A 119,520-nucleotide genomic window follows, 5' to 3' on the forward strand; every position below is an offset into this window, starting at 1 on the left:
CTCTAACACTTGTACCAGGAAGTTGTCTCCAACACTCTCCAAAACTTTCTAGATTGCCTGTGCACTACTGTCTTTCCCTCTCAGAAAATGTCAGGGTGATTGAAGTCCCCCATGAGAACCAGGGTCTGTGATCTAGAAATTTTTGCTAGCTGTTTGAAGAAAGCCTCATCCATCTCACCCTCCTGGTCTGGTAGTCTACAGTAGACACCCACCATACCATGACCCTTGTTGCTCTCCCTTCTAACCCTAACCCAGAGACTTTCAACAGACCTATCTCCAGCTTCATACTGGAGCTCTGAGCAATCAGACAGCTCTCTTACATAAAGAGCAACTCCTCTTCCTCCTCCTCATCTCTGCCTGTCCTTCCTGAACAGTTTGTGCCCAATCATGACAGCGCTCCAGTCATGCAAGCTATCCCACCAAGTCTGTTATTCCAGTCACATCATCATTCCATGGCTGTGCAAGGACTTCCATTTCTTCCAGCTTGCTTCCCAGGCTCTGTGCATTTGTGTACAGGCACCTGAGGTAACTAGTTGATTGTCCTACTGTCTCAGGAAGAATGAGAAGGCCTCCCCCGATGCCCCCCTCCTACTTTTGCTTCCTGCGGGTCATTCACTTCCCCATTTACTTTCAATAGCAACATACTTCTTTAAACCAGCCAGATTCTTTCTGGTACAGAGAAACAATTTCAGAAAAATGTTAGCAGAAGCCTAGGAACCAAGCAAAAACCAAGCCAAGGGTTCCTTCTAGAACTAAGTTACACTCAAAAGAAAAAAAACCCTGGGCTAGAGATGATTCCAAGGGCAAAAACCTAATGGCACATCACCTACATAACTCCACAGGAGACTTTGACTTGTCTCAGAATGACCCAAAATGATATTTATTAAACTTGTTATACTTTATTTTATTCTAACCAAGGTAAAAGAGAATGGCCACATTATCATCTTGGTTATCATATGGTAAATGTGCAGCACTGCCACTCATGTTACTTCAGCATGATGAAACCAGAACTGAAGTAATTAACTTTCCTTTCAGTTAAAACAGGGGCCTGCAAGATTTCTGCTCCAATGCTCTGTCTCATTCCCAAAGTATGTGCAGCTGAGCATACAGCATTACATACCAGGACCTGAAGTCTCTGTGGGCTGCACTTCCAAATTAAAATCAAATGAGAAGTAAGTTGCTATATGTTAGCCTAATATGAAGCCTCCTTTGGGTCCATAGCAAATTGCCAGTGTTACTTTCCTGTTGGACAATTTTGAATACCTCTAGAAAATATCTGTTGAAGACCTATGACTCATTCTCCAATACCCCTTTACAATGCTGCATCTGAATGAAACAGGGCTGTTCCTTTGTGGGCTTTTCATGGCCCTAAATTAATAATCAGTTTTAGAAAAATAAGTACAGGTATGAGCTAGCTCTTCTACCACACCTCTCCCTGCTGCCACTCTGGTCTTCCCCCTGACTTCTATTATTATTATTATCATAGTAACTGGAGACCTGAGCTGAGATTGGGGAGGGGGGGGGGGGGGGGGGCAGGGTGCTAAGGTCCCTTTGTGCTACAGTTAAGATCACCTGAGTTCCACTTCAGTGCTTAAAGCCTGTCCTCTCCTTCCCTCCCTGGCATTTGCTCATAAATGGATGTTTTTCACCTGTGTAGAATCTAACAGGCTTTGTGCATTTAAAAAAAATGACAAAATGCTTAGTGATGTGTCTGCACCCCTGACCTTGCTGCTTCTGCAGTAGAAATACAACATGAAGGGCAAGTACATGAACAAGCCACAATCTTTGAAGCATTTGCTGGGGTTTTTTAAATGACATTTCAGCCCAAAGAGGAGAAAGGGGAGAGGAAAGTTACCATCAGAACCTGCCCCAGGTTTTATAACAATCGCTAGCCACTAAGAAAGGAATCAATCCACTGTAGTGAGAATTTGGGACCAGTAAAAATAAAGCCTGTTTCCATTAAGAAGAGGCAAGAAAATGTAGCAAGGAGGAGCAAATTGTCAGACATGGACACAGCATCCTTCTTCATGGGGCTTCTTCTTTGCACAGATGAGTACTCTACACAGCTGTGCTCTTTATTGGTCCTTCTCTTTAGCTTTCCCAGTCCAGTCACCAGGTTTTGCTGTGGAAAAGATGCTGCTGTGAAAGGCCTAAACACTGGATACTTCTATTGGTCCACAGAACAGGAGGGGAACAGTAAGTTTTCTCGCCCCATCCATGCTCAGTCTTGCCATGGAATCCCCGCTACTGCCTAAGCAGGTAGTTCAGTCTCTCTTCATTCATTCCAGTTTTTCTACTTTTAATTCTTCAAGAGTTCTCTCTTAATCTCAACATCTTTATTTAAAATGTCATGTTGGCATTTATTACCCTCAGCAGCCAAAGAGTCCCAAATGGAGGACAGACTCTGACCTTGGTCATAGCCTGAACAGAGTTAAATTTGCTTAAGGCAGAAGTGTCAAACTTATCACTTACGGGCCAGATCTGCTCTGCAGTCAGGTCATTTGGCTTGTGGGACTCCTAGACGGATTGGGAATTTGGAGGCAGAATCAAAAGTACGGAGCCCCTGTGGAAACTAGGAAGTCTGTTAGTGACAGGGCCAAGTGACAACTGTGTTAACCCTCACATCATCACTTGCCCTGAAATACAGTGCCGTGACAGAAGTACTATCAAGAACACAGCAAGAAGAGCAGCTTCTGAACTTCTCTTTCTCCAGTTGCATCCCTGTGACAATCTCACTGCAGCTCCACATATTCCTTCTACCCCAAGAATGCTTCACAGCCACTGATGACACACCGGTTATTATCCCCCACACTGATTGCACCTCATCACATCATAAAATTAATTTAATATGTAAAAAGAACAAGATTTTTAAAATAAATCTTTAGGTGCATTTTTAAGCTGATGCTTCTTTCTTCCTCCTTACAGGTTTACTGGTAGTTACTGCCTGGGCTGTGTTTCAGACCCTGCCCTGCATCTCTGCTGTTATGGGGGATGAGACCACTCTGGAGTACATGTTCCCTCCCATGGATGACAAAGGAGTAATCTTTATCACATGGTACAAATCAGGAACTAAAATAAACACCTCAAACAGGCATTTCAGTAAGTCTGAGAACTTCACAGTTGGATCTAGTTCCCGCCACATACTCCATGTGCAAGCTCAAGATGCCAGAGTTTACACCTGTGAGGTGGGGAATCATGCCTACACCTACAAAGGGAATGGCACAGAACTGAGAGCTGAAGGTGAGTGAGTGAATCACAGCGTAACAGAGGCACGGCTGCAACTCTTTTACTAAAGAAGGATGACAGCTGAGGATGATTATCACCGCAGGGCCACACACGAGAGAGCCAATGAGGCTCCAAAAGGAGGAATAAGAAGGCGAGGAAGCCGGAAGGAAGTTGCCTTCAGGCACCTCTACACTGAGAGAGAAGCAGGCGAGGAGCCTGGCGACCGAGGACCCGTAGGAAGGTCAAGAGCTCGGGACTCATCCCACAGGCGGCAACCGGTGGATCGACATCCTTTGAGTTACAGTCAGCCTGAACAAACAACTGTTGCGGTGAGTCCTGGGTGTGGAAGAAATCAACCTTTGCGTTGTGGTTGTATTAGAATTGGCAGACCCATCTAGGTTTATTTAAAGCAATACAAGTGATTACAAGGACAGTTCTCAAAGGAACTCTGACCTCTACAAATTTACAGGCGTATTTATACTTTAGACAGCGAGAAAAGATGTGGGGTTTAGACAAAGCAACCTTGAGAGAAACAGAAAGATGTTGATCATTTGTTTGTTACACGTAAGCAGTTTACTTTTTCAGCAAACACATTAGAGGAGCATATGTAGTGATGAACTGTAAAGCCCTAGTGTCCCAATATCGATGTCTCAATTCAAAGCCAGGGTTGAACACACATAGTAAGTAGTTTCTGTACATTCTCCTTCTCCAAATTCCCTTCAGATTGGGAAGAGCCTGTGAGAACAGAATTCTTGATTTGTAGGGGAAATCTTAGCACTGTTGGCACAGAGACCAGAATTTAGACAACTAATTAGTTGTGTTTTCTCTCTTCCCTCCTAGCACTTGAGATATGATAGCAGCCAAGCACAAGGGGGTTATGAGTGAGTGAATATCAACCTAGACAGGAAGAGAAAGAAGACAAGGGATGAGATGTTTACTGACCTCAAGTCTTTATCACAACAGAGAAAGAAAAAGACAAATTCATAGATGTTAGGACCTTGATAGATCATTGAGTCCGACCCCCTGCATAGGCAGGAAAGAGTGCTGGGTTTAGATGACCCCAGCTAGATGCCTATCTAACCTCCTCTTGAAGACCCCCAGGGCAGGGGAGAGCACCACCTCCCTTGGGAGCCTGTTCCAGACCTTGGCCACTCGAACTGTGAAGAAGAACTTCCTAATGTCCAATCTAAATCTGCTCTCTGCTAGCTTGTGGCCGTTATTTCTTGTAACCCCCGGGGGCGCCTTGGTGAATAAATCCTCACCAATTCCCTTCTGTGCCCCCGTGATGAACTTATAGGCAGCCACCAGGTTGCCTCTCAACCTTCTCTTGCGGAGGCTGAAAAGTTCCAGGTTCCCTTGTAGGGCTTGGTCTGCAAGCCCTTAACCATACGAGTGGCCCTTCTCTGGACTCTCTCCAGGTTATCCGCATCCCTCTTGAAGTGAGGTGCCCAGAGTTGCACGCAGTACTCCAACTGTGGTCTGACCAGTGCCTGATAGAGGGGAAGTATCACCTCCTTGGATCTATTCGTCATGCATCTGCTGATGCACGATAAAGTGCCATTGGCTTTTCTGATGGCTTCGTCACACTGCTGACTCGCGTTCATCTTGGAGTCCACTAGGACTCCAAGATCCCTTTCCACTTCTGTGCCACCCAGCAGGTCATTCCCTAGGCTGTAGGTGTGCTGGACATTCTTCCTCCCTAGGTGCAGCACTTTGCATTTCTCCTTGTTGAACTGCATTCTGTTGTTTTCTGCCCACTTGTCCAACCTGTCCAGGTCTGCTTGCAGCTGTTCCCTGCCCTCCGGCGTGTCCACTTCTCCCTACAGCTTTGTGTCATCTGCAAACTTGGACAGAGTACATTTCACTCCCTCGTCCAAGTCACTGATGAAGACATTAAAGAGTATCGGTCCAAGGACTGAGCCTTGCGGGACCCCACTGCCCACACCCTTCCAGGTCGAAACCGACCCATCCACCACGACTCTCTGGGTGCGACCCTCCAGCCAATTCACCACCCACCGGACTGTGTAGTCATCCAAGTCACAACCTCTTAACTTGTTCACCAGTATGGGGTGGGATACCGTATTGAAGGCCTTCCTGAAGTCTAAGTACACGACATCCACCCCTCCTCCTGTTTCCAGGCGTTTCGTAACCTGGTCATAAAAAGAGACCAGATTAGTCAGGCACGATCTGCCTGCTACGAACCTGTGCTGGTTTCCCCTCAGCATAATTCGTCCTGCCGGGCTCTCGCAAATGTGAGCCTTGATAACTTTTTCAAAGATTTTGCCGAGGATGGAGGTGAGACTGACTGGCCTATAGTTGCCCGGGTCCTCCTTCCTCCCCTTCTTGAAAATGGGGACCACATTGAACCTTTTCCAGTCCTCCAGGACTTGGCCCATGCACCGCGAGCGTTCAAACATTCCCACCAGTGGCTCTGCTATGATGTCGGCCAGTGCCTTCAGCACCCTCGGATGGAGCTCATCCGGGCCTGCCGACTTAAAGGCATCCAGTTCTTCCAAGTGTCTCTGCACCATCTCAGGGTCTACGCATGGCAGTCTGGTGCCCTGCTGCTGCCTCTCTACAACCCCAGTGAGAGAATTGTCGTGCCTCTCACTTAGGAACACTGAGGCAAAGAACTCATTGAGGAGTTCAGCCTTGTCCCCCCTGTCCGTCACCAATTGTTTCTGCCCATTTAGCAGGGATCCTATTCCTCCTTGGGCCTTTCTTTTACTCCCTATATATCTAAAAAACAATTTCTTGTTGTCCTTTACTTGGAATGCCATCCTCAGCTCCATGGTAGCTTTGGCCTGTCTAATTGCCTCCCTACAAGCACGAGCAGAGGAGGTATATTCGTCTTTGGTGATTTCTCCCTGTGTCCACTTTTTATGTGCTCCCCTTTTGGCCCTTAGGCTGCCCTGGATTTCTCTGGTCAGCCAAGGAAGCCTCCTGGCCCCTTTCCCTCTTTTCCCTTGCATCGGGATTGTCTTGCTTTGTGCCTGAAGGATCATTTCCTTAAGGCACAGCCACCCTTCTTGGGCTCCCATCACTTCAAAACTCCTACTCTGCAGTGCGTCTTTGACTAATCGTCTGAGTTCATTGAAATGAACAAAGGGGTGGAGGTTTCCTTAGACATGATGCAAAAAAGACAGAGAAAGAATGGAGAATTGCCAAGTTAATGGAAAAATGGCCAAGACCACAAAGGCAGAGCTACTAGTTATGATAGGCAGTCAAAAAAGGTGGCACCATGTTTTAATAGTGGCCAGCAACCTTGCTGAGCCATAGGCTTCAGCAACATGTTGGCCACTGGAGGGTTTGCCTATACCCATACCTGGGCTAGACAGCTGGAAGCTGTGCCCATGCTACAGCTGTGGGGGCAGGGAAAAGTGGCAGTGGTAGAGGTGCAGCTCCTGGCTGTCTGCTGTTGGTACAGCTTGGGCCCCAGCAAGGGTGTGGGTGTGACTCCTAGCTGCCTGGCCCCAGTGCAGCTCTTCCCTGCCTGGCTCCAGCACAGCTGCAGCCATGGGCAAAGTGCCCCACAGCTGGAATGCCTCCAAAGTTCCCTTACTCCATAGGCCAAAACTCAGAGACTCTGTGGGCCAGATACAACCTGTGAGCTGCACGTTGCCAACCCATTTTTGGACCCCACCCCTACCTCCATGACGTTCTGCTACTTTCTGTCTGAAAACTCACCACACTAAATTCACCAGTTGCCTCTTCACTCTGAAGAACAGGTCTTGCCTCAATGTTCCACACCACAGGACAGGGAACAAGAGACAGTGCTGGGACAAAACACTTGCTCCCTCACCTTCAAGAGACAGGCCCTTCTACCCATGTCCAAGATGTACAGATTAAATTTGGACCCTCCCTCATGCACAGAAGTAGTTTGTTGGTTTTGTGTTTTTTTTTTTAGATAAGTGAGGGCAGGAGAAGCACCTGTGAAATATTGGGCTGAGGACAATGGGCAGCTATCACAACAGTAGAAGGCAAAGTAGCCACAACAGGAAGAAGGAAGAAGATGATATAGAGAGTGGTGAGGAGAAAGCCCTTTTCTAATCAGAATGAAGTTCAAACATGCAGTACTGTATAATGTTCAGAATTGGGCATGGGCTGGGTCAGCTTCAGAGGGACCAAACACCCTCCTGGAACCCTTCCTAGATCTTTTCTTTCCCTCAAAGAGGCCTGAAGAATATCCTTCTTTCACAACGATTCTAAACTGCTTGTAAAATCTGGTCAAAGAAAGAAAAACCCTTATACAGCAGGGGAGGTCCAGCTCTGGTAGTGAATTGTGGGAAACTGCAATCGCATGGTCTCAGCTGAACCATCCATCTTATCACCACCACAAGGGAGCTGTGCTTTACATCAGCAAAGAGTAAGACTGCAATACAGTCCTGTATAGACACTATCATTTGTATTTTCCAAATAAAGCAAATAGAGTTCGTGACCCAGGTTGCATTGAATGTCAGTGGGAGATGGATGCTATAAGACCAGTAAATTCCCTTGAAAATTCCTACCTCTAAAGTGAGACTCTGTTCTGTACCTGCAACGTAAAGCAAGAATCTCAGAATGATTCTGCAATAGAAGACTGCATAACTGTTGCTGCACTGAGCAACTGGAAAGGTAACTGAAATAAAGGAATAATGTATTCCACGTCTCACAAAAATCAGTGATGATGTAGCAGAATATAAAATGAAAAAAGCAACATCCCTGGGGATTCCTATAATGTAGGGGTGGGCAAAATATGGCCTGTGGACCAGATGTGGCCTGCCAAGGAATTTTGTTCAGCCCACAGCAGGTCCCTCTGTCCCGCCTGGCCCAAACACAGGGGCAACTTTGGGCCATGGAATACACTCCGGGGCATGCAGCAGGTCTGGGGCAGGGGAGTGGCTGCACTCACTTTCCATCAGTGGAGGTTCTTTCCAGCTGTTGCCACCACTGACCCCAGCCATGCTGCCCAGGCACCCTGCCCATCTGCCCACAATGACTTCCAGGGGCAGGACTCATGAGGGCAGGGCATGCAGATGGGCAGGTGGGATGGGGCCATGGGTAGTCAGGGAGTGGCATTCAGGAGCAGGACAGGTGGTGGGGCTGGGATCACAGGGCAGGATCGCAGGATGGTGAAGCACAGGGCTGGGGCCTGGGGCAGACCTGTGATCCACTGCCTGCACACCCCTGCGACAGGTGCTAGTTCCACAGGCAGAGGCTTGCAGGGAGCAGATCACAGTTCTTCCCTGGGCCCAGCCCCACTTTGTCACCACCCTAAGATTCCAGCCCTGGCCCCAGCCCCATCCACCCATCCTGCTCCCAGACAGCTCCCTGCCTGCCCACAGACCCATCCCATCCACTTAGTTGCATACCCTGCCCACACAGGTCCCATCTGGTCTCCATGGAGACCCTGGGATTGGGGAACGGTGATAGCATGGACCTGGAGCAGAGCCATTATTCACTCCATGCATGCTCCTGCCCACAAAACTGGTGCCTGTCCCAGGGGCATCCAGGGAGTGGATTGCAGCCCTGCCCTGGGCCCTGTGATGTCACAACACTATGATCCCAGCCCTGGCCCCACTCACCCTTCCTGCCTCCAGATGCACTCCCCACCCACCCACCCACAGCCCCATCCCAGCCACCAAGGTTTGCTCTAAGCTGCACGTGTGCACTGCCATGCACAATTTAAAATCTTGCCAGGCAGTAACTTTTTAATGCTGCACACCCACCCGGAGAGGAACTGGGTTGCGGCTTCCCAGTGAGGAGCTGGGCACAGAGTGTGGCAGAGGCACCAGGGCTGGCCCGGGATGCTTACTGAAGGTAAGCTCCTCACTTCTCATGCAGGGCAGGCAGTGGCTCCTCCCTGAGATGAGGCGGGACAGGGATGGGGACTGAGGCTAGGGTGGGACACTTCAGTAAGTGTCCCACACTGGCCCCAATGCCTCCCTTACAATTCTACCAATTGATTGTGTCCGGCCCATGGCTACCCCACAGCATCAATTCTACCACTTGACTGTGTCCAGCCTATGGCTGCCTCACAGCACTCCACTGCACTGCTCTGGGCAGCAGTTAGCATGGAGAAGGGTGGTGGGTGGGGCCCACAGTGCTCCACATAAGGCCGAACCCCGCCCGCTCCCACCTGGACACTTACTGCAGGACACTTAATGGCGGACCACGCCGAAAAGGGGGAGGCAGGACCAAAATGGTGCGCTCATAGACCGAAGCAACGTGCTCATAGACTGCTACCCCTTAGAGGGAACATTGCCAGCCACCCAGCCCAGAGGCGAGCTGAGCCAAGTGAAGCCACTTAGAAAGTTTTTGGTGAACTATTGCATGGGGGGTGGGGGATGCTGACCTGGACTACAACAGCTCACCAAAACTCCTTAAGTGGCCCTCAGGCCCAAATAATTGACCACCCTGATGTCTAGGGTCTGATTTTCCAACATCTAAGGTAACTAATAGGGCTGTGCGAATTGAACCGTTCCGTTTTGCCTTGAGTTTTGATGGTTCGACAGAACAGCACTCCGTTTTGAATTTCATTTTGATTCGAAACAGCTGTTCCATTCTGTCAAAACAGAAAGGCTGTTTCAACACTGGTTTTGCTGGGGATGGGAAGTCAGTCCAGCTGGGCTGCCTCCCCATCCCCCCGTGCTAGATCTCCCCGGGAGCAGGGAGTCAGCCCAGCTGCAACACCTTCTGCAATTGCACCTCTAATTGTGGTGTAGCCACAGCCCTACATTCTAGATTTCCCTAGTGCTTTTAACCAGTCCAAATACAGACATCATGATGCGTTCATGCCTCCCATTCTTTCCCCTGATAGGAATACACTAAAAAAAGACTTCTATACAGCTCTTAATTCTTGCCAGAGCCCACAGTGGTCTCCAGCCTATCAGATATGACACTGTCTGACTTCCTGTTCAGCCTGCTTCTTCTGTCTTGAATACTTTGTCTCAAGGCAAAGCTCAAAAGTTCTAAAAAGTTATTTTCAGCAAAGAGTATTAGAGCAATTACTTGCAGGATTTGAGGTTGTGTAACTAATTAGAGCTTGAGGTGTTTGTTTTTTTTTGCCTTCAAGAGCATTGATGGTGAAGTCAGAGTGAGAAGCATCTCACCGTAGGCATTAACCAACTTTTTACTGTGCATTAAAGCCAACCAAAGCACTCTTCATCCCAATATGCCAGGAAGGAAAGGATAAACTCATTAAAACTTGATGCTACATTAAAACATTAGATTTAATGAAAGAGATCTTTGGTCATGGAGTCTCGATCCCTAAGAACAGGAAAGAAGAGCAGATTAAAATACAAGTTCTCTGTTTCCTTTGGTGGTTGTATAACGTGAAAGCCTTTAACCCATCATGTTACCTTGAAATGTCCCATCCACCTGATTTATTACTCCAGTTTCATAGTTGGTAGGGTGGGAAGGGACCTGAGGAGATCATCTAGTTTGACCCCCTGCCATGGCAGTAAAGAGTACTGAGGTCAAACAACCCCAGCCAGGTGTTCATCCAGCCTCCCCTTAAAGACCTCCAGGGTAGGAGCTAGCACCACTTCTTTTGGAAGTTCCTCCCAGCAAAGTCTAAAACATTTCCATTGTGGAGTCTGCAATGTGCCAAGTGTCTCCTGAAAGGAGCTTAATGTCATTTATACCCCCTGAGGTCATGGGAACAGGAGATGCTCAGGCAAGTAGCACTTTGAGTACAGGCAACCCCTACTTATGCTCTTAATTGGTTCCGGAAAAAGTGAGTGCTAAGCGAAACAGTGTTAAGTGAAACCAATTCTCCCATAGGAATGAATGTATGTAGAGATCATTCATTCCTTAAGCTCCACACTAGTACTATAGAATCAATTGATTCAAACATCTAAATGTATGTAAATACTTTATTTAACAATTTGAACTTCAAAATAATGTATAAAATTACAAAATAAAGCAATTAACTGTATGCACAGATGCACTTTCAGTTTCACTTTTTGCTTTTGGCTTCCTTCAGCACTCTGAATCAGAGCTGTCAGGGTTAGTGCCAATTTCAGGGGATTTTGAAGTGCTTGGCCAAGGATTTTTTTGAGGGCTGGCTGCAGAGGTTGAAGCCAGAGTTGTGCACTTCTTGAAGAAGGAATCCATTGATAGCTGCACTTTGGGCTTCTTCTTTTCATCATAAAGCAGCCTGTAACAATTGACTTCATTGTTAACTCCTCTTGCAACTGCAGAACTGTGCTGCATATCAGGGTCTTTCTCATCAAAGTAGGAAAGAAAAGCTTCAAGATGTTTGAAAGCTTCAGCCACGCCTTTGCTGGTTAATGCCCTTGCTGGTTGAACATCTTCCTCCTCTTCATGGCTTCTCTGCTGCTCTATTTGAATGAGGTCCTCATTGCTCAATTCCTCCCTGTTGGAATCCATCACTCCCGAATGTCCTCAGGTTCAAGCTCATCAAATCTGATTTTCCTTCCAAGCTCAGCAATATTGTCCTGAATTGTTACCGCTGGTTCCTCAACCTCATGGGAATCCTGGACACAGTCTGCCCAAAGCTTTCGCCAGACACCATTCATTGTTTTGGAGGCAACTTCATCCCAGGCACTTGAAATGTTATCTATTGCCTTGCGGATATTATAGCCCTTCCAAAATTCTTTTAGGGTTGGAGCACCCTCTCCTTCTGTAGCCCTGACTGCCTAGGTGAATGTTTTCCTATGCAATAAGCCTTAAAGGCAGCAATGACACCCTAGTCCATCGGCTGTATGATGGAGGTGGTATTTGGGGGCAGGAAAATAACTTTTACATTATCACTGAGGTCATCAAGTGTGGTAGGATGCCCTGGTGCATTGTCTAAAATTAGATGTGCCTTGAGGGACAGATTGTTCTCGGCACGGTATTTTTTCTCAACTGCAGGACAAAAATAATCCCTGAACTAACTCTGAAAGACTGACATTGTCACCCAGGCCGCCGCCTTAGACTTCCAAATGACTAGCAGACTGCTTTTAAGATACTCCTTGAGAGCCCTGGGGTTTTCTGAGTGGTATACAAGCATTGGTTTGAATTTAAAATCCCCTACAGCATTAACACCAAGCAATAAAGTAAGTCAATCCTTAGACACCTTGAAACCTGGCATCGACTTCTCCTCCCTGGAAAAGTAGGTCCTAAAAGGCATCCTCTTCCAGAAGAGGCCTGTCTTATCAGCATTGAAGACTTGTTGAAGCATATAACCCTCCTCCTCAATTTCCAAAAGCTTATTTTAATAGCTGGAAGCTGTTTGGGTGTCAGTACTAGCAGCCTCCCCCTGAATAGAAACATAATGCAAGCTGCTGTGCCTCTTAAATCTTTCAAACCACCCCTTACTTGCATAAAAAGGCTCAGAAGCAGATCCCTCTAGCAAATTTTTCTGTAAATCATCATACAGGCTCTTAGCCTTCTTCTAAATAAGCAGCATGCTCAAGGACATACAGTGTTGAATTGTATCCTCAATCCACACACTTAAGAGCCTCTCCGTTTCTAACATAATTGGAGCCCCACTCCTACTGAGTTTCAAAGCATTTAAAGGAGTTACAATTCTACCACATTCTTTTATTTTGTCTTTACTCTTCAATATGGTCCTAACAGTTGACCCAGCCAAATTTAATGCTCTACAGATCTCATTCTGGTGTTCCCCTTCTTCAAATTGCTTCAGGACATCCAATTTAAGCTCCAGCATTATGCTTTTTCACTGTTTTTTCTCAGCACTTGCACTCTCAGAGTCAGTTGAACGTTTCTGACTCATGGTGAAACTCAAAAAATGAAGCAAGACAGTGGCACAAGCACAAAAGAGCACAGAGCACGAAAGACCACAGTGCACAAAAGCTTTTGGCAATGCAAGATGGTGACGAGGCTGTGTGCCACCAATGCTCCCTGCCCAATATCCATGAGCGTTATGGCAAAACCCGTGAGCACTAAGTGAAACCAGGTATTAAAGTGAAATGAGCGCCTTAGCAAAATAGCACTAAGCGAAACAGCATTAAGTGGGCTTCTAGGAACTTTAGGGCTCAGCCCTACTTTGAGGGCCAAGCTTGTCAAATTGTTTATAGTCCTTAGATTTAATATGTGGCCTTTTGAACTGTAGTAGCTGTGTTTGGAGATGGCATCACAACACTACACACATCTGTGCAGTCTCAAAATATTCCTTCAGACACTAGCCAAACCAGCACCTGCAGGCACCAGTCTCCTACCTTTCAGCTCTTTCCAGCCATCAGAACCAAAGGGTGGCTTGCTGAGAGGTAGATTAGCAAGTATTCATCTAGGACAAATTGAGAGAGAAAGATGGTTCTCAATAGGGCTGTGCAAAATTTTGCCACCAGTTTTGTTTCAACGTAGTTTCAACCTGTTTCGAGGTCGAAACAGCAAAATCAAAATGAAACCGATATGGTCGAAACAGCCTCAAAACAAAACGAGTCCCAGAGGATTGGAAAAAGGCCAATGTGGTCCCTATTTTCAAAAAGGGGAGTGTGAAGGAGCGAGCGCAGCCACAGCAAGGAGACCCAGGGAATGCTGCTTCCAGAGCCGCTACCATGTAAGGATAGAAGCTCCAAGATTGGAGTGAGGCGGCAAGACAGGAGCTCCAGCAGGGGAAAAAAGTGAAAAATAAAATAAAAGGGAAAAATAAAAGGAAGAGAGTGAATGGGACACAGTATTATCACCTCAAGAGGATCTGAGGCATCTGTCTCATGCAGGATAAAGGATCGACTCATATGCCAACAGGGTGAAGAGCGTGCATTTAACAGGGTAAAAGATAAAAGCCTGTAATGAAAATGGAAATACAGATGGACAAGAAAGAAAGATACTTTGTTTATTAATACTAAGCTCCGTTCAGCCAAGGTAATAGCTATAAGCATAAGAGTATTAGATTGTAAAAAAAAGAGAGAGAGAGAGAGAGAGAATTTCTGCCTGAAAGTACAGGTAGGGTGTATAGTGATAAAAGTTAAAAATAAAGACAAGTTTTGATTTAAACCAGACTGTGATTATCTATACCATCGAGTGTGTGCTAACATACAGAGAAACGAGTGAGAAAACTTATCCATAGTGCCCAGGAATCTATAATAGAGACCTAACAAGAAAGAAGAAAAAAAAAAAATTTTTTTTTTTGACAGACCAATCCTCCCGACAAGTGACATTAAAAAAAATTTGAATATAGAATAATAACTTCCAAGACATGGCAGGCAGGAACATAGGGGTATCAATGGTTCATTGGGTGGCTATAGAGGGGTAAGAGGAGGCATCTTAAGCCCGACCTCCACAGTGGTGCATTAGCCGGGAAGTGCGATGATGGCCTGATCAAAGGACGACATGGAGAGACAACCAAACCCCATGGGGAATCCAGAACCTCTATAACAAACTCTACATTTAGTTGGTCAATTACTACAACAACAACAACAACAAGCCGCTTGCCAAATCACACTTGAAGAAAAATGGATACAGCAACAGGCATGGGATCAACAACACCAAGTCAAACTAAGAGTCCCTAAGATAAACCTGCAAGATGACCCGGAGGCCTTCCTGGAAAGCTTCGAAAGAGCGCCGTTAGCGTCTGGGTTACAGTGAAGCCATTGGGCTAGCCAATTAGGCATAGTCTTGATAGGAAGAGCACAAGCTGCCTACCGGGCTATGGCACGGGGTGAAGCAACAGACTATGACAAGGTCAAGAAAGAAATTCTGTGTCATTTAAACATCAACCCGGAAAAATACCGACAAGTGTCTGGATGAAGAAAAAAAGGGAAGACTAATCCCCATGGATTCTGTTACAACAATTACCTGATTTGTAAGAAAAGTAGTTAAAGCCACAAGAGGTATCCAAAGTGAAGTTATGCGACCAAATCCTATTAGGGCAGTTCTTAATAGATTTGGATATAAATACCGAATGTTGGGTATGATGCCATCGCCCAAAATCATCAGCAGAGTCTCTACATTTGGCTGAAGACTTTGATAGTGCACAAGTGGATAGCAACCGATAGAGGGCCCCAAAGTCTGGACCAGCTCAAATAGTACAAGAGAATGAACAGAAGGAAATACGAAACAGGAGAAGACTACCGTGTGCTTCAAATGTGGAAGAACTGGACATATCACAAGGGAGTATACAAGCCACCCTTGCCTGAGTCCACAACCAAGGGAAACCCCATTCGACATCCAGATACAAAAAAGCAAGCAGGCTGACAACAGGCAGGTAGAAATGATGGACTACAGCATTGGGAAAATGCATTGGGAAGCGTCAAAGGAAAAACCCACTGTTTGGGCCCGGTTCAGAGGAAAGAAGATAAGGGCCATAGTTGATACTGGCTGTGCCCAAACATTGATTAGAGCTGACCTAGCTCCCCAAGGTTGGGCTCCAAGTGTAAATACCGTAAGGATGATTTGTATCCATGGGCAGCCATCAGTATACCCCCGCAAGAAATATCTGGTGGAAATTTAATACACCACCTGAGAGCCGCCAGCGGGTCTAGCCAACGACCTACCTTACCCAATGATATTGGGCAGAGACTGGGAGGAAATTTATAAAGTCTTGGACACAATGAGGAAGCCAGGAGACAAGATAGATGGCTTAGCCGGGGAAGACAGCAAAGCTTACACAGAGCCCAACGCGTTTGATCTGGAGAGTTTAGCAAACAACTCATGCTTTTGAGAGGCTCAACAAGATGAGGACCTGTTTCAATTGATAAAGCAAACGGAGCTGGCCAAGCAAGATGATCAGGTAATATGCCCAGAGCGACGTTGCGCACTCCCCTGGTATAAGCTAAGAAAAGATCTACTATATAGGGTAAAGGCAGGACAAATAGAAGGGACAGAGATACCACAACTGTTGATACCTCAAACCTACCGGGAACCCCTCCTGAAACTAGCTCATGCGAACCCACTAGGAGGGCACATGGGAAGAGCTAAAACGGAGGACAGGTTAACTAAGTGGTGTTTCTGGCCAAGGCTATATGATCAACTCGAAGACTACTGCAAGGCCTGCCCAAGTTGCCAGAGGGTCAGCCTTCAAAAGCCACCTCGAGTACCTTTACAATCCACACTGGTGATAGAAGAGCCATTCTCCTGTATAGCCCTAGACATTATTGGACTGCTACTGAAAAGTGTGACTGGTTTCCAATTTGTACTCATCATGATAGACTATGCGACTAGGTTCCCTGAAGCCGTCCTGTTGAGAACAGTCACCAGGCCTTGAATAGCAGAAGAATTGCTTAAATGGGTATCCCGCTTTGGTATTCCTAGGGAGATCATTACAGACGAAGGGACAAATTTTATGTCCCAAGTTATGTGGAATCTGTGTCAGGTATTCAAAATAAGACACTTATGAACCATGGTATACCATCCCCAAACCAATGGGTTAGTAGAGAGATTCAACGGGACCCTCAAATCGTGATGCGCAGATGCACCCAGGAAGAGCCATGGAAGTGGGACTTAGTCATACCACCTCTGTTGTTCGCAGTGCAGCAAGCCCCACAATCATTCTTAGGGTTTTCCCCATTTGAGATGGTTTGTGGGCTTCGACCCCGGAGCCTGATGGATTTGATCTTAGATGGATGGGAAAAGGGAGGAACTCCGAGAGTGAGACCCTCCGAGTATGTCAAAGAGTTGAGGGAATGGCTATGAAAAGCAGAAAATGTAGCCCAAGATAACCTCCAACAAGCCCAAGAAAAACAAAAGACAAGTTATGACAGAAATACGAGCGAGAAAGACCTACAACCAGGGCAAAGGGTGTTGGTCCTCCTCCCAGATACTACAAGTAAGTTTCTAACTTGTTGGCAAGGCCCATTCATGATATCCAGGTGTGTTGGGCCAGTCAACTATGAGATCCTTTGCCCGGGACAAAAGAAGGAAAAACAAATCTTTCACATCAATTTACTATAACTGTGGAAAGAACAAGAAGGTTTAGAAGCCTCCACTATAGGAGGGCAGGCAGAATCTGAGAGTGTAATGAACAGGGAACATCAAAAACGATCAACAGAGCAAGAAGTCGGTCTCGGGACCCAATTGACTGCGAAGCAAAGAGATCAGTTAAAACTTCTCATATGGGACTTTAGAGATGTGTTTAATGAGAAACCCAGCTGTGCTACCGGGATAACTCATAACATCGTTACACTGGATGGAAAGGTGGTCAGGGAAAGATGGCAGAGAATACCGTACCATAGATATGAAGTAGTAAGGGCAGATATAGACAAAATACTGAAACAAGGAATAATAACAGAATCACGGAGTCCGTGGCAAAATCCATTGGTAATTCTGCCTAAACAAGATGGGTCCCTCCATTTATGTATCGACTTCCGAAAATTAAATGCAATTTTGAAATTCGACACTTTTCCCATGCCCCAAATCAGCAAACTACTAGAAAGAGTAGGATAGGCCAAGTACATATCCACACTAGATTTGACAAAGGGTTATTGGCAAATACCAGTACACAAAGAAGACCAAGCCAAAACCACTTTCAGAATGATGTGGGGTTTGTATAAAATTTAAGCAAATGCCATTCAGCCTAAATGGAGCTGCAGCCACTTTCCAAAGACTCATTGACTGGGTCCTAGCACCTCACCAACAATACGCTGCAGCCTACATAGATGAGAATATAATATATACCGATGAATGGGAACAACATTTAAAAGCTCTATACGCTGTCCTCCAAGAGCTCAGTCAAACAGGCCTCACAGCCAACCCAGGGAAATGTGCCTTGGGCAAGGCAGAAACTAAATATCTCAGCTTTCTGGTAGGGCAAGGACACATGTGCCCCTTAGTAGACAAAGTGGAAACAATACGAAATTACTCTCCACCGCAGACAATAAAACAAATGCGTGCCTTCCTCAGCTTAGCTAGCTAGTACCGCAGGTTCATACCACGTTTTATGGAGATAACAGCCCCCTTAACCAACCTATTAAAAGGGCGTGGCAACGGGCCTATAAAGTGGGTAGAGAAACATTTAGAAGCCTTCCGTAGGACTCAACAAGCTTTATGTAACGACATGATCCTTCATACACCCGACTTTACATGCCCTTTCATCTTACAGACGGATGCTTTGATCTATGCCATGGGCGCCGTGTTGACACAGAAAGTGGAAGGGATAGAGCATCCAATTGCCTATGCTAGCCAGAAACTTAACTTCTGGTCCACCAGAAAGAAGGTATGCCACCATCGAATGGGAGTGTCTAGTAATTAAATGGGGAGTAGAATATTTTCAGTATTACCTTCTGGGCCGTAGATTCACTTTGATTACCAATCACACGCCCTTGAAGTGGTTGAAAACCACCCAGATGGATAATACCCGAATCACACAGCGGGCTCTGGCCTTACAACCTTTTTACTTTGATATCACATACAGGCCTGGGCACGCAAATGTGGTGGCCAACTTCCTATCTCAATGTCTTCCGGATGCGCAACTACTAGAGGCCTCAAGTACCCAGAACAGTGCATCCCCTGTTCACCACAAAAACCTGGATAAACAACAAAAGGTGCCTAGCGGCATCTTAAGGGGGAAGGTGTGCAAAGGAGTGAGTGTGGCCACAGGAGAGAGTGCAGCCATGGGGAGGAGACCCAGGGAATGCCGCTTCCGGAGCCGCTACCATATAAGGATAGAAGCTGCAAGATCAGAGCGAGGTGGAGAGACGGGAGCTCCAGCAGGGGAAAAAGTGAATAAAAGAGGAGAAAAAGGGGAAGAAAGAGGATCTCCAGGAGGAGAAGAAACTTACCTAAAGACTTCTCGTAACTCCAGGAAAAGAACGGAGCTCCGAGAATGAGGAAAAGATTCCTAAAGAGACTAACGCCGCGAGACGCATCCTACAAAACCGACCTGGGGGAAAAAAAAGGAAAAGAATGAATGAGACACAGTATTATCACCTCAAGAGGATCTGAGGCATCTGTCTTCTGCAGGATAAAGAATCGACTCATATGCCAACAAGGTAAAGAGAGTGCATTTAGCAGGGTCGAAGATAAAAGCCTGTAATGAAAATGGAAATACAGATGGACAAGAAAGAAAGAGACTTTGTTTATTAATACTAAGCTCCGTTCAGCCAAGGTAATAGCTATTGCATAGGAGTATTAGATAAGTAGAATTACCAAGTTGATATTGTAAAAAGAGAGAGAGAGAGAGAAAATTTCTGCCTTAAAGTACAGGTAGGGTGTACAGAGTGATAAAAGTTAAAAATAAAGACAACTTTTGATTTGAACCAGACTGTGATTATCTATACCATCGAGTGTGTGCGAACATATGGAGAAGCGAGTGAGATAACTTACCCATAGTGCCCGGGAATCTCTAATAGAAACCTAACAAGAAGGAACAAAAAAAAATAATTTTTTTTCTGACAGATCAACCCTCCCGACTAGTGACATCAAAAAAAAAATTTGAATATAGAATAGCATCCAAGACATGGCAGGTGGGAACATCGGGGTGTCGACGGTTTGTTGGGTGGCTATAGAGGGGTAAGAGGAGGCATCTTAAGTCCAACCTCCACAGGGAAGGAGGAGGAACCAGGTAACTATAGGCTGGTTAGCCTCACCTCTATTCTTGGCAAGATCTTTGAGAAAATAGTTAAAGATCACATTTGCGGGGGACCAGCAGGTAAAGTAATGCTAAGGGGCAATCAGCATAGGTTCATAGCGGGCAGATCCTGCCTGACCAACCTAGTTTCATTTTACCACCAGGTCACAAAATGCTTGGATGAGAGAACAGAGGTAGATGTTGCTTACTTAGACTTTAAAAAGGCCTTTGGCACTGTCTCACACCCAATTCTTATAAATAAACTAAAAAACTGCAATGTAGATTATTACACAGTCCGGTGGGTGGAAAATTGGCTTATGGGGTGCAGCCAGAGAGTGGTGGTAGACAGGTCCGTTTCTACCTGGAGAAATGTAGGCAGCAGAGTTCCCCAAGACCCTGTCCTGGGACCGGTACTATTCAATATTTTCATTAGTGCCTTGAATGAGGGAGTAGTAAGCACCCTGTCCAAGTTTGCTGATGACACAAAACTATGGGGGAGGTAAACACACTAGAGGACAGGGGGCAAATCCAAGCGGATTTGGACAGGCTGGGGAGGTGGGCGGAACAGAATAGGATTAAGTTTAACAAGGATAAGTGTCATGTGTTGCACCTGGGGAGGAAGAATCATCAGCAGTCCTATAGTCTGGGAGGGACCGTTCTAAGCAGCACAACTGCGGAAAGGGACCCGAGAGTCATAATTGACTCCAAAATGAACACGAATTACCAATGTGATGAGGTAATAAGTAAAGCTAACCGCACTCTTTTGTGCATAAGTAGGTACATCACAAACAGGTCTAGGGTGATGCTTCCCCTCTATGTGGCATTGGTCAGGCCGCAGCTGGAGTACTGCATCCAGTTTTGGTCACTGCACTTCAGGAGTGATGTGGATAACCTGGAAAGGGTTCAGAGGAGGGCCGCCCATCTGGTTAAAGGCCTACAGAAAAAACCCTATGTGGACCGATTGGGAGACCTGAATCTCTTTCGCCTCCACAAGAGGAGGCTGAGAGGTGATCTTGTGGCTACCTACAAACTCATCGGGGGCATCAGCAGGAAGTGGGGGATATGATGTTTACCAGGACAACAGTTGGGATAACTAGAAACAATGGACACAAGTTAAGAGAGCAAATTCAGGCTGGACATCAGGAAAAAGTTCTTTACAGTGAGCGGGACCAAAATATGGAATAGGCTTCCACGGAAGGTGGTGTTGTCCCCTTCCTTGGAAATATTCAAAAGGAGATTGGACAGACACCTGGCTGGGGTCATCCAACCCCAGCGCTCTTTCCTGCCCAAGGCAGAGTCAGACTCAATGATCTAATAGGTCCCTTCCGACCCAAATAACTATGAAACATTTTGCCGTTTCGACATTTCACCCATAGGATATAATGGGGAAGGTTGAAACAGCCTATAACTTTGTCATTTCTGGCCAGATTTGGATAAAACTTGCAGGAATGGTAGACCCTCTGAGGCCATAAGGCATGCCAAGTTTCAAGAAGATAGGTACAGGGGGTTCAGACAAACTGTACCCCAAAGTCTTGAGAGCCAAACTTGTGTCATGTGTATGTGTTAAGTCACAGCAGGGTCAAAACTGCAGGCATGCTAGCCCCTGCTGAGGCCACGAAGCCTGCCCAGTTTCAAGGAGGTAGGTGTAGAGGTTTGGGGGAAACTGCACCTCAAGCTGCGGATGAGCAAAACTTGTAACGTGTGTGTTAAGGCGCAGCAGGGTGAAAGCTGCAGGCCTGCTAGCCCCTGCTGAGGCCACAAAGTCTGCCAGATGTCGAGGAGATAGGGGCTTCTGGGGCCCTGCACCTCTGGCTGCTGACAGGCAAAACTCATGTCATGGGTAGATTGTGCAACTGTGTATGTCTTGGGGTATGGCGGATGGGAAACTACTGCAGGCCTGGCTGCTAGGCCCTGCTGTGGCCACTAAGCCTGCCAGCTGTCAAGGAGATTGGTGCAGGGGGGTTCTGGGGCCCAGCACCCCTAGCTGCTGGCAGACAAAACTCACGACTTGGGCGCTTGTGCAACTGCTGCCTCTCATCAGGTAACAGGACTGAAAATCCCCCATCACTTGTCACAGGAGTAATGGTCACAGTCTGGACACCCTAGTTGTGAAGTAGTTTTTCCTAATGTTGAGCCTGAAACAATCTTCCAGGAGTTTGTGACCATTACTCCTAGTTTTCCTCAAGGGTACTCTGGTGAACAATTGTTCACCAAGCCCCAGATGCACGCTTCTGATGTAGCAGTTATCACAACCCAATTAATCAGTGCCCATGTCACCAGCAAGAGAGACCATTCAGACCATCCTCACTTCGCACACAGTAGTCAATTAAGGGTTACAAGAAATCCTTGCCAGAAACTCCTAAAACAAAACCCGGAGGGAGAACTGTATATAATTGGTCAAGAAACAAGCGTAAGCCCCTCACACGTAACCTCATACGTAACAGGCAGGAAACCTGACCCACTACAACCCTTGCAACCTGATAGCACAAAGAACTGCTGCTTTGCCAAAAAATTAAAGATTCCACATAGCAGTTCATCATTGGATACCTCCATTAGTTACCTCTGTCTATAAATAGTTTAGCAACTTCCGCCCAAGTCGGAGAACTCTGGGGAAATCTCCGAGGAGAAACCTGAACCCATCACCAGAGTGACTTGGCAGTTTGATCACCCGTCAATGACTCCCCATCATCATTAATCTTGACGTAGTAAAGCCCTGCAGGCACAATAGCTCGTTTCGGCGCCACGTCTGTCATTGCTGAACTGTAACCCGAACCCGTATGCTTGACTATAATCGAAGCAACTGTAACGGAACAAAGGCTCAGCCTGCGTCGCACGTCACTATCTGGGTGACGTAAGTAAACAATCTCCTGTAACCAACACGCATCTGTGTCTGGTTAATTTCACTCCATCCATTAATTACCCGCCTGTCAAGGCGAAAGTGTCCGGTGAGAGTCAGGACACGGCTGCCGGTGGCTGCTGATTCTCTACAGCAGTAAGCTGCTACCAAGTCCCCTCTCAGCCTTCTCTTTTTCAGACTGAAGAGTCCCAGGTCCCTCAGCGTTTCCTCATATGGCCTGCCGTGCAAGTCTCTGATCATACAAGTGGCCCTTCTCTGGACTCTCTTAAGCTTTACCACGTCCTTGTTTAGGTGCGGAGCCCAGAACTAGATGCAGTACTCCAGCTGAAGTCTCACCAATGCTAAGTAGAGCCAAGCAGAGCAGGAGAATCACTTCTTTGCAATGGTTTTGCTGGAGATGCATTAGTTGATGCATGCCAGCGTGCTGCTGGCCCTGCTGGCTGCATCATCGCACTGTTCATACCGTGGTCAATTAGTACCCTCAGGTCTTGGTGACAAGTAATAGGGGATCTTCAGTCCTGCTGCCTGATGAGAGCCAGCAGTTGCACAAGCGCCCATGTCACAAGTTTTGCCTGTGAGCAGCTAGGGGTACAGGGCCCCAGAACCCCTCTGCACCCATCTCCTCGATAGCTGGCAGGCTTAGCGGCTGCAGCAGGGCCTAGCAGCCAGGCCTGCAGAGGTTTCCACCCCCACTCTGCCCCAAGACAGACACAGTTGCACAAGCACCCATGTCATGAGTTTTGCCTGCCTGTGGCCAGAGGTGCAGGGCTCCAAAACCCAGAACCCCTGCACCTATCTCCTTGACAGCTGGCAGGCTTTGTGGTCTCAGCAGGGGCTAGCAGGCCTGCAAGCTTTCACCCTGCTGCGCCTTAACACACACAGTGTCACCCATGTCACGAATTCTGCTTGTCCACAGCTTGAGGTGCAGTTTCCCCAAACCCCTGCATCTATCTCCTTGAAAATTGGCAAGCTTTGTGGCCTCAGCAGGGGCTAGCAAGCCTGCAGTTTTGACCCTGCTGTGACTTGACTTACATGCACGTGACATGAGTTTTGCTTTCAAGATTTAGAGGTGCAGTTTCTCTGAACCCCCTGTACGTATCTTCTTGAAACTTGGCACGCGTCACGCCCTCAGAAGGGGCTACCATTCCCGCAAGTTTCATCCAAATCTGGCCAAAATTGACAAATTTATAGCTTGTTTCTACTTTCCCCATTATATCCTATGGGCGAAATGTTGAGACAGGGTCGAAATGGCAAAATGTTTCAATGGAACAAAACGGAACAGCCATTTCAACTTGAAACAAAAGTCGAAATGGAACACTGTTCTGTCGAAACGCTGGTCGCAATGGAACACTTCCATTTCGCACAGCCCTAGTTCCCAATAGGTCTTTCATAATAAGATCTCAGGAGACTTGATCTGATGAGATGCTTTCTCTAGTTAACCTTTGCTCAGAGAATCTTGTACAGATAAGAGTTTGGCAGGAAAGGACAGCTCTGCAGTTGCATTCTCCATTCAGTGAAATCTTCACACTGTACTTGTTGCTTTTAAAATCGCAGACTTCCGAGAGCCCAGCTGAAGAAGGCCTATCCTATAGCACTGTTTACATCAGAGGCACACCCTGAGAAGTGGCATGAAGGGATGTAGGGACAGTAACACTGTAGTCAGCCATGAAGTTCAAACCTCAGATACAGGCTATGACCAGCCATTACAATCAGCATGAGCCGAGTCATGCTGGAAGGCTTACACAATGAGCAGCCAACCCTGACCTCACCCTGTCTAGGCTTCAGATCTCCCTGGAAGGGAAAGCACTCTACCTTCCCCTAGAATCCTGCAGGCAACTGCAAAACAGAACCTAGGCTTGCAATGGAACAGCTTGCTTTTCCCTTCCAATAAACTTTAGACACCAAAAAGGAAGTTTCTGTGCAATCAAAACATTTGAGAACCTGCCCACAGTTGCACTGGTTTAAGTCTTATATTTTCGGCAATCCAAGACCAGCATCCTGTGTGCACACCTGTTATAGTGTACAAGAGCAAACAATAAAAAGTACCATTGCCAAAGAAACAAATACATAAATTAGGTCTTGTTTTCCATTTCAACACCAAGTTCAGCTCTGACCAGGTGGTAATTCTAGCACTCATCATAATAGGAAAACCTCCATAGTGCTGAGAACTATTATTATAAGTGCTAGAATTACAACAGCACCAAGAGAATAAACCCATCTGAGATAAGGTCTGTCACCACCATTTTGCTTGGTTGTTCAAGGTGATTTGATCATTGCAAAAATATATGGAGTAAGAGATTTGTGCCAAGGAAGACAGCAGTTCTGACAAAAAGGGAGCATTGGTATTAACTCCATCATCCACACCTGTCACTTTAGTCCCATGTCATCATAAATTCTCCCCAAGCTAAGTCCTCCTTATTCTCCTCAGACACTGGAGTGTGTCAGCTTGCTCTGGCACAGGGGGTCTGGCACTCAGAAGCTGCTTTCCTATTAACACACTGTCCATTTCCCAGTTTCCCTTTATTCAGGGGCAATGTGTAGGGGGTGCACGTAGGTGCACGTGCACCCCTTGCAAAAAGGTGCTGCCGACAATGATCACTTCCGACTGCTGTCGACGCTGCCTGCAGCACCTGCTGGTGGTCACCGAACTGTGGTCTGCACTTGCCACGCCCACCCCCCACTTCTGATAGTGTCAGCGGCATCTGTGGGAGCTCACCACCACTGAGCTCCCACAGCCGTCAGCACCGCCATGCCCCCCAGCCGCCAGGGGCATGCACCATTCATGCCTTTATTGTCTCTCCACCTTTCACCCCTATCCCATCCCTGAGAACCACCTAGGTCTGGCTTCTTTGGAAAAAAAATGGTGGCTAGTTGGAGTTGTCTGTTTTCCCATTTCCATCTGGCTGTTTGCCTTGTCAGGTTGCCTCATTTCATTAGATATGCAGAGTAGAGGCAGGCCCTGCCCCACAGAGTTTAGAGTAGATGAAAACTGAGAAAGGAAGGCCTGGAGATCAAATTACTTGCCCAAGGTTGCAAAGTTCCTGGATATTGCAGCGTGTCACTAACCAATTGACTCTGCTGGAATGTTCAAATAAGTTTTCATTAAAGCATCCCCACCACTATTTTGAAATTCAGGACACTGAATACATGAGATGCTACAGACATTTTAATTAGAGTGGCTCTCAAGAGCTGCTCTAATTAAAACACTCCCCCCTGCTCCTCCCCCCGAGCATGTGTATAGGAGTCCAATATGAGCAACAGGAACATAAAAGAGGACTTGAGTGAATTAGTGGTAAAGTCTTCCCACAAAGAAGGATCCTAGTGCGTTTTGCTCTAAGACAGCCCCTTTTTGACATTAACATTTAATCAGAGAAAAATATAACCCAGCTGAAATATTGATTCTGTTCATTGCTCCAATATCATGCAACTTTAAATGGTTTAAATAGCTTTATGAGGAAGGATAGAAAGAGATGCTCAGCACCCCTTACAAAAAGCTCTTGCAAAATAGAACAGACCCAAGTAGCAGCTGAGAGGAAGAGTAAAAACCCACTACATTTAAAAAACCACAGAATCCAGTTTTCTTAACAAATGACTTTATTACTGGTCAGACTTTAAAAACAAAAGATCCCTTAATCCTAATTTTGCTACATGAGCTTGTTGCATGCTCAGTGCAAAGTAATGACAGGAAGCTGGACCCTGCACAGACGGGGCACTAAAGTAATAAACCCAGTTCTATATACTATTCCAGATGTGGCCAACCTCTGGCCTGCAGGGTTCCCTATGGGTCAAGAAATTTGGTGGTGGGGAAGCAGTAGGTGTTAATACTGCCAACTCCCCCTGCTGCCAAAATCCCAAGCCATGAGGCAGGTCAAAAATCAGGTCACTACTCTTCCCCCGCATGGTCAGATCTGGGGTGGGCTACATCCTCTCTTCTCCCTGTGGTCCAGTTGGGGCTGGGCTATGCCACCTCCTCCCCACAGGATTGAGCCACACTCCCCTTCCCTGTATGGCTGGTTTGCAATGAGACTAAGCACTCTTTCTCCATGTGGCTGGATTGGGGATGGGCTGCTTCCACGAAGCAGCTGGATGGGGCCCTGCCATGCATGCCTCAGGCACGGGACTGGGTCTACCAGACGGATGCAGCCTGTGGAAGGACTTGGTAGTGCCTATCTGGCGCTATGGACAAAAAGGTTGAGCACCACTGTACGAGGCTGATTCCCACCCTGCACCCCAGAAGGGCAGATAAAGCTGGTAAGCAAAGGGGAACTCTAGGAAATGGGTCCCTTGTCTTGCAGCTGCATGGATCGATGGACAGATACTTAACACCAAAAGCCTCTCTCTGCAACAGGTCTGTAAATAAAAAAGTGCTGCCAGGTCAGCATCTACCAAGGGGGCAGGAAGAAAGGGCAAAAAAGCATCCATCAAGATGCCTCAGTGCTGTAGTTATTGCTATGTCTCAGTTACTGAACACTGTGGGTAACTTATTCTTTTCTTGAGCTACAGTAAGAAATGCACTGCTATTAAGCCCTCATTTTCCAGTGTATATTGGATGGAATAGGGAACAGCAAGGCAGAAACTGGGTATAATCTACTCTGCCTAATGAGCAGGGACTATTCTCAACCTGCTTAAAATGAAGCTTTTTAATTTTTTTTTAAACAGAAGAGAAAGGGGCAGGGGAAAGAAAACATCTCACTGGCAGTTTATCAAGACACTTGGAAATTCATCACATCTCCCAAGCCTTGCCAGGGAGTTTCATAGATATCCCTGCCAGTTCCTACTCTATGTCCCCAGCCCTAAGCTGTAAGGAACTATGGATTTGAGCTTCCAGAAACAACAGAAAACAGGTGTCACCTTGAGAGCCTTGAGCTAGAATTGCTGATATACTGGCAATAATTATGATAAACCATGGTATAATCAGAGTGAGGAGAAGCATTGGTTAGGATACCACATATGTTTACAACAGGTTAGCCTGGCTTCAGAATCCAAATGTACACATCCCTCCTGCTAGTGGGACATACCATGCCAGCCAGCACCTCAGAACTACATCAAAACAGCTTTAAAAAAAGACCCACAACAAGACATACATGAGACTGATTGTCACTAAAGATTACCCAATGCCAAAAGTTAATAGTGTCCAGTGAACTCCCTTTTAGCGCACTATGGCAGCTATATCCATTATGTCCCTTCTCAGGCCCACTTCACCTTCTTTTCCCCATAAGGGAGCATTTCTGAGTGAATTCAAGGAGGTGGGATAAGGTGAAGGGAGCTCCAAAGCAGCGAGCAATGGAACAGCTGCACTCCATAATGTCCACCCATTAGGCATCATGAAGGTGGTCTTCATTCAGGAGGATTTTCTCTCCAGGTTTAAAGGCTGGCATCCCCATGTAAGGGCAGCTGGCACATCGGAATGCATCCCCCAGATAACACTGCCAAGACAAGCAACAGAAGAATCAGCTTGTTACAAAAATCAGACAGAAACAAAAGGCAGGGTAGGGTTTTCTGATTTCATTTTTTTTCCCCAGTAGAAAGCAGTTTACCCCATGTATTAAGAGCGACACTCTGCTCACCAGACGATAGAGCAATCATGAAAAGAATCTTCTTGCAACTTCCAGCAAGCATGCAAGTCTCATCAAGTCAGGACCAGAGTCTGTTCCAGTCAGGACCAGGGTCAGGACCAGTGGTATAGTATGAAGGGACCCAGCATTGTACAAACTAAGTAAAGTGTCCCCTGCGATCCCACAAGAGGGCAGTGTTTCCAGATTAATGCTAAAGGCTACCAGTTAGAAACATACATCCCCTGGGGCTCCTGGTTTCTTCAAACTATATGTAAAATCATGTTTTACTTGAAACACAGGTGGCTTTGGGGACAGACGACTTTGTGGAAAATACTGAGGAGGTCACTGGTTTAAATCCAGAGCAAGTGTGTAATGAATAAAAATCATTATAAATTGGATTTTGCAGATTTCAGTCTAGTTCTTTCTAGACAGGTGTGCGCATCGCAACTGGCACCTTGGCTCTAGATCAGGGAGTGAATGTAGAGTAAAGGTTTGAGGCAAATGCAAGTGAAATTTGGGCTGGGCGCCACACTTCAAAAAGGATGTGGCCAGCCAGGAAAGGCATCAGAGGAGGGCCACCCGCTTGGTGAGAGGGCAGCAGGACAGGCCCTATGAGGAGAGACTGAAGGACCTGAACCTGTTCAGCCTCAGCAAGAGGAGGCTGAGGGGGGATCTGGTGGCTGCCTACAAGCTCATCAGAGGAGATCAACAGCAAATAGGTAGAGCCCTTTTCTCCCCAGTATCACCTGGGGTGACAAGGAACAATGGGAATAAGCTGATGGAGAACAGGTTTAGGTTAGAGATCAGAAGGCAATATTTTACAGTTAGGGTGGCCACAATCTGGAACCAACTTCCCAGGGAAGTGGTCCTCGCTCCTACCTTGGGCAAATTCAAGAGAAGGTTGGACGATCACCTTTCTGGGGTCTTGTGAACCCAGCATTCATTCCTGCCTGTGGCAGGGGGTCAGGCTAGATGATCTGTTCAGGTCCCTCCTGACCCTAGCTACTATGAAACTGATTGGCCCCCGTGGGTTTGAATTATGATACAGTTGAACCGTTCTGCAGAGATGGCATGACTGCTCCTGGGCCAAGACATGCTGTTTAGAAGCGTCAATTGATCTAGCGCTTGGGGAGCAGTTACTTTCTTAAGTAGTTCATACATCATATGATCCCTCCCTGTCTCTCCAAGCCACTAAATGCAGGGAAGATATTTACATTTCCACAAGCTGATTTGGGTTGAAAGCTCTTCTTTTCCTCCTCCAGCTCTTCTGCAAGGCCACATGTGCTGCAGAAGGAACATGACACATCCATGAGCCCATAATATTTTCCAGCGTTGCAACTTTAGCCTCTACATCAATACACACACGCAAGTATGGTCCCCCACCATATCATTTCACTCAACAGATTAAGTCACATACATTTTCTTCCCTTTCATTCTTACTAATACCACAGTGCACGGGACAACATCCCACTTCCCTCAATGTCCCTCCCCATACAAGTACAACCGCGATTTTTAGAATAGGAGTGGCTACTCCCAAATGGGCTGTGCACTGGAAGGAGAAAGATTACCCCTACCTCACAGTGAAAATATTTAGGCCTTGCCAACCTTTGAAGCATAGCACTGATAAAAAGGAAAGCAATTCTAAAGTTTAAACAAAATGCTGCATTAAATCTGTAACAGTGACATGCAGTTATTTAATGGCATACATCTTGCTTAAAAGTTAATTTGGCAAATTATAAAATCAATTTAGTTACAACACTGCCGTCTCTCCAACACAGCCAAGCCTCCAAATAACTTAAAAGGAAAATTCATACATTGGAATCAAGGGTTCTAAAGAAAGAAAACATTGCTTGGTCAGAATATTTTTGGCCATATTTCTTAACTTAAGTATTTTAATATAGACCTCAGTTAAAAATACAGCATTTTAACAACAAGGGAACTGAGTTACCAGTGAAACAAATTATTTCTGGAGAACAAGCACAATGCCTGCTGACTTTAAAGAGATGCAAAATCAGCAGGTTAATTGGAAGTCACCAGATACACTTATACACCAATTTTCATACTCACCAATTCTTACAGGCTTTCTTCTTGCCTAACTCCTTACAGGATGGAGCTTTTAGGGAAGCTGGATCTGGCTTCTTCAAATCCTCAGAATCCAACAGATCATCTGAGTCTAGGAGATCCTTAAAAAATAGAGAACGTGAAAGATGATGGGAGTGGGGGGAGACAAATAGACAATTGATACAGCAGTTTCCTTGACTAACAGTGGTATCACTTGGTATAGTTATTTAATTAGAGCAGAAGTGGGCAAAATACAGCCCACAAACCAGTACCAGCCCACCACAGGTCCCTCAGTCCCACCAAGCACAGGTGCGAGAGGCAGCCCAGACCATAGCATATGTGGTTGGCCCCACCACTCCCAGGTGCACAGCGGGGCTGGGGCAGCATGGCTTCCAGACTCCATTTCCCAGCAGCCCCAGCAGCAGTGGCTCCTTCTGGCTGCCACTGCCAGACCCAGCTCTGCTGCCTGAGCACCCTGGGCCCTATGCCCTGCACCTGCCACTGGGGATGGGATCCATACATGCAGGGTGCTCAGCTGGGTGGCTGGGACAGGACCGTGGGCCGGCAGGGAGCACCATTTGGGAGCAAGAGGGGCAGGTGGGGCTGGGAAGACCCGAAGTTCTGGGGGTTGTGACAGCACAGAGTCCAGGGCAGAGTCACAATCCACTGCCCTCACATTCCTGTGACTGGTGTGGTTTCCATGGGCAGAAGAGTGCAGGGAGTGGATTGCAGCTCTGCCTCTGCCCCAGCCCTGTGCTGTCACCATCCCAAGATCCTATCTTCAGCCCCAGATGCAGCCAGCCCCTCTCCCCCACCCCGCCATCTGCTTGGCCGACTGTCCAGCCTGCATGGTTCCCGAACAGCTGGCATGGAGACCCCAGAATCAGGAGGTGGTAAATGCATGGGGACAGGGCCTGGTTCTGAGGGCAGGGACAGGCAGGAACCACATTGTGGCTCAGCCCCAGCCCAGTGCTGTCACTGCCCCTTGATCCCAGGGTCTCTGTGGAGACTGGCCAGTGTGAACGTGGGCAGGCAGATGGGATGAGGCCAGGGGAGGGCAGAAAACTGCACCAGCGTCCGGGTCTGGGATCTTTGGGTGGTGACAGCACAGTGCCGGGCCCAGGGCAGAGCCACAATCTGCTCCCTACATGCCCCTGCCCATGGAATCTGCTTCTGTTGCAGAGGCATGCGGGCAGCGGATCATGGCTCTGCCCTGGGCCATGGCCCTGCACTCACTGCCCTGCAAGCCTGCCCCCACACTGTCACCACACCACGCCCCTGCCCCATGATCCTGACCTACTTCTGAACGTTGCTCCCCACCCACGGTCCCATCCCAAATAGGAAGTTTTTGTGAGTTGTTGCGTGGGGGTGGAGGGGGTGGGGGGAGGTGCCGACCCAGGCAGCAACAGCTCAGCAAAACTTGTATGTGGCCTATAGGCCCAAATAATTACCATTCCCTGAATTAGAATTACCTTCCCTGAAATACCAGAGAAACTTTACTATATGGGGTCACACCCCACTCTTGTACTGTAAAATCTTGCCAAATAGTGCAGGTGAAGCTTATAACCTTAGTACACAGAAACACAACTTACCATTCCTTCATCATTCATGTCATTGGCAGAGAGAGTCCACAGCTTTGCAGTACTGGGGTCCACAATGGGCTTTCCTGGAGCCAAAAAAAAAAAAAAAAAAATGACTACCTGCATCCTGCAGATATTATCCAAAAGACTTGAACAAACACACTCCTTCTGGCATCATATAATTTTTACTGCACTGCTGCCTAGTCCCAGTACAGTTGGCCACCATCTCTTTCTCAATTCAGTCTTTAAAAACCACTTCAAGGAATCCTTTTATCTTTTATCTTGAATCAATTATGAAAAAAAATAAGCCACAATTCTCTTCCAAAGTTCACCCATTTTTATACCAAGATGAGATGTCCTTTACAGAAGGCTGCATCTCTTCATAGCACATTCTATGCTTATTGTTTTGTTTGAAAGGCAATTAAGTAGTTACCAGCTCTCAGTCCAAATGCTAACTGTTATCAACCCAGTTATCATTCATGATTTCTAAAGACATTGGGCAGGCCACTCTGCAGAAACATTTTGTTCATAGTCCCAATATTTCTGATGTGAAAAAAAACCCCAAAAACCAAAAAACTTTCAGGAGTTGTCAGTATGCATGATGAAGCCAAAGGAAACAGCCCAGGGTTCTCTCTGCCATGATCACTGCTTTATAGTTCCCCTTTACAATGGAAATGGTAGCTTCCAGAAGATACAAAACTTAACTCAGAGGACAGGTTTTTCCTCGAGCTTCCCTTCATCAAGCCTCCCTTTCCAACTTTACTTTGTCCTCCACTGCACAACATCAGCAGTTCATGCCCCCTAGAATGTGTCTCCACCCTTACCTCCTGAAGTGGACTTCCTGGCAAAGGAAAGTTTGAGCTGACTGGAAGATCCCACTTCAAAGTTGGGTTTTTTGCCTTTCATTTGAACAATGACAAGGTCATTGCCCTGGTAGCCGAGATGTTCCTGGACTGACTGGGCTTCCTCGGGGGTCAAAGGCTCCTTCTGAAGCTAGAACGGAAAGCATAGCAAGTGTTCACCCTGTGCAAAAATATCTTATTCCAGTGGGAATATTGGATCATGCTAAGCAGTTGAGGCAGCAGTTCTCAACCTAGTTACACCCAAGGCATCCCTCAGAAAATGTCAGCTCTTAGTTTCCACTGGTTTCTTGACTACAGAAAAATGAGACAGCATTTTTTTCTGTTGCAAAGAACTCAAGACTACAGCTATTCAGAATGTTAATACTTTGGATTCCTATTTGAAATCTCTGGGTTTATCTTATGAATCATGGATAGGTGTTTGCACACCTAGTAGTGCTAACATTGTGTGGCACTCTGAGAATCACTGAGCTAAGGGTTTCTCTCCCTCACATGCAACTGCATTGCACTTCCAATAGACTTAGTCTCAAATCTCGTGAAAAGTGGGGTGATGCCTCTGGCTGTTGCACAGCTAGAAACATTATAATACACTGACATTCGTTAAAAAACAAAACAAAACGCAAGTATCTTCTAATTTTGAAAAAATGTTATCCTGCAGTAATATAAGCAGCTGTCATGTGCTAATTGTGTCCCCCTGTATTTTTCAGCAAGCCAAATGGCTGGGTAGCTACAGCTAGCAACTAACAATAGGGGTAGTGGGAACTTCATAGGCAGCAGAAGGCCAGGGATAATGGTGCGCAGCAGCGAGAGCCCTGCTCCCCCACCCTGGACAAGCCACCTGGGCTCCAAGAGTCCCACAACCAACCCTGGGGCCCATTCATCCCAGCCCTTGCTCCCATCTCTGTGCCACTCCCTCCCTCACCACAGGGGCCTCAATCTGCCCCCCTTCCCCACAATAGACCTACCTGCTGGGGGGGGGGGGGGTGCACGCACACACTGTGTGCACTCAGCACCCCCCATTAATATTTTCTTCCCCTCTGCCTATGGGGAACTTCCACTCCACATTCTACAGTAATTCCACAAGAGTTGTGTGTATAGGGGGTGGCATGTACACACTTACCTCCTTCACTTCCACCAGTCCAGAGAGCATAAGTACAGTGGGGAGCTTGGCTGCTGTCTTGATTCTGTTGTTGTTACCTGGGAGGTATAAGACAGGGTGTGAGCAATGAGGAGGAAAACGAAAACAAAGATAACAAACCTCATCATTAAAAACTAGATTAGATGCTTGGAACGTGACACTGTTGGTGCTTTAGAAGGAAGAACTCCAGCCAAGCTGTTTCTCTACATTCCCACCCTCCCCAGGCACAATAGGAAAGGAAGTCAGCAGTCCATTCATTAGAACAAGCTCTATGCTCCAATGCCATTATTTAACTCCAAATTATGCTTTGTATAAATACACTGCAATCACAAAGAACTTCACAGTATCCAAAAGTCACCTCGTCATACTTTAAATAAAGGGAAAATTTCTATTTTAACAGGCTCATAAAAATGCTCAGAAAAGATATTTCTTTCTGAATTTCAAACTTGCTAAAATCTCATTCCAGAAAGCACCAGATTTAAAGTAACTGTCAATTAAAATGTATGATGCGCAGTTCCTTTGCGGTAGGTGACATTGCCTAATAAAGGTGGCATGTATTATGAATTGACTGGTACAAGATGCACCTTCTGCTCCTCCCTTCCATGTCTTACTGTTATTCTGCATCTTTCTCATGCTGTCAGATGTCCTCAAGCACAAATAAGACACGCTCATTTCTGTCTGCCCTGGCTATTCTTTGCATGCCCTTTAAGACCCATGTTTTCCCTCTGAAAGCTGCAGTCAGCAGATATCCTTTTAGGCAGCCCCTCCTGCATGCTCTTCAATACTTGCCTTGGCATGTGCTCTGCCCTTATTCTCAGCACAAATTCCAAGCAACTTAGATCTCTTCTGGATAACTTTGGCTATTAGAGTTTGTGGAATTCAATGGCCAACCTCAGCATTTGCTGTATACTATGAAATCCAGCATCAGCTCTGTGCACACAAGTACTCTTACAGTTTCCACTATATTTGTAAGTCTATCTTGAACACAAGAAGATCAGCAGGGATTCTAACATGGTAGCTGTCAGCTTAGACACAATATCATATTCTGATGGTCATGTTAATATATCACCAGCGTAGAAACACTTTTCCTTCAGGCTAATCCTCTATGCAAGTTTTCTTTAGTTGCCTCAGATTCAAGAGTCAGAACAATGGCAGGCTCCCTTACCCGTTTCTGCAAACACTGGTTCTTTCAGAAGGACACAACCGCCTGGCTTGAGTATTCGAGCTATTTCTGCCAGTACCTCTGCACTGTGCAGTGTTGTACTGCCTGGCACCATGCCCGAGAGGACCACATCAAAACTGGACTCAGTGTGAGAAGCTGAAAAGAAAGATGAATAAGTAAAAATACACTTTTCTAATTGCCTTCCCCTCCCTCATCATTTCTGCTTCCATGCAACAGTATTAATGTAGCAACCAACAGTCATCGCAAGTGTGGAAACATGGATAACTATGGTGAAACTGCTCTTCTTCTTGCAGTACGTAGGAGAAGAAAAATCCAGATTCTACCATCCTATCTGAAGATAGATGTCCCTGGTTACTACTCATGGATAATGCTAGTGGTTCCCAAACTCTGACAGATTGCACACCACCAATTTAAAACAATACCACCTTAAGTATCGCCAGCAAATTTTTCAGTTCAACCTTAAGTACCACCAGCAAACTTTTGTCATATAAAATAATTATAATAAAGCTGTTAATGCATACCACAGACAGGTTGCCTGTGTACCACTGGTGGTACACATACCACAGTTTGGAATCCAACGTCAGCTGGGTTACACACAGCAGTAGCACCCATATAACATAATATTGCCCTTAAAGTAAAATCTGGTAAATATTAAATCCCTGTTCTTACAGCAGGACAGTTGGTCAATATTTTCCACAGACACACGACTGCCAGCTCCTACTAGCATCTGAATCTTGTCCACCAGGTCCTTCAGTGCTTCAACCCGCGCAGAGCGATCCCAGACCACTGCCACACGCTGACCCACTGAGATTCCATACTCCGCCATTTCTGCAGTGTCACTGGACCTGAAAGTGCCAGATTGAAAAAGATGATACCAGTGTCAAGACCACCAAGAAGGCTACAGATTTCATTTGTATTCAGAAGGCTGCCCTCTTATAAGGAGGATTATTTTCTAAGTGCTGGGAGCCATGAGTGCCAATATCTGTGTATTAACTTAATATTCAGAAACTCTTGTCTTAAAGGGTCTTCATTGTCTTAATTCCCGTTTCTTTCAAAATAACAAAGTTTGTTTCTTCATGGTACATGGACAAGGGGAATGAAAACAAGTTTAAAGGGAAGAAAGAGAAAGATTCTTGTTGCAACTGTACATATCCCAAATCAGTATCCAGAATGATAAAATACAGACCACATTATACAAGAAACCCACAGACCAGCATCCATATCTGAACAGAACCAGGAATCACTCTAAACACACCAAAAACGCTGTGATATACAGCCAAGCCCTCAGATACCACCTAATTTGCACTGAAGAGAACATCCGGGATCGCCACCTCACCAATCTTAAAAAGGCTTTCACCCAACAAGAACACGCCTCCAGAGAGACAGATTCATAGATGTTAGGGTCAGAAGGGACCTCAATAGATCATTGAGTCTGACCCCCTGCATGGCAGGAAAGAGTGCTGGGTTTAGATGACCCCAGCTAGATGCCTATCTAACCTCCTCTTAAAGACCCCAAGGGTAGGGGAGAGCACCACCTCCCTTGGGAGCCCATTCCAGACCTTGGCCACTCGAACTGTGAAGAAGTTCTTCCTAATGTCTAGTCTAAATCTGCTCTCTGCTAGCTTGTGGCCATTATTTCTTGTAACCCCCAGGGGCGCCTTGGTGAGTAAAGTCTCACCAATTCCCTTCTGTGCCCCCATGATGAACTTATAGGCAGCCACAAGGTCGCCTCTCAACCTTCTCCTCTTTAGTAGTCTCTCCCCATTTCCACTTTTTATATGCCCCATTTTTTGCCCATAGGCTGCTCTGGGTTTCTCTGGTCAGCCAAGGAAGCCTCTTGGCCCCTTTCCCCCTTTTTCCCCGCATCGGGATCATCTCCCTCTGTGCCTGAAGGATCATTTCCTTAAGGCACAGCCACCCTTCCTGGGCTCCCATCTCTTCAAAACTCCTACTCTGCAGTGTGTCCTTGACTAAATGCCTGAGTTCACTGAAATCAGCTTTCCTAAAGCCTAGCACTTTCACCCTACTAGTTACCTTACCCACTCGATGTCTTATGATGAATTCTATTATTTGGTGATCGCTGTCCCCCAGGTGACCACTGATCTGTAGGTCTCCTACCATGTCATCCCCCGTTGCCAATACCAGGTCCAGCAAGGCATTCCCCCTAGTGAGACCATGTACCTCCTGCGTCAGATGGCACGGTTGAAGGAGCCACCCAGAAACCACGTCAAGAATTGCTGCAGTACAGAAGAAAACCCCCCACAAATTGCACGGCACTAGTTATGACATATCACCCATCCCTCAAACCCATATGAAAAATCCTCAAACAATTGCAATCCGTACTAGAAAGAGACCCTATTCTTAAAGAGATCTTCCCAGAGCCACCCATCCTAGCTTTCAAACAAGCACTGAACCTCGCTAACCTCATCACCAGAAGCAAACTTCTTACAACCCAAAACACTAAATGGATCCAGACCATGCCATGACAAGAAATGCAAAACCTGCAAACACATCTCCACCACCCCCACTATTACTACACCCCACAACAAAGCCATCAGCATTCCGGATCTTACATCCCGGATCTTACAGCTGCACCTCCAGAATAGTAATATCTCTCATCCAATGCACCAAATGCCCTGATGGAAAATACATAGGAGAGACCAAACAACAACTAGGCACCAGAATTAATCGACACCGGAAATCTGTCAAAGACAGGAATACCCAATTAACAGTGGGGGCACATTTCGTACAAGAAAACCACTCCAATCTCTCAGTTCTAATCCTCAAAGGAAACTTACAAAACACTTCCCAGAGATAAACCTAAGAACTCCACTTCATCAACCTCCTGGATACTAAAAATCATGGACTAAATATAGACATTGGATTTATGACGCATTATAACCTGCCTGACATTTAACTCCTCAGGTACCTCTCCATTATTATCCCACTTCTCTCCCCTCAACCCAGCCTGTCTCTCACCCATTGACTCCTCAATCTACATCTTCACTGACTGCCTATCTTGTATGCATACCAGCCCACCCTCTGGCTTCTTTACTTTTCATTACATCCAGGAAGAGCATGCACCAACTGCTGAAACTTCCTCAACCTGACGAAGGGTTTTTGAACCCAAAAGCTTGCTTAAAATTTTTTTTTCCAGCTATTTAAGTTGGTCTAATAAAAGATATCAGATTCACCCAAAGAACATTGTCTGCCTATTTCACTTATCTAATCAGTTTTAATTTCTTTACAGATTAGCATAATCTACAGAAGTGATGTTCAACCTTTCTGGACTTTCTGGACCTCCTTAACTTTCATTAAATGAGTGGCACCCAGTTTCAAACACCAATTTATCTACCACAGGGCTTACTTCCTTGCAGAAGGGCCCAGTAGTAGGGATGGGGGATAATCCAGACAGGGACAGGCTTGAGCCTGTGTTCCTCCGCTTATTTCTCCTAACGCCTCACTTATCTCCTCATCCTTCATGCCAGGCTTCAAAAAATCTGGCACAACTAGGAGACCCAACACCCTAGTTGAGAATCACTGGTCTACAGGAATGCTGCAGGTAATATTTAAATGAAAACTAATAAAACTAGAGGTGCACCGATACATCGGTTCATATAATTTCAGCGCTTATAAAAGGAAAATTGACATTATTGGCCACATCAGCCAAAAAAAGCTGATTGCCGATAATGTTGCCAATAAATGCTGCGTGCGCGTGTATAGCCACAGCATGCACACGGCCAGTCCAGCAGCTTGGAGAGCAGCAGCCGGCCAGTAAGTCTGTTGGAGTGAAGGGGTGCTGGGGAAGAAAGAGGCGTGGGGGGGCAGATCAAAGTCCCCACAGTGAGGGACTGCGGCTGGGGCAGGGGCTGCTGCCACCCTGTGTATCCCCAGGGAAGGCTTGGGGGCATGTGCCCCCTGAATCTGTGAGCCTGCTGTGTGCTCAGGGTCAGTGCTGGGCTCTTCCTGGCACCAGGTCTGAACTCAAGGCAGGCAGTAGTGGCACTGGGAAGGGAGGTACAGAGGGCTGCAGCCACCCCAGAATTTGCTGTAGCCCCCACAAACCTCCCACTCCCAGTGCCACCACGACCTGGCCTGAGCCCATCCCCGCCCTGCCGGGAAGAGCCCAGTGCCACCCACAGCCCCAGCCCTCAGCAGCAGGCCGCCCTCAACCTATGCACAGTTCAGGAGGCATGTGCCCCCCCATGCTTCCCCCAGGGGTGCGTGCAGAGGTGGGAGCCACCTTTCCCCCTCACCAGACAAGCTGTGTTGTAGCTCTGTCCCACACCTTGCCACAGCTGGGCAGTGCCTGCCCTTGCCCCACTCCCTCCCTCACTGCGGAGGCCTCAATCTATCCCCCACCATCCCTTTCCCCCCTCCCCGCCCACCCCTTTCCCCAACTGACTTACCAGCCAGACACTGCTCTCCAAGCTGCCGGGCAGCAGATCAGCAATCAGATCGATATTGGCCTATATGGCTCATTAATAATTGGCCATCGATATCAGCCCAAGAAATCTGTATTCATGCAGCCCTAAATAAAACCTTTTAACTGATTTTTTCCATACTCAATAGATATGTATTCCTACTCATATTAGGTTTTATACAGTTTCTCTTTTAATAAGATGTCAATGTAGGCCTCAAATATCAAAGTGGCACTTCTAACCTTAAAACTGAACAGCAAAAAGAACAGAGTTAAAACAGTTAAGGCACCTGCTAATTAAGTGCCAAAGGGTCTGATCTTGAGGGTTAAACATGACACTAGGGTCTGCAACTGACTCTGTGTGACCTAGAAGTCACTTTTGCTCTGTGACTCAGGATTAGTAAATTGGGAACACCAGTGCTTATTTATGTCAGGAGGGAAATGTATTGCTTAATATTTATGATGTGTTTATGGTCCAATGTCTTTCTTCAGAAGATAAGCATTGTATACAGGTCTCTACCAGACACCGGTAACGCTTTATAAAAGGAATTTCACACTTTACTAAGAGCTGCACAAATACTGGGCCAAATTAAAATGTTTCATCGACTTCAACCAAGAGTATAAAAGAGGCTTTTGGCACAATATTCTATCTTAGCTCATGGGACCTTCCCTCTCCTTTCCTAGAAATTTCAAATAGATTAAAAAAGCAGATTAAAAAAAGGCAGCCACCTGCCCTCTTTGGACCACCTGATAGCGACAAACTTTACTTTAGTTCTGCACTGACAACAGCATAAAGAATCAAATAGAAACTTTTAAGACCTCTACAATGCATAAGTATCTAAGGACAGGGCAAGGGATGCAACACAAACAAATCCTTCTTAAAAATTAATGTGTTAAAACAAGCAAACAAGTCAGCCACCCTTCTTAGACAAAAAGATGGAAAAGCAAATAAAAGCAGATTGAAAAAAAAACCCCTAAGGTTCAGTAGACAAGAGTCCCGCTGAGCCAAAACGAGAAAAATCAAATTCCAGGATCAGAGGCTGTACTCTGATATCCTGCCAAGCCTTCAAAATCTAGGGACTGCAACTAATATTGCTCCAGCTAATTTCATTTGTCTGGCAGCAGAAGAAAGAGAGAAATTGTTTTATCGAGGCAGGATCCAGACTATATTGGAATTTTAACAAGGGAAGAGCAACACCTTGAATTATAATGAAAAGAAAGCAGGAAGTCAGAGCAATCTGCAGTTATAATGATTCCCTAACTCTTCTCTAAATTAACGTAATGGCTAGAAATATCTGCTGGCATAGACAAAACGAGGTGCTCTATTCAAGAAAAGCAACATCCTCTCTAGTTTTCAGCAGACAGAACTAGCCATTAGGAAGGAATATATTTACTACTCAGATTTCTGAGTGCTCCACACTTTCAATCTGCTCTCTTTAACTGCTTCCAATTTTAATATTAGTATTGCTTTGGTTTAAAAAAGTAAACAAGGTGACCAGGCACTTGGCTCTATCACAGGCAGGAAAGGTTCTTACAGTTACAATAAGGCATCTGGTTGCACCACAGAAGGCATCTAAGATGGGAGGAGACACTAGAGCCGGGAGTCAGGATGGGGAACACTATCTTGCTTCTTGATCTTATCTCAGTCTCACACACATTTTAACCAACTGGTCTCCAAACTCAGAACTGCTCCCTCCCAAAACTGGGTAAGAAAACCCCCCCCTAGAATTTAAGAAAGTAGAAAAACTAGAAATCCCCAACTGAAGAATTCTTCAGCTGACAGGGACAGCTAATCTCTCAAAGGGCTCACCTGCCTGCAGCTGGGTTGGACATGTAAAATGTATACATAAAATGTTTATGAACCACAAAAACAATAAAACCCTCCTTTCATCACTGAGAAAGGCTCAAAACTGTTCTTCTGGATTTCTGCATGAGTGCTTCTCAGTGGAGACACGTTTCTCTACTGCCTTGTCTGAGTATGCTAGTAATGAAAAAGGTTTTTCCCCCTCACTGATTCTAATCCTTGGTGTGTGTTACAAGTGGGCACACTTTGGAAAAAATAAAAAATTTAGATTTAAGTGAGATCAGCTGCACATTCCAGTTATATATTTCATTTATTACTTTTATCAAATGTCAGGGTTAATGGTCCCATTCTATCCATCTCTAAACTAATCTACCATTTCAGCAGCACTTTAAAAGCACTCAGAAATAGCTGTTGAATTTTCTCAAATTCATTATTTCAAACCTTGCAGAAGGAAAGGACTTAGAATTGAGGTGAAAGATACCTTATACTCTTAAAAAAATAAATAAAGCAAAACACTGAAGATCAAATCTGGCCTTGGCCCATAGTTATAAGAATTGTCGTGAAGTGATGACTGCTAACAGGAATTACATCACTCCAACTGGATCCTACCAATGATTCAACAAAACCACCATCACAACCATCATAATTATAAGCAGTCTCAACAGAAAAACCAAGAGCTGAACAGACACAGTACCTGTGCCGCCATCTTGAGGTGCAAAGCCAAGCGCACAGCGGCAGCCGCCTCACCTCACACACAAATTGGGGTGTACATGCCCCCCCACCAAGTGCCTGGCTGGGGCCCCACCCACCCAGTGACAGGGGACACGGAGAGGGATCATCTCTCCCAGCTGGGCCCTGGAGGCAGGGGGTGAAGCTCAGCCCAGCCAAGCGTGTCCTGCTGCTCGTGGACTGTGTCCTGGCTGCTCCCCATGTGTCCTGCAGCTCCGGACTGCAGAGCCTCTGACAGCTGATCTCAGATCGACTGTTAGGGGCTCTGCAATCAACCAGTCGATTGGGATGTACTGGTTGGTGACCACTGGCTTAGAGCTAAGAACCAAAGCAAAGCTGCAGGCTGCGACCAAGCTGGGGCTCAGCAGAGCATTTTTGGAGAGCACTTTAAATCAAGTCCTTCCTGCAAGTGTTGTTAACAATGCAGGCAGAAGGGATTACACCTCTTTAAGGACCAGAGCCAGGCAAGTGTTTACAGGGATCAGCAGCACAAGCTCAGTACACAGCGCAATGCCAGACAACATGCAAAAGAAGCAATGGGAAATAATGAACAGTTTCTCCAGGGGGGCTGGAAGAAGTCCAATTCACTTGGAGCAAAGGAGAGAGCCTGTTTAGTGGATGAATCACTGGTGTTATTCCTTGCCTGCCTGATAAACATGCAATATTCACGGGAGTCGCATACATACATCAGTGAGGCAGGGAGAAGAGTATTTTGCGGTATTAACCCTAGACCTTAAGCATCATCAAGAGACCTGGGAACACCGTTTTTCCCAAACGGCTTCTTCAGTTACTGCTCCCCCACCCACTTCTCCCAGGTCAGCTTCAAAGAGATGCGCCAGTCCTCTGATCCGCACATCCCTGCTGGCGGACGCGGCGCTGTGACGAGGGGCTCATGGCCCCTCCGCAGCACCATCCCGCCGCACCGGCCTGCCCCGGGACAGCGGCAGGACAGCGACCGGGGGCTTCCCCAGGGCCGCGCGCCCGCAGCCCGCGATGAGCTGAACGGTGCTCCCGCTGCTCCAGCAGCCCTAGGCCCAGGGCCCAGGGCCCGCCCCGCCCCGCCCCGCGGCACCGAGCGCGCGGGGGAGCCGAGGGTGGACCGCAGGCCCAGGAGGAGCCGGCGGAGTTGAGGTGCCCAGGACAAACCCTCTGGAGGCAGGTCGGACCCGGGCAAGAGAGCAAGGCCGAGTGCAGCGCGGTGCGGGGGCGGCCCCCACCGGAGACTCGTCGCAATCCCGGCCGGAGGCAAAGGACCCCCGTCTGGCGGCATCGCCTCCCGACCGGGAACCGGGGAGAGGAATGGGCCGGGGCCGGGGCCGTGAGCGCACGCACCTGCGTCTCCTGCAGCTGCCGCCGCTCTGCAGCTTTACCCGCCGCTGACGTCATTACCCCACGCGCCTCGCTGACGCCACCGCTGCGCTCCGGGCTGCCCGCTCCCAAGATGGCGGTGGCGGTAGCGGCCATGGGCAGCCTGCGGCGGGCGGGCTGGAGGTTGTTGCGCTGCCCCGCGGGTGAGGGCAGGCCGGGGCGCGGGCGGCGGGGCGGGTGCCGGCAGGGGGCGCTGAGGCCGCTGTTCGCGGGGTGTGTCCGTGACTGCGCTGGACGCGGGGCCGGGGAGACGGGGCTGTGGGGCGTGCAGGGAGCGGCCCCGACGGACTCAGCACACGCCCGGGCAGCCCCCGGGTGCCGCTGGGTCACAGCACCCTCGGGCGTGGGGACACGAGTCACAGACCGAGACGGCACGCAGGGACTGAGGGGCTAGGCGCCACCTTGCCGACTGATCAGCTCTGCTGTTTGTCTGTACTCAGAAATCAAGTGGACGCTCAGAGCTGACATTTTCCAAGCAGCATTTGAGGCCATGAAGGGAGCCTTGAGGCTGCCCATTGAACCCATTCTCCAAGCTAACCCATGTTGTGGGACAGCAGTGCAAACAGGCTGGGCAATGTCCGACCCAGTGGATCTGTGAGTCAGCACTGGGGTTTGGCACAGGGACCCCTTCCTTTTCACTGCGCCCACCTGCCCACTAGCCAGAATCAAAACCTCATCCTGGCTAAGAGGGAAGAGTTACTGTCCAGTAGCAAAGCCGCTGATCTGAAATAATGAGAGGTGGAGGAGTCCATCTTGAGGCTGGAAATGAGAACTGATCTTTAACTGCGTCCTTGTCCTGTTCCTGCCCTGACGCATGCATAACGTGCCATGCACATTTTTTCCCAAGTGCACTTGGGGACGTGCCTGCATGCAGAGCCATAGAAGGCATTAAGCAGCATGTCAGCCAGCTCATTCGTAACTTCTATCACCTGTCACTGGGTGACATTTATTAAGAAACTGAAGCAGATCATTTTTATTTGCAAACTCAAGTCAGGTGAACAGGTTAGCCAAAAAAATCCAAGACTTTTAAGTGCAGGCAGTGTCATATCAATAGCTTGTCTTTTTCACAGGGACACAGACTAGATTTAAAAAGCCTTGTTTTGCTAATGGAAAAACATTTTTGTGGGTTAGCCAAAGCTCAGAGATGCAGTTCCTTCGTGTAAGTCATACATACAGAGTATTGTCTTTGTATAAATCATAAGTCTGATGTAGTATTGGCAAGGTTAACGCCTCTCTGATGAGCACTTCTGACTTCTTTGTCCTAAGCTCGTTGATTCTGTACTTCCTTTTGTTAACTGGTTTCATAGTGGAAAGAAACTGGAGGAAAGTGAGGCTGTAGTCACCTCTAGTCAATGTTTGCTTGTTTTCCAGTGCAAGATTGTGAAACTACAGTACCTAGTATTTGAAATAAGGTCATAGACTGCAGAATTGTTTTTCCCCTGCCACACAATATTGTCCCTTTATTTTCAACACATAGAAGTTAGCTATAGGAAGAGAAGCATTTTGCTAGAGGAAGAAACTATATTTAGGAGTCTTGTTTCTTTTTGACTGTATGTGCCATAGCTCTTTTTCATATTCACCTTAAATGCCTCCACCTGCCTCATTTGAAGGAGACCCATGACCAGCTGACTCCTGGTTTCCATTTCAGTGGTCAGATGCCATTTGTACCCTTCACAGCGTACCTTCCGAGCCTCAGCTGTGCTGAGAAAAATCTCAGATGAGCAGAAACATGAGACACCATCATCATCCTCCCAGCAACATTTTGAAACGTACCCGACAGGTGACCAGCCTGACCAGGACCCCCAAGCCTCACGTCCCAGGTAACTGCACAGCCATTACCTGGATTGTTCTGCTGGGAAAGGGACTGAGGAGCTCATTTTACTGAATGTAGAATGCACTCCAAAGTCAGGGATTCTGGATTTAATCCAGAATTTCATACCTGGGAGGCTGGAGTTCTGGCAATGCAAGTACTGTTAGCTATCATAGCAGCAAAACAGGAAGAGTTTCCAAGGAAGAATCTCACTTAGCTGCAAAGCACAAGTTTCAGTTTTAGATTGTTGTAAATTTGGCCATTATGGTTTTCCTTATGTCTGTAAGCACAAGATTTGTGATGCGCACATTTCTATTAAAAAAAAAACAAACTGGGAACATTCAAAGTCAAACAACCCTCAGAGAAGCTAGATCCAGTCCTGTCCTATTCCCCACATCCATCCCTCTTTTCTTTACTTTCCTTCTCCTGCACGAACTGAATTGAATACCCCCTTTTCAGAAAGGGAAAGTATCTTAGAGAAAGTGGGGATTTGGTATTAACAGACCTGTAAAGAAAAGCACAGAAAATACGTACTGAATCAACAATGCATCTGCCAGTAGCAATGAAAAAACAGGCTGCAGAATACACATTTTCAATGTCTGATGCTAGGATTCCTTACTTACGTGGTATTTTCTTGTAGTTACACTGGTCATGGTGGTGAAGAGTCTGAGGACTATGAAAGTGAAGAGCAGCTGCAGCTTCGAATATTGACAGCAGCGCTGGAATTTGTGCCTGACCATAGCTGGACAGCAGATGCTGTTGCGGAGGGAGCCAAGGTACATAGTGAGAGTAACAAAGAACATGTACGGTACTAGTCAAAGTTGCAATTCAAAAAGACCCAGGCCCAAATTCGTCCCTTATTTATACCTGTGAAATCTCACTGACGTCAGCATGTAGGGGAAGGAGTGGACTGGTGGCATAGTGCAAAACCAGTTCACAGTGTATTCAGCAACCAGAAGATAATATCAAAGACAATACAGAGCAACAGTGAAATGGAATCATCGGCATGAGACTGATACAGGAAGCGCTTTATGATGTAGTTCTTTTTTGGTTTGAATTCAAGTGATGTAACGTTTAAAACAAAGAGCAGCATTCCCTAGCTAGTATCTGTTTGGAAATTACTGATCTCAGTCTCTTCCTTCTGTCCTACAGTCACTAGGTCTCTCTGTTGCAGCAGCTGGAATGTTTAACAGTGATGGCAGTGAACTGGTCCTCCATTTTGTATCCAAGTGCAACTCCAAACTCTTGGAGCTGCTAGAGCAAGACCAAAAACTGGTACAGCTGGGCCAGGCAGAGTGAGTATCATACATGAAAACATGGCTTCCTGGTGACATGCACATCAGGGGTTCTAGCAGAGGGGTTATCCAGTGACTCCCATTACTTCAGGTGAAATAATGTAAAATGAAACCAGCCTGGGCCTAAGTTTAAGAGATGGGAAGAATGCACAGCTTTCTGTGCCATCCATTGAGGCTAGATAAATATTATAACTTAAGTTCAGTCTCACGTCAGATATCCTTCTTTTTCTTCTTCCAGGAAGAAGAAGACAGATCAGTTCTTAAGAGATGCAGTGGAAGCCAGATTGAAGATGCTGATTCCATACATTGAAAGTTGGCCCCAGGTACAAAATGAACACACAGGCATTTTTAACTTACTATGACTCTTAGCAGGTACATTAGCCTATCCATCAGGGCAATTCAAGGCTGCATATAAAACCTGTACCAGTTCCCTTGAAGATGAAGGGAATGCTTGGAAGGTAGCAAGTGGCAGACATACAGAGATGCCCTTTAGCACTTGGCCATTTCCTGCAGTTCCATAAGAACAAATATCCAGGAGTTCCAAGGGATTCAACCTCTGTGCTGAGTTGCTCTTGTAGTCAAATTCAAGTTAGTCTTTTTCTTCATTTTAATTATCTAACACTTTGATATGTTAAAGTGTTGTTTTATTTCAAACAACTGAACCTGTATTGTGCTAATGGTAAACCCTCAAAAACAGGAGGGCAGCCTGTGATTGTGACAGTTGGTGCTGCTGGCTTATAATTCAAATCCAATTCATGGATTTAGCCTCTTTCTTCCTGAGACCTAGAGGAAACTAGGGGCTTGATGCATGTTCTGTTCCCTTAGCAAAGGGTGTTGTTTCAATAGCCACCTTTGTTGGTGATTATGTTTCTAGAGCTCAATCCAGCTGTCCCAAAAGAATGGAAGAAAACAGCATTATTGTGTAAGTTAAAATACTCTCTTTTTGAAGAGAGATGGATGATGGTGTGACTGTCACTGAAGTGCATACATATTACATTCTTCAAATAAAAGCTAAAAGAAGAACCCGAATAGGGTTGTTACAAACTCAGCTACTTGGGGATTAGCTGCAAGGAAAAGACCAGTACGAGCTACAAGGTGGTGGGGACAGGATGGTAGCAAAGATACTAAAACATGGAGAACAATTGTTGATTTGTTTTAACACTGCAGGTTTCACTTTTTGCTCTGTCTCTTCCCTTCCTTCTCAGGCTCTCAGCATTCTTCTGCTCCCACATAACATCCCATCCAGCCTAAACCTCCTCACTAGCATGGTTGACGATATGTGGCATTATGCAGGAGACCAGTCCACAGATGTAAGTCTTTACACTGTGTAAACAGACTAGTCCACCTCTCAACACTGTATAGCACTATGTCTTAGTATAAAACATTTTTCTTTGCCATGAACATAGGGGCTCAGGAGGGATTTGTAGAAGAATTGTAGTTAGGCAGGTGCCTGTGTGTGCTTTTAGACACGTAAATACTGTAAGAAAATAAAATTAACTCTTTGCAGCCTACGTCCCATTGACTGTCATTGAAACTTGGAATACCAAGTTGCTTTTGAAAATGGAATGTAGATTTCTACCTTGCATGCTTTTGAAAACTTTACCCTGTAGCTTTCCAACTGGTAGTACTTAAACAGAACTGAAAGATCCAAGTTTCTTCAACTTTGTTATAACAATGGTATTCTTAAAAAAAAAGAAAAAAAAGACAAAAGACCCAGACAACATTTCTGAGAGATTCTTTTAGTCTGTCTTAGTGACAGAAAAACTGATCCAAACATTCATCAGCTGGAAAGAAATGTTTCTCTTCTAGCCGCTTTCTCCACCATTGATGATAGCACGTGCAAATTGTCCTTGAAAATCATTAAAGTATCTACCAGAAATACCAGTAGCTTATTAAAGCCTTCATCTTTCTGGCAGGAAATAAAAGTGAAGTAACTTATAACCTTAATTAAAGCAATTAATAAATTATTTTAATGTATAAGTAGGGGTGGAAAGAGCTAAATGAACCATCTTAACAAACTACTTTAATAATCTTCACTTATGTGAGGATAAAATAGCAGCTGCTACAATGGAAAATAAATAAGATAACAGAAAAATTAAAGCAATAAACCAGAAAGCAACTGAAAGGTTGTGATCACAACAGGAAATGTAAGTCCCTTATGTTGTATAAAAGTCATGGATGACATTTCAGAGTCTGTGCCTGTGCCAGGCTGTTTCTGAAAGTCTCCTGATAATCTTGGAGAATATGAAAGAGAGATTCCTAAATTTCAGTTTTTATTCACCTTGAGACAATGGCCATCCATTTGGCAACAGCCTGTTCCAGCTCTCTCTTTTCCCAGCTCTGCATTCTTACTGACAACAAGTTAAACTTGTTTCTTCTGATTTTTGTTCTTGTAGATTAATTGGTACACTCGTCGGGCTGTGCTGGCTGGCATCTACAACACCACAGAGTTGGTAATGGTGCAGGACTCATCCCCTGACTTTGAAGAAACTTGGCACTTCCTGGAAAACAGAATAGCTGATGCCATGAACATGGGTCACACAGCTAAGCAGGTAATGCTTTAATTGTGGATATATAGGCAGCTGGAGCACACCCTTATCACAGATGATTTGTAAAGAAAGGGATATGGTTCAGCATTAATGCAGAGCAAGCACCCCTGCGAACTGAAAGTGTACTGACCACAGTACCAAGCAATGTTGATATGTAGCTATTCTTCACTTAACGTCATAGTTACATTCTTGAAAATGTGACTTTAAGTGAAACGATGTTAAGGGAATCCAATTACATCACAGTAGTTACCTACTAGCAGGCAGTGGCCAAACAACATTTTAACCAAGCATTGTGCAACTTTAAACAAGTATATTCTCTTAATAGATCAGCAATGTAATAACGAAACAACACTAACCGGGATGACATGAGGAGTGCCTGTATTTTATGGGCTCGGCAACACTCTGTATACCTCCATGCAACCCCAGCAGAATTGTTACACTGAGATATTATGTAATGCCAGACTTAAATAACTACCCAGGTGAATTCCTCCCGTACTTCCAAACCACTGCTATGTTGTAACATTTACCTGCCTCTGGGTGTCCCTGGGCCTCCATGCTGGTTGTCCCATGTAGTCTCCCATGCTTCCCGTTCTGTGTCCATGCTCAGATGTTGTTTCATCGCAGTATTTGGCATAGGTGACTATTTCCAGTCAGGTAACATGCACTTGCTGTCTCCCACTCCTTTGTAATAAGTCCCTCCTGCTGAATCATACACAAGGATAAAGGCAAAAGAAAGCTACAGGTTATGTTTTCCTTATGTCTCCCAGGTACAGTCAACAGGAGAAGCACTTGTCCAAGGTCTAATGGGAGCTGCAGTTACTGTAAGTAACACTGAAAATAGTGAGATTGTTTCTGTTCCTCTTCAGGTTTGATGTTGGTTTCTTCTTCATCCCAGGTTTTGAGCCTAGTAGAAGAGAGTGGCTCTTCAGTATCTTGTTAAATATATGAGTATACATAATTCCTGTTTGAGTATGTATAGATGCATATAATTCCTGACCACTGCATCTTATTAAATAATCCTCAAGACCTTTCTGTAAGAGTCAGGATGTCTGTCCCTTAACTCTGGCCAAGTGACTGCCTAGGGGATTATATTTTGTTTATTTAAATTGCTACACTTTCAGTTGATACAAAATCCTTCTCTAAATGCAATAACCTCTTGGTAGTGTTAAACAATGGCTGTGTTCCATCACAACAGTGGCTGCATTTCTGAGATGTAGGTAGTGATTCCTTTGTTGTGGGGGTGATTTTATAAAGTAGAAGTTACCCAATCCACATAGACCCTAGAGAATCAGGAAGAGGGGTCATAATCCAAAGGACAGTTCTAGCTAGTGCATAGAGATGTTCAGTGTACTCTAGAGGGAGCCATATCTAGCCTTCATTGCTGGAGAGAATGCTGCCACCATTACAGAGATGAGGGAAAGGATGCCATTTCAGAGAACAGCTGCATTAGACAGCTGTGATAGTGAGCTGTCAGTGCTGAGGAATTCTTTCTAGACATCAGCTCTGCTTGGTATTTTACTAATCCCTTTCCATCAAGGAAGAGCCGCAGCCATCTAGAAAGAACATTTACAGGCTGCCACTGTGCATATCGGCAGCAGGTATTCACAACTTTCTGGGTCTTTTCATTGCTGTTCCATTCTCTTGTGCAAAAGATAAAGAATCTGACTGGACTGAACCAGCGTCGGTGAAAAGGAGGAGAAGGGAGCTGAGCATCTGTGCCATCCATACCTTTGCCTGGAAGACATTGAAGGCTGCATCCCAAAATGGGCACAAGAACATGGAGCCTTTGGAGTGAACTTCACATGCAGCATTACATTTCCCCAAGTACAGGAGCCTGCCTTACAGTACAGCAGAAGGGGCCCAGTTTTCAGGGGTTTATAAATACTCTCTGGGCTTTTTCCTGAGTTTCCTAATAGAATTAGATTGTCTCAGCCTCCCCATTACAGCAAAGCCAAAACTATCACCATGCTAAGGCAGGGCATTATGAAAAAACTATGCATGACTAAAGAGTGACTGACTGGATAAACCCAGTGCCTAAGAGTTTCTCTCTTGCCCTCTCATCTGCTCCTCTGTCCTGTGTAGCCCGTGCACATGGCGTACTCACAGAGGACAATGTTTTCATGTCACTGATGGAAATGACCTCAGTGCCGCCAAAGGAGCAGCGTTCACTGGTGCTCTTTTGTTGGCTGTCGTTCAGACCCCACTTAGCTGTGTCTGACACTGTGATCCCACTGCTGGCTTTGTTTCTACTGGGCTTAAAGATACCAAACAGGATCATGATGCTTGGTTCAAACATGTGGCACAGACCATGGGCTGTTGTAGCTGTAGGGTCCTGGCTAAGCAGACCCCCACTGCCTGAGCTGTTTGTAAGCAGGCTGTAAAGAATTAAAACCCTCACACACTCAGCGTGGTGTCTCCTGTGCTGTGATTGCAGCCCCTGCGCCAGGAAGGGTGGGTGGGAATCAGCAGGGGCTCAACAAGTGACCCTAGCACACTGACAAAAATTGGTGGCTCAAGAGTGACTGACCAGGTTCACCCTGTGCCTGAGCCTCTCGCGTGCTCCTCCGTACCGTGGGCGCTGCACTCGCGCTCCCACAGAGGGTGTTTATGTCCTGGTCGAGATGACCTGGCGGCGCCGGCGGGGAGCCCCGCTGGCTGTCGGGGAGGCGGTGCTGCCACTGCTGGGTTCCTTTCCGCTGGGCCTAAAGATACCGCACCGGATCGCGGGGCGTGCGGCGCAGGCCTCTCGCGGCTGTGGCGGCCGCAGGGCCCGGCTGCGCACTGGCCGGAGCCGCTTGTCCCTCAGACACGAGGTGCGAGGAGCGGGCCCCGGCTGTACGAGCCCCTGCTCCCCGCAGCGGGCACATGTCGGCCCGGGCGGCGCGGTCCTCCTGGGCTGCAGCGCGGCGGGCGGCCGCGGGGGGGCGGCCGCGGCGGGGGCGGGGCGGGGCCGGCGGAGCGGCCTGCGCGGCGGGAGACGGGAGGCCCGGGCCCGGCGCAGGATGCCGTACGCCAACCAGCCCACGGTGCGCATCACCGAGCTCACGGACGAGAACGTCAAGTTCATCATCGAGAACACGGACCTCGCGTGAGCCCCGGCCGCGGCCGCGGGGGGCTGCGGGGCCCGGGACGGCCCGCGGGGCAGGGAGCTGGGCAGGGAGCAGAAAGCGGGGCAGGAGCTTGGGCTGGGAGCCGCAGGCCAGGAGGTGGGATGAGAGCAGGAGCCAGCAGGGTAGGGGCCCGGGGGTCAGGATCACTTGTGGTCACACCACACGGCTTCCAAGCAGCTCCAGAGCCCAGCTTTGAGCTTTTCCCCCTAAGCAGCCCCCGGGTGTTTCCAGGTGAAGCTCTGACCCAGGCACTGGCTGCTAACGGGGCAGCAGCTTTAAGAGGAGGGTCTTGGGAAACGGCATCGTTGGGGCCCGGGGCAGAGCTGCGCAGACCTAGGCGGCCGTGGAGCAGCAAGCAAACAGAGAGCCGTCAGCTGCGTGTATTTGGGGCAAGCCTGTGCCTGGCTCCCTTGGTAGACACTGTGTCGCAGTGGGGTTGTGACTCTACCTTGGTGCTGATCTCGCCTGCAGATGTAGCTCAGGTTCGCGGCACTTCGGTGTAATTTTGCCTGCCCATCTCCCACAGGCAGGTGCCAGCACTCATTGTCTAAATGCCGGTTTTCTTCTTCATTTCAGGGTGGCGAATTCCATCCGAAGGGTGTTCATAGCCGAAGTCCCCATAATCGGTATTTCTCCTCTAAGTGTTCGGTTGCGCGGTCATGAACACGGCCCTTTAGGCTCAGACTCTTGCTGGTCACTGCTGCTGTGGTTCCTGGTTGTCCATGCTCCCTGCTTTAAACTCCCCTCTCCCTATTTCATCTGAGAACAGGCATCTGGTGCCCCAGCTACTGCTGTTTAGTTAGTGCTGCTAGATTTAGCACACAGAGCTTTTTGGGGGCCTCTGAAGCCATCATTACAGGAGTAACTGCACCATGAGCTCAGTGGGTTATTTCACTACAGTTCTTTGATTGCTTCTTTCCTTTTTCTCCTGGTTTACAGCCATTGACTGGGTCCAAATAGATGCCAACTCCTCTGTGCTCCATGATGAGTTCATTGCGCACCGGCTGGGTGAGTGCATCTTAACCTAAAGGGAATTCGTCAATCTTCCTGGCCCACAGGAATGATTCTAGAGCGTCCTCAGCCTGAGCACTCATGCGCTGCTGAGGGGATGCGAGCAAATTAACTCATGCTCATTTCTTTTTCTGATCTGTGATATGACCTGTGTGTTGAGCAGAGATCCGGGTTTTCCGTTTCCCATGGAAAAACTGAGAAAACCATGCATTCCCTGATTTTATTGGAGAAAACGTGGATTTCTCTTTTTAGCAGAGAAATCTGCGGATTCTCCGCTTTTGCAAAGAGCTCTGGCAGGCTGGCACAGCTCCAGCCTGCAGGAGCCAATTGCGGAAAGGGCGGGAAGTGCCCAGCCTGGCCCGGAGTGGGAGGGAGAGTGGGGAGGGCAGGGCCTGAGCCTCTGAGGCAGCCAAGGCCAGGCTCAGGCTTACACTTGTCCTTCGCCCCTGGAGCATGGAGGTAAGTGGGGCTGTGGGGCAGGGCTGGGGAAGACGGCGCCACAGCCCCCAAGCCCCACTTACCTCTAGGATCTAGGGGCGAAGGGCATGGCTCCGCAGTGGCAGTGCTTGCCCGCAAAGCCCCCCCCCCCGCATGCAGATGCCACCACAGAGCCGTGCAGCTGGTTGCGGGGCATGCTGCCGAATGCAAGCCCCCCATTTCACCCCCCGGCCAGGCGGCACATATGTGGCCTGCACGTGGTGGTTGCCCCCACACTGCTGCTGCTGCACCCTGCGCCACTTGCCCACAAAGCCATTCAGGCGACTGTGGGATAGTAGCACAGGGTGCAGTGGCAGAGTTGCGGTGGCAGCCTCCGTGTGCAAACCTCCTGTGTGGCCCACAGAGTGGCACCCCTGCCCTCGCCCCGCGGCCCTGCTCCTGGGAGTAGGCACAGGGGCACACTCCCTGACTTCTTGATCTATTCCCCCAGCACCTTCCCTTTCCCCCGCTGTGCCCCTCCCCTTCCCCTCACACACTTACCTGCTGGGGTGGGTGTCAGTGTCTGAGTCTGGGGGGCTGTTGGGAGGGGCATCAGGAGGGCTGTTGAGACTGGGGGGAGTGCGGGGCACCAGTAGCACTGGGAAGGGCTGTGGGGGGGCCTTTAATTTTTATCACAGGTTTTGGGTTTTTAATCAGAATTCGCAGTTTTTAATCGGAGAAAACCAGGATCCCTGGTGATGAGACTCCGGGAGCCTTTCATCTCTGCTGTTCCCACTTGGAGTGTCAGGGTTCCTTTGGTAGTACTTATTTGAATGTTTCCCAACCTTTTCCAGCCCAAGGTATACTTACATTAATAAAAACTTTCTGCGGCACACCTGTTAAGGCATTCCCCATCCTCACCTGTTGTAGCTCATTGCCATGGCAAAATTCTGAGGCACACCTGTTCATTTCTGATGGCACACTTTTGTGCTGTGGCACACTGGTTGTGAAACACTGACTTATTTTATGGCATCTTTTGGGCTTTCCCTAATGGTCTTCTCTGTCTCACCAGGTCTGATCCCTCTCACCAGTGATGACATTGTGGATAAGATGCAATACTCCAGGGTGAGTTTAAGGATATTGCAAGCTCTCATTGACAGGAAGGTGGTGGGACATAGTGGCCTGATGGCAATACAGATTTGTGTTGGTAGAGTTTTGGTGTGGTTTTACCTAATAAAAAATCATAAATTCTCTTATAAAAACCTCCAAATTCGCGACTAAAATGAAACGCCACTGTGTTTATATCTCAATTGAACACAATGTTTTATTCATATATTTACAATTTTAAATCAATTTGAAAGCCTATCAGTGCCTCAGTCACTATAGTAAAATAAGTTCCAAATACCTATAAATTTTGGTATTTGATTTTGGGCTTTTTATCATGGAAAATCAGAGCTCCCCCTGACCCCTTAGCTCACTAGGATGCAGGTCCAAGCCCCTTGCTACCAACCCACAGCCCCCACCCCTGTTGGTGTCCCTCATTCCCCACTCACAATCCCCTGGGCCCTGCTGGTGCCCCTCACTCACCATTCATAGTTCCCCGGCCCTGCTGGTACCCTTCACTCTCCAACTATAGCACGCTGGGTCCTGCTGCCACTTGTGGGGCATGCACCCCCCCACCCCCCCGCCAGAGTGGCCCCCAGCTGGGGCCAGGGACCTGGGTCTGCAGCCTTCTGCTCCAGCAGCAGTGCCCAAGGCCTGGTTGCCACCTGTGGGAGGCAGCAGCTGCTGTGCCCTGAGTGGGGATCCCGGTTCCGCCTCCTCCATGAGCGGCCCAGCCAGAGCAGAGCCCTCATGGCAGGGGCAGGTGTAGGCTGCCTGCTGCAGACTCGGGCAGGGCCAGGTCCCCACCACTGTGCACACTTCCAGGTGAGCAGGGGGTATGTGCAGGGCGGGCTGGGCTCCGGGTCCCTGCCCTGCTGCCTTCCTCCAAGGCCAACACAGCCCAGTGGGTGGGACCTGGCATGGAAGGGCCAGGCAGGGAAGCTTGTTGCTTCTGCTGTGAGCCCCGTGCTGCCCTGGTGACGTGCCCCCTGCCCACCCCGGAGCAGCAAGGGGCACAACCCCATGCTGGTGCTCCAGGGAGGGCAGGGGGCACGTTGCTAGGGCAGCACAGGGCTTGCAGCAGGGGCAGGAAGCTTCCCACTCAATCCCTGCTCTGCTGTGCCATGCCGGGTCCTGCCCACCAGGCTATAGAGGGCCCAGGAGAGGTCAGCAGGGCGGAAAGCCCAAGCCTGCAGCAGGCACCCTGCCCTGCGCACAGATCTGGGGGGCACATGACCCCCCACCCCATTCCCCCGGGAGCATGCACAATGGCAGGGAGCCAATCCTGCCCCAAAAATGAGCTACGTGCAGCCCTGTCCCACTTCTCGCTGGGGCCCTGGAGCTGCGCATTGCAGACCCAAGCCTCAAGCATCACCCAGCTGGGCAGGAGCAGCCCCAGCCCTGCCCAACTCTCCCTATGGGGTCCTCAATTCCCAGCCCACCACTCATGCAGGGGAGCTGCTCTCCAGACTGCCTGGCGGCCATGTGCATGTACGTGGCGCCTGCTGCCTGACCACCCTCCCACTCCCCGTAGCCCCTTGCAGGCTGGAACTCTACCAGCCTGTAGAGAGCTTTTTGCAAAAGAGCAAAATCCTCGTGTTTCTCTGTTTAAAATGAAAAATCCACATTTTTCTCAGTAAAAGAGGAAATCCTTGGGATTTTTCTGTTTCTCTGTGGGAAATGGAAAACCCGGATCCCTGCTGATCATGACTCCTTTCCGGGTCTCCCTAGGATTGCACATGTGATGAGTTTTGTCCAGAGTGTTCTGTGGAGTTTACCCTTGACGTCCGGTGTAATGAAGACCAGACTCGTCACGTGACATCCCGTGATCTCATCTCCAACAACCCCAGGGTTATACCAGTTAGTACAATGCTCTCATTGCTAGTCTGTCAAGTCTCTCTATCCTTTCTACAAACAGAAACAGCCAGACTCCTACTGACAATGTCTCATTTATATACTATGCATCCTTGCAATACGTTAGTGTTTCCTAGTCATCTTCCCCTCCATATCAGGAGCACACACCATTAGATCAGCCACTACCATTTTCTTCCTCGATTGCCTCAACTTTACATCATCTACACAGCTTCCATTGGGGCTGTCTTAAGCATCTCACCTTCAGAGGGGAATTCAGCTGCTCATGATCACTGCATTCTCAGCAATGCTAGTTAAAGCAGTAGCTCAGCTGTCATGTCAGTGCCGTGTGGTTCTTGCTAGGCCTGAGAGAATCCAAATGGAGTGGATTTGAAGAGAGAGAGTGGAGTGAGTCCTCATAATATTACAAGTTAAGGAAACTCCATAACAGGCTGCATCAGTAACTTACGTGTAGCCCCAGTGGACACAAAATAGAGCCAGACCGCAGCTGTGTTCCTGTTTAAAACATAGTTCTGGCCTGTGGACACTGCTTTTTCTCTGAGCAGCAATGCAGCATTGATTATGCCAAGGCTACAGTCCCCGTAGCCTGCAGGCTCAATCTGTGTTAGAGGAGCTCTGTGCTACACTACAAAACTCTACAGGCTACATTTAGCCAACAGATTGTACCCTTCCTTGTTCATCCTATACAGGATAGCCCACGGGAAGAAATACTAATCTGGCTGGCCATTCCTTACTTAAATCACCAGCCTTGCTGAAATTACCCTAATTATTCACCAGAGTTCAGGGGGCTCACTGAATTTGTAGTCCTTGCAGTGAATAACTCATTAGAGACTTATTCTATTTGTAATGACTGGCCCCCACCCAACCTCCTCTTTTTTTGATCTGTACAGGTGACATCCCGAAGCAGAGACAATGATCCAAATGACTATGTGGAGCAGGATGGTAAGTGATTTTTCAGAGAAGAGCTGCAGAAAGAAATTGATTTTTCTTTTGAGCTGTTTGAACCAGGCCACTAGTTCTTTGACCTGGTGGCAGTTGCAGGTGTGGGTCTGACTTCTGTGGTTGATCAAGAAACACGTGTTGATGGTTAAAATTTTTGCTTCAGTCAGCAGATAGGAACCCTGAATTTACTGCTAATTTGGACTTAAAGGGTGTCAGGAGGGTTCATTCTGGGCCAGAGGTTTCACTTATGAGTGGGTGATACAGCAAAGATGCCAAAGTTTCTCTTGAGGCCAAGGGGGTGAATCATGTCTGTGTCCATGCATACAACATCCTTCTCATTTTGGTGAGTGTTGCAAGACTATTTGGAGGCATGTGTAAGCCCTTCTAAGACCAAACGATTTCTGGCTTCCGATAAGATCCCTAGTGTGCTAACAACTCTCCAGTCATTCCTGACTGAAATGCCAGCATGCTACTGTGTCCTTATTTCTCCTTTGCAGCTGGTCTCCCAAAAGCATTGACTTTGTGTATGTCTTTCTCAGATATCCTTATTGTCAAGTTACGGAAAGGCCAGGAGCTGAGATTGCGAGCCTATGCCAAGAAGGGCTTCGGCAAAGAGCATGCCAAATGGAATCCCACAGCAGGAGTGGCCTTTGAGTATGACCCAGACAATGCACTGAGGCACACGGTGTACCCCAAACCAGAGGAATGGTATGTTCTGATTTAAGTGTAGCATTAGGACTGACTGATATTTGAGTGCCATGTGTGATTGTCAGAGGAAATGCTCTATATTAAGTGCACAAGAACCCCACATTAATGTAATACCATGACTGACGGTTCAAAATTATAAGTCAGGAGAAAGAAAAGGTAGGGGTCCTGCAGTGCCTGCATTGTTCCTCCAAACAGAGGGGCTAGTGCAGTTAATGCCATCTTTAGTTTGAGATATTTAGCATGGAACAATGCCTAGACTTGTTTGATGTCTTTGTATCTCCCTTTCTAAATACTTACAGGCTAATACACTTATGTCTGTTATAAACTAATTTCCTTTCACATCATTTCCAATAGATATGTTCTAATCCCCCAGGTTACTCAAAATAAGGGTTTGCAAGCAATGTGCCAACCTCTCACATGCAAAGCTCTTCATCTAGTCTCTGTTGTCATTTTGTTTGTCTGTGCATTTTATATCCCCTCTACCTTTACCACCTTCTTGGCATCTTCAGCACCTTCTTGGCTATGGTTTTTCCCCATTCCTCGTCCTCTTTCTGACTCCCTCACACTGTGTGCCCAGGGAAATCTGTTGCTCAGGGTGTGGAGTATCTGTTGCCACCCAAGGCTGAGCTGAGTGCAGTTGCAGGAATTAGGACCTTGAGATACCACACTGCTTCCTGAAGCCCTGCATGTTTGAGGTGCCTCCATAGGAAGCTATATTAGAAAGAACAGCAGGGTGCCTTCTAATGAGCCAATTGTCACTTGATCTGCAAGCATGGCAGGTGGTGGGGGCTGGGAGGAGGTGGAGGAAGCTAGATTCTTTCAATAATGTTTCCTATGTTTTTCATCGTCTCCTGCACCAGGTATGCTGGCACTCCCTGTTCTAGGCACAACCTCTCTCTCAGGTGGAGAAGCTCTGGCATGTATCTTTGACCATGATCCAGGGTAGAAGTGACATACCCTCATGTTGGCTTGTATCAGTTGGAGGCATTGTGTCCTGCTTTCATCCTTGTTCTGGATTTCCCTTAGATGGAGTTCTCTGCCTCTAAGACAGCTAAATTCACTTACTTCATTCTTCCCCCTTTCATTCAGCTGTCTGATGTCTGTGCCTTGGGTCCTAGCTCACACAACCAGACACTGCTGCTCAGGCTGGGAATGGTCAGGTGAGGAGGAGGCCTCCTGTCCTTAACTTACCTGTTCTGTTTGATTTCAGGCCAAAGAGTGAATACTCTGAAATTGATGAAGATGAGGCCCAGGCGCCCTACGATCCTAATGGAAAGCCAGAGAGGTAAGATACGGGATGCCAGCCAAGCCATAGCACTGCAAGATGCAGACAATTTCCAAACCTTACCTGAAGTGCCTGGGCATTCTGTCTGAAGTGATGTTGGCCCCATTGACTTCTCAGAACAATTTGGCAGGCACCTGAGGGATTTAGTTACAGCCTACTGGAGGGGTGGGGGTTGGGTCCAGCACTGGCAGTCCTGCCTCTCCAGGAGACCAATCTCCTTGTTACTGGGGAGTGAGAACCATAGGTGTGGCCGTGTAGGCCTCAGTGATGTTCTCAACTCAGATAAGAATGAGTCTTCCAGACTATGTATGGAACTAGAGTTCTTTGGTGGAGGGGTTTCGGGAAGTGGTGTTTTGGGGTGAACATGGAGGTTACAGTGTCATCATGGGTTTGCTACAGGTGGTGGAAATGGCACAGAGGTTGGAAGAAGCAATTAACAAATGTCTAATGTAACACAAGCCAGAGGATAATTTTTTTTACTTGTCTGTCAGGACAGGATGAGAAGCAACGGGGTCAAGCAAGTGCAGAGAAGTAGTGTAGGTCATGTATTAGTTGCACAAATACATTCTTAAGAGCAATAAAAGGAGTCTCCAAAGGGGGTCTGTCACACTGACAGGATACTTGAAGCCAGGAGGGGGAGACTCTACTGAGAATAGTGAATCCTGTCATGATGCAGGAGAAAGGGTTGATTTAAGGGAGTTCAAAATCATGTGGGCTTTCCAGTCCAATGAACCATTTGCTTTAATGGTATCTCCATTTCCAGCACTGAAATTACTGCAGTACAAATAATAAATAGCAGCGGCCAGAGTCACTGTCTTACTGTGATGGGTTGCCTGGTAGCTGTGATCAGCTAAAGAAACTGCTGGACAAAGATCTCTAAAGTGATACGCAGTAGCCTGTGAAATCGCAAGCCACATTGTAACCACCAACACAGATATGACTCTCTTGCATAGGACTGATAACCAGATGGTGAGTAGGCAGGGTTAGTGCTCAGAGGAGCAGACAAGGAGATAGATCTTTCTACACTGAAATACAACAGGATGGAAATGCATTGCAGGGAAAAGTCTCGTTTGCTTTCCCATATGATGTCAGATAACTGTTAATCCCCTTGCTGATCTCAGGTTTTATTACAACGTTGAGTCCTGTGGGTCCCTGCGGCCAGAGACCATTGTTCTCTCTGCACTGTCCGGACTGAAGAAGAAATTGAGTGATCTCCAAACTCAGCTGAGTCATGAGATCCAGAGCGACGTCTTGACCATAAACTGAACCCAGCCCCTTTCCAGGAGATTCTCCCATTGTGCAAAGTTACTGTATTCATGCTGCTGTCTCTGATCTGGACTGCCTGTAGCCTTCCTTGGAGTGGGGCTGTTAGAAGCCCTGTTGCTTCTTGGCTGAGCCTTTCATCTTAATCCCTTCAGCCCTTTCCAGCACTGAGCTGTCACGGTGCAATGTTTATGGACACTTCTGTCTGCCTCCCAGATGAATCTGCTGTAATTTTTAGAACCTGGAGGCCGCTCTGGCTAGGAGTGAGGCTTTCCAGCAGGGCACAGTAGCTATGCATGCAGATCTCCCTGACGAGAGCTATACCCATTGTTTTTTTCAGTCCCGGAGAGGAGAAGGGGGCTTATGTATGAATGACCCTAGTTCTTTGCTGGACACTGATCATATGTCAGGCTTTGGAAACATGTACTCTGTTCTGTGGCTGTCAGAGACATAGCCCTCTCGTTTGTGTTTGTGACTGTACTGAATAAAGCCTTTTTCTTATGTTTAGCCATCCCTGAAAGCTTGTCTGAGACTGCAGGAAATGTCACGTCATTTACTTCTCTCTAGCAGACATTAACTTAATAAGGTCTGCTTTGGAGGGAGTGCTGCTCTCTGCTGCTGATTGCTGCTCTTGACATTATCTCCTAAGGAGACCAAACCCTCCTCCAGTAGCCTTGTCATTTAAACAAAAATGCAGCACACTGTATAAGTAAGCTGCATATGTTTGAACAGAGCTGAGCTGCTGCAGAAGGCAGTGCTCCAAGGGAGACCATACGTGCTGAGGAGGCTTAGCTTTATTTAAAGACTCCTCTGGAGCAGGCTGTACGCACAAGCTTTACATCAGGGAGTGTGGTGGATGGCAGTCTGTCATCAATAAACCACTGGTTCAGTCAGCTTCAAATACATATGCAGCCCCTGCTGTTCTAGGCAGCCTGGGATTTGGGCTGGATCTTAAGCACGTCTCAAACTGCTGCTAGTTCACTGGCTGAATGTTTCTGGAAGCTCCCTGCTCCCCCCACCACCATCACCCAGCAATACTTTAAGACAAGCTTCTAACAACATTTTCTTTCTCTGAAGTGCTTTCAGTGAGTGAGCTACTTTTATGAAGGGGGCATTTCCAATGCTGCAGTTCTCATATGCTCTGTTGGGCCTACAAGAACATGTACCTATTACCTAGGTAACAGGAGACTGGCTGATTCCTGGTAACGCATGTGCAGAACTGGGTCTCCACTACCAACACTGCCTGTCTTCATAATTCATACTGTTGAATCAAGAAGGGCATCTATGCTGCCCTTGGGTTTTTGCGGCTGCTGGGCACTCAGCATGCCTGGGCTTTTGGGGCTGCTGGGCACTCAACAAATCACCAAGGCTTCTGGGAGTTTCCTTGGTGGCTTGTTATGAAGGCCCACTTCATCCTAGCTTCTGTCCCTATGGAAGGTGAGACCAAAGCCCCCTGACAAGGGTGTAGAAAGAAACACCAAGGGACCAACCATTGGAGCTCTTAGCACAGCTTTTGTAGTTTGGTTCCCAGCCTATACTATTGCAAATCTCTGCTGCCTCAGCCATACTAGAAATGTGTCCCTTTCCCTGCTTGGAGTCCAGCCTGGTCTATTGTTCAATTAAATATAAATGGATTTTTGACAAGCAGTAGTTCGTGCTGTTCCTAGGAGAAGAAATGGCAATCATGCAAGAAAGCAGATAAAACAGGGGTGGGCAAAACACGGCCCATGGCCTGGATGCGGCCTGCCAGGCCATTCTATCCGGCCTGTGGGGTCCCTAAAAAACTTAGAAAATTAATATTTATCTGCCCCTGGCTGCCTGTCATGCGGCCTTCGATGACTTGTCAAAACTCTTTGAGCAGCCCTCTGCCCGAACTAATTGCCCGTCCCTGAGATAAAACTAAGCTTGTTTTGAGATTATCCAAAAGCAGCAGTTAGGACCAAAATTAAATGAAGATCTTAATTCATTTATTATCTAGCTTTACTGTAAGCATGATTTTTTATTACATATATGACACTAGGAGCTTTCAGAATCTCTCATAGGATTTGACACGTCTCAGTAATTCTCAAGTCCTTTAAAATGTTCCTCTTAGCTTGTATTCCACAGCGCAGAGGGCTTAATTGTGGGACAAGGATGACTTTGCTGGCCTTAGTCCAGAGAGGGTCCCTATACCTAAGGGACTCCCTTGGAAAATGCCAGCTCTTGGTTTTCACTATCTGACAACAGGAAAATAATAGAACCGTTCTTCTGTTGCAAAGTATTCAAGATCCCAGCAGGTCAGACTGTATCAAGACCCTGGCCAAGAATCACTGCCCTAGACAAAGGCATATCCACAGAGTACATTAGGTAAAGCAGCAGTGCCACACATTGACTGCATCTGCTCACTACCTTGAAACAGCCCCCTGCTGTCTGTTTCCAAGTGGTGCTAAGCCTTCTGTCTTGCAGGGAGCAAGCCACTAACTTCCTGGTGGGACAATGGACTGAGGTTTGGGTGAATGGGGAGGTAGGTGTGGGATGCAAGTGAGAAGAAGGAAGTTATGGCCTTTTCTTTCCCCTTTGAGGTATAAGTGCCAGCTCACTAAAAGGAAGGAAAAGCCAAACTAGGTCTGTCTTCTCCCCTTACTCTTACAGTTTCATTTAATTTCATTAGAATTGCTGGTGCAGTAGCTCTTCACACAAAGCTATGGGTTAGTATTGCCCTCACAGCATTAGGAAATGTCCTGTGATGATCAAGAATAATGGCAGGACAAGCTAGACAAATGCAAAGCATCCCTCCCAAACATCCAAGGATTGTGGACAGACAGGCAGGAACAGTAAGGTTCGTTTATTGAGCAATTCCTTTAAAAAAAACAAACCCAAACAAAACATTTTTGGCAATAAATGCTAAATCCTGTCTTTTCCTGGCTTAACTCACCTGCGCACTGTGTAATCCTGAGACAGCCTAGCTTCCTCTTGCTCCAGTTCAAGCTTTTACCTCTCAGCATTTTTACAGCTCTAAGCTTTCTGTCTCCATGCCAACAAACATCTGGGTTATCCTACCAGGAGACTGGCCCAAGACTTGGCTTCTTGTTTTACACTTCAGAGACAAAAAGTCTCCCTTCAGTTGTATTTTAAAGGCACAGGGCCACATCCCCAGCTGCCATATATTGGTGTGACATTGTGGGAGCCATGCTGCTTATGGCAGCTGAGGATTGCATCTTCTGTTGTTTGAATGAAGCACAGATTATACCCTAGTGCCTAAAGTGGAAACTAATATCCAGGGCAATTGTGTGACAGCCAGACTGAAGTTTAGGCAAGGAAATGACAGTAGGTTACATCATCTCTGGCCTGTGAAAAAGTACAAATATTAACTCACTTTACTCACTGTACCATAGAGTATGGGGGCTAGGACTGAACTCATCTGGTTCCTGTTGCTCCAGATAAATGTCACTGGGAAAAGAGCACTGCACTTAGTGGTGTTTGGAACAGCAATTTAGACAGTTGCTGGTCCTATCAGGTCCTAGGACTTTTCCAGCATATTTGGTTGGAAGGTCCCCACCCTCTTATATATCATCTACACAGAACCAAGACACAGTATTTACAGGTGATTCGACCATAGGTTCCTACAGTTGTGAAGCTCCCAACCCCAAAGAAACAGTACCCTTGAGCTTTTCTTTAAAAAAAGACAAACACAGCAAAGGAAACACCGAAGTTTGTACTGCAATAAAAAGATAGCCCTTCTTAAAAGGTATTCAATAAATAGTAGAACTATAAAATCAATTGCTTTTGAGTTTATCATATTAAAACCAACTTCTGTGTGCAAGGTGTTTCACTGATTCTCATTTCAGTTACCCACTGGTATCAAATGAGGCAGGAGAGCATATAGGCTGGAAAAAAAAAATTGGCCTCCTGATACTAAGCAGCCCTCTGAACACTAGCTTTGAGACACAGTTGGATTTGTAATTGGAAAGAAAATGGGGCTTCCTCCATCAGCATCTACAAGGAAGCGACAGTGACGAGGGGCCTTGGAAAGATGAGTATTTCTGATCAATCAGTCATCTCCCGCCAGTAGAATTTCAAGTTTGGTGTGACAACAGGCAGGATGCCCCCAGGTGGAACTGGACCAACCTGGGGAGATCAAGCAGACCTACCTCCAGCAGTAAGCCATCCCTAAAAGGTTGACTCTGCCAAATGGATAGATGGGGCAGTTTGATTTAGGCAGTAAAAAACAATGTTGGAGCTAGGATGACTCCATGGCCTTTCCCACTTGCTGAGGGCATCAGTTTTGTTCGCAGCCAGTGCTAAAACCAGTCAGCCCTCACATACACCCCATTGCATGGAAAAATAACTGGCTTGTAAATGGGAAAGCTATGCTGCAGCTGTTACTAGGATCTGAACAGAGGGCATGTAGATAATCAAGTGAAACACCTCCCAGGCCATGGGCTCAACCAGCCTCCCACAGCCAGGTGAAAATCTTCCCTCCAAAAGCCAGGGGAGAGTTTGTGCAGAAGTCACAGTTCAGAAAGAAAACCAGTTTCTCCTGAGATGTCACAATTCTCCTGTGTGGGTGTGGGTGTTATCATCTTCAAGAAGTGCAAAATTAGCTTGTTGCTTAGGCTTGTGAGTACTTGTTCCTCTCTCCAAGGAAAAGCTCTAATGGGTTCAGGAAGGAACTCTTTTCTTCAACTTAGACAAGCATGTGGGATGCTTGAGTACCTCTGGCGCCTTTAGGAAGAGGCCAAGTGAGAACGAGACTTTCTGAACCATCCGCTTTCTTGCCAGTACTTGGAGTACCACTGCAGCACTCATTTGCCACTGAACAATTGCCCTGAACCCCTCAGCCACTTGAGAAAACAGTTCTACATGGAGCCATGCTGAGGAAATCGTGGGGCATTTCTTTGTAATAGAAATGCTGTTTTGACTGTGGGAGGCCCCATGACACCACCTTGAAAAAAGAAAGACTCTCCCAAAAGACTTAGAAAATTCTAGTGTCTTCCCAAAGTCTCTTCAGTGACTAAGGAAGTTGAATTCATGTGAGAAGGAAAGTCTCTTATTATAGAATATGTATAAGCAATATATATTTATAAAATAGTTAAACATAGAACGAGTCATCTTCTTCCGAAGTGTTGCCCCTTCACACGCAGTCCGGTAGAATGGCACAGCTGGGGCTATCTCCTGGCATAGGAGAATGCACCTGCTTCAATGCAAGTCTTGCTTTCTCACTCTCTCTCCCTGTGGCAAGGAGCTCCATTAACTTCTCCAAGGAAGGGGGAGGATTCCCACATCTTCAACACCCTCAGGAAAGGAGGGAGGGGGTGCTGGAAAAAACACATGTCTCCTACACTTCAGCACCCCCTTTCCCCATGATGCCAGGCCACTAAACATGGTCTCTCCACCAAGAGAAGGGTCACTCACTGAGAAGCAGACTGAGACTCTTTGCTCTCATTTTTGTCGCTTTTGGAGGGCTTTGGCTTCAGCAAGATGAACCTATTCAAGAGGTCAGTGTCCGAGCTGGCCTGGGCCCCCGAGTACGCTTCCCCTGCAGAGAAACCAGACTTTTATACCATCTTATTTTGTAATAAAACATAGGAACCAAAACCACACCCCAGACTGCCTCCCACTGATGAAGGAGACTAAATAATCTCACAATGAGTGCTCCTGCACCATTCACCACTGAGCTACCTACTGGGAGAGGGTGACTAGTAGCAGATGGCTCTGACACCCAGCCCAGTAGCCCACAAAAAGAAGCTGAGGTTGGAGTGACTGAGAGGGCCTCGCATTAGGCAGAGCTCTCCCTACACTCGTCACAAGTGCTCCCTGTCAGGTAAAGGATTGAGGCAGGAAAAAGCAAGCTATGTACAGGGCCTATGGAGCAGTAAGCAAGCTCTAGGAGATGAGGTAAGTGCTTGGATGAATGCAGATCAGGTGACTGAAGCCCAGGAGGTAGAAGGGGCAAGGAAAAGCATAAGGCTGCTGCTCTGATGGTCTCTGGAGAAACTCACCAGCATAACTGGAGGATTCTGCGATGTTCTGCGAGCCGGTGATGTGGTGCCAGTAGGCGCTGCGCGGCAGCATGGTAGTGGGCGTGCAGGGGTAGGAGTAGTGCTCTGTGCCCTTGTTCAGCAGCTGGGGCAGAGACACAGAAAAGGGAGGGAATGTGTGAAAACATCAGAATGGGAAATGCATTGCTTTCCACTATATTCTGGAAAATGCAGTTAGGCTCCTGAGAGACATGAAAATGAAGGGATCTGCCAGATGTAACTGTGGGATCCAGCATCAGATCCCATCACACTTTATTGCCAGTGCAGGGGAGCCTGGGATCATGATCCTAGGTTCCCCTTGCACCCACAAGTAGCAAGTTCCCACAGCAGGGAGCCCTGTCAGCTCAGGTGGCTCCCAGCCTCTGGGGTGCACTCCACAGCTAGAAGCCCCAGCCTGGCCACACATTCAATTAAAGGTATGATAGGAACCAGTCACAAAGGTATTATTATACAAAAATGTGTAATAATTTGGTATCTTATTCTTTGAATTGACATACCACAAATTGCCTTAACGTGGTTAATCACATCTTACATGTAATGTGTGCCAGGGGCCCTACTGTCTGGCCAGTACCAACCTTTGCTGGCTTGAGAAATAACAAGGGTGAGATAGGACTCCTCTACCAACAGCCCGTGAAGTCTGAAGGTATCTGATCCTGTCAGGTGAGGGGACCTTCCCTTTTGTGTCAGGTGGCTGGGATCAGGAAAGATCAGACTCTCCTGGATTAATTCCTTTTACTGCTTACAGACAGAAAATCAAGCCCTTGGCAAATAAAGGAGCCACACAAAGCCCTCCCTCCCCCAAGTCTCTGAAGTGGGAGGGAGACTTGGCAAAGGACTGGAGCACAGGGCTGCAGCACTTCCAGATTCATCCAGAAGCAAGTGGCTTTGGAGAGGATGAAACCCTCCATGCTGTTCCCTAAGGCAGGCACAACAGGACTGGAGATCTGCAGCACATCCCCCCCTCCCGCCAGGAGTAGCAAGGGAACTGCAACCAGCCTGACAAAGTCATGCAGAAACTCAAGAGTGCTGTGACCTAGGCAGGAGCAAGCACATTTTCAATAGGAGGAGCCAGCTGTGAGGTGAGACCATGGCCTGCTCCATTACAGACCCTAAGCCCTGCAAATCAGAGTGGTCTGCAGCTGGAGTAATTAGAGACTAAATTATTAGTGCTCTTCCAGCTAACTAGGCTGAAGGATGGTTATTGCAAGGAATGAAATGCACTTGCAAAGAATGGTGGCAATCTGCAGGGCTTGGGGAAACAGCATTTTCTAAAGGATAGCATGGACATGCAACAAACAAGCTCAGATGCTTTAGTTAAAGATACGTTGCAAGGCTTCCTTATGGCAAGTGCTATCTTTTTAGGAAGCAGCAAAACCCTGCTAGGCAGACAGGACTCTTGCTTGGGTGGCACCACTCTTTTAAGTGGCAATATCCACCCATGTACAAGAGCCCACAGAACAGACCATTCTCACGGGTGGGTAGAGAATGTATTTCCTTTCCCCCAACCCCTTGCATTGCTTTTATAGTTCAACTAGCCAACTGCCTGTCAAGAAGGGGGGGGGATGTGCCCCCCGCAATCCGGGCCCATTCCCGGCTCCCCACACCCACAGCGGCAGGGGAGGGGAGGGGAGCAGTGGGCCCCAGCTGGGAGCAGTGGCAGCAGGGGGACGAGGCCCGCTCCTGCACTCCCCCGCAGGGCCGGGCCAGCGGTGGGGGAAGGGGACGAGTGGGCCCGGGCCTGATGCGGGGGAGGACCAGGGCTCCGTGACAGGGGGAGCATCGGGTCCGGGCCGACCCGGCGGCTGGGGAACGGGAGGGGCAGGCTTGGGGCCGAGGGCGGGGAGTGGAACCAGGCCCAAGGGAGGGGAGGGGGGAGGCCCACTCCTCCCTGCCGCGTTAGGCCGGGCCCACTTCCCCCCCCCCTCCACCGCCGCAGTGGGCTGGCTTCTCCCCCGGCTCGGGCTCGGTCCCACTGCTCCCCCACCCCCGCCCTGGCTCACAGCCCGCTCTGCCCGTTCCCCCCGCTGTTGGCCAGTGACCCGGCCCTCCCCCGCATCAGGCCCGGGCCCACTCCTCCCCCCACTGCCACCACGTTGGGCCCTGCAGGCGACAGTGGCGTAAGTGGGGAGAGGCAGGCCGAGGCCAGAGCGGATGCCCCCCCCGCATCCAGACCCCGCTCCCCCACCACCTGGAAGGAGTAAGGGGGGCGGCGACGCCAGCTCCGATGGCCTGCCCCCGCGCCCCTCCCCATCGTCACAACCTGCGAGGAGCGGGGCTGGGGGGGAGACAGCCGTGCTGACCTCGCCCTCCGGCCCCCCCGCTTCCAGCCACTCTGTTGCCCCCGCCTCCAGGGGGGTGGGGGGCTGGCCTGGCCTGGCCTGGCCCCCCCGCGCTGGCAGCTCCTGTTGGAATGCTTGTTTGTCAGCCAATCAGAGCCCGCCTCGGGGAGGGCGGGACGGACAGACAGACAGACTTGGGCTTTTATAATATTAGATCATTCAAACTTGGTAGTGCTGTCAGGCCTTTTTGCAAGGGCTTCTCTCTGGTGCTTGGCACTTGGGTACCCGAGGCACTCGCTTGTCTGGCCATACTAAGTGGTGTGCTCTGTAGGGGTTTTACCTGGGGTTGATAGTGCCCTGCTGGGTACCTTCAAAACTACCTCATAAGAGCACTCAGTAGTTCCAAGCTGAGAGGTGCCCCTGGGAAGTTGTTAAGCATAATGCTGAGGTTGTAGTTAGTGTGGCCTTAAACACAGACTTAAACTGAGGAAACAAAAGGGTTTAGTCTTTGCTGCAGCCCCAATTCAAAACACATGTTTAAAACATGTCCTTTGCTTTGAATTCAAAATTACTTGGTACCTGAAGTCCTTCCCTGGGTCAGCACTTGTAACATGACCTCACAGGGATCAATCTACAGAGCACATGAATAATAGGGCCACACTGTACCTGATCTCACCATGTTAGTGCCTTGTCTTTGTACAGCAAGACTTTCTGCTGCTCTTCTCAAACTGAATTTGCACATTTCTGCCAATACACATCAACAATGCCTCTGAGGACATGAACCCATCCCCCTACTCTCTACGCCCAAGGGCTCCAGTGCCAGGCAACTCACCCGGACGTTCTTCTCCATCTCCAAGAGAACCCTCTTGTGTTGCTCTGCGATAGCCAGGGTGGCACTGTGTACACGCTGGTAAATCTGCTCTCCTTCCTGGGTCTGGAAGGTGTACAGCCCCTCCCCTGCATCACACATCCTGCTGAGCGAGAGGATTATAAGAGCTTTGTGCACTGCTCCAGTATCTACATTGTGCACTGCTCTAGCATTGCACATCATAAACTAACAGCCCAAGTACCACATGCCTCAAGTGTGGTCACAAGCCATTTCTACAGCTTACCCACTTGCATGTTACAAATATGCATGTGCGCTACTGCCCACATGCACCTCAGGTACACTCACAAATACGCTTGTCATTGAGGAGCCTCATTGACCCTCACTTGCACCCCAGAATACTTAAGATAGGTCTTTAGTGATGGGACTGCAACAAAGGTGGAGCCAACATCCTCATTTTTTTGTTTAATCAAAGGATCCAGCTCAATATTTGCAAGTGATATCCTTTTCTTCACAGAAAACAAAGCAGTTTTGTTCTATGGACTGAAGAGCTATTTTTAAGGCATCTGTCAAAACACGCAGGAATGCTTTTCTGCAGATATACTTCAGCTACCAGGTATCTTTCCACATTTGAGCTGATGGGACATGAAGAAGGCACTGTCTTCTCTTTTTTCAATAATAAAGCTACATCCGGGTGTATTTCTATTACTCAGATTTTAGTTCAATTTTGGTCGTTCAATAAGGACTGTGGTGTATTTTATTGAACTTGAACCAAAATCTGTTTGGTAGTATTATTTACACTGAAAAAGGCTAGTCAGGAGTGGTCAAAATCAGGTTAAGAGGACAATTTTTTTTTTAGGAATTCTTCTTTTTCCCATTTTTTTGAGTAGCTCTTATAAAATTCTCTCAAGATGCTCAACTGTCCCAGTGTTTCTTGGGCTCCTCTCATCTGGCAACAGCAGTGTCAATAATTACTTATTAACTACCCAGTAACAAGCCATCTGCTTTCATTGGTCATGCTCCTTTTGGCAGGTTTCACGTTAGACGGGGAAGTCAGGCCCTGATATTAACTGTCTCATAACGTGGCACTGGAGTGGAACAGCGAGAAACATCAAAGTCAATTTTAGATCAGTCATTTCTCTCCATCATTCAACCATGCTTAGTCCTCTGTACAGCAGAACAAGAAGCCAGCAAATACAGTTCTCTTGGATAGCCAGGACTACACAGATATCATGCATTCTGCTGGATTGACTGTTCAGAGGTGTCAAACCACTGCTGCTCTGGATGGTTGCAGATGTGGGGGGAGGTGCTTCAGCACTGTTCAAAGTCAGGCCTATATTTTCCAACAGTGGATCACAATTTTTACATTAGTCTGAGATCACTTGGAGGGGTTTGGTTTTCAGAGAGTAGGAGGCCAGTCCTGTAGGAAAACCATGGCCTCCAAGGCATCTTAAGTTGGGCTTCCAAAAAACTCCTGTGGAAAATTTAGGCCTTTCCTCTTTCCTCAGGCTAAGGGCCCCCCAAAAAAGACATGCATAATAAAGGCTTCTTTTAAAACAACATATGCTTAAACTTCTTAGCAAAAAGCCCATTTCCCAAGTAACAACCATCTCAGATAAAACTCTAAAGCAGTTATTCTCAACCACAATGCCATGGCACCCTGAGGTGCCTTGAGATCCTTTCAAGGGTTCCATGGGGTGCCATGCAGTGTTGGCACTCTTAGGTGTGCAAGCATAATTCACTGGACAAAACCAGAGTTTTGAAATAGGAATCCACAGTGTTAAAAACATCCTGCCCTGTTGTGGTCTTTCAGATTTTTTTGGCAAAGAAAAATTGCTCTATTTTTTCTGTAGCCAAAAAGAGAGTGAAAACTAAAAGCTGGAATTTTCCAAGGGGTTTCCTGAGGTTAAAAAGGCCGAGAACCACTTCCCTAAAGGAATCCTGGTCCTGTGATCAGCTTTTTAAACTAATGTAAATGTAACACTGAAGCCAACTTCACCAGTAGCCCCACAGAACCCCTATTATCCATAGCCCTGCAGGCACTCCTTCAGTAGCTTAAGTGGGTTCATTGCCTTTAAAGAAGCTGAAACAATCTGAGGAACAGCAACAGAATCTTTGTTTAAATAAATAGTCTGTTTCCTCTTAACTTTAAGGAGCTGTGACCCATGCCAGGGAGCTGAGGGATGCCTGCCCTGAAATAGATCACTCATGCTCACAGAGCAGACAGGACAGGATGCTTGCTCCCTGAAGAACTGCAGCCAGAAGAAATAAGCAGCTTTGGTTGCAGTGACACCAGTTCAAAGGCCCTGGGGGTAGGCTGTAATCTGCGTGGAGAAGAGATGTTTTTCCTCCTCTTTCTAGAAAAACCCAAGGTGATGAGTCAGTGGGATGAAAGGGAGAGATCATGTTTCTTTTCTCTGTGGCTGGTAATTAATTTAAGTCTCTAATAGTCAGGCCTGGTCGATCCAAATTAGTTTACAAACTATACTGATATGAACCTTCAAGGGGGAGGAACATGGGTGGCTTAGGGAGGTCCTGCCACTGCCTGTGGATTTCTAGGGATCCCAGCTCAAATCCTGCCACAGGCTGTAATTGAACAGAGTCACCATCACTATGGGATTGCCCCTGAGTAAAAGGTTTGTCCCTGGCATAAAACCACTACACAGCATTATATCTCCTCCTTTCTATGCAAGGGAGGACCAGGGCAGGTCTGGATGCAGGTCAGATTGGAGGTGCACAAGCACAAAACATGAGGGGTAAACCTATGCAGTTCCTATCTCTTGCAGTCCCTCACTTCTAGTTTCCTCAAACACATGCACAGACATATTTCTAGCTGCCTAGGTGCCTGGCCTTCTTGCAACCCATCTACTTAGCCTCACAAGCACCTGAGGCACAAGAGGACAAGCAGAGCCTGTATGGCCCTGTCTGACTGTACAGCCTAAATGCCCTCACTCCCCCACAGGGTGAACAGGGCTGCTGGACTAAGATAGCTGCCTTGTGTGTAAGGAGGGAGAAGCATCTTACCGGCCAGCCTCAAAGGTAAACCTGGTGGCATCACGTCCATAGCGACGCAGGGAGCACAGGGGCCAGGAGACGAGCTTAACTCGGGGGTTGTGCATATCCCAGAGGTAGATGTTTTCATGGGTGATCTGCAGCTTGCACTCGCCGTAGACATCCAGGTTTGGACACGGCAGCAGGAACACGTTAAACCGGTCTGCAGGGAGACAGGCAGCTGAAAGGCAGGATGAGGTCACCACAGCCACTACCTCTATGGCTTCCATCTCAGCATCAGCCCCATCTTCAAGGATGGGGGTGTGTGGATGAGTCCAGGTACTCTCTAGGCATAGGCCTCTCCATCCTGCCCAAAGTGGTAACATCCCAGGGTCCTCCACTCCAGTGTGAATGCAGGCCCTTCCACACATGCATACCCTGCCCCTGGGTGGGGATGAGCCTAAGTCCCCCATCCCAGCACACACTCCTCCATGCTCACTTCCTTCAGGGTGTTCAAACACAGGATGCCCATCCCAGTACCAGCCACTCAGAGGGAGGAAGTAGAGCCCCCTCCCCAGAGTGCACCCTTTCCTGGCTGCCTTCTACCCCTTCCACTCCTACCCAGCAATTTGTTCACTGACACAAGCTCTCTTACCCGTCTGCTCACACTGCACCCCTGGTGCGAGGAGATCTGGTTCCCCCAGGCTGATGTCATTGAGGCGTGCTCCTAAGCACTCAATGGACAGAGTCTTGTACCACTCCTCAGCCTCCAGTTCTGCAGGGTACAAGTAGCACACCCATCAGCACCACCCCCACAACAGCTGGCAGTCAGACTCCACAGCAGTTAGGAATTCCTTCCCCAAGCTTACAGCAGCTAACAAATGCTCTGCGGTCTCATTTTACCAAACTAAGATGACACCTTGTATAGGAGCACAAAGGTGCCCTGTTAGGTGGAGCCATGTAACTGCAGAGGAAAAAAATCATGAGTGAATCACAGGCCAGGGGGACCATTGTAAGCAGCTAGTCTGCGCTCTTGCATAACATGGGCTCTAGGACTTTCTGGTATTAACTACAGACATTGCAGCACAGCTCCTGGAGAAACACACAGTCTTGACATCAAGATGGCCAGTGGCAGAGAATTCACCAATACCCCTGACAAGTTGTTCTAGTGGTTGGCTAGCCTCACTGTTAAGAACCTGAACCAAATCTGTTTGCATTCAGTTGCCAGCTCCTGGTAGCAGCTCCACCTTTACCTGCTTTGTCTGAAGAGCCCTCTCTTATCAAATTTCTCTCCCCTAAGGAGTGTGCCCAGAGTCAGCCTTAGGGGTGGGAAACATGGCTGACTGTCCCAGGCAGTTGTGGTCTGGGGCGAGGGAGAGGGGGGCGGCCATGGTAGGGGGTGGATGCACACACGTGTGAGCAGCCCATGCTAACAGCAGTATTCTCCCAGGCAAGGCAGAAGGAGCAGTGCCTAGGCCAACTCCCCACCCCACCCTAGCCACTGCTCAGGAGGAGTTGAGTCAGGCAGTGCAGATAGCAGCACCATGCCACACCATCTCCCTGATGGACTGTGCCCTGCTTCCCTACCCACCTGCTCCTTGCCTGCAGCAGTGCCACTGGGTGGGTATGCCAAAATACAAGTTTGTCTAGGGAAACATTTTCCCTAAAGGCTGGCTCGGAGTGTGCTTCACCTAAAGGTCAGAGTACTGTGCAATGGATCAGATCCTAGAGGCCCTGCTTAGGAAAATCTTCAATTACTGTAACAGGCTGTTGGTGCCCAGCTCCTCAAAGGTACTTAGGCACTTCAGTCCCTTTAAGGATGTGGGTCTTTGTGTCCCAGAGGTTATTCACAACCGGAAGTCGAGTGAGGCTTTCAGGGTTTTGACCAAGGATGGAAAGGGAAAATCTGATCATCCCTAATATGTAGCTATTTCTGGGGTGGAACAATGGAGCTGTTCTCCACCAGAAATGTGACACTGCAGTTTTCAAAAAGGAGAGAGGAAAATGGCAAGGGGGGTTAGGTTAGTAGAAACCAGCAAGGTCTGTTTGTGATTTTGATCAAAGGTTTAAGCAGCCCTAATTCATGGGATAACTAACAACCACAAGCAATCAGGACCTTGGGTCTGTGAGTAACTCTCGTGACAACAGTGTGGTGTCTGTCTCATGACGCCATGTTGAGACAGTGGCTCAGCACACACTCAGAGGAAAGAGCACCACATACTAAGTACCTGGAAATCTGACCAGCTACTGACCCAGCTCAGCACTGTTGAGCTCATGAGAGCTAGGGAGCTCCCAGCCATCCAGAAGCAGCTCTAGAGCTGCGAAATGATAAGAGGCCTCAGAAATCAAGATGACACCAAGGGAGCTCTCTTCCCTTCCTGAGGGCAGGGAGCTCCCTCTAGGCCAGGGCTTGTCTAGGCTGCCAGAGAGCCCTGCAGGAGCCAGCATCGGATGAAAGGAGATCAATCCAATACCCTGCCTACAGCACCTTACATACATGCTAGGATTAACCCTTGCAGTAATGCAGGGACTCATCATCATCAGTAATGGAGTCCCTTTGTCCTCCTCAGCAAGCTGAACCTAATGCTGTAGAAAGGTCCCTGAATTCCATAACAGGCTGCAACATCCTGACACAGCTTCATTTACATTCCAAACGAAGGGGGCTAATTAACAAAATGGGAAAATTAATCATACAATCAGTTCAGTCACCCAGGGTTACTTATGTAGAGATTCAATTCAGTTTACCTTATGTTCTCCCCACATCTTTTCATTTGTTCACCAGATTTTGTATCAACCATATCATAGACACAACTCATGAGGAATGGAAAGTTTTGGCTGCAAAACAGGGGATAGCTGGGTTTTGGGGAATTGGAAAGCTGTGGGGGTGGGTTATGTTGGTGGGAGAAGCCCTTGAGATGGCTGTTGCTAAAAGGATTAGCAGCAATACAGTTCATTTTGCCATTTAAAGGGTTAACTTAATTTTCACAGGCAATGGGGAAGCAAGACTGACTTCTTCAAAGATGAGGGGCTCGCACACCTGTCAGTCACAGATAGGGCATGTTTTCCAAGGTATCTGTCTGCAACCACAGGGCTGTGAACACCAGCAGTTTAGAGGAAAGCTGCCACCCTAGAGCACAACCCTGTCTACTCTCAGAATATATAGGGGCCTTGGCTTATCAGCCTCCCTATGGACAGCACAATGGGCAATGAGGACCAGGTTCTCAAAGGGGGTTCCACACCCACTATGCAGGCATCACTGGCAAGTCTAGCCCTGAGAGATGAAGGATATGCCTGCACTGGTCCTGTGTCAGGCTTGAGACTAGTGCTGCTGAAAAATAGCCACACCCCCCCCGCCCACAGAGCAAGTCTCAAGAGCAGCATGGAGCCAATGCAAATGCACCCAAGTGACCTGCCTAATACTGGGCAGCAAATCAGTGGCTGAGCTGGGAACAGAACCCAAGATCTCCAACATCCAGAGCCCTCCCTAACCCTGCTGCCCCCCTCGCTGGTACCCTAACCCTGCACCCCGCCCACTGCAGGCCAGAGTCAAAGACCATGGGGGACATCCTCCTACCTGAGTCACAGGTGAAAGTCCTGGCTGAGTCATCAGTGAATATGATGGCAACAGCTTGCCTCTTGGTCTCCTTCGGCAACCGTGTGATGCACTTCACATTGCTGATCTCCGTGACCTGCAGCGGGAGCACACTGTACTGAGCTCCAGCTACCCTAAATGCCTCACCAGAGTGCCACCACCACCCCCTTCCTCCTGCTCAACACCATGTACTGGGATGCCCTGACAGAGGAGTACTTCACTCCTCTACTTGCTCTGCTGGCTTCTGCTCTGGGTGCACTATCTACAAGAGAAGGTCAGCGGGAGCATTCATCTCCTCCAAGGAAGGCTGGATCAGTTCTGGCCACAGGGTGCTCACAGCCACACAGATTTTTTCATTAAAAGGGAGTACCACAGCCAAGGGAATCAACTGCAACAGGAACCCCCCTGGCCTGAAATATGTTCACCAGGCTCCATCCCAAGGAACACAGCCCAGGAGAGGTGATCAATGAAAGACAAATGCCCGGTCCTGGTGGTAGCACTGGGGATGTGAAGGGAAATAGAGGAGACCAGCAGGAAGGAGAGACTGAAGAGTAAGTGTGGGGGGGAGGAATAAGAACAGCAGAGTGGGGTGGGAGGAAGGAGCAAGAGGCTGTGGCTGGAGCACCCACATAACCCCCTCACCTTAGTCCTGTGAGCTATTCCTTTCCTTCTATGCCCGATCACCCCACCATCAGGAGAAACTAACATCTCTGGGAAGGGGCAGCACTGCTGCCTGGCACATACTATGTAATCATCACCTATTGGCAACAATCTTAATCCTACCCAAACAGTCCTACACTGTAACAAATACCAGGCCAGCTCTGCGCAAATACCTCTGGGACAAGGACTGAGGAAACACTGACTGGGGAGCTCCCAGCTACACCCGCCCCACCCAAGCAGCAGTCCCCACAGGGAAAGGGGAAGGAGTGCTGGCCATGATGCTGCTGTCCCAACCCAGGTCACCTCATCTGTCTCAGAGGGAAGGGACAGGCGAGGACTTCTGGCCTCTGACCTTTGGGCATCCACGCAGACACACCGACTTCTCATCTGGGTACTTCTCCAGTCGCTGGGGACCTTTGCTGGAGGATTTCCTGAACACCAGCCAGCACCTCCGATAGATCTGCCAGAGAGACCAGACAAACGCAAGCTGCTGCATGGGCTAAGCAGCACTGCAGCTGCTCAGAGACCCCTTTCACTGATGCATGTCAGCGAGTGATCAACTGCCCCTTGACTGTGGACCCTTCCATTACCCCACACTCCCTACTAGTGCCCAACAGGTAGCAAACTCTGAGCAAGTGGCATGTTCCTCCCTTAATCTTAAAGAGGGGATTACTACATTCAGCCTCAGGGGGACAGCACTGGGCTATGGGTAAACCCCAGCCTGAGGTATGATCAAACTCTGTATATAGCAGAATCCAGTGAAATCATCTTGCATGCTCCCACAAGAGAGGGCAGATCAGCTCATCCTATGATGGGGGAGGCAGGGAGCTGGCATGCAGAGTCCAAGATAAAGCACTTTACGGCCACAAGAATCTAAGTGGGTGACTGAGCTCTAAAATGACAGAGGCAAGGGCTCAAGAAACAATGAATCCAATGAGATTAGACACACGCTGGCATGCCTTTCTAGTGCCTGGTGGTCACGGAGCTGGGATGCAGGCTGGAAGTAAGATGCCAGGGAACAGCTCTGGTGGGGTTCTTCTATTGAGAGACCTCTATCTCCAGCATCTAAAGAGCTTTAAACTGTGCTGCTTACATGGACCAAGCTGTACATAGGAAACCCTCCTATACATTCAAGGTGCCTCTACATTCAGCCTCAGGGGGACAGCATGTGCACAGGGAGCAGCTGGGGGCACCAGAGAGATTTCTTTGCTGGCAGCACTGTAGAGGCACTGTGGGGGACTCAACTTCCCCCCACACCAATGACAAGGAGGCTTTTCCAGCTTTTGCCAAAATCTACAGGGTTCTTCCTGTTGAGGGCCAGAACATCCTTTGAACTCCTGGGACTAGCCAGATGCTGCGCTCAAAAGTCATTGCGTTTCAGATAGGCAGGGAACTGCTGCTAAGTCGAGCACAGGGCACCACTGGGCAACCCATAAATTCCCTGGATCAGATTACTCCCTACAGCAAGGCCCAGGGTAGAAACAGCCACCTCCTGCTCACAGAAGCATGTGGGCTCTCATTTGGGAACTACCATGAACCAGCTGGAAGGAAAAGAGGATCACCCACCTACTGCCATCCAGAATCTGCACCTTAGAAGGGGGAAGCCTCTCAGCTGCCATTTTGTCACACCAAAAAAATGTCATCACTAGCTCAGGACAATGAGGTTTGGTGGTTACAGTAGGGGTTTGCAAAGGCAAAGGCAAGACTTTTGGCTTTACACTGGTTGCTAAGTTGCGACGAAGCAGTCAGCAAAGTCACTTGTAGCCTGTTTTTTAACAGTTTTTTTAACTTGGCAGGAGCTATGGGTGCTTGATGCCTTCAAAAATGTGGGCTCTTTGTCCCCTTGTCTCTAAGCTGGGGGGAGACACATCCTTGTTTACAAAGTACATTGAGCCCCCCAGACAGGAGGACCCAGTCTCATCATTAAACTACAAGTCCCACTATTTCCCATAGCAGCCAAAACCAGGTCAGGCCAGTTCTGAGAGGATGAATCCCACTCTGACTGTGTGGCGTTTTATACTCTCACTTTTATTTGTTTTGTTCTGCTGTTCATGTACCACAAGAGACCTAAATGTGATTTCCCTCTTCCTCCTCTGCTTTTTCCTCATTTCAGGGAATACTGAAACGTCTTTATTCTCTAAAATCATAAGAACTGCATATGAAAGAAAAGGGAAATCAGAGTAGTTTGGATGGTAAAGCCAAGGCTGGCTGTGGTGCCAGCTGTATTCCCATGGAGCTGTGCTGGGAAGAGCTGGAGGCAGCTGATGCAGGAACCAGAAGCCCAGAGACTTGGTATCTAATCATGCTCTAGCATCTACAAGTAACAGGCTATTTTTCTTGCCAAGGTCCTTTAGCTCAGCTTGCTGGGATCACGTTACCTGCTGGACACTCCACTGCCCCTGAAGCTTGGATCTAGGGCCTGATCTATCTTCCCATCACTTCAACAAAATTCTGGATCAGGTAGCAAGAATGCCAGCCTGGCCACAACAAAAGGGTAATGCACGGCATCTCTTTGGAGAGGAGACTGGGCAGGAGCTAGGCAGGATATCAGAATGGTGGTGCCTGCTGGGTTCAGGAGCTACCAAGAAGGTGGATAGCACCTGTCAATCAGGGCCAGGGCTCAGATGGTTGTGGGGCAGGCTGTGGTTTGATACTTGGCAGGGAGCAGGTGTACCATGATGACTATGTGGGGTCAGCATGGCAGCATGGAGAACTGCTGTACAAAACACAACTGCCCCTGTCACTCCAAGACATACTGCAGTGCAAAGACAGGTCAGGAGGACTCAGCATCTCCTGCTCCACAAGCACAGGGAGCCCCGACAGTCATGCCAAGAGAAAGCAATTCTGATTCAATCCAGGAGAGGGCAGTGGCAGACACGCTTACCAGTCTGTTTACCATATCAGCAGCTTCGCCTCACAGGACCCAGGGCAGTCTGCCATGGTGGCCACCAGTGACATCTGCCAATGAACTTGCCATACGATACAGCATGCCTCAGCTCACATTCCTGTTCACCCCTGATGCCACATCCCTCACCCATCCAGCTCTCAAGAGGAAGCAGTACCAGTTTGCTAACACACTGCAGGAGGTTGCCACAACAGTCCAGCACTCACAGAGTTAAATGCATCGTCCCAGGCTTGGGCCAGGCTAAGGTGGCCCATGCCAGCAGCACACATACAAGCCTGTGGTATCTGACACCGAAGCACCTGACCTGAGCAGCAGACACAGGTTGGGGGAGACCTGCCACCAACTCCACAGAGCAATCCAGGTGTCACAGACATCATTGTTCCCAGCCTTGCCTGTCTCCCTCAAAAGTGCAAACACCCCCAAGCTTCCTGCATCAGCAGCTTGTCTCAGCAGAAACTCATTTCCTGGGGCAGCTGCTTGGAAGCAGGTCTGCCTGGTCACGGGAGAGTTCAGAGCTCAGAGAGAGGCTCCTGTGTTCCTGTTCAGGGTAGGGGACAATGCTCTTGGGATGAACTCTGCCAGGGGAGGGAAACAAAAAGAGACAGACCTGAATGCAGATCATATGCCAATGCTCTCTCTGAGGACACAAAAACGGAGGCCAAGCAAATAATGAGGGACAATCAATAGCACCAGACTAAAAAGGGCTGGGATTGAGTAGGCTCCTGAGCCAGCAGATGGTAAATGCAGCTCAGTGTGTGCAAAGTAATTGGTCTGGGAGAGAGAAGCCAGCAAAGGGACAGAAGAACAGAGGAACCAGCCAGCCCAGTGCCAAGGACAACAACCCAGGGGCATTGCGGAAAACAACATTTGAACCCACTTGTGCACCTGCTACCTTGAAAGCTAAGACACCTTATGGCTACAAGCCATGAGCAACAGACATGCAGAGCACTACCACCCTCACCCCAGCAGGGTTCATCTTGACCTATGCACCAGTGTGAACTTGAGTCAGACCCTCATGAAGCAAGAATCACTACATCTGCCACCCAGAATATGCCAGGCTCCACTTGCATCAACCAGTTTCTAAATCAGACTCGACTAGAGCTATACTGAGTAGCTGGCCTGGCAGCTGGTCAGTGGCACCATACAGGGTAGCTGAGGAAAGGGAGGGGAGAAGGAAAAAAGTCCAGTTTTCCATTAATCTGTCTCCTGTGCAGTTATTCACTGTGCAAAGCAAGGGAACGGGGAAGGGGTGGAAATCAGGTCCACTGAGCCCAAGATTGTCTAAAGGCCTCGAAGCTGTCAGTGCCCAGCTGCCTTGGACTAGCTGCTAAAGAAGAGAGGGGCAAGAGTAAAGCAAAGCAAGCCAAAAAAGCTTACACACACAGTGTGGGCTGGGGACATCTTTCTGCTCTCTAGACCAATATTTCTCAACCATTTTTGATTCAAGGTGCCCCACATCAGACTCAAGGCACCCCTCAGAAAATACCCAGTCTTTTTTGACTACAGAAAAATAACACAGCAATTTTTCTGCTGCAAAGAAATCAGGAAGACCACAGCAGGATAGGATGTTTTACACTGTGTATTACTATTTGAAATCTCTGGGTTTACCTTGTGAATCACGTCAACATACCTCACAATGCATAGCACCCTGCAATAAAAGTTGTCAAGGCACCCTAGGGTGCTACTGCACCCTGGTTGTCAATCACTGCTCTGGACACTGCTAAATAGCCCCTGCCAAGGAATGCTCAGTCTCAGAGCTCCTGTGGATGCTTCTAAGATCCGTTTTCACCATGCTGTGGTGTAAGCATTTACTATCCCAGTAAACACTGGGTTCTGCCACTCCAGCTGCTGCTACAGGAGGCAGGGAAGGGAGTGTCTCATCTCTGACTGACATGGCTCTGTCAAGCAGGACCCTGCAGCATGTATCTGGCTCAAGCCATTGAGAAGGGCACTACCTTCCCTCTGACCACACAAGAGTGTGAGCAACACAGTCAGGGATGGAGCTCACAGGGTGCCTATTGGCTCTGCTGAGAAAGAGCGTTCCTTCAAGCCACTGGTGTCTCCCCCATGGTACCATGCCCTTGCTTACTTCCCATGGGAGCCAGTGCTGCCTGCAGCAGCCTACAACCAGCCACAGCAGGATCTCCTTTTCTGTCCCATTATGCCTGGATGTAGTCACTTTTTCTCTCATTGCCACAGTTGGACACTGCACATCTCAGGGGTATCCCAGATTCAGAGAGGGCCTCATTCACTTCCCGGCCTAAACTCTTACCAGGAGATTGGTGATCTCAGTCCATCTTTCAGCCTCTGATCTGACACACAGGGAAATGACTCCCCCCATGCTGCACCTGTTTCCCCTCCCTAGAACAGGGTCATGCCCCCTGCTCCGGGGTGACAAGAATTAACTCTTACACTGCCAGAGCGTTTGGTGATTTGCACACAGAAGGTGCTAGGGAGTAGCAGGGCTCTGGCCTTGCCTCAGTGAAAAAAACAGGTAGTCCAGGGGCAGCCAACAGGCATGGGAAGAGCTGAGGGCAGAGAGGGGCTCAGCTTGTCCCAGGAAGTGGATGTCGCAGCAAGATACCCTGTGAATGCAGGGCTCTTGCCCTGGACACAGCACAGTCATGGGGCAGGCTCCCTGTGTGCCAAGCCAGGCTTCGGAGTCGGGGGAGGTGGCTGAGATTTACCATTGCAGTCGGCACTCTCCTGGAGTGCTGGGTCCCTCCCCCACCTGTCACGCTGCCAGCGGTAATTGCCGAGCCACCCTGCTTAATTAGCAGCCAAGGGAGCAGCAGCTACATGTGCCTCCTGCCCAGTCCCCTGGGCACTCGCAAACACCTGCCTCCTTGCCTGGGCACATTCTCCTCCATGGCTTCAGCACCTCCCCTGCCCCCAGCCTCTGCCTCTGGCCCCACTCCCTATTTCTAGGCTGTCTGTGGGGGAGAGTGAAAGAGCTGTCACCTCTCCCATTTCCACCTCCCCCTTCTCTGCCTGCTGTCTCCTGGCTCCACTTCCCTTCTGGCTTTTCACCTTCCCTGTCTCCTACCTCCTCCTCCCTCCATTCTTTGTTCTTCCATAATTAGCATGAAATTACCCAGCATGCTCTCTACTCCCCAGCTGCTGGAAGAAGGGAAATGAAGAACTGGCTCTTGCCTGCTTTGATGCCATGGGTGCCAGCTGAGCAAAAGTATCTGTCTGTCCATCCCTTCCCTTTGTTTCCCACCCGTCTCCTGAGAGAAGGGGCTGCATCTCCAGCCCACCCCTTCTTTCTGAGGTAGCACCAGCTGTAGTGCCAGAAGGACAAGTTCCTTCTCAGCAGTGCCCTCAGTGTCAGCCAGAAACCCAGCAGGGCAAGCTTCTTAGCTGCAGTGCCCAGACAACCGCAGCCCACACATCCCCCCCCAGCATGAGTGCTTCCTTCCTGCAGTGCCCCACCAGCTCCAGCACCTCACAGTTGGGGTTTCATGTAATTAGCCTGGCTGCCCAGTGGACAGGATTGTGCGCTGAGCAAATATTGGATCAGGAGGCTGAGAAGCTATGTGAAAGGACAGCGGTTCTGGGCTGCCTGGACACAGGGAGCCAACAAGCTGCGTCCCCACACACACCTAATGAGTCCCCTGGGAGCGCAGAGGTGGCTTGACATGTAACACTTCCTGTGAGCCCTGAACCCAGGTCTGCCTCCAGTGAGTTCCCAGTGCTTTCAAAGGAGCAGCTGTAAAAAAAACAGTTTCAACAAAATGTTTGGGAAAATCAACCCTGCATGGAAGCTCCAGGAGACAACGCACAAGGAGGGCTGGCTGAGGAAGCCTGAACCTCCAGCGACCCTTAGGTGCTCTGGCTGGGCCCCATCCTTCAGTGCAGCAGCTCCTAGCAAAGTCAACCTCAACAGGAGAGCCTGTAGGGTCAGGGACTGAGGAAGGGAAGGGGGAAAAGAGGTCCCACTCACACGCCCTAGACAGGGACATTTGCACTGCTAAGCATCTAGGGGAACTGGAAGAGAAACTGGCCCCTGTAGGTTACAGAGGAAACAGCAGCACCAGAGATTCTGTGAGGCGGGGGTGTGGATGTGCCTCACAGGAGAGACACAGAGCCCCATCCCTGCAATGTGTACATGCCTCGCACACACAGATGTGCCCATTTTAAGTTGTGTGTCTGTTCCCAAAGTGATTTGCTTTGTAGCAGAGCAGGGAGCTGAACGGAGATCCCCCAGGTCCCAGCCCCTGGGAACATGGCTTTAAGCCGAAAGCCATGTTCCCAGGTCCCACCCCAGCTGTCAGACACACTGTCTTGCCATCCACAAAGGGCAGCCGGCTCCCCTCAACCTTCTCACTGGGGGAAATAAGCCAGAAATGAATTGGAATCCTGTCTCCATGAATGAGAGCGCAGTGTGCGTGCACTGTGCCTCAGCCACCTGCAAATCCCATAGCCTAAGGTGCAACGCACAGGAAATGAAGGCTCTGATGCTTCAAAGCAAGTAGGACCAGGCTCTAGCACTGCCCTTCCCCACAGTACATGCCCTCCTCAAGTTGGTCTCCTGAGCCCCACCCAGCACCAGCCTGTGCCAGCACCCCAATAGCCTGAGAGGTCCTTGCATACAAAGTGCCAGCAACATGCTGCTTACTAGGGAGATCCAAAAGGAAATGCCTCAAGAAGCTTGCAGTGCAAAGGGGATACAGATGTCTGCTGGGAGAACCAAAGGACAGTGCAAGGCTGTGCCCTTAACAAGCAAGCACAAGGCCTCCCAAGGACCCCTGCTGCTGTACCAGGCCTTGGAGACGGCAGGATAGGCTCCCCTCTCTGAATGCCCGTGCTACTGCCCGAGCCGGACCAGAGCCACTTCAAGTCCTCTGGAGGTGTCAGTGCTCACAACAGCACTGGCCCAGTAGCCAGCTATTTGCTTGCTCTCCTGAAGCTGCTCCAGTGAAGGAATCTTTGGCAGTGTCCAGGACCTTGCCTACAAGCCTCCTGTGAATAATTAAACAAGCAACATGCTAGGAAATCTTCAAAGGTATCCACTGGCTCTTCAAGAAATCCAAATGAGCATGTGGAGCAGCTATGCTAGGTTTCCCCCTTCCCCAGCTGTACGACAGGGGTGACAAGACCCATCTCAGCTGAGGGTTTGGGAGGCCCAGTTCATTTGTGCCCATGAAGTACAAGGGGCAGAGCCTCCACCTGTTCAACTTCTGGCCACTGAGGGTGTCTCAGATGGAGATGGGTCCGCTGAAGCAAGCAGATTGTTTTAAGTCTTGGTTCTGCCATTAAGGCTTCCTCCCAGGCAGACACAGGCTCTTTGTGCTAGTTTCCTGGCATGCAGGCTCCCAGGGAATGGAGGCTTGGCAGAGGCCCACAGCCATTCGCTGAAAGACTCCAGACAGCAAGAGGAAGTGATCACAGCTGACAGTGATGAGTAGGGCATGGCAGGAGCTTGGCTGGCTTGCTCAGGGGACTGAGGACATGCAACAGGGCCTTTCGCTTTTTGATCACAGGCTCCACTCAGCCCCATGCCCTCAGCAAGACAGCGGCCTCAAAGAATCGGCTTCCAAGTGCTGACCCATGGAAGACCCCCTGCTTGTTGGCAGTAGAGATGCCAAGTTCAACTCCTCTCACGTCATAAGACGGGGCTGGGAAACCTGCTCCTGTTCTGTGTGTGCCCTGGTGCCCAAAGGCACTAACAGTACTAGCAAAACCAGACCCGAGTGCAGTTCCCAGGGAGGGAGGGTGTCTGGGACCCTGCAGCCTGGCACTGAAGCACAGAGGGGATTTGAGAAGCACAAAACTGAGTGCAGGTGTTGCTATCATTAAAATGCTCCAGTGAGCATCTAGATATTTGCCAGTGCTCCCCAACATGTGGGGCTCAGGAAGCTGAAGCCTTGGATGGAGAATGTGCCCAGATACCAGCTTTCTCTTAGTACCACTACATACAAATTGGTTGGGGCCATGTCATATGATGTGAATTTAGGGGGGACAGAGAACTTCCTGAAGTCCAGGCATTATGCACACTCTGCCCTCGCACAGAGAACCTGTCTCCCAATGTAACCCCTCAGAGCTGAGCTGAGGCTATTCCAGACCAGGGTCTATACATAGCCTTGCTGGCATCTCGCTGCTACCCTGCTACGCCCCTTGATATTCCTGCCCTGATTCCAGGTACCAGCCATGCTTACCAGGCCAGGTAACTCATGAGGCAGATTATTTCACACACAAACAAGGGATCTCCATTTTACCTGTCACAAACAGGATCTGATCACCTCTTCACAGAGGTGAGAGGCTTCAGGGCCAACCCAAAGCACCACCTAGCCCTGGGACCATGTCAGCTCAAAGCCACATGCTTCTTTTGTTCCAGCTCCTGTTTGGTTGACTCCTTTAAGACAGGAGGCCAGGAGAGAGTTTCTTCTATTGAAATGCTAAGCACACCACTCTCAAACAAGCCTACCTAAAATATGGGTCAAGTCAAACTGCATGGGATCTGAGGAGTCACATGCTGTCACCTGCAGATAGTGTGACACATTGGCAGGTGAAAAAAAATAAAACAAGCCTCTGGCTGGGAGACAAGGGGTGGAGTGAGACATCAGGCTGACAACGAGAGTTGCTTTCCCCCTCCCCCCGACACACACATCCAACAGAGCATCAGCCTCCACCCCCGAACTAAGCAGTCCACTAGAACAGATGCACGGAGAGGGGAGTCAGGTTCCTGGGATAACAGGGGTCCCAAGGAGCCTGATGAAGCAGCTCTGTTCCTTTCACTGAGGGCACAATCCTTCACAGCACTGTGTACCCTTAAGTGCCACAGAAGTCAATAGGAGCAAAGAATGCTCCAGCACTTGCAGGATCAGGTCCCCAATGGTAACCTGATTCTCCCCACTCCCACACAGGAAAGTGAAGCACCATGCACACCCCTCACTTGATCCCCCAACTCCTCCTGAAGTGCCAGGTGATGGGCATCTTGGAACAGACCAAAGAGATTTAACTATTCTTCAGCCAATGCCAGTTTTATCTGGAAATCCCAGATCAGGGGCATGGAAGGGACCCAGGTGCACACAAGCTGAAGTGGGTCTCACTGTGGGTTTAGGTTGTGCCCGAGTACAGGGCTGCCAGGCCTAAGCCATGGCTCTCATTTTCCCAGTGCCCAGACAGTACCACAGGGTGCCCCACCTGGACAGCCAAAGCACCAACCATAGCCACAATTTTTTGTGCAATTGCACAGAAATCAACAAATATAAAATCAGCATCCAAAACCAGCATCCTGCTCTTTGACCCTGCATTTATTTGGCTTTTAAAAAAAAATAAAATTTGTCCAGGTGGTAATTTAGAGGCAGGCAACTTGTCTCCCAGGCCAAGACAAATTCCCCTGAGTTTTAGCTTAATGGGAAAATTCTTACTGGGCGGCGGGGGGGGCACAACAGAATAACCCACAATCTTCCAAAACCACAGATTTCCATTGGAACTGCCACAGACACAACTCTACTGGAAATCACACCAGAATGGCCAGCACAGCTGGTGCCAGACCTGTGCGGACACAGCCCAGAGCCCAGGAATCTTGCTTGTGGATGCTCAGAGCCATCAGGATGGATCGATCTTTGGTAAGGATGCTAGAGAATAAGCCAGAGACAGAATCTCTAATGAGGATGCTCACAACACACAAAAGGGGGAGGGGGGGGTCTTTTTGGCTGCTGCAGCTGCCGAGCTGGAGAGGCTCTGAATCTTTAAATCTAATCATAAAGAATTGTGCTTCACAATCCCCCCAGACTCTCTCCCCCACTTACCCCCAGTTTCCTGCTCTTCATTTTCACGTAGCCCTGCTTGACGATGTCATTAAAATTTGTAGCCATAGTGTAGCCTGCCGCAGCCAGGAGCCGCTCCCCAGAGCTGACGGCTTTGCCCGGCTCTCTCACTTGCTCGCCGTCCAGCTTCCTCCTTCTCCCCACACTCCTCCTTCCTCTGGCGTTCACCTGTTTTTAGGCACTCCCAGGCATCCAGGTCCTCTCACCTCACCTCCTCCAGCGCCTCCACATTGTTCTAGCAGCCCTCATGCTCACCTCCTCCCTGGCTCCCTTCCTGGCGCTGGCTGTAAAATAAAAGTGACAGATAGGGAGAGATGAGAGATAGTGACATCTTTCTCTTTCTCCCTCTCTCGCTTTCCTACCCCTCCTCCCTTTCTGACTGAACCATTTGGGAAAAAACAAGGTGGATCATACAGGAGGAGAGAAATGGAACAGTCCAGTTGTTAACCCCTCAGTCCTTCGATGTGCAGGGAACAACTTTCTCTGCCAGAAAGCAACTGAAGATCAAGGAGGGAAGATGGGAATGTAAGAAAGAGACTCCAGAGAAGTGATGTAGCTGCGGCAGCTGCAGAGCCTGGAGGACGTTGCCCCTGAGGATGGTTCAGGTACTACGGTACCAGAGCCCAGCCATATGGTTCCAGTTGTACGTCGGGCTTTTTAGCTAATAAAGAGCATCTCCGATTTACAGTTGCCTTCATTGCCCAGGGTCCCCAAGCACTCTGACACACTATGGCAATCAACACACAAGCTATACCCAAAACCAATTAATCTACCCCAGCCCTGGGAGACAGGAGAGATATGGTGATTCTATTTAGCCACCTGTCACCAGGTCAGGCATAGCTACGGCATCAAGCACTCAAGCAGCACACTCCTTTCGCCTCTTGAGGACGTACTTCCAGGGCTATGTTTATTGAAATACACCTTGGCAAGCAGTACAGTACAAACTGAAATGCAGTCACTTCTGGGCAGGAACACAAGATCTGTCAGAAGACACAAAGAATAGGGCATGTCAGCCAATAGATGGGGCCTTGTCCCATCAAATACTGTTTCCCCTTGTAGTGCAAGAAGGACCTCCCATACCAAGGACACCTGTCACAGGTCCAATGCAGAAAGCAATACAGGAGGAAGACCCAGAAACAACAGGCCTGATATTTTGAAGGTAGGAAACTTAAAATGATGCAGGATTCCTTCCCGTAGGAAGGAACCTGTGGTACAAAGCTTCGTTTTGGAGTCATGTGGTTTTCAACTAGAAGCACGTAGAATATGGGTAATTTTGCACTTAAAATCCAGGCCAACAGCTCTCAAAACAAGAGATGTTTGACAAAGGGAAACCTACACATAATGTAACTAGTGCCTCTAAACCATGCTGAAGCCAAAAGAGCTGGGGTCAGAGATGGTATTAAATGCTTCCCACTCCCCCAACCTATATCAAGGCAGAACAATATTTCAACCACATCAGGAGACAGGTGAGATATGATTAACTACATTGATTGTGCACCACAGATAGACCCATGGATTATACACAACACTCCAAGACGGAGAGAAGAGAACAACTGCCTGCAAAACCAATAACACTGGAATTACATTGTTTGGAATCTGACCAAGACTCTGGAGCTAACACCCCAGCACTTAGCAGAAATGCCATGAGATCTTTCAGGCCCCAACTGCTCAGGACTAGGGTTCCAGATTCCTGCCAATTGTTGATGCTACAATGGATTGTCTAGCGTCAGGTAATAGTAAAAGAAAAAGACAGAGGTATGGGCTCAAGCATGTCATTAGTAGACCAAGCTAAGATTGGCTGGCAGCATGATCAGATATGCACCCCTGGAGAGAGAAAGACAACAGTGCCAGAATCAGCTAGCCAGAGACAGGATGGCATTGCCAACACCTGGACCAATGCCACAGTAGAATTACTGGTAGCACCACGTGGATGTCCACCAAGAGGGATTAGTAACTAGTACTTCCACCCAGTTACTGGAACTCAGTTACTGGTGTCAGGGAGGAGTATAGGGCCAGTGTGTTAGTTAGCTCTGGGTTACTTGCATACATGAAGCCACATTGCAGTCAGCTTACTCACACTCCTGGGGCTGCCTGCATCTGTAAAAATGGCCATAATTTGTCCCTGTGGGGTTTCTTCTAAGCTTCATTTTCGGGAAGGGAAGACAGAGACCCTGAGGCTTCCCACTAACAACCATGCATGCTTCACAGACACACCCAGCAATTATCTCTTTGGGATCTGAGCAAGCAGAGTCTGACGGGCATTCCCTGCACAGAGTAGCACCTACGCATTACAAGAGCCAGGATGAAGTAATTGCAGTGTGCCAGTATTGTGTTGCTAGCCCTGGGGGGCCAAAATGGGTACTGATACTATATTCCTAGCCGGGGGTGGATGGCAATCTCAGCACTAAGGCGACCAGCATCTGGTTGGATTTCCTGGTGACAAAAATGCTTCCGCAAGGGTCAGAAGAAGCCTATCACTGCAAGGGTGAAGATCCTGGTGCCAAGAGTCTGGGAAAAGCAGCAGGAAGGAGTTCTTACCAACAGGCAAGAATCCAAGCTAGAACAATGCCTCAATACCAGGGCAGGGATGTGGGTGCCAGGAGAAGGCCAACACGGCCAGGATGGGGCTCCAGCAGTCACCATAGGGACACTAGTTCCTGAGCCATGATTTTCCTTGTCAGATGTGACAGCAGCACAGGAATAATTACTCTCTCTGAGACTGCAAGTCCCTCCTGAGAAGCAGATGGGATGGCCTGCTTCACATGTTCAAGCAGTAAGAGCAAAAACAGTGTGCTTGAGCACAAGCCTGCAGCTCTCCACCAGGTGGATCCATCCCTCACTATCTCCTGCCCTGCAGGCCCTTTAGACTGCCAGCCCATCTGCCTGGCCTCTTACCATCAGAGATGCAACCTCATCCTCTGGTTTTTTACATATCCTAATCTCACCCCTCTCCCTCTTCCTTCACTCCCTCTCCTCTTCCTGCTCTTTGTCTCGCTTCTCAGTACCATCGTTAACATGCAACCTATGCTGAGGAGGGAAAAGAACTGGAACTAGATGTAATGGTTCTCTCCCAATTCCACCTACATGCTAGGTGCCACCTGGTTGAAACACTGCTAAATAGACTCTGCTAAGAGCAGAGCTCCTCATCAACAGTATGATTGGATTAGCAGATAGACATTTAACAATGGTTACACCATCTTTAGAGTTCAGCGTTAACAGACCACTGATACGAATGGGAAAGATCACTGCAGCAAGCCTGAAGCATTACTGCAGCATGTGCATTCTGTTCACTTTGGGGAAGATTTTTTTGCAAACAGAGGTGGCAATTGAGACCCTTTCTCCCCCCACTTTTTTTTATAAATGGAAACTTAGGGCATCTTTACACATGCTCTAGGGGTGGTGGTACTTTACTTAGAGCTCTAATTAAAGCGCCCACAGTGTCTTGTATGTTTAGCATCCAACGCTTCAAAATGGCAGCAGGGGTGCTTTAGTTAAAGCACCTTCACTACCATTTTGAAGTGCAGGGATGCTGAATACATGGGGCGCGGAGGCTGATCTGATGCACTCTAATTACAGTGCATCAAGCAGCATCCCTGCATGCCTACAGGCACTCAGATTCTGGAGCATAAGACAATACTAACAGGCTCCGGGAGGAAGCCCCAGATCTCCAAACCACTGCCAGCTTATCCAGTTTTGGTTAGTGGGACTCAAGGCATAACCTCCTCCACACAACAGAAATCTTCTACATGGTAATTAACTGCAACATTGTTTTTGTGCAGTGGTCACAGTGGTTCATCTGAGCATGTAAATGATCAATATGAAATAATTCACCCTAATTCAACTGAGAGGCACAGGAACTTTTGCTTGAAATCATTTCCCACTCAAGCTGCCTGATCTTGACTGAATTAAGGAGTACTGCTGTTAGGCCAGGAGAATTGCTGCTCTTGCTGTTATTTCCAAACCAACCATAAGTAGGTGGCCTCAGAAACTCTAACCAGCATCCATGCTCCATGGGACGTGCTAGTTAGAAATTGTAGTGTCTTCTTTGAAATGTAACAGAGTAAGGCCCAAGAGGGAGAACTCAGCTCATTTGCAGAGGCAGCAACCTTACTGTTCTCAAGAGTTGATTCTTGCACCACAGGTTCTCTCACAGAGACTTCAGTTTTCCTCTTTCCTGGCATTATTTTCCTTCATAGGAACACAATACTGGAAAGGGCAGCCTGGGTCACAGAGTTGTCCCTTGCCATCACAACCACTTTGTGTCCACAAGCTCATGAAGCTCCTCCAGCTCAAGTCAGATTGTTTGCCCATGCCACTCCTAGTGGGAGGCTATCCCAGAATCTCTCTCCTCCCATGATTACAAAACTTCTTCTAGTTTCCAGACTACATTCATTCCTAGCCAGTTTACACCCTTCTGTTCATGTTGCCAGCATTGTCGGTTAGCTTAAATAGCTATTCTCACTCCCTGAAGTATTTATAGAAAGCAACCAGAGAGAGCCCTTAAAAAAAAGGAAACCATTTGAGACAGAAAGCACATGTCTGCTCATTTCCAAACCAGCGCTCTGGATCTAAACTCCTTAAGCTTCAGGGACATTGAGATCCAGATCTGCATTCTGCAGCCATCTCTCTAGGAAATCTGTACAGTGCAAGATAAACACTTATTTGAAGAGACTGTCTACAGTGGAGAGAAAACGTGCATCAGGGGGAGCATTATTCCCCAAAGTGTTCCTGCAAAAGGCCACGTTACTTTGTGGAACCGTTTTGCTGCAGCTCAGTTCTGTCTGAGGCACTGGTGTTTCATTTCTCTTTAATGAAGTAAGATGGCACAGGTGGCTGTTTCTTTTTTAAAGCAACACTGTCAAAGCAGGGCTAAGAGACAGCACAAATCCATTTCCCTCTTTTTTCTTACACCCATTTTCAAAGCCCAGAGGCAGACTGTATTTCTAAGACAAAGATTTCAGTGACTTTTCTTCAAAACAAGCAAGCACTGCTACATGAGAACCTCCAGAACAAGCCACTATATACAGCTCAGCACTGAACCAACCCTACAATAACCAAGGGGCATGTCAAGTTAGCCCCCCATGAGAATGCTTACGACAGCAGAGCAGCATACGAGCTTATGACCAACCCTACAACAACACAACAGCTTGCGTGCCTCAGCTCAGCACTAACTACCATAATAGCACAGGCTCACACTGGGGAAAAGGGAAACAACCCTGCTTAGGAAACATAGTTCCTTCTTTTCCCTCCCTCCAAGAAACTGTTTACCCCTCATGGAGGATGCCTTCTCTGTATTCTTTTGCAAAGGAGTGTACACAATTATCTTAAATGCCAGTGTCTGGGAGTCTGTGGCTAAGACCCCACGCAGTGCTCCCAACAATATACAGCCATGTGCGGTTTTCAAGGAGCCTGGGGTTGTTTAGTGACGGAGCATCCAGCACTGGTAAAAATGCCTGATCTGAAACAAGGAAGTCCTTTGTGAATAACAGGCACCCAGTAAGGGCAGAGTGGTGCCTGCCCTCTCTGAGGCCTCATTGCGCTTTGGAGGGAAGGCACTTTCTGCCTCTTAGACCTGCTCGCACCTTGATCTCTCTGCTGATGCGAGCAGGGAAGGGTATGAATGGAGGTTCTGCAATGTGGGTGTTTGTCTTTTAGAGCCAAAAAGCCTGACCCTGGAAGGTGCTGGGCTCCTTCAGTGCTCACTAAAGCTAAAGGGAAAAAACCACTCTCCTGATCAGGCATCAAACCAAAACTGCCAAACCAATCCTGCAAGAGCCTGAGGAGACAGCAATGACTTCAGAATATGACCAGCCAAGGCTGGATTCAAATCAGTGACCATAACAGAAGGGTCTGCCCTTCCACAGGCTGACCAGCCCTGGTCCATTAGCCGGGAGGTGATCAGGTGTCTCCCTCTAAAGGGCAGAGGGGGAAGCTGCAGGAAGGAGACTGGTTCCTGTAGTAGATCCTTAAGCAAGTGGCTGGGGGGGGGCATGGAAATTTGCTTGGGTGACTAGCCATGGAGCTGGAGAAAAGGCCTCAGGGTCCCTGCAGCCCATGCTGATTATCAGCTCAAACAAAGCCTCACAAAGCTGTGCCCTGGAGGAATGGCTGGGCATGGCCAGGGAGGCAGTCAGCTTGGGAGCGGAGGGAAGAGGAGCTTTCACAACCCTCTTATTTGTCTAATGGGCATTTCTGTGATGCCCAGCACAATCTGCACTGCGAGATCAGCCTTGCCTCCCTAGCTTCTAATAACAGGCCCACTGCCACAGCACTTGAGCTCCTGCGTCCTGCAGCAAGGTCACTGGAGAGCGAGAGCGTAGCCCCAGGCCACTCTTAAGAAAGCAGCCAGTCTCTTGCTTTCAGCAGAGCAGCCATTCTGTGCTGCAGCTCTCCCTGCAACCATGCCAGCTCAGCTGGAGCCTCTTGCAATAAGTCACAGACTCTCCACAGTAAATAATTAATGCAATTCAAAGCTATAATAAAAACCAACAATTACTCCAAAGCCAAATGCTGCCAGCTCAGTCTCGATTTTAAAAAAGTCACTAAGGTTCAGGTCTCCATTCCAGCAGCCAAGGCAAGAGGATTCCAAGGCTGAGAATGAGCTAGTGATAAGCCACCACAGGTGAAGCCTCCTAGGCCCAGCTTGGAAGAGTAGCTCAAGGCTGGTTACATCTACATGTCACCCAGCTAATCCTCAGCTCATTATCATGGCAGGTAGCCATGTCCCTGAGGCTGTGCAGGATGCCTGAGACTGGTTCACCACACTGGGTTTTGCAGTATAATTAATAGCGTCCAGCACTTCCATAGCACTTTACATCCCCAGATCCTAAAGCACTTTACAAAGGAGGTCTGAGTCATTATCCCATCTTAGAAGTGGCAAGTCTGAGGCACAGAGCAGTAAAGAGACTTGCCCAGGTCACCCAGAAGACCAGGGGCAGAGCCAGAAACAGCAGCCAAGTCTTGGGGCCAACGCTCTAAGCACTACACCATATTCTGCTACAAAGGGTCAGCAGAAAGAGCACTACAACACACCCAGGTCTATGGAGCAGCAGCAGGGACCAAGCTCAGCATAAGCAAAAGCACCTACCTAGTCCTGGGTAAGCTCAGGGACCTGTCATCCCAGGGGTTTCTGTCCCCCATGAGGGGGTAAAGATCCTCAGGGTGGAGTTTGACCCAGAGCTGATGGAGCAGAGGGCATGGGAAAAGACAGAAGCCAAGGCCAGAGAAAAACTAGAGCTCTGGCAAGCACACTGCCTGTCAATGGGGGGGCGCGTGGAACTGATGAAGGCAGTGGTCCTGCTATTACACATCACCCTAGTCTTTCTCCTCTCAGGACAAGTCATTTGCAAAATCCAAAGAGCCATGTGTATTTTCTTTTGGAGCTCCACGTGGGAGAAAGTGACAAAGACCAAGCTGTACAAAGTGAAACAGTCCAGAGGAAGAGGAACGCCAGACGACCTTTTCTTCTTCTGGGCCAAATACATGAGCCAGATGTGCAAACTGGCAACAGGGGTGGAATCTAAAACAGCCAACTTTGTCAAGTATTTTGCAGGCCAGCTGCTGCAACAGTGGCAGGTGCACACAACGACCAACGGGAGCCTGTGGACCATGATTTCCCCATGGTTTTAAGAGATTCTGAAGTGCTTATGAGAGAAATACAAGCTACACAATGCTACCCTAGGAACCCTGTTGAACCGTTGCAAGATATGGGAGGTGGTAAGATCACCATACACCAGATCACCCATAGACTTACTACCTGGTGACAGCTGTCAGGCTGTGCGGGAACAAATCTTTCACAAGGACCTGCAGAAGGGACACAGAGACCTGAACTGGCAAGCAGCCCACCAGGCACTCCCCATATGGGCATGGAGAAAAAGCACAGGGCAGAGAGGTCTGTCAAGCTGCCCGAGACAGATCTGCTGCTGGCAGGCAGAAACGATCAACTACCTCTTTTGGGACTACCTATGCGACAGAGAGGTGTGGAAGAAAATCTATGAGCTCCTCCTTGTAGCGACAGGTTTCAGAGACCTGACCAGAGAAGTGGTTCTCCACGGGCACCTGACCAGGCAGCAGGGATCCTGACAGCTCACTTTGACCAGTTCATATCCTGCTTCAGTTATGCTCTGTGGAAAGCCAGGAACCTGCTCATAAACAGACACTTAGACCCCACAGTCGAAGATTGTATTAAAATGGGACTAAATCAAAATGTATTGGTACTACAGGAAGACAGAAGAGGATGACGGGAAAGAAATGGCAGACCTCATATGGTGGAGAGGGGTCTGACATAGACTTTTTCAGGGATAGGCTTTCTGAGGAGGGCAGTGGGTGGTGGTACGGGGATGGAGATGGGTGCACGGATACACGGTGTAAACTATAATGGGTTTTTAATGGTTTAACTGTCAAAGTGTGCTTTGATCTGCCAAGTGAACCACAAGGGCCACTTGGTGGAGTGTTGGAGGTAAAGTTATATATATATATATATATATATATATATAAACACACACACACACACACACACACACATACACACACACTAGCCAATTGCCCATCGGGAGGTGAGGGGGGGGATGGAGTGCCACCACCCAATACCCCATGCTGTCGCTGCTCTGCCTCTTGCAGGCTGTACTCATCTCCCCCATGTGCAGCACTGGCCAGATCCACACAGCACCAGGTGCCAGGGACTGCACAGAACACAAGTGCCCCGAGTGCCCCTGCCTGCTGTTGCTACCAGCAGCAGGGGCTGTGTGCCATGTGGGGGTGTGTGTGGGTGGTCCCCACACTACCTCATACTCACATCCTGCCTAGCCAAGCTCTGTGCTCCCACCACCCCCCAGGTGTAGGCTCCCTGCCCCCACCCAGCTGCAGCTCCAATCCCTGCCTCTGCCACTTCCCTACCTGCTGCCTGGAGCGAGCGGGAAAGCCGAGCAGGTCCCCCTGGACAGTGCTGCTGGCCAGGCAGGGCCCTTTCACCCATGAGAGTGGGAGCGAGGCGCAATAGTGTTTGCTGTGGGGGGGCTGTATACATGGGCGCTTCGCTCCCACCCTCATGAGCAGAATGGCTAGGTGGGGTACGGCTTATTGGTGGGCACCCGTAGGCTGGATGAAAGTGCCAGGCAGGCCAGATCCAGCCAGTGGACCATATTTTGCCCACCCCTGGATTAAGCACTACAGAAAGCTGTGGTGTGGATGCAACCTCCTCAATGTGTGTCATATAAGCAGGACAGAGCAGAGAGTCAGAAGCAGGTTTCTAAAACCATGTTTCATTTGTAGCATGGAAAAGGCTCTCAAGCTCTGGACTCCTTTGGCAGTGAGGAGCCTGGAGAGAATATCAGGAGCTCTGAGCAGCCGTGTAAACAGGATTAATAGGATGAAATGAACAAAGAGAAAATTAAGGCTTAATGTCCAGGAAAGTGATCTTTTAGACCTTATTTACTCTGCAGCGATTGCCAGCAGAACAAAGCTGGGCTCCATGGCAGGGACACAGATATAAATCTACCATGGCATCTGGGCTGCTTGTTAAATTGCAGGGTGATCTTCCTTGCTTAGATGGGACTGGACCATGTTCCCAATCAGGTAATGGCCCTCAGCTTTTACTTCTGCACAAGCAATATCCACCTGATCATTTGTTTTGTGTTTTTTTTAACGTCAGGCATTTCTAGGTTATGAGGAGCTCTCCCGCCAGGCCTGGTTTACAAACAAGCCTTGAGACTGCAAAATGATCTCCCCAGGGAAAGCAGCAGCCACAGCGCTCCGCATTTCTTAACATTCTCTAAGCAAAGGCCTTGTACCCGTGCAAGAAGTCTTCTGTCTTGCACCCTTACAAGCCCTTTGTTCAGGGAAGAATGGAGACAGGACAGAAAAGGCCTCTTTCTCCACCCATTTCTGAATCTGCCTGGGCCTGCCAGAATATGTATTCCTCCCCCAGGTTTGTAGCTCACTCAGTATGTGCTGAGCTGAGCTGTATGAATGACAGTCTAAAATAAAGCTCCTTTAATGCAGTCTTAATGTACTGAGGGCTGCCTTCTCCCAGGGTTTTTATGTGCTCGCTTCAACCTACATAACAGCACAGAAGAGACTGCTTTGGTCTCCCTTGTCCTCAGGATCTTGCATACATGACATGCAGGAGCTCTCAGGCATTAGAAGGCGAGTGGTGGCTCTCTCTAGAGCAGAGGTTGGCAACATCTTTGGGCAGAGTACAAAAAGACCCCACAATCTCAACTTGTATGATGCTGACATGCTTGAGGCAGATGACAGGAGAGCTGCAAGGGGCCCAGTCCTTGTTGTGGCAGCACAGCCCTGGTCCCTTCCCCAAGGCACGAGTGCCAAGCAAAATACCTTTGCATGCCACACTCTGGCACTCATGCTGTGGATTGCCTAACCCTGTGCTAGAGGGGTGGGAAATGGGAAGTCTTGGGTATGATGGGATTTTTTATCAGAAGGGGCCAATTCAGTACAAGCCTCTTTTGCATCACCCAAGACAAACAGGAGGCAAAGCCAGCAGTGAATCCTGCTGGCTGCCAAGAAAAGGAACAGGACTGCTGGGCTCTCCTGGGACTCAATACCAGGTGAAATGACAAAACAGGATTTTCCTTCTGGACCCCAGATCAGGATTCAAGCAGCCTCTGACATGCTGAGTTCCCTGAAGGGAGCTGGCTTTGACATCTCTGCCAAGCAAGGCTTTGATGCCACACATGAGTAACCTGCCCTTGTTCCCCAGAGGTGTGTGTCACTGCCCGGTAAGTAGGCAGCCAAACAGGCCAAGAGCAATGCGTGGGGGGTGTCCTATACAATGTGGCTAGGCCTCTCTGCTCTGCAGGGCAAGTGTTGAGGAAACCATCACATCACAGCCAAGAAGTTAAAAAGACAACCCTCCTCCCACTCAGGTTCTGTTCTGGTCCTGCCTCTCTCGCCACCTGTACAGAAAGACATAAAATAGTGGTAGGCCTTCCAAACCAAGTCCCCACGAGAACAGCAGGGACAACTGGCCTGCATATAATGGAGTTGCCTATCCTGATTCATCTGCTCCCTAACCTCTTCCTCCCAACCACTAGGAACCAGAAAAGCCAAACCACGTTCTGCTGAGCCATGGAATGAGGATTCAGGAAACTGTAGCACAACCTTAGAAAAGAATCAGGGATCCACTGACCTATGGAGTTATCAAATCCAGACACAGAGCAGCCTGACCAGGAAAGGGATAGGTATGAGCTCAGGCTGATGAGAAGAGACCTGCCCACAGATGGAGAGAGGCTGTGAAGACACTAGCAAAGAAACCCAAGAGCAGAGGTGCAGAACACAAGAAAGCCCAGTAAGAGGGACAGGGGAAGAAAGCAAGTGGAAAGTGAGAGTGCGTGAGTGATGATGACCGTGGCTACAAGAGGAGATGGTGGGTAAGAGCTTCTCACCACACCCATGTGCTGAGGCACCTGTACCTCATTCCAGTCCCTGTGTGCCCACTTCATTACCCCACAGCGCACAGGCTCACAGTGAGCTGCTCCCGACTATAGCCCTGGACTGATGTGTACTAGCAGAACAGGGCACGTTGTAGGTTGCAGGTGCTAAAGGGAAGCTCACGCACCTTCTGTTCAGCCCATTAAGAGAGGAGAAACAGACTGATCAGCCCCACTGTTCCCCAGCCCTAGATTCACTCACTACGTTACTAAGAAGAACTTAAATTTGGGACTTGTTCCTGCTTGTGGTGTGGCCAAACAGCTTTGCCTCTGACTTATACAAGCACAGAACTGGATCGGCAGAGCAGGCAAGGGAGGATATGAGCAAGCAGTTCCTCTCAAACTGAAATCTGGTGGTTATTAAAAAGGAAGACCTCAGTGCATATCCCATTCCTGCAACTGATCCAGGCTTGCAAGAGCAACTTATGCCAATGTGGGCTTTGACTTATTAGACCATAAGCCTCTTCTGGCAAGGGTTTGGGCTTATTTTCTGTGCCTATGGCACTTTATAAATAGCTACTAAATAAGAGTCTAGAATGTTCCAAACTGGAAGGATTTCAGTTCCCCTGGGCTTTCACCTTGTATTGCCTTGACATGTAACAGGGACGGTTGCACTGAATGAGACACCAGCAAAGTGCTGTCACCCACATTTTGCATGGCAAGGTCAATACAGAGAGAGAATGAAAGAGGACATTTTCCAGACAGTTTATTCATGGAATGAAAGGAGAGTCTGATTTTTCCTTTATTCAAGGCCATCCCTGACCTGGAAGAAGAGCTTAGACGGCTTGAGTTTCCGAGACCCAGCTCCCTGCTCTAGATTTCCAAAGGTGGATCTGGAGATTGGTAGAAGAGCTTATTTCAGGGAATCTAGAATGTTAAGATTCTACTATACAAGAAATAGAAAAATGGATAGAAAACTGGCTGGATCATAGGGCTCAGAGGGTAGTAGTAATCAGTGGCTTGATGTCTATTTGGCAACTGGTATTGAGTGTTCCAGGGGTTGGTCCTGGAGCCAGTTTTGTTCAATATATTTAGCAATGACCTGGAAGATGGGATGGAGTGCACCATTAGCAAGTTTGCAGATGACACCAAGCTGAGGGAGGAGTAGCAGATATGCTGGAGGGTAGGTAGGGCTAGGATTCAGAGAGACCTAGACAAATAGAAGGATTGGACCAAAAGAAATCTCATGAGGTTCAACAAGGATAAGTGCAAAGTCCTGCACTTCGGACAGAACAATCTCATGCACCGGTACAGGCTAGGGACCGACCAGCTAAGTAGCAGATCTGCAAAAAAGAACCTTAGGGTTACAGTGGACAATTAGCTGGATATGAGCCAACAATGCGTCCTTGTTGCAAAAAAACCTTACAGCATTGGGCTGGGCTGCATCAGTAGGAGTGTTGCCAGCAAAGGCGGCAGAAGGGGGAGCTAACGGGGCTTAGCCCCCACAAATGCAGGGCAGCGGTAGGGCTTCAAGGCAGCACGACTGAGGGCTTTTGGCACAGCAGGGGTGGGGAGGGAGTAGGGCTGGGGCTAGGGGAGGGGTAGGAGCTACACAGCTGGTGGGGCGTGGAACTGAGCCACAAGCCTGGGGGCCACAGCTCCTGCTGCTACCCACGCCCCGGGAGGCACGGGGGAATGTGCCATCAGATCTGCGTGTGGCAGGGCAAGCTGTGGCTGCAGCTTGGGGCCGTTCCAGGCTGTTCCTGAGGGAGGCGGGGAGGGAGGGGTGCGGTGGGTTGGGAAGAGCCCAGTGCAGCCTATGACCCAGCCCACAGCAGCACCTGCCCTGCCCCATGCAGATCTGGGGCACATGCCCCCAATGCGCTCCCAGGATGCATGCAGTGGCGGGAACCACCACCCCCTCCCCGCATCCCCCAGAGAACAACAATGACTTGGGGAGGGGTGAGCACAGGGGTCCCGGGGGCTCCATCCCCTCCAGCCCAGAGGCACAGCTGAGGCTGGCCCCACTCCAGCCCCCAGCTCCGGGCCCCCTGGGCAGTGCGGGGCTGAGGCCAGTGCGGGTCAGCAGCCGGGGCCAATGCGGAGCTGGAGGGCACCAGCTCCAAGCAACGACCTCAGGCACGGGGGAAGGGACAGGCACAGTGGGCCGTGGTCCTGGCCCCAATCCTGGGCCCAGCTCCGCTCCTCTCCCTCCTGATCCCTGCCTGGTTGCAGGCCCACTTCCTCCCCTGCAGACTTTGCCACCTGGGGGTGTGTGCGTATGCATGCACTCAGCCCCCCCCCCCCCAATTTTTTTCTGCCTCTGCCTATGGTTGCCAGCAGATCGAGGAAAGTGATCATTCCTCTCTATTCTGCACTGGCGAGGCCACATCTGGAGTACTGTGTCCAGTTTTGGGCGCCGACTACAGAAAGGATGTGGGCAGGTTGGAGAGTCCAGTGGAGAGCAATGAAAATTGTTTGGGGGTTGGGGGACATGACTGAAGAGAAGAGACTGAAGGAACTGGGCTTATTTAGTCTACAGAAGAGAAGACTGAGAGAACACAGCAGCTTTCAACTACCTGAAGGGGGTTCCAAAGAGAATGGAGCGAGACTGTTCTCAGTGGTGGCAGATGACAGAACAAGGAGTAATAGTCTCAAATTGCAGTAAGTAAAGTTTAGATTGGGTATTAGGAAAAACTCTCTCACCAGGAGGGTAGTAAAACACTGGAACAGGTTACTCAGAGAGCTTGCTGAATCTCCATCCTTAGAAGTTTTTAAGAGCCGGCTAGACAAAGCCTTGGCTGGGATGATCTGGTTGGGGATGGTCCTGATCTGAGCAGGGGATTGAAGTAGATGACCTCCTGAGGTCTCTTCCAACCCTAATTTTCTATTATTCTAAATGCAGAGAATCTACCAGCCAAAGGAACTGCCATGGGGTGTAGGAGACTGGGAAACAGCTTGCCAAGGGAAGTTGGGACAGTCCCATCATGGGAAGATTTTAAAGCCAGACAAAACAAAGCACTGGGACTCCTCCAGCAGAGAGCAATCCTGCATAAGACACTTGGACTGGACAGTGCACCAGGTCTTTGCCCATAGAATCATAAATGTAGAAGACGGGAGTTTCACAGGTTTAGTCTCTCACAGGCCTTCAATCAGAAGGCAGGACAAGGTGGCACCTTTACCTGACTAACTCCAAGAAGGCTGTAAGCATGGCTGGTCAGAAAAGGACCCCTGCACAACCTGCCTTCCAACCATTTGTTGACAGCTGAAGAGAAAGGGAATTCCTATCATGGGCATGTTGTGCCCTCTGAAGAGGGTACATACAAGGCCCCCTGATCCATCTGGAACTGGTCACTGTCAGAAAACTGGCCCCTTGGACTGCAGTTCTGAAGCTCAGAAGCCCAATTTCCCCAACCTCCCAAAGGACCCTCCTCATGCCTGTGATGCTGTTTTCTAAACAAACAATTGTCAAGCAATCTGGCTGGTTAACAAATAACCCTGTCAGACAAAAGACTTGTCAAAGTGATCTGATCTTATCAGAAGCTTCTGGAAAGTCCTAACCTGCTATCTCAGCTGTGGCCCTGCCTGGTCCCAGCACAGTGATCTTATCAGGATTTTGCCTTCACTGGGAAAGTAAAAGCAGCTCATCCAGCTGCCTGCTGCAGTGAGTGACCCGTATCAAGGTTTGAGGAAACTCTGAACTACCCACAACCTGCCTGTCCCCACTGGGCAGTCACCTCTGGAAGCAATGGGATCTTATCATGGTGGCAAAGACAGGCAAGACTGGAGGAGGCAAGAGTTGCAGGTTCCATCCATGAGAACTGATCTTTAAAGTGGGAGTGCCTGCTCCATAGGTCAAGGGAACTTCAATTGGAGACCCTGTAGAAGGGACCATCCATCCCACTGGGGACCGAGATCACATCACCCCAGCAAAGGGAACTGCCAGCAGCCCACATGCACAGGAACTTCCGACACATGCCACCCTCCATCTCCTGCCTGTCACTGTCTGGAGAGAACAGCAACCGTGCTCTCACCCAGTCCCTGTCCTCCCCTCTTACTGGTTCTGCCACTGAGGCACAAAGTGACCTTGGGGGAAGTCACTGGCCTCCGTGTGCCTCGGTTTCCCTCCGTCCATGGCTCTCAACACTTTTAGACTAGAGGCAGCCCTTGGAAAATGCCCGCTCTTCATTTTCACTGGTTTCCCGAAAAATAAAAACTGTTCTTTTGTTGCAATTTAAGACCCCAGGAAAACCACAACAGGGCAGGATGTTCCTAACACCCCGGATTCTGATTTGAAATCTCCGGGCTCAGCAGATGAATCACGTCTGCTCGCCTCACAGGGCTAACACTGCACCCCTGCCGCAGCCTTCAAAGGATCCCCAGGCGGCCCGGGGTGCCGCGGTTGAGAACCAGGCCCCAGGTGCCCAGGGAAGCACCCCTCCTGCCCGGACTCATTCTGCCCCCAAGTGCTTCCAGATGCCGGGAGGGAGCAAGCAGGAGAGGGGCCAACGGGGGCTGCTGCCCGGTGAGTCAGGGAGGGGGCAAATAAAGCCCCAGGAGGTCAGGGCCCCGGCCCCGCGGGATGCTCAGGAAGGGCAGAGCCCACCGCATCCTCCCCCTGGGGCAAGGGGGGCGAGCGGCAGAGCACACGGTGCCCGGGGGAGGAAGCAGGCGTCCGGGGACGCCTGGGGCCCCCGGGCGCAAAGGCCCCGGCGGTGCCCGCGGCTCTTACCTCTCCGGCTGCCCCCGGCGCTGGCGGCGGCGGCGGCGGCTGCAGCTGGCGCCCGCCCGCCGTGGCCACGGCGGAGCCGGCCCGAGGGCCAGGTCGGGGCGGCGCTGGCGCTGGCGCTGGGGCCGCCGTGTCCGCTGCAGCCGCCCGGCCCCCTGCTCCCGCACCCGGACCAGTCCCGCCGCCGTATTCCTCCGTGGAGAGGGGCACGCACTTCCCGGGCCGGGCTGGGCCGAGCCGCCGGGCGCTGGAGGGACGCCGACCCGGCTCCGCACCTGAGTCCGGGAAGCGCCCGCGGCTTTGCCGCGTCCTCACATCCCCACCCTCTTAGGAAGGGCAGGGGCTGGCCGGGGGGGGGGCTCTCATGCGCCTGCCAGGGCTGAAGGCACCCGCTAGACCCGGCCTCGGTGAGTGATTCTAGAGGCTGCCACCTTTGCTGCCTCAGTTTTCCCCCTCTCTAAAATGGGTGTAACATTGTAACGCATGCACAGGAAGTGTGATACTGGGAGTCTTAAGCCAGTTCTAGATAGTAAAGCATCTTGAGATTTTCAGGTAGCATGACAAATCATATTTTCATAGTTTCATCATAGCTAGGGTCAGGAGGGACCTGAACAGATCATCTAGCCTGACCCCGTGCCACAGGCAGGAAAGAATGCTGGGTTCACAAGACCCCAGACAGGTGATTGTCCAACCTCCTCTTGAATTTGCCCAAGGTAGGGGCGAGGACCACCTCCCTGGGAAGTTGGTTCCAGATTCTGGCCACCCTAACTGTAACATATTGCTTCCTGATCTCTAACCTAAACCTATTCTCCATCAGCTTATTACCATTGTTCCTCGTCACCCCAGGTGGTGCTGGGGAGAAAAGAGCTCTGCCTATTTGCTGTTGATCCCCCCTGATGAGCTTGTAGGCAGCCACCAGGTCCCCCCTCAGCCTCCTCTTGCTGAGGCTGAACCGGTTCAGGTCCTTCAGTCTCTCCTTGTAGGGCCTGTCCTGCTGCCCTCTCACCAAGCAGATGGCCCTCCTCTGACCCCTCTCCAGGCTGGCCACATCCCTTTTGAAGTGTGGTGCCCAGTACTGGACACAGTACTCCAACTGCGGCCTGACCAATGTCGCATAGAGGGGGAGTATCACCTCTCTGGACCGGCTTGAGATGCACCTTTGGATGCATGACAAGTTATGGCTGGCCTTGCTGGCTGCGGTCTGGCATTGGCGGTTCATATTTATCTTGGAGTCAATAATGACTCCGAGATCCCTTTCCGCCTCTGTGCTTTCAAGAGGGGAACTCCCCAGCCTGTATGTATGCTTGGATTCCTTCTCCCAAGGTGCAGCACCCTGCGTTTGTCTACGTTGAACCCCATCCTATTCTTGTCTGCCCACTTTTGTAGTCTGTCTATATCTAGTTGCAGCCTCCCTCTCCCTTCAAGTGTGTCCACCTCACCCCACATCTTAGTGTCATCAGCAAACTCGGACAGCATGCTTTCTACCCCCTCGTCCAAGTCGCTGATGAAGATGTTAAACAGTGCGGGCCCGATGACCGAGCCTTGGGGTACCCCACTGCTCACATCTCACCAGGTTGAGTACAACCTGTCCACCACTACTGTCTAGGTGCGCCCCATCAACCAATTTTTTACCCATTCAACTGTGCAGGCATCAATGCCACAGTCGCTTAATTTAGTGATGAGGATGGGGTGAGAGACAATGTCAAAGGCTTCTTAAAGTCTAGAAAGACTATGTCCACAGCGACACCATCATCCAAGGTTTTAGTTACTTGGTCATAAAAGGCAATCAGGTTGGTCTGGCAGAACCTGCCTTTGGTGAACCCATGCTGATTGCCCCCAAGCATGATCTCCCCTGCAGGACCCCCACAGATGTGCTCCTTGATGATCCTCTCCAAGAGCTTCTCGAGCACCGAGGTGAGGCTTACAGGCCTATAATTACTTGGGTCCTCCTTCCTCCCCTTCTTAAAAATCATCATCATCATTATCATCATCCAGGCTGCCCAGTGCCCACAGGCTCTTACCTCTCCCGGCTGCCCCTGGCCAAGCCACTCTGTTCACTAGCAGCTCACTGGCATAATAATTATTAATGGCTATTAATATTGCTGTTAATTATAAATTATTGTTAATCTTGTTACTTTTATCAGCATTGTTGTCATTATTATCATTATTAAAAATACCAGTAGTAATAATAACATCATCCTCATCATTATTATTAATTGTTATTATTACATGCAATTAGCAGTGAGATGCAGTAGAAGTTATTCCTATTTAGCCCGTCCCATAATACTAAACAAAAAGGTTGATTGAAAACAGACCCCAGGACCTCAGTTATTTGTTATCCTTCACTGTGGCCGAAGAGTCTGGAGAGGCCATCCCTGAGGTGACTGTAGTTTAGTATGGTACATTTCCAGAAAGGACTGCAAAGAGCATCTGTAGCTATGCTAATTAACAAGATTCAGCAGCTTAAACAATCATACTATGAAGTATGAAGGGTGTGTCAGGGCAGACAGGGATTGCTCTCGGCACAGTCAGCTCTCCAAATGGCCAGGTATTGGCCTGAGGAGACAAGCCATTGGTTTGTTCTAGTAGGGCCATTTCTGTGTCCGTCTTAGACACTTACGCATCAGCCAGTGCCTGAGCATCTCTGTGTTCATATATTTCTTCTTTTACAGTCCCCTGGACCATCCTTTGCTATCACTTCCTTTCAGAGCCCCAGGATGGCAGGCTGGCATACACCTGCATAATCCTATGACATTGGCAGTGCTAGACTTATTTACACCAGCTGAGCATTTGGGCTCCATTTGATTATGACAGGACAATACAAAATGCTACTTCTTTCAGACCCACATTTTTACAAAATCACCAACCTGACTGAAAATGTTTCTGAGCCTGCCAGCTAGGAATTATGTTAGTGGTGGAATGAGAGGTGAGGGGCGGCGAGACTCAGCATGACTGCAAGTATGTTTGACAGTCTCAGTCAGTCTCAGTTTCCTAAACCTTTCATGAGACACATCCTCCCTCCCTAGTGCAAATCAATATAGCTCCACTGACTTCAGAGGAATGAGGCCAATTTGACCAGCAGATGAGCTGGCCCCACAATCTGGCAAGTGAGACAGGATGCTGCATTGTGCTTTTTATTTCAAAAAGTCACATTCATTGTGTGATGATGATTATTTTGGTTGTTTCTAGGCAAGTAACAGCTGTACGTGTTCAATAACTGTCACAGGGCTCTGTCTTTGCTTTCAGCTGGCACTGTGATTCCCTTAGTTTTGTCTTATGTGCCAGTTATGGACTCATGGTGTGAGCTGTGGGACAATGCGCTGGACTGGATTGGGACTCTGGAGAGCTGGGTTTTAGTTCTGGTTCTGCCACCAACCTGCTCAGTGACATTGAACAAGTCACTTTCCCCTCCCTGAACCTGTTTCCTCTCTACCTATCTTCTTCATTATGACCATATGCTAAGGCAAGGGGGCCCAACTGGCAGAATGGGTGTCATAAATGGCATGGGCAACCTCTGTGTGTGGCAGATTGGGGAGGGGACAGTCAGCAAAGTGGCAGATAGGGCAAAGAGCAGAAAGCAAAGCAGCAGATCAGTCAGGGAACTCAGGGCAGGAAACAGAAAACAGAGCAGCAGATCAGTAAGGGACAAGGATCAGACTGGCACTCTGGGGAGGGGGGAGGGCTAATTTGTGGGATGCCTGCCAAAAAGCTTTGCCGCCACTGCTCCAAGTGAAGGGATTGTCGCACCTGACCATATATATATACCTGACACAGTGGGCCCCTATTTTGACTGGGCCTCCAGCCTCAATTGTATTACAGTTAATGGTCTAGAATATCTGGGCGAAAGTCAGCCCAGATGCAAAACAATGAAACACCATGGCCTTTTGTGATGCTTATGGCAGTTCTTGCAATTTACCTACTTACATCATGGGTAATTTGCTCCTAGTGGCTAAAATAACCAAAACCCCCTTCTCTGACTCCTTTGCCCTAGTGGGAAAATGGCTCCTGCATTTTAACAGTGCCCTGGGAAAGATGTTAGGGGACTGGGAAGGTCCTGGTAGTGTTACGTCCTCAGGGAGACTCAGCTGATCTGGGCTGTGCCAGGCAAGCAGTGTCAAGAAGAGAGAGACCCTGCTGTGGCCTCAAAGGAAGTCCAGTATCCACCTGGCAAATCTCACTCAACAAATCTGTGGCCTGTGCCTCTAGACCACAGAATAAAGCAGCAGCAGCATGAAACATTTCACTCAGCTAGGCCCAGTCTCCTCGCCAGGATGTTATCTGCAGTAGATAGTGCCCTGGCAACAAAGAACCTGGTACTTTGCTGGGGCAGGAGCTGTGCTCCTCTCTCATTCACTAGACTTTAAGCTGACATTCCCTTGCTCTATCATCCCAGCCAGCTAGGTATACCCACAACTAGGTATTGCCCTTTCCCTCTGCCCCTCGTCCCTGATGGGAGCAGAGGGCATTTCCACTTACCATGTATCAGACCGTGAACGATGCCATCTTCTGCTGACCAAATATGAGACACTGGGTAATGTCTTCTCCTACCAATTCCAGTCCCTGGTGGAAAGCAATGCCATCTCCCACTGACCCCAGTACTGGACAAAAAAACAAAGACATCTGTCACCAGCACTGTACCAGACTGTAGGCAATAACATTTCCTCTTGTAACCAGTTATCAGACAATGGTTCATTTTCCCCATTGACTGTGGCCAATTTCAGCTGGGCAATGTTGTGTGTATTCTGGTATCTCAGTCAGTCTATTGGACATCCCCGGCCTTCTTTGCTCTCTCTCCTCCTCTCTGGGAACTGGTCAAGAAACCCTCACCGATCTGCTATGAACATACCAGCCTTGATGTGCAGAGAGCCCCCCCAGTTCCTCTTTTCCTGACCACTATCCAGATGCATCTACTGTCTCCCGTGCCTGCCTCACCATTCAGGTCACTGGAGAGGAAGATGATGGAATTCACTGACACTGCTATCCAGGTGCCCATCTGCTCACATAGCCTCTTCCCTCTGCAACAGCTCTCAGGTACCCTAGGTCAAGGCTGCCAAGTAGGGAGCAGGTGGGGTGCAGTTGCTTCAGGGGGTCTCTGATGGAACCGTGAAGGGATGGTGTTGCAGTGGCTACTTCTGCCAGAACAGCAGGGCATGCTAGGAAATTCTATAGGAATAGGCCCCAAAAGGCAGGGGAACCCAGTGCAACAGAGCATCTGGTGTGATGCCAGCAGCCTAGGCTTTCAGTTCCCATTAGGCGGTGTCTGGACGGATGCCAGAGGGAGGCTTGAATTTCTGTCTAGTGAAACACTGGAGAAGTGCCAGGGGTCTGGGCCCAGACCAAAACACTCAGAACTCCTTTTTCCCAGGAGCATACATGGGCAGTCATCAGGCCCTGGGATCCATCCCAGTCAGGAGAGCACCTGAGCTGTAGCCAGGGCTTCAGTATTGGTCCCCAACAGGGGACTCTTGGGCAGTAACCAGGCCATGAGACTAGTCCTGAGCTAAGTAATCAGTGAACTGAACAAGTCTGGAAAAACCCAGATGTAGTAATCGTAGCCAGGAGAGCAGCTGGGAGGTAACCAGGCCCTGGCCTCAGCCTGGGCAGATCTGATACAGGGTTGCTCCATCCCCCCATGCTCAGCAAAACCCTGACTCAAACTCAGGCCCATGCCAGCCTCTACTTTCCTCTCAGGTGTGTGGGGAGCAGGTGCATGGATTGTAGACAGTGCAGCTGGGGCATGAGGATGGGCTCACCTGCCCTCCCACTGCCACACCTCTTGTCTGGCAGACAGGTTCTGGAGAGAGAGAGGGAGCATGGAGGGAAAGGAGCAAAGAGGAGGCTGGAGGGGGATGAGTCGGAGGTTAGGTAGAGTGCAGCAGGCCTCCCTGGCACTCCCACTGGACCCATCCGGGAGGTGCTGTGTCAGCTCCACGGGAGCTGTGTTTAGGCAGCCTGTCACTGTAATAGAGATGAATGAGGCAGCAGAAAGAAAAAAAGCATACCCCGGCCTTCCGTGGGCCTGACTGATGTGACAGCCATTCAAGGAGCCCTCCCAGGGCATTCCTCTGCTTGACTCTGTGCATGCCGCAGTTGTACAGTCAAGGGGGTCAGGCACATCTGCTCTCCCTCCCAGGAGCTGTGCTTGCTGCACCACCAATGGACTGGGATGTAGGAAATGCCACCCTCCTCCTGCTGGGAGGGAAGAGCCAGCCCCACTGTTCCCTCAGACCGTGGACTCCCCCAGTCAATCCTGGGAGGGCCATGTTTCTCAGGGAGGAGCAGAGTTTCAGTCTTCGGCTTCCCCTCAGTTCCCAGGGCTGTCTCCACCTTTCCTGCACTGGGTTAGGCCTCTTCTGGGGGAGGGAGGTCTTCAGCCCCAGCTAGGCTCCTGCAGTTCAGCCCATGCCAGTCATTATGGACTCCCCTCCTACATGTCTACAGCAGCCTCAGGTGGTCCTGTTCTACCAGCAAAAAATACATGGCTCAGCAAACCTCATGGGGCATTGAGGCCCATTTGCCAGCACCAGGACACCATCTTCAAAGCCTGGCATTAAAGGCTGACCTGCAATCCTGTTCACTCCCTCACCCACAGCCACTTGGAATTTCAAATACAAGCTCACAAGCCAAGGCTGGAGACAAGGCACACACAGCATGGGCTGTGAGCCTGCCTGCCTGCCTGAGCAGCTCTCTATCGCAGAGCAGATGTGATAGAGAGCTGCTCTTTCCAGCCACTCTACCTTCCATGGCATGATCACCACGGTGGTTTTCCCAGGGACAGAGGGTAACTATTGTTCTGGCATGGGTTAGTTCCCAAGCAGAGGTAATGTATAGTTACCCTCCCACTTTCATTTCCAGTGGAAAGATCTTGGCTTTACACCCACTTTATGGAACTGGGAGACTCCTCCCTAGCTTGCTCCTGCGGCCATATGGCTGAGGGCAAGCAAAACCTGCGAGCATCCGAACCCCAAGCCTCTGGGCTTGGGCCTGCACATAGGATGCCCGCCAAATGATTTGGAAACATCTGAAGCCCCAGGTGGGGGTAGAGGATGTTTGCTGGTAGTAGGACCATATATGGTTCTTGAATGATTCATGGATTTGGAATTGATTTGGCTGATTTGGATTGGAACACAAAACATTTTCCTTAAAAAACAAAACAAAAACCATGGCATAAAAAGCTGTTCCTTCTCTGCCCTGCTCCTGACATGCCCTTTCCTTCAGGGTAAGGAAGAACAAAGGGTTGGCCCTGACTCAAGGCAGACACAGAGCCACTGAGAGGCTTTTCTGGTCTTGGGAGGAGTCTCAACTGGGGTACTGCACCAGCCTTCTCTGTTGAAGAGCAGTCTTCTCCCTGTCATTTGCTGTGCATGATGAACCTCCTCTTTCCCTCTGCTGCAGCTTCACAGGCTGACAATCCCTCACCTTCTTTTTGTCAGCAAAGAAACAATTAAAAATGAATTGAAGGGGAAGATTTCCAGAGGCACAAATAGCAGTCAGCTCCCATGGGCTTAAAACACCCACCTCTTCTACTGACTTAGTAGCCTTCAGAGTTAACACACAGCTGACAGTCCAGGGAGGAGACAGCCTTTCTCAGAGCTGCTGTTTGCAGCTGTCTTCAGACTCAGGTAGACAGCTCCACAGCCATCTGCACTCCTGGCAGCAAAGGAGTGTAGGCTGTTATAAAATGTCATGTCTGGAATGCTCTATGACTCCATTAGTGCAGTATCCGAGTGCCTTGGTCATGGGCAAACTGTTCCACACACACACACACGCGCGCGCGCGTAAGTGTTGTCCTACAGATACCCCTGTTCTACAGATGAGGAAATTAGAATGCAAGCAGATGATAAGATTTACTTAACTCTAGAACCCAGATCTCCTGAGTTCCAGTCCTGAGCATGACCCACAGCCTGCCCAAGTCCATGAAAAGAATTCTACAGGTTGTGGTAGGTTTTCAAACCAGGCCCCTAATATTTACCAGACCATCCTTCTTCCATCCAGCTGTGTGGGAAACATACCAGGAAGCAACCTGGAATTATCCCTGTGTGAACAGAAAGAGCAAGAATAAGATAATCTATTTCTACATCCCTTTCCACTGCAGATAGTAGAATAGATTCATCATGAGTCTAAGTCCAATGGAGTCAGTCAGTCAGTGGAGTTCCACTGGGAATGAATCTGGTGTTTATAGATGCTTGCATCCTCTTTGAGGTAGGCAACTCTTAAGGTCCCCATTTTACAGGTGGGAAAACTGAGGCACAGGGATTAAGCAACCAGTCCAAAGTCACACAGAGAGTCAGTGGCAGAATAAGGAATGGAAGCTCAGAATTCCTGTTTCCATGACATGTGCAGATCAGCGTGCCAACACTTCCTACTAAGCCATTACAGTGCAGATGGTCTTCTGCTCCTTCCTGTGTAATCCGAACGACTGCTGATGATTGGGTGTGGGCTGCCACTTTATAAACATTGTTTGTTGAAATAAATCCATTGCATTGCAATAATGTGATATAGATGCCACAGCTTCCCTGTGCCACCTTTTTGTAAGATTGTGCCATGAAGTTACAGTATGTCTTAAGGCAGACATCACAGCCCAGTGTTGCTGTGTCAGGGCTGAGGCTGATCAGGGCCATTTGGATGGAAATCAAATTTCAAAGAAAAACAGAAAGGAAATTTCACAGTCCCCCTCTCCCCCTTTGCTGACCAGCTGTATGTGTGATTTGGCATGATCACCACTGCAAACCAGTAGCCCAGCACAGTCCAAAGTGCTTGTATTTTAAGATGTGTTGCTCCACCTTAGCTGGTTAATGAACTTGTGTAATACCAGCCTGATAAGGTATGTGAGGATGACTTCAGGGCTGGAGGCTGCACAGCTCAAGCTAATATGAATATTTTGGATCAGAGCCATAGCATGCCACTCACCCCTTCCTAGGATCATACTGCTTATGCTCCACCAATTCTGTCTGTAACATTGATGTTCAACCTCTACCATGTGGGCCAGATCCAGCCTGTGCAGCTGTATCACCAAGCTCATGAGTCTTTCCAAGGGTAGTTGCCACTTCCCTCTTGCCAAATTACCAGACCCATGGTGAGCCCCACAGGCCAGATAATGTGGACCTGTGCACTAGATTGTGCTGGTACACAGTTGGGCAATATGCAGGGTCACTTCAGGGCCAGATCTGGACATGTGGGGTTGGGCTGGTGTACCTGATCTCACCCATGGACCAGTCCTATGTGCCAACCCTGCATTGGTTTCAACTTATGAAATTACCCCACACTGCTCATTAGGCCTGTGGAGCTGGAATTTTGTGTGCCACTCGTCTGTAGCATTGAGATCAATGAATGCCCTTCAGAAATCAGGATCGGCCCCTGCAGTGCCAAACCTCCAGAGAGTCAATTCAGGTGCTGTCTCTATCCACTTGGGTCCCCCCAGTGACCTTGCCCCAAGTGTTTGTAACTGAATGGGAGGTTTATAGCTGCTGAAATTGCTCTGTGGACACCTCTATCACTAGAGTCCGATTTGTTTGGCTATAAAATTAATATTTGCTGCAAATAAAAAAAAAAGAGCAATGCTTTTTAGACAATCAATTAAAAGCCAGAACAAGAGGGATTAGCTCATTGAAATATAAATTTTTAATAACACTGCATCTCTGTGTTCCTCTATACTCATGCTACTCTTGTTCTGTCATTCTGCCTCTAAATCTTGTGCTCAGGATAACTGATGCTAGGACTGGTTGAGTCAAAGCAGGGACTGGGTGAACCCACCAGAAGCCCTAAGTGAAGATGGTGGAGGCTTTATTTTTTAGTATCTTCCAGTTAACACTGGCTTCCTTTCTGCAAGAGATGCTTCAACCGAGCACAGATTATAGGTCTCAATGCAGGACTAACTGGGTGAGTTCTTGGGTCTACACTAGGCAGGATGTCAGGTTAGATAATCTACCATAGGGCCCTTCTGGCTTTAAATACACTCAACTGATGATCCAGTACGTCACCTGCTTTCCAGCTGTTGCAAAATTTTCAAAGAAAACCCCTTCTTGTCCTTAGAATTTGTTGACCCTTTTTCTTTGATGGAGCAAAACTCCCCCATTTTTCCCTTTCATCTATGAAGCACCTTTTAAATAAGTAACATCTCCAAATCCTTTCCATCCTTTCCTAGTTTCAAAAAAAGAGGATTAGGCCACACCCCTCATATACTAGGGAAACTATTCAATTCCAATCTCCTCAAACCTGGTGTTTAGCAAGGTTGTGACCATCCACAGAAAACATTCAGGTACTTTCAGTCAAGAGTGACTTCTGTTCTTTCTTGTTTTCTTTCATGTAAAATCAAAGTAAGATTTCAGAAAGCATACAGTGTGCATCTCCTGCAACATCCAGCATTGCTTATATCCCACAAAATGGCATCCATCTTCCCACAGAAACCTTGAAATTTCAAAGTAAAGAGCACAGAAAACAAGATCACAACAGTTGCACACAAAGGGATATGTAAGGGACTCATCGCTTGTTGTATTGCTTGTTGTTTGATCCAAAACCAAGCCTTAAATAGTTCAGATCCATGCTCCCATTTTATTCCAGTATGGACAAAAATTGTGTATCAGGCTGCCAAGGTCATGAGGGTTCCTTTTCCATACGGGATTTTTAATCTTTATGTCAAATTGAGACCGTATTTTCAAGTTTTTCTGCACAACCTGAGGGCTAGAAATTTACCCTTTTTAAAACTGAAAGCTGAAATTCTCATATATTCACATGACATCAGGAGCTGAGGATTTTTTATTTAAACACTAATATGTTGAAATTCTCAAATTTATTGCAAGTTAGCAGCCTAATTATTCAAACTTGCAAAAGTCTCCATCACATGAGAAAAATGACCAAACTGAAGGACAAGTTAGAACTTGGTTCACTGTCCCAAAGAAGTATTAGAATGCAGGAAATGAGGCTGGGTTTTCTTTGCTGTTTCTTGCCAATGCTGTAGAAGACCTGACTTGTAAGGATGGTTGGGGCAGGAAAGGCAGCTCTAAACAAGCCTGCAATTACCAGCCATCCAGGAGATACAACATCTTCAGAGGAACTGCTCATTTTATTACTTTAATTGGCTTCCCTATATTACATGCTCTTCCCAGCCTGCCATGAGCCTTGAAGCTAAGCTTGCAGTCAGCTCCCTACAAGTGTGCTGCCAGCCTGGTGCAGAGGATGCAGGCTGCCTCTTTCCATGTTAGAGGGGATGGGGTGGGTGACTTATCACTAGAGTTCTGGCTGCTCCATGGACCATGGTGAAGCTGGATAGGGTTGACACCTGTGAGCTTGATTCTTTACCAGGCTCCCTTGCCTTCCCTCTATGAGTTCCATCACCCTACACTTCTGGAGGTAACCTGCTACTCCCCTTCCAGAATCAGCCAGCTGCTCCAGCCTTCCCTCCCTCTCCTGCATCTCAGCAGGCCTGCTCCTCCACTTGATTGTCTTTTGTACTAGATGCACCTGGTGGCTCATCATTCCGATCCAGTGACCCCTCTGCTGGGTCTTTCTGTTCTCCAGGCATTTAGAAGGCATTTATGGGAGTGGATTCCAGAGCATTCAAAGTGAAAGGATGAATGCTGGCCTCAGCTATGACTGGTGAAGGTTCATGGTGGTTGAGCAAGTAGATTTATGTTTAAAATAAGCTAGCTGTGGCTGTTAGCTCAGGTGACCTAAAAGAATAACACAGCAACACGCACCCCAGTAGGCACTGGGTGCATTGTCCATCTGTTTGGAAGAAGATGACATCTCTGCTCCAGAGTGTAGCAAGCAGCCTATGGTCTTGGGATTCTTGCTCATGTAACCCTTAGCATGACACTACCTGGGCCTTCACCTGAATAGCATGATCCTGGGGTACCTGGTAGCTAGTGACCCTGCCCAGCTCCCTGGGTAGTTCCTGCAGGGTTCCCAAGCAGAGAGCCTCCCCTTACAACTAAACAACTTTGCAGACTGTTATAAAACTATTTACAGGATTTATTTACAAGGTAACATATAACTAATGCAATAGAACAAATGTTACCCTGCATGACTTGGTGATGGTGGCTTAAAGGTGAATGCTTTTTGGATACACATTACACTAGGGGAAGGTATACAAATTACCCACAATAAATAAGGAATCGATACATAAATACATTGATCCTCCAACTAATAAACCATTAAGAACTTGATTTATACAGGCTATAACTTGTACACTGTGTACTGAGGATCCCGTGTGCACAGCCCCTGGCAGGGTGTCTTAGGGAGCAGGACTGTGTCTGTGCCCCTGGCACAGGATCTGTGGGCAGTCCCTGGTGCTGGCATTCCTAGCAGGAGCTCCAGGGGTCTCCCTGCAGCAGGTGGTGGCTACTCCCCTGCAGTTCCTGCAAGAGAGCTGATTCCTACCCAGACCCCTTTCCTGGCTCAGCAGGGAACAGTGTCTGGGCTGCAGGTTGTAAGTTTTCCTTGCCCAGCACAACCTCACAGCACCTGGCAAATGCAGCCCCTTCCTGGGCCCTGACTGCCCAGGGGCTTCTGGTGGCTGGAGCAGTCCCTGCCCCTCTAGCCCAGGGCTCCCTCCAGCACCTGAGCCTGCCCTCCTCAGTGCCTTCTCACTTACAGGGGAAAAACCAGGACAGTCTCTAGCAGTCTCCTCCTGGCCCTACGTCCCCTGCTGTGCTCACCCACCCACACAAGGGCTTGCAGGAGGGTCATCCCAGGCTCGGAGTCTCCTTACAGGCAGCTCTTCTCTTGTCCTGCTCCAGCAGGGCTCCGAGAGGAAGAGAGGGAGAATGGGTACAGTGCAGCACTTGCTGCAGCCTTTTGCTGCTACTTCTGCAGGGCTCTGCCAGGGGCTCTTGGGGGGAGATGACCGTGGGGAGATCCTTTCCCTGGTTTTCAGCCTGTCTCCCACCCCATATCTCTCCTTTGTTCTCCCCGCCAAGAAAACTGCTCCCCTCTTTTAACCAAGCCTTTTAACCAATCCCAGGCCAGGGCTCATCCTGGGCTTTTGCTAACATCTCTCATTCAAACCCTGTTGTGATTACATCACCCCTCCCACTTCCAAGAGGGCTACCTCCAAAACAGCTTCACTTGCCCTCAGGGCAAACGGTGTCCCTCCGGGGATAAACTGTCTCTTCACACACTGTCCCTCTGCAGGGCAGCCCTTTCTGTTCCTTCAGGCAGATGTTACACTCATGTGTCTGAGGTTCTGTTCCTTGGGACCCACTGAAATGCATGGTCCTATTCTCCTTATCAGCCTCCTTCTGAAGCAGTGATCTAAAGCAAGGAGCAGGCCAGAGAAGCTGCTGGGAAGGAAGCTGGCCAGCTCCGTACAGGTCTCCCAACTGGGTCCCTGCTGGGAACAGGGTGCTCATGGGCAATGGGGAGCTTGTAGCTTTCTCAGTCCTAGCTTCTCCCAAGAGGAGGAACTGTAGAGAAGAGGGTACATACAGGCCAGCTACGACCTCCCCCAGTAGGTCCTATAGAGGTTGGGGCAGGCAGCCCATGAAGGGTTGAGAAATAGCAATGGATCGTTTGACTTTGTGCTCACTTGTGCTGAGCACTGTGACAAGACCCACTCATCCAGTGTGCAGACTCTGGATAATTCAAGGGCCATTTCTAGAGTAGATCCCCAAGACAAACTTGTTCTCATTATACCAGCCCTGCCTGGTAACATAGCCCCCACTCCCAGCACTGCCGTACCCACATCCCGCATCCTCTGCGCCGGCTGGCAAGCAGCAGCAGGGCAGGGTAGAGCCCCTGCTCCGAGCACTGATGCAGGTGCAGCAGCACTGGGAGCGGGGGCTATGCTCTGCTGTCACCTGGAGCAAGCCGCGCCTGCATCACGCCTCGCCCCTGCGCCAGCTGGGCAAGTGGCATCAGGGCAGAGCCCCTGCGACTCCCCCAGCCAAGGCAGGCACAGCCGGAGGAGCCACAGAAGCCCCCATGGCTGCCCTGCCCAGCTGCATCCCCCCCACTTGGCACCCATGCAGCAACTGTCGCATTGTGTGGGTGCAGTGCGGCTTGGCTGGCGCCGCATGCTGTCTGGGAGGTGCGGCGGCTCCAGCAGACAGCTGAAGCCCAGCAGCGCTCAGCTCTGGCAGCCCCAGCTCCCAGACAACATACAGAGCCCTGTCAAGCTGCGCTGCATCCGCACCATGGAGCAGTTGCCACACGAGTGCCAATCAGGGTGGGAGGTGATCCCTACTGCCCCGTGCTGCGCAGGGGGGTCCTTTGCCACGAGCGCCCAGAGGCCCCAATTGCCACTCCTGAAGCTGGTGAGTACAGGGCTTTTTTTTCTTTTTTTTTGAAGTGCCGGGACTAGGCTGGGGCCTGACAGGGGATGGGGCCAGGCAGGGAAGCCATGGGGGCTTCTCCCATAGCTCCCCCTGCCCAGGGAGAGGCAGACACAGCCGGAGGAGCCATGGGAGAAACCACCATGGCTGCCCTGCCTGACTCCATCCCCTGCTCAGACCAGCCTCCTGACACTTAAAAAAAAAGAAAAAAGCCCCGCACTCACCAGCTCTGGCAGCAGTGATCGTTGGGGTGCAGTGGGGATCACCCCCCCCCACTTGGCACCCATGGAGCAACTGTCACATTGTGTGGGTGCAGTGCGGCTTAGCATGTGCCACATGCTGTCTGGGAGGTGGGGCGGCTCCAGCAGACAGCCGAAGCCCAGCAGCATTCAGCCCCAGTGACCCCAGCTCCCAGACAGCGTGAAGCGCCCTGTCGAGCCATGCTGCACCCACACCACGGGGCAGCTGTCACACAAGTGCCAAGCAGAGTGGGAGGTGATCCCCGCTGCCCCCCACTGCCCCATGCTGTGTTGGGGGGGATGGGGGGGCTCTGCCATGAGCACCCAGAGACCCCAATTGTCACTCTTGTAGCTGGCTTTTTTCTTTTTTTCTTTTTTAAAGTGCCAGGACTAGGGTGGGGCCGGGCAGGGGATAGGGCCAGGCAGGGCAGCCATGGGGGCTTCTCCCACAGCTCCCTCTGCCTGGGGAGAGGCAGGCACAACGGGAGGAGCTGCCCGGCTGTGCCTGCCTCTCCCTGGCCAATCCGAATCACCAAATCTTGCTAAATCTTCCAAAGCTGATTAGGCGAATCGATTCAGGACAGTGATCCAAATCTCTGAATACAATCGCTGTCCTCCAAATCAGCTGAATCTGAATCCGAATTGAACACTTCCCTATTTGCACAGGCTTTTAGCGTATGATGTATCAGTTGCTTAATCTGGTAACCACTGAGTGTTCCCAGCAGAAACAAGGGAGGGGGCGGGGGGAGCAGACAGGATGAAGGTTGACACATTGGAACCTCAGTTGTACATTCCTGAAGATCGGAGCATTTTGGGATTTTTGTTTTGCTTTGTTTGGTTTTTCCCCTAAGAGCTTTCTTTAGAGGGGCATGAATTCCAAGCCTGAACACTGAATACTGTCTGGTCAGCTAGGAATCACTGACAGCACTGGGGCAGCTTTCCTGGAGCATGCTGCATATGTGAAGTCAGAACTGTCAGTGTAATTTTCCCTAAAAAGCAAATTTCAGTTCCCTTCCCCTTGCTCTGCTCTCCCAGCTCCAGGTAAAAGCAGGAACTCTAGATTGGACTTCCCCTCTGCAAACTGGGGTCAGAGGAAGACACAGGAGGTAATTACCATGCTTGCACAGACACTATCTTGTTTTAGGTGCCAATGAGTCTGGAGTGAAATACCCTTCCTTTCTGACTGGGTCTGCTGTATGTCTGAGAATGTCCTGGCTGTTAAGTATGGGAGGGGAGTTGCTT

General features: G+C 48.9%; 4 protein-coding genes across 12 annotated transcripts; 2 read left to right on the top strand and 2 right to left on the bottom strand.

The window, feature by feature from the left end:
* Window positions 1–26,114: 26,114 nt before the first annotated feature.
* CIAPIN1 (cytokine induced apoptosis inhibitor 1) lies at window positions 26,115–43,280 on the bottom strand. Of its 2 annotated transcripts, none has more exons than XM_014597052.3 (9): window positions 43,201–43,280; window positions 35,585–35,760; window positions 34,898–35,050; window positions 33,715–33,791; window positions 32,559–32,727; window positions 31,747–31,820; window positions 30,161–30,276; window positions 29,308–29,377; window positions 26,115–27,964 (listed from the first exon to the last, which is right to left on the bottom strand). In XM_014597052.3, exons 2-9 carry the CDS (start codon window positions 35,739–35,741, stop codon window positions 27,854–27,856), a joined length of 927 nt encoding a protein of 308 aa, XP_014452538.1. In that variant the 5' UTR covers window positions 35,742–35,760; window positions 43,201–43,280; the 3' UTR covers window positions 26,115–27,853. The 2 variants fall into 2 exon arrangements, with proteins under 2 accessions (XP_014452538.1, XP_019352842.1); XM_019497297.2 differs by lacking the exon at window positions 43,201–43,280 and adding an exon at window positions 43,015–43,085.
* Window positions 43,281–43,295: 15 nt separating this feature from the next.
* On the top strand, window positions 43,296–51,295 carry COQ9 (coenzyme Q9). Its single transcript, XM_006261661.4, has 9 exons — window positions 43,296–43,379; window positions 44,885–45,056; window positions 45,687–45,822; window positions 46,199–46,341; window positions 46,580–46,664; window positions 47,547–47,651; window positions 48,738–48,893; window positions 49,658–49,711; window positions 50,543–51,295. Exons 1-9 carry the CDS (start codon window positions 43,310–43,312, stop codon window positions 50,576–50,578), a joined length of 957 nt encoding a protein of 318 aa, XP_006261723.1. The 5' UTR covers window positions 43,296–43,309; the 3' UTR covers window positions 50,579–51,295.
* Window positions 51,296–51,848: 553 nt separating this feature from the next.
* Window positions 51,849–61,109, top strand: POLR2C (RNA polymerase II subunit C). Its single transcript, XM_006261662.3, has 9 exons — window positions 51,849–51,978; window positions 52,577–52,626; window positions 52,940–53,008; window positions 54,501–54,553; window positions 56,264–56,392; window positions 57,295–57,346; window positions 57,886–58,054; window positions 59,265–59,339; window positions 60,461–61,109. Exons 1-9 carry the CDS (start codon window positions 51,893–51,895, stop codon window positions 60,603–60,605), a joined length of 828 nt encoding a protein of 275 aa, XP_006261724.2. The 5' UTR covers window positions 51,849–51,892; the 3' UTR covers window positions 60,606–61,109.
* A 2,302-nt stretch (window positions 61,110–63,411) lies between these two features.
* On the bottom strand, window positions 63,412–110,737 carry DOK4 (docking protein 4). 8 transcript variants are annotated; one of them, XM_019497258.2, is made up of 10 exons: window positions 108,246–110,506; window positions 87,636–87,937; window positions 77,323–77,430; window positions 76,293–76,407; window positions 73,374–73,493; window positions 72,752–72,959; window positions 71,944–72,084; window positions 69,734–69,872; window positions 66,584–66,707; window positions 63,412–66,120 (listed from the first exon to the last, which is right to left on the bottom strand). In XM_019497258.2, the coding sequence occupies exons 2-10, from the start codon at window positions 87,699–87,701 to the stop codon at window positions 65,993–65,995; spliced, it is 1,149 nt and encodes a 382-aa protein (XP_019352803.1). In that variant the 5' UTR covers window positions 87,702–87,937; window positions 108,246–110,506; the 3' UTR covers window positions 63,412–65,992. The 8 variants fall into 8 exon arrangements, with proteins under 8 accessions (XP_019352803.1, XP_019352806.1, XP_059569667.1 ...); XM_019497261.2 differs by having other exon boundaries at window positions 72,752–72,941; window positions 108,246–110,492; XM_059713684.1 differs by lacking the exon at window positions 108,246–110,506 and adding an exon at window positions 103,773–103,839.
* Window positions 110,738–119,520: the final 8,783 nt, after the last annotated feature.

Source organism: Alligator mississippiensis, chromosome 10 (assembly GCF_030867095.1).
Source record: "Alligator mississippiensis isolate rAllMis1 chromosome 10, rAllMis1, whole genome shotgun sequence".
NCBI classification, from domain to species: Eukaryota; Metazoa; Chordata; order Crocodylia; family Alligatoridae; genus Alligator; species Alligator mississippiensis.

Excerpts from the sequence above, each read along its gene's own strand:
- DOK4 (XM_019497258.2), bottom strand. The coding sequence starts at position 87,701 with ATGGCTACAAATTTTAATGACATCGTCAAGCAGGGCTACGTGAAAATG. Across the intron at positions 76,408-77,322 it reads GTCTGCGTGGATGCCCAAAG|GTCACGGAGATCAGCAATGT; the intron begins GTCAGAGGCCAG and ends CTCCCGCTGCAG. Across the intron at positions 66,121-66,583 it reads AGAATCCTCCAGTTATGCTG|GGGAAGCGTACTCGGGGGCC; the intron begins GTGAGTTTCTCC and ends GTTTCTCTGCAG.
- POLR2C (XM_006261662.3), top strand. The coding sequence starts at position 51,893 with ATGCCGTACGCCAACCAGCCCACGGTGCGCATCACCGAGCTCACGGAC. Across the intron at positions 57,347-57,885 it reads TGACTATGTGGAGCAGGATG|ATATCCTTATTGTCAAGTTA; the intron begins GTAAGTGATTTT and ends TGTCTTTCTCAG. Across the intron at positions 58,055-59,264 it reads TACCCCAAACCAGAGGAATG|GCCAAAGAGTGAATACTCTG; the intron begins GTATGTTCTGAT and ends GTTTGATTTCAG.
- CIAPIN1 (XM_014597052.3), bottom strand. The coding sequence starts at position 35,741 with ATGGCGGAGTATGGAATCTCAGTGGGTCAGCGTGTGGCAGTGGTCTGG. Across the intron at positions 31,821-32,558 it reads CAGGAAGTCCACTTCAGGAG|GAAAGCCCATTGTGGACCCC; the intron begins GTAAGGGTGGAG and ends TTTTGGCTCCAG. Across the intron at positions 30,277-31,746 it reads ACATGAATGATGAAGGAATG|GATCTCCTAGACTCAGATGA; the intron begins GTAAGTTGTGTT and ends CTATTTTTTAAG.
- COQ9 (XM_006261661.4), top strand. The coding sequence starts at position 43,310 with ATGGCGGTGGCGGTAGCGGCCATGGGCAGCCTGCGGCGGGCGGGCTGG. Across the intron at positions 45,823-46,198 it reads CTGTTGCGGAGGGAGCCAAG|TCACTAGGTCTCTCTGTTGC; the intron begins GTACATAGTGAG and ends TCTGTCCTACAG. Across the intron at positions 47,652-48,737 it reads CAGGAGACCAGTCCACAGAT|ATTAATTGGTACACTCGTCG; the intron begins GTAAGTCTTTAC and ends TTGTTCTTGTAG.